This window comes from Poecile atricapillus, chromosome 15 (genome assembly GCF_030490865.1).
Source record: "Poecile atricapillus isolate bPoeAtr1 chromosome 15, bPoeAtr1.hap1, whole genome shotgun sequence".
Lineage (NCBI taxonomy): Eukaryota > Metazoa > Chordata > Aves > Passeriformes > Paridae > Poecile > Poecile atricapillus.
In genome coordinates, this window is record NC_081263.1 from 4,806,131 (window position 1) to 4,912,168 (window position 106,038).

The following is a 106,038-nucleotide window of genomic DNA, read 5'->3' on the forward strand; positions in this document are numbered from 1 at the left end:
AAAAAACCATGCCACTTCCAAGAAAAACATAACGAAAATCCCACAAAAAGCCACCTCAGGAGCCCCGTGCCAGCTCCACACAGAGCAGCAGCAGATGCATTCATGGAATCACAGAATCATTGAGCTTGGAAAATACCTCCAAGATGATCAAGTCCAACCAAACACCACCTTTCTCACTAAACCATGTTGTGAAGTGCCACATTTACTCATTTTTCCAGCACCAGTGTTCCTGGAGCTCTAGGCTCTTCAGCTCTCTCAAGTCTAAGCCTAAGCTTTAACCTAACCCCAACTCTTTAAAAAATAAAGGGGAAGGTGGGTGTTTCCTGCAGACACAGCTTTCAAATAAGTCTTAACTAATTGAACAGGCAGCTTTTATTTTTCCTCACATTTTTATTTTCCCACCATCTTCCCTGTCAGTTTAACTCACAGGTAATGTGTTTTTCCATTGGTGAGGTGGGGGCTCTGGACCCCTAAAGATGCCTCAGGATCTTGGCACATCTGTCCAAGACCCATGGGACTGGTCCTGTCCTGCCTGTCTTGGATGATGTTTCTGCCCTCTTGGGACACAGTGTCCCCCCACTCAGTGTCAGAAGGGGCTGCCTTCACCTAAACAGCCTTTCCTTCCCCCAGACCTGCAGCCAAACCTCCAGAGTTTCTGCTTTCCGTTTTTATGGAGCTTTGGGATACATTAGACAGGATAAAAATTTTATAAGGGAAGCATTATATACACTTTTATAGGTATAACCCTCATGTTTCAGGGTAAAAGGTACCTTCTAACTGCCTGGGGTAAGGGGGGAGCTCCTCCACTGGGTGCATTAGAGCCTAAATATTTGTTATGGATGTTATGTAGCAAGTTTTTAATAAAACCTCCAAACTTTCCTGAAGGCTCACACACTAAAAAAAACTCAAATAGGACAGGACACCTGGGCAGGGCTCACCATCAGCCACAGAGGATTGGGGGGAGCTGCCTGCCCAGCAGGCTGGGGAAGGGTCTGGGCGTTCCCAGGGATGTGGGGAGCTGAGCAGGGGCTCAGGCACAGCCCATCCCTGAGTCCTGAGCAGATGGGTGCCCCTGCTCCCCACAGCCCCTGTGCCATCCCCGCTAGAGCACGGCACGTTCTGCCTACAAGCAAACACAGCCAAGAGACCTGTTTACATTGGAGTTGTGAGCGGTGTCACATCCCCTAAGTGTCTTAAAGTAATACTTGATGATATTCTCTCCTTCAGTAAACATATTGATTAGATTACAAATAAGATTACGACTAAACACGGCCCTTTGCGGAGCGCGAGGCAGCGCCGCCGCTTCCTCCTGTCAAGTAGGTTTGAGTTCATTTGTTACAGAAGCTCTTGATTATTGTGATTTAATGTGACTCTGCTTTTCCTCCCCCACAGGGACACCAAACAATTAGTGGCTGCATTTTGGGGTGATTATAACATACCTTGGGGGTGTTCAGGAGGCAGAGAAATAAAGAGCAAAGGACTTAACGAGCTAGAAAACAGCGATTCCCTGACACCGCGCTGCCCGTGGGGTGGTTTGACCTGGAATCCAGGCAGCAGCCAGGGCTGGGACGTGACAGCGCTGGCAGGCAGCACCAAGCCAGCCCCTGAGCCACAGGGTGACATTGGAGTGTGGCTTTGGGAGCATCTTGGAGCTTTACAGTGACCTGGGCACCCAGGGAGATGGGAAAAGGGGCAGACTGAATCCTCTGATTGCTGTCAGCAATGGATGATGGATGGATGGATGGATGATGGATGGATGGATGATGGATGGATGGATGGATGGATGATGAATGGATGGATGGATGGATGGATGGATGGATGGATGGATGGATGGATGATGGATGGATGGATGGATGATGGATGGATGGATGATGGATGGATGGATGGATGATGGATGGATGGATGGATGATGGATGGATGGATGATGGATGGATGATGGATGGATGATGAATGGATGGATGGATGGATGGATGGATGGATGGATGGATGGATGGATGGATGGATGGATGATGGATGGATGGATGGATGGATGATGGATGGGATGGATGGGTTGGATGGATGATGGATGGATGATGGATGGATGGGATAGATGGAGGATGGAGGGATGGATGGATGGATGATGGATGGATGGATGGATGGATGATGGATGGATGGATGGATGATGGATGGATGGATGGATGGATGATGGATGGATGGATGGATGATGGATGGATGGATGGATGATGGATGGATGGATGATGGATGGATGGATGATGGATGGATGGATGGATGGATGATGGATGGATGATGGATGGATGATGGATGGATGATGGATGGATGGATGGATGGATGGATGGATGATGGATGGATGATGGATGGATGGATGATGAATGGAGGGATGGATGATGGATGGATGGATGATGGATGATGGATGGATGGATGGATTGGATGGATGGATGGATGGGATGGATGGATGGGATGGATGGATGGATGGATGTCATGAATGGATGGATGGGATGGAAGCAGGGTCACCCCACACTGCTGTTCCCATAGCCTGGCCCTGCACCCATCTCTCTCCATCAGTGCATCCCTTGCTGATGGATGAGGGGAGGGAAATCCCTCTGATGCTCAGCTCAACACAGATTAACCAGGATTTAGGGCCCAGTGCCACAGGATCCTGCCTGGATCCAGGCAGCTTGGGAAGCCCCCACCAGCCTGCTCCTCCAGGAGCAGAAGTTGGGGTTAGGGAAAGGGCAGGAAGCAGCAGTGAAGCTGACTGGGAGAAGAACCGGGACAGACCCTGCTCTGCAGCCCCGCTCCCACAGCCCCGCACTCCCAAAGCACATTCCTGGCATAGCTGGGATTTTTTACCTCCAACATCCAGAACTCCTGGCTCAGTTTACCTCCACCCTCTCCAAACACAACTCACGTGGAGCCTCATACAACTTGCAGGAATTGCAGCATTTGAAAGAAGTGGGGAAACTAAGAGGTGGTGGTTAAAATGTTGACGCTGTGTGAACTGTGCGTCTTTGACACCAATTTTCTTACATCTTGACATCACCACAAGTTCCCTTTGAACATCTCTGTCCTGTTTGTAAATGTTTCTAATCCACGGTTTCATTTTCTCCTGCACTTTTTCCCTCAGCTTTTACCTGCCTTTGCTCTTGTAGCTCACAGACATTTGCTCCACTCGGTGACTGTACATCCCAAAAATATTTAAATACATAAATTGTCTGGGGCAACCATTCTGATCAAACCTTACTGAAGCACGCAGAGCTCTCTCCTCATTTCTTTTCTTTAAATTAATTGTTCTTAATTATAGGGTTTTTTGGGGGAGGGGGGTGGGTTTCCTGCCACATCATCCAAGCTACATCCTCTTTTCTCCCCTCCCCACTTCCTATTATTTATCAGTCAGCAAATGAATAATTCATCCTTTGCATTAAGCAGAAAAAGCATTGCCCCCACCGCGGGCCTTGGTTTGGGCAGGGCTGCGCTTCCCTGCGAGGATGGAGCTGGGATGGAGAGGGGAAGGAGAGGGGAAGGAGAGGGGAAGGAGAGGGGAAGGAGAGGGGAAGGAGAGGGGAAGGAGAGGGGAAGGAGAGGGGAAGGAGAGGGGAAGGAGAGGGGAAGGAGAGGGGAAGGAGAGGGGAAGGAGAGGGGAAGGAGAGGGGAAGGAGAGGGGAAGGAGAGGGGAAGGAGAGGGGAAGGAGAGGGGAAGGAGAGGGGAAGAAGGAGCGGGGATGACGGAGCGGGGATGATGGAGGGGGAAGGAGCGGGGATGGAGAGAGGATGGAGCGGGGATGGTGGAGAGGGAAGGAGCGGGGATGGAGCGGGGATGGACCGGGGGATGGAGCGGGGATGGACCGGGGGATGGAGAGAGGATGGAGCGGGGATGGAGCAGGAAATGGACCGGGGAATGGAGAGGAGATGGAGAGAGGATGGAGCGGGGATGGACAGGGGATGATGAAGCGGGGATGGAGCAGGAAATGGAGCGGGGAATGGAGCGGGGATGGAGAGGGGATGGAGAGGGGATGGACCGGGGGATGGAGCGGGGATGGAGAGAGGATGGAGCGGGGATGGAGAGGGGATGGAGAGAGGATGGAGCGGGGACGGAGCGGCGGCGTAGCCGGGCTCAGAGCACCCTCTGCCGCCCGACGAGGAGAGCCGGCCGCCCGTGCGGGCTCCCAGCCTTTCCCTGCGCAGGGAGAAAACGGATGCGGCTCTTTCCTAATGAAATAACAGCAATTACAGAGCGTTTCCCAGCCGAGGGTTTCCGCGCCCTCCCTCAGCGGGAATGCAGCTGAGGCACGGATGGGATGCAGTCGGTGTTAATCCCCTCTGACAGGTGAAGGCACGGGAAAACAAGGACCGGCTGCCTCCACGATTCTCACCTCTTTATATTATTTTTCCCAGGAGTCATTATTGCCTTCTCCCTCACCCCCCAGGGCAGGGAGAGCCCAGCACTGACCTCTTCCCTCGCCCTCACCCGGCTCCACACTGCCCCTGCTCTCTGCCATTAAATTCCTGCTGAGTGTTGAACTACTTTGTCAACACTTTGATTTCTTTCTTTCTCTCAGCTTCTCACACTTCCTCACCCCACTCACTTTCCAAATCCAGACACAAAATACTCTACAACCAGAGTGCTCCCTGGATGTAAGGGGAAAAAGACCCAGAAGTTTTCCTTGAAAACTTTCCTTAGCATCCCCATCCTCAGAGGGAGTGTCCACCTGCAGTTTCCATGTGCAGGACGAAACATTCAAAAGGCTCCTTGCTGGACAATTATAAAATTATTCAATTTTACACCTCCCCAGTTCTGCAAAATCAGCTTTTGTCAGGATCAGGGATACAGGAGAGCTGGTGGGTCACAGAGTCATCCCCCCGCCCCTGCATATAGCAGACTTTTATAAATATCTCTGAGTGTATGCAGGTATTTGTACACAAATGTATATAAAATAGGTACACAGACACACATATTTCATGTGTATATATATCTGTCCATAAATTAGGTGGCCTGGGAGCAGGGGCAGCCCACACCAGGAGAAGCCTGGGGGATCCCAAACCTCCTGACCTTCCCTCCACGCTCACAAAGCAACTTCATAAACTCACAGAAGAATCCATCCAAGCCTACAAACCCTCCAAGACAGCACTTCCCATCTCAAGAATGTGATGTTGAGCCCTCATCTTCTCCACGGCCACTGCTGACCACACTCACCCTCCACACTCAACCTTCCCTGCTCCCTGACTGCTTCTGTTGCCAAGGAGATGGGGATGCTCACACAGACCTGCTTTGTGTTGTGTAAGGACCAGGTTTAGCTGTTTTTAGGGTATTTATTTATTTTTTAAATTCATTTAATTTTTTTTAATTCATTCCCACAGGATGAATGTGCTCAGAGCTTCCAGCTCACCCACCCTGCCCTGCCTCACACCTCGGCTGTCCAGGTCTCTCATTTCCTCCTTCCCAGCCCACATGAGCTCCTGGGCATTTCTCCACCAGGGAACTGAGTTCTGGGCAGTTTTTCTGGGCTCAAACTGCAGGGACAGGAGGAACAGGCCTCCCCTGGGTTTGGGGAGGAGAGGGCTGGGTGGGAATGGTGCCCATCTCCACTGGCACACTCAGCTCAGCTGCTTTAGAGCTGTGATCTAAATGGAGACCTTGAAATATCTGTATCAAGAATAAGCAAATACACACAAAATACCTTCCCACCACTCGAGTAGGAGTAAGTAGGAAAAGTAGGAATTTACACCACGCAAATAGAAGGAAAAGGACAAACAAAAACTACTGTAGGAAGGAAACCCTCCCACAACTTCAAATCACACACCACTGCTAAGCATCAGTGTGGAAGGTGAGAATGTAATTTTTTTAAGGAACTTAACTCTTATTTCTTAAATATAAACAATCAATCCCACCAATTACACCTCAAGGTGAAGGGCCTTACCTTTAACTTACCCAGATTTTACTCCTGTCCCTCTCAAAGTGGAGCAAAGGATCTGAACAGCGACACACTCAACACAACATGAGGATTTTCATTTTCACTAAGAGAGGCTGTGCCTAAACATCAGCACGTTGCTCTCCTGGGAAATTAGATACATTGTTCTTCATATTCCAATCTGCCATAATTGGGCAACTCTCCAACCTGTTTGCTCGAAATTAGAGCACCAAATGCATCACAGCAAACTAGAAAGCACTCGCAACTTTTTTTTTTTTTTTTTTTTTTTGGCAATTTGATTTTGTTATTGGATTGAAAAAGTACATAAGTGCTCAAGTTAAACCATGTAATACTTTTGCAGAGCAGTAAAAGCCAGATTTGTTATGCATTTATTCAGCACTTTCACAGCAGTATGGTACCATATCACAGCCCAAACGCTGTTTGCGTTGTTTGTACAAGTCCTCTGTTGACTTCGGAACAGGGGAACTCCCAGGAGGAAACCAAACAGGGTGCAACCCAGCTGCTTCCAGAGAATAACAGTAAATAAGCCAAGCAGGAAAACAAAGGGAAAAGAAACTGTTTCACAGGAAAGTTATTTCTGAAGGGGGAGAACAAAGTAAGATCAGGCAGTGGCTACGAGGCCTCCCTGCAATGTGCCCGGAGCTCCCCTGGCCTCCCCACACCTGCAGCAGCACTGGGCGAGTTTCTCTCAGCTGACACAGGGAAAACACGACTGAATTCCTAAAAGCAAGCTTTAAAGAATATATTTCCCTTCTCTCACAGCTCCATGGCATCTAATAACAACATACAAAATGAAGGAGCTCTGGCTTCTCCCCACTGGGCTCTGGCACAACCATTCCCAGGATTCAATGGAAAAGGGGAGAGTGCAGGGTTTGGTCACAGCAGATTTGCAAGGGGAGGACAGATCTGAGCTATTAAAATGCAGTTTTAACACCCCCAGTTGCCATCCCGACAAATTCATGTCTAATTGGGGGAAGCTTTTGTGCTGGGCAAATAAAAGGCAGGTCAGCCATGGCAGAGCAGCCCTTAAGGCGCTGCCCTCCCCATCCATCCCTCCAACAAACATCTCCCAGATTCATCAGCCTGGCAGCTTCCACAGACAGGGAAATGTCACTCGCTAAAAATCCTCCCCAAATACCGAGGAGCAATCCTTGCCATGGGACTGCTCACATGGTATTCCCAAAAACCTAAAGATTGGGATCAACCCATACTACCTAAACCTTTTCCTCCTGGCACTTTATACCACATTTTAACACGTCAGGTTGGCCTGTCCTCACCTAGAGCCCTGCTGTGCAAAAATCCTGGCACAAAGACTGGAAATCTTTGAACAAGGGACCCTCCCACCTTGCACACCCAAGCACAGGGCTCTGCACACTCACCTGGGCAGGTGGATCCACACTCCCACGCTGCAGGGAAATGTCACTCCTGAAAGTGCCACCACCCCAGCCCAGCTGCCACCCTCCCTCACTTACCCCAAAGGTCAAGACGCTTCTCTTGCAGATGGAAAAACAGCTGTAAAGCTAAGAAAATAGTTAAAATTATCATTGGAGTTCTCTTAAATTTGTAATTTAGACAATCTCAGAAATGTGGGGAAACTTCTTGGATCACTGGGAAACCTCTGATAAAATCTTAATTACTGTGAAATTGGCGTTATTTATCATGCCTGCATCTTTCACTATATATTAAAAGGTTTCCTGAAAACATATCTATTTAAATATAAGCCTGTCAAATAAGAAAAACAGGCTGAATTCAGAGTGCTTTATTCTATCCTATTTGTTCTGATCACTCTTTCTGCTGGGAAAAGAATAATATCAACAGTTCAGCAACATTACAGCTATGCAGTACCCATCCAAAGTTGTTATAAAAAATAGACACCAAGACTTCTGTAAAACAGGGTAGAGAACCCACAACTCACAGAGGCATGAGAGAAGGAACCTGTCCCTGACATGGAGCTGAAAAAGTGAGATAAAATGAAGGTGCAATAGACCCTCACTGACTCACACACAGAACATCCCAGCTGTGGCAAACTTCAGTTTTGGGGGTGCTTACAACAAAGGTGCATCAATCTTGGTCTTGCAGAGACCCAAGGAAAGGGGCAGTAAATTCTCTTCCATGTTCACCCTCAGTCTCAGGTGGAGCTGCACAAGCTTTGGGGCAGGGAAAGAATTGTAATTTCTCTCTCTACAGGTCACTAACACACAAGAGCAGTGCTGTTGTACACAGATATTGCCCTGGAAATGCCACCCCCCTCAGCTGTGCCTTTGAAATGTCAAATTTCTGAGCAGCTGCAAAAACAGTTCCTGGTTTTATCATAAAAAAAACCAAACCAACAACAAATGAACAAAAGTCTTCAACTGCTGTGCCATGAGAACTCCTCACCAGTGCCAGTGTACTGACAATAATGTGCCAATTCCCCAGTCCAAAACTCCATGAATTTTAACTACTGGACAGAGATGGATGCTACCAGTTTTTCTGACTAACACCAGCAACATTTATCTTTTAGCTGAGAAAAAATTATGAGTGAAGGGCTGCCTGTGCACTTAAAACCAACACTATTCAAAACAAAACCAAGAGCTCTCCTCTCACAGATCTCTCCCTCCTCCCTTGGCCTCTCTAGAATATTTCTAAGCTACTACCGAGCAGGAAAAGTAGAGCACACCATGTGATGACTTTAATTTTTCAGTTTCTTCCCCACTTACCTGCCACAGTTTTGCAGACACTGCCCAGTCACTGCCTGGCCAGTGGTGATTAACAGTTAGAACCAGCTCCTGCTACAATTCAAGGGATGCTCTGACTGTTTTTGGCCAAAAGTCAAAGGTGTTTCCTTCCACTTAATAACATGACACAGTTTAAAGACTGTTTGGAGTTTACAAACAATGAGAGTCTCGGGGTCAGTGTCACACACGGTGTCAGGTGAGCACATCCCTTTAGGAGCTGATCCTCTTTCCCAGAGACACTGATCTCCCATGGGCCTGCTGCCAGTGCCTGTTCCACAGCAAGGCTTGGGGCAACAGCTTGTGGACAGATTTGTCTGTATGCAAGGAATAATCATCAAATTCATGTCTAAGCAGGATTAGGCCGCAAAATTATTAGGTTAAGTGGCCCATGAGAGGAGAAATTAAAAAAAATATATAAGCCAAAAGCTAAATATTCAGTACAGAATATCAGAGATGCTTCTCAGATTTTCACGTTGATAATCACAAGTGTCCCTGATTATTTTGTTTTGTAATTGTGCTCCAAATTGTGTTTTATGTCCTACCTTCTTCTGCAAACCACTTCAGCTGCGTTTGAGGGAGCACGCTGCCCTCAAGGAGAGGCTGTTTTATTAAACCTTCACTAGACAAACACAAAATATTTCAGATATTTCAGACACATTTTCCTGCTTAAAAACCAACCAAACCAAACCCTCTGTGCACTGATGCCACTCCAAGACCCCTAAGACAACAATCAAATGCCAAGATTCATGAAATCACATACCTCCAAAATACTGATAAAACAAAACAGTACAAAAACATCCCAAAGTGCATCTTTAGCAAACAGTATCCCCTCAGGTAGACTCATCTTTTACTGTACCAAGAAAAATAAATCCAAGTGGAGAAAAGATTTGGAGAGAAAAATACATTAGCAAATACAGATAAATTCGTTTTTAATAAAGGAGTTAATTTTCTTTCAATCCTATATAAAACAATAGCAATTAAAAACTTCATTTTTGAAAGTAAAATATTTACATATGAACAAGTAACTGTGCAAAATTTACATGAAAAAAAAAGGAAAGACAGGATTTCCTAAAAGACAAAATAAAAGGGGTGTAACAGTTGTCAGGTGTTGATAAAAATACTGATCAGCATTCAGTTTACACGCAAGAGAGTTAAATTCTACCATGAGAGTTCACACAAAGAAAGCCAAAGTATTTACAGTCATAAAAGTACTATCAATAGACAATTTAATACAATAACCTCTGAAAATATAAAGAACCAATTAGTATATTTGTAATAAAAAAATAGGTACAAAGAAGGGACTTTGCTCTGGACATCTTTAAAGTAGGCCCACAGCTTGCATACAGTCTTTTAGCAAAATAATTATAGTTTACATAGCCATTTTTATGTTATGTGCCAAAAATTATGTACAATTACTGACAAAATACACCAACCATTTTTCAACACTTGATTCACACTGAGAAACAGTCTTTTGATGATTCCTCTCAACTTTTGATTTTATTTAATCTAAGCTTTCACTTTAGCTAAAAAACACAGTGCAAGTAAAATATATTTATGCTGAAAAGGTTTCTCTTTTTTTCCTTTTTTTCCTTTTTTAACTTTACAGCTTTACAAACTATAGCAAATAAAATGCATTTTTACAGATGCTGCTAAAACATTCAGAAGTAACCCTCCTTTATGGGACTTCAGGGCCTCTAATAAGCAATAATGTGATTAAAATTGAGGTTATGTTTAAAATTAACTGTATATCCCTCTAGATTTTGAGCATTTGGGGGAAAGATAAATATCCTTAAAAAATCAGTTTGCTTTGCTAACTGACTGTTTAAAAAAAAAAAGCTAAATGAAATGAGGTCATCTGCTGTAGACATATGCCTATGTAATGGATTTAGTTGGATAAAACTGAACTAAAATGAACAATTAATGTCGAAACTGCTACAGGGCTGACAAAGGGTAGCTAGTTATTTGCTAAACGATTCCATCAGTCTTTATATATGGCTTGTTTGGCAAGAAGGCCACTCAATCAAGAGATGAGTTAAAATTTAATTGTCCTTTTATAGTATCCACAGGCCTTGTAAGTATCCTCACTGTTACAGAAATGTATTTCTCTTATACTGAAGAGTTTATTTATAAACAGGAATATAAAACTGTTCCATGTAAAGAGGTGGTTGTTTTTTAAACAATATCCCATTCGCTTGTTACAAAAAGGCGTAATTTGCAAATATATTAAAAAATGTCCTCAGGCGTCTCTCCGTCAAAAATACCTTGATCTTTTCCATTTTACTTAAGGAATGCTTTGTATAGCAATAGTGAATGGCTTGTCTCTCGCTCATTTTCTAAACAAAATATGAGGTCCCTGAGGTTCACCCGCGTTATCCTTTGTCGCGTAAACTGTCTGGTTGTTCCAACTCCAGAGCTGCCTGGGACTGCTGCACTCGAACCAGATCCCTGGAAAGCACAAGAACAGGTCAATCAGTCCATGCCTGAAAGAATTACAAAACTTTTCAGAGAAAACGTGTGACCTAAAAACTGTACACAGTCAGGAAGCTGTATGCTACCAGACAAGAGATTTCCTTTTTAGTTCTGATTTATTAACAACAGTTGAACAATCAGAAGTTTTCAGTGGCATTCAAAACAGATAAAAAAGCTCCAAAACACTGCCTGTATTTTTAGGAAGGTGCTAAGGACAGGGAATCCCAACAACCAAACTAAACAGAAAGGACAGGATTCTTCACAATTCCAGCATACAGATGCCAAGGGCAGCCCTGGCAGTGGGGAGCAGTCCTGTTCCCAGGGCTGTGGTGCCTTGAATCCTGTCCTAGATCCCCCTCATCTCCACGGCAGGGTGCTCTCCTGGTGACAACAGCTGTAACCAAGCTCAGGACTATATTTAGGAGAAGTTTTCCTGCACACAGTCACATACTCTCTAATGACCTCTGAACGCCTCTCCACCTCTCAGCATCATTCATTCCTCTGGTACACACTGGGAGTTTCCCGAATCGGCAGGATAAACAAGCAGCATATTATTGTATCTATCACGTGAAGAAAAACCAGAAGAAGAAAGCAAAAAGCAGAAGGAACCAAACGAGCGGCACGGGAGCACCGAGGGCTGCAGCAGCGCGCAGTGCCCGGCAGATGGCGCGCGCGGGCCGGGATCCAGGCTCTTCCTCAATTTCCAGCCGGGAATCTTTGTTTGCTGACAGGTGATTTACTGAAATCGTCAATTCTTCTGGGAACCGTTATGTTGCTGTGGCTCAGCTACGTTAAATCGTTTTTTCCTCCAGTTTAATTTATTATATTAATGTTATATTTTCTTTTTTTAATGGGACTTTTATACTTCATGACACCAAGCGCACTCTATTTACTGTAGTGAACACAGACTTATCTGCTCCTCAGTTTGGAGAATTTTCAAGAAGTTTTCTTAATAAAAACACCCCAGAGTTGAAAAAAGCCCAAATTTAGAGTGGTGCACGAACCATGTAAATAAGCTTCTGAGGTTCCCACTAACATGTGTGAAAATAATGTATTTAATCAATGAACATTATTGATGATCAAACCAACCTCTGGAAACGATCACTCTGCGTTAGCAAAACTCTGGTCAGTGCAGGTGAACTTACTTCACCACAGTGCTAACAGTAAAGTCAGATTTTTGATTCTCAAGCATTCTGTTGACCCAGCAAGCACCAAACCACTAAAATCCTGTAGTTAGAGCTGCTCAAAGGCTGGATTTTCAAGGAGTATTTAAAGGCACTTGCACAATTTGGCCATCTAATTTTCACCAGCTTCAGTGGAAATTAGAAGACACAGGAAAGTGTTGGATGCTAACTAAATTTTCTCACATACATATGACTGCTAGACAACAGAAAGAATGGCTGAAAAGGGTTTTGTTCTTGATTTTTAAATATTGCTTAGTGAAAGCTCAAGCCTCAGCTTTACTATGTAGACCATAATAGTTGAAACCCAAAGGTAAAATTTCAGGAGTCTTGAGAAGACACAGAATTATGTATGGAATAAATTATGCAGCTTTTTGGTAACTTTGAGTAAAATCACAGGGACATAAAACCCTCAAACTGACAGCAACCTGTTTCATTGAATTTGGAAACAAAACAGTGCAATTACTACTTAGAAGTGGTTTTACATGTAATTAAGAGTCAGCATTTGTAGACATCAAAAGCTTCCATTTACAAATCTGTGTCTAAGTAACAAGAAACCTTCTTTTCCACACTTCTTGTAATATGCCTTAACCACAAACTGCATACAAATGGTGACAAGTGGAGCCCAATTTAAAAATGTCAAGTGACACAGCAGCAAAAGCACAGCTGTGAGTATCAGATCAAAGGCAGCTGCTTCTTAATTAAACAGACAAAAAGATTAGATTTCCAGGGAACCTGCAGTTAATTGGTTAACCAGTGATTAATCCAAGATAACTAAATTAGTCAGACTTAGATGAAATACAAACAAGTGTTCACAAGAGATGCAAAATACATCCCATAACCTAAGTGACATTAACAGACCATTAAGGTGGCACAGCTGAGCATGCAGGAGTAAGCAATGCCAACATTAACTCTGCATGAGGTACTTCAGCATATTCCTCTGAGACAACTTCATTTGTGTGCACATCTATCTTTGCAAAGTGCCCCATTCTGCAATTTTCATAATTTCAAACCACATCTATAAACCTTTAATAGAGTAATTTGTCAGCTTATATAAAAACAAGTCTTATTCTCAGTAGCAGACATTTTAGTAAATTTCAAAACTTAAAATTACTTTAAAAGATGCTCAAGAGGTTTGATATTTTTATAAACAAAAATAACATTTACTAGTATGCAGATTTTTCTCTACCATTTTATATCAAGAACATGTAAGTGATTGCTTCCAGCAGTTCAGTATAAACCAAGGTGAACTCTTTTGAGGCTTTTCTACAGTATAAATGCTTTAGCACTGAAAATTCAGAATACTCAAGGAGTAATAAACAGGATTATTAAACTATTACTATTCTGTCACTTGCTATCAGATACAAAACCCCACAGGGAAAAATCCTCAAATTATAAAGAGAGCTTTTGGTCCAATAAATGACAATTTTCAAGAATATTTTGTTCTTTTTAAACATTAGAGCAATCCCATATTGAATGTCTCATGCAGAAAGCAATTTTATACCATTTCTTGTTTATTAACTTGTTTAGAAGTACAGCAGATAATCATGTACCAGAATGTAAAGTAAATGAATCAGACACTGAGCATTCTGGTACCTAGTCTGCAGAGAATTTTTTAACAGGCAGATTCAACAGTAAAATATACAGAGGATGTGCAAGAACATCCTGATCAGATGGAACTGGTCAAACTGATCTGCTGTGAAGACACTAAGGCCAATGAACTGCTGGAGAGAGAAATTAGGCAAGCTCCTGTAACTCGAAGCTCCTGCTGTCAAATTTAGTGGTGACTGAATTCTACCACCCCACCTACCTCAGCATTACTCTGCCCTTAAAGTTAGATTGGTCACAACCTGCCAAAACTATGGAGGTCCAAAAAGTTGAGACTTGTTACGTCAGAGATGTTTTTTCTAACATCCCTCCAGTTCTATGAATCAGGGAATGACCACTCAGATTCTATTCCCTATGCCACTACAGGTGCTAAAAATTGACCCTGGCTTTGGAGTGAGCAAATCTGAACACAAAACACTTCTGCAGCTCAGGGAGCTCCCACAAACTGGGGGAAAAAGCTCTGAGCAGAAAGGTTTGCACAGAGGATGAGGCAGCAAAACCAAAGGTGACAATTATACCGTACCTCTGTCCCTGATCCAGATCCTGGTGAGTCTACTTTCCTTTTCTTCCTGGGACCAATGGCAGCTAACGCAGTCAGGTTGGCATCCCTCTGTCTCATTTGTGCTAGCTCTTGCTGCTGCATCTGTGTGTGCCAGAACAAGGATGGATCATTATTTCTCTTACAACTTCCAAAATAAAAGTTCTTGTTAAGCTCAGCACTCACCTCCTTGGCCTTCTGTTTCAACCTAAGCTGTTCAGGATCTTCTTGTCGAGATCGAGACTGTGTTGATAAAGGATGAGCAGGAGGTGGTTTCAGGAAAAGAAAGAAAAATTAATTTAGTTATAAAAGTAGTTAGAGATTATATATGAAAGCTTTTCCTAAATTCCAGCAGGAAGTGGGGAATACCTATCACTCCCACAGAGGGCAACAGTGGTAAACAACTTTTAGATATTAAAATTTTTCCTTTTTGTAACATATCTATTTTTGGAAAAGGCATCCCATTTTTCTGCTTTGTTAAAGATAGCAAAGGAGTAGCCAGGCAATTATGCCTTAAATGCAACCATTACAAGACACAAATTACACAGAGGTGTGAATTGAATTACACACTTTGCATATGAACAAAGGAATCAGACCTGTGCTTTCTGGAACAATTCCTCCCCTTGCTGGGGAACCAGGCACTTACTCAGAGCAGATCTTTCTGCTACACCTACACACACAGGTCAGGCTGCAGGCTGAACAAAGTGCACCTGAGTGACCCAAGATCATTTACATCAGCACTGTCCATTACACTGAGGACCTGCAATTCCTTGTGTGTGTGTGTCATACTCTTAGAATATGGAAATACTTTAGATTAGAAAAGACTTTCAAGAACATCAAGTCCAGCTGCTTCCCCAGCACTGTCAAGCCCACCACTAAACCATGCCCCCAAGTGCCACATGTACACAATACTTCCAAGGATGGTGACTCAACCACTGCCCTGGGCAGCCTGTTCCAGGGCTTGACAACCCTTTCAGTGATGAAATTGTTCTCAATATTCAATTTAAACCTCCCCTGACGCAACTTGAGGCCATTTCCTCTCATCCTATCAAATCATGAGTGCTGTTAATCCCTTACATTCTTTAGGCCAAGAACAAAATATGTTTGTATTCTGACATTGTCAACTCAAGCTGGATCACAAAACTAACAGAAAACATAGGTTGTTTTGTGAATTATTTCTAGGGTGCTCTTATCTAATCACATTCATTCTATAATCACTGAGTAAAACCACAGTTTAATATTCACATTCATGTTTACATCAACTGCTTCCTATTTATTGTATTTCTCCAATTTGTAAAAAAAGTTCTGAATTCTATTTCTATTCTCCAAAATACCCTCTCTATTACATTTAAGAGTACCACCAAGTTATAAAATTCATCTTTCTTTGCCAACTGCAAAAACTAAATTTCAAGACTCCTTTTAATTTGGGAATATGCGATGGGAATGGCAAAGAAGCTGTTTCCCATACTTTAGAATGAAAAGAAAAATTGAACTCTAGTTAAGAACACATTCATCAAGTTCCATCTTTGAAGATTAGCCTTCTCCTTCATTGCAAGTGTTTTAGAAAGAAACTCTGCAGTTTTGATGTCAAAAATGACACTTTACAAACACGTGTGAAAGCCAAGCACTTGCCTTTGCTGCACGCATTAAAATTTCCCTTTCTTGTTCATCTTTACGCTGCTTCTCTATTTGATCAAGTTGTTCAAAGAACTTGAGCTGTGCCCGAACGTCACTTGCTTGTTCGTATCTTTCATCATCCTGAAAATACAGCAAATATGATTCTCATTACTCCCTTAAAAACAAAGCTGTTAACTTGTACTGTACTGGGGAAGAACATACACATTCAAAGCTCCAATGTTCACTTTGTCCTTTTCAGACAAATAGCAGGAGTATATTTACACCATTCAAACCAGCTAGAACTCTTAAAAGCATTTTGTTCTATTCCATGAATCATCAGATTTTGACTTCTAAACTTATCTCATCACAGCTTTAACCTCTCAAACATATTTCACAGAGATGTGTGGTTTTTTTAAACGCTGCTCAGGCATTTGCATCTATGAGGAACACACATCTGTCAGATAGCAGTCTCCTGGGAATTCAAAGCAGTGCTTTTATCTGTCTGACTCTACAGTCATTCACACAGTAAACATTTGACATAATAAATAAGGGGAGGGCACAGCTTCTCTGCATTTGTTTTAAAGCCATTTTGTATATGCAAGCTGAAAAGTTCCAGTCACCCATGTGTATTAATATCTTAATGGAAGGTGAATCAGTCAGAGAATAAACAACGTGATTTCACAGAACAAAGAACACCTGAACTCCAGCATTACAGTCAATGCCACAGCCTGCTGAATTTGTGCAATTCTGCCATTTAATTTGAGCAATTAAATACAGTTACCTTGTAGGAAATATTCCTTTGTTGAGCAGTCTCTGATAGTTTTTCCACGAGGTTTTGTAGTCTTTGTTGTGTAGCATGTGATACGTAGCTAACTACATCAGGATGGATTTCTGTTATTCCATGCTTTTTACCTATAATCAAAACACCAGTGGGTTGGAAAAAATCATTTTAAAATACAATTAAATATGAGTATAATCTTAGTCATAGAAATTTAAATCCCTTTTTCCAAATATGATTTGCAGGTTTTTCTCAGACAAGGATTAAATGTGAAATTACACATATTAAAATTCATATCAGTTTAACAAATTTGACAATCTATTAATAAATGTTGTGTATTACAGTGTAACAAAGAATTCAAGATTGCTTTTTGTTCCACCATTAATTCTAAATTACTAAGTAAAGCTGATGAAAGTGCTTCTGGACCTATTTCACTGTTTGTGTCATGCTTGCTACACCTTAATAGTTTATTCAGCCAGGTTGTGTAGTTTTGATGTTGAATCACTTTAGAAGGCAAATCTCTGTTTGCTATTCCTTGATATATTCTACTTTCATATCCTTATTCTACTTTCATAAGACTAATTATTTCCCACCAGCATCTGACTACAGCAGAAAATACCATAAGGTAATGAGTCCAGCAACTTTTAATTATTCAAACCAATTTCTATAGAAAATGCCTTCAATTAAACCTAAGAGTAGTGAAATTTGTTTTTATTAATGTTCAGGATAAAAGAACATACCTATTTCTAATATCCTTCTTTGTAAAGGTGCTGGGAAAAGGAAGGTTTCGTCTTTACAGGACCTTGTTAATGTGCCCACGAGCTCAGAGTTTGTTGCCAATATCCGAGCACTTTCTTCTGACAGGTTGACTCCAGCCATTGATGCAACATCATTAATGTCATCATCATCCCTTAAAGGAAAGAAAAATTAAAATAATCATAACATTTAGTGCTTATCTGCACACACTCCTATGATACCACAGCTGCATACAATGAATTCCACCATAAACCTGAATAGTTTTACATTTTATTTGCTTTTGTGATATAATACAACTCATTTGTTTGTAAATGAGAAATTACTGCTTTGACTTCAAAGAGCACTAATTTTGTGCTTCCTGTTTTTTCCAAGATCCTTTCTTATGTAATGTTTCAACACCTTGAGAAACAAGAGACCAGACGAATCACTACTGCAAAATGATAATAATCTGCCCTCACCACTAAGACAGGCTGTACATCCGAGTAACTCAAGCAGAGCTGGGAGAAGTGAAGGAATGAATTCCACTTGCTTGTCTGGGCAGGAATTGTTTATGAGGTTTAGTGCCAGCTAAATGCTAAAACCAGTCTGGCACGAGTATGTCCAGTGCTGTTTGTGCAAACCTGCCTCCAGAAAATCCACCTCTAGATTATTGTGAGTTTCCCCAGATGGATTCAGCACCAGGAAGGTCTGAGTTCAGCTACCCAAGCAAACACAAACATACAGTTCCTCACCTAAAAGAGCCTCCCCCAGGTTCTTTCAGTTTATTCTTCTGAGCAGCAGCTACTTGTGTCGAAACAGTGGCAATAGCTTTGTTTCCAGGTAATACTGCTGGTTTTACCACAGGTACTGCAAGAAGACAGACAGGATTTGTACTCCATCAGTAAGAGTTCACATGTGCAAGCCAGTCACAGGTATTTATGGAAATAGGTCTGGCACAAAGAGTTGACCTCAATAGCTTCTGTCAGCATTTCACTAAAAACAGGACCCTTCCCACACAATTCCAGCAGCCAAACCATTTCTCTGTCAATGGTGCCCTGATAGATCTGTACCCCCAGCCAATATAGCACTACACACTGGAAGATTTTAGCAGTACTACAAACTTATGAACTGACATTCATAGAACCACAGAATGGTTTGGGTTGGAAGCGACCTTGGAGATCATCTGGTTACAACTCCTCTGACACCTTCACGAGACCAGGTTGCTCCAGCCCCGTCCAGCCTGGCCTTGAGCACTTCCAGGAACAGAGAATCAACAACTTCTCTGGGCAAGTAATCCCTAAACCACGCTTCAGGTAACGCTATCTAATATGGCATATCACAAGTATCTTGACCTCTTACCTGTCTGAAGTTGATTCAGTTGGATTTGAGGAGTAGTGAGCATAATACGACTGTGTGGTTGCCGCAATGCCACCATTGGTGTCTGTGTCAACGTTACTTGTGGAGGCCTTATCAATGCCCCTGCTTTTTGAGACTGTTGGATAACCTGCAAATAAGGAAAAAAAAGAACTGTAAATAATCTGAGAATCAGGTGGGAAGAACAAACCCTAAGAGCACTTTAACCAAGATGCAATTTAAGTTATACTTTTTGTCTCAGACCTTTGATTGTGCTAAACCACCAATTTAAGAAGTGCTATCAAAAAAACCCCTGTGCAATAAAAAACACTGCACTTCAGCTCACATACCAGTGGCGTGGACTGCCCTTGTTTACTGACACCAACTTGTGTGGGCTGAGTGAGGCTGATGACGGGTTGCTGGAGGGTACTGGTGACAGTGGCAGTGGCCTTGCCTGCCGTGCGCTGCACTGAGGAGCTCAACAGCACGGCTGCTGCTGACGGGATCGTGGCTATCGTCGCCTGCGTCGTCGGCTGCTGCTGCTGGCTCTGCTGAATGAACGCTGCAGAGTCTGGTGTTAACTGTCTCAAGGCAGGTAAACTCCTCTGAAAAGGGGAAAGGAAAGAGTTATGTTGAGTTATTTAATCCTGGCTCACGCAGTATTAATTGTAAAGAAGCAACGTGTCTTGTTTCAGTCCATTGGATGGGTCTGTGTGCACCTGAGGAAAGGTGAGCACACAGAAATACCAACCTGCTCCTATTTAATAAGCAGGACAGAGGGACAATACCATTTGGATATCATGGGCATCTGGGCTATGCAGCCTACCTGGAACCCCTACTATGTATTTAACAACCCAAGCCCATGCTGCCCTCCTTAACTGTTGTCCTATGGCTTAAAAGTCGCACTGGAACACCAGGGAAGATTTCAAAATAGCTCAACAGAGACCACAGTGTTTTAGTGGCTTCTTAAATTAGTTGTTTTCTTATGGCAACAATTTTTGTCCTCAGGAACAGCTCAAGGTTGAACAAGCATTTAAGAACCCAGAAATGTCAACACACACCTACAACTATATCCCTTAATCATACATTAGTCAAGCAGTTACATTCCTACTATTCAACATTACTGTATTTTCACTGATTTCAGTGATGGTAAATGTTTTGCAATAAATACTATTTTGAGATTTGTCCAACTACAATAAAATTCATGTCAAATGTGATTTATGATTGGGAATTGACAGATTTCCTGCTTATCCAAATCAGTTTACAGTACAGACAAAACTTGCCCAGAAGGTACAATCTCCTATATCACTGAATCCCTTTGCTTTCTAAGACTAAAAAGAGAGCAAAAAAATCAATTCAGAGGTTTGTGGTTTAAGTCATAGAAAGAAAACTTTTTTCAATTTCTCAAAAGAGCTACGATGTATCACCACAGTAGAAGTTACATTACTGACTGTGCCAACTAGTCACAGTAACAAACTCTAGGAACTAAGACACAAAAAAGTATTTTTTAAGGGAGCAAAAGCCTAACCAGGCACCATTTAAAACTTCCTTTAACATCATTTTGGAATTCCACCTATAATAGCAAAGGATGTGCTTGTGTTCATTGCTGCTGATATAATATAAGCACAGAGATGAAGAAAGAGTAATGAAGTTACCTTCAGGAAAGGCACAAGGTAAGGTTGAGGTGAAGAATTAAGTTCTCTGTACAGCCTACTGGTAAAATCTTCTGGTTCAATTTTTCCATCCTTCAAAACAGAAAATTCAAATGAACAAACTTGTAGAAATGAATTTTTACAGATATCCAACACCAAAAGAAATTTTAAGACTTGGGAATATACTGAAAATAAGGGGTTTAATCATCCCTCCCTATTTTTCGTTACCAATAGCTTTATGGTAGTAACCAACTTTACTACAAATTTCAAGTAGTAAGACCTACATGATGGAATACCCAGCTTGACCATAACTTAGAGGTTGCTAACAAGTAGGCAAAGCAATACTAGTATTCACTCTATAAATATTAAATATGTCAAGCTTTTATATTAGTATCAGGCAATGTTAATTACCTTTCTTTTGTAAAAACTTGTGATTTTCTACAGTCAGCTATCACACCAGCTGTAGTGTTTTCCCTCAAGTACATAATACATCTTTTTATTCATTGTTTTATCAAAATGTAGAATTTAAAGAGCCACTGCTTTCATTACTCACACTCCTGTGAGAACTCATGTTCTCATGCATGAATATAAGCAGTAATGTCTCAGTTATAAACTGAATGGAAAATTTATCCATCTATTTTAATTCTGAAGAGGCAAAGTTAATTTGATTTAGCTCAGATTTTATAAACTCCATCCTCTAAAGAAAAAACACACAAAAAAACAGTTTTAAGTCTGAATTTGCCCTAATTCTGTATTTTACAACTTTTGATGAACTTTTCTTACCAGCAGATTCTGTACTAATTCCTTCACATTAGCCGCAGTCTCTGAGGACTGTTTTCCAGATGATGCCAGTTTTATTAATGTGGACAGAAAGTTTTTGCATTTCTTCACATTTTCCATAGTTTCCTTAGAAGGAAAGGTAAAAGGAAAACAGTCAGAGAAAGGAAGAAAAACTCCTCTTAATACATGATCTGACCATATACTCCATGAAATAAAGTCCTTTAGTTCATCAGAGCAGAGTAACATTTAAAGATACATGTCCCTCAGCACTTATAACAAACATACTGAAATTATTATTTTTCTTCATATACTCATATTTATTGTACATTTTTGTTACCAAAATTTAAGGAATTATGATTCTTCATTAAATTAGGAAACACCAAGTATTTTAAGGATGGCATGTTATATATGGGAAAATATGTGTTTTAGCGGGACAAAAAATAGTAAAGCTGTTGTTTCACAATGCATAGTACATGGATTCTTCCTGTTTTGCAATCCTGGAAACATGCAGCTTGAATCAATCAATGCCAGCTCCTTATTCCTTCTCACACTGATTCAACTCAGCAGCACTGAACAATTCACTGTTCTATAAAATACACCTAATAATTTTTTAAAATGAGTGCTTTAATATTGTTACAGAAACAAAAACACTTTGACACCTATAAAAATTCAAGTAACCTGTACCCATACCTTGTAAATTATATGATTCTATTAAAGTTTACCTTTTCAAGGTCAACAGCTCACAGAATTCCTGCATCTTTACTAATCTCCACTCCCATCTGTGTTTACATGTATGTGTATATATGCACATCATGCATATGTGAGTGAACAAAAAGAGATGTCACATTTCTCAGTATCTTACTGTGGCAGCAGTGGAGGTGGCCGTTGTCCCTTGCACTGTTCTCTGAGGAGTTCCAGTTTGTACAGCTGTTGCTGTCCCCAACGTGGTTGTTTGTGCAGTACCACCCAGAACAATCTGAGGCTGCAGAAAATACAAACACAAGATTATTTTCCTTGGGATGTACTAAGAGGCTGTTTTCCTGAGCCATGAAACGGAGAATGAGCCACAAGGCAGCAGAACACCTTTTGCAGCAGCTATAAATAAGTTGCTCGTGTGCGGTCTGGCGCAGTGGAAGGAAAGCGCCACCAGATGGCACTAAAACATTCGAAACGGGAATTCCAAAAGTTGATTAAAAATTGCGCGATTTTTGGTCACTGAATAAAATACGATAAACATAACCTCAGCCACTGTGGTTTCAAAACGCTGCTAAAACAAGTGCAGAATTCCTGTGAGATCTGTTTAGCTTTTAGCCTGTTTCATTAAATGCTGCTTCCAAAGGGGAGGATTTCTAAAAAGGCACGATTGACACAAAAGCTTGGGTCTTATCGAGGTCTTTGTGATGAACAATGGGACAAAACATTTCTCTAGTTCTGCAGACAAATTGGTAATTTGAAGTAGAAATATCAACTCCAAAGAATCACCATTGCAAGCAAGATCTTCTCACATACACAGCTCATTCATGGAGTTCCAACAGACTAATTATTAACAACAACCCAGTCTTGAGATACAAATTCCTACACCAAGCTACAACTGACACTCAGAATGTTCACAAATCATTTGTAAATTTGCTGTTTATATAAAGATGCACAAGAAAAGAGGTTTCCCTACTGCCAAAGCTAACTTTGTTAGTATTTTGAGAGAAACTAAGGGAGACAAGGATTTCATTTGTCTCATTTTTTTTTTAAAAAACAGGATAAACTAAGTCCATGGTGTGCTCATTACAGCACAAAATATGCAGATGGAATGATGTTGGGTTTTTTGTCCTGTGTAACAGCAGTGTAAATTAAGGAGACTCAGGTAAATTAACTCTTAGATCTAGAAAGATCACTGGCATAGGGAAAGGCTCTCTGAGGGGAAAAAGGTTAACTGGATGCATAGCAAAACCTGCATGTTTTAAATTAAAACTCTCTAATCCTGTCTACTCAAAGGATGAAGAATGCACAATCAGACAGATTAGGCAACAGCAATCATATTGTATCACTGCTGCCTGGAAGCCATGTGGAGAATTTCACACTCTTGCACTGTTTTTTAAACTCTCAACATCTCCAAAAAAATTTCCAAGCAAGCCCAAAATGAATAGAGAGGCCAGCCCAGACTGACATCAGTCTCTCCATGAGTTATCAGTCTCCAGAAGGACACAGATCAAAGCAGAGACTCATGTGAAAGGGAGAAGGCTTTGGGAAGAGAAGGCTGCCACAGTGCAGTCATCTTTGCAATTGTCAATTTTGCTGCAGAATTCAGAGGACTGCAGATCCATCACAGGAATAACACCACAGCCCCAAATCCAAAGGGATTTCTTGTCACTTCCTTTAAGCAGAAAGTATAAAGGAATTTTATTTTAGTCAGCTCTGTGATAGTACAAACTACAAACACAATACCTTTAAATAGAGATATGTATAGGTGTAATATGAAATAATAACTATATACATATAAAAAATGATACCTGTACCTCCAAAATACATACTGAGACCTGTAGATGTTTTAGAAAGGCTAATCCAGAAGGCATTTCTTTCCTGCACTGAGCAATTGCATTTCCTGTGTGCCTGGCAGTCTCATGCAGACATTACTTCCCTACACACTCACTTGCACAACAGGGGGACGCTGTAGCGTTGTCGTGGGTTGCACTGTAGTTTGAGCCTGAGACACTTGCTTGATGATAGTAGTAGGTGTCACCTGTCGTGCAATAATGGGTGTTCCTGGAGCCTGGGGAAGAGGAAAAAAAAGTCACAAACACATCAGTACCTATAGTTAAATATCATCTGCTTTATTAGTGCTCTGATTCTCCATTGTTACAAATACAAAAGAATGCATCTGAACCACTAGAAAACTCTGAGAATGATTTTCAGTCTTGAACTTAATGCAACTGTCAAAATCTCAGTGTACATATATCCATATCCATTTTTTTCTTTTAGTCTTGTATTTATTCTGGGGAGAAGAGTTGTACACATTAACCATATATGGTCTTCTTTATATCAAAGTTTTCAACTTAATGAGATTCAGATATGTAAAAATATTTTTGATGAGTAACAGCCAAGCTGTAACAGAATTAGGAAAAAAATGCAATGCCTATGCCTTGTGGAAAGTAGATTTAGATTAGCTATTTGGAAGAAATTCTTGGCTCTGAGGGTGATGAGGCCCCAATACAGGCTGCCCAGAGAGGTGTGGACTTGCCATTCCTGGAAGTGTTCCAGGCCAGGTTGGGATGGGGCTTGAAGCAACCTGGTCTAGTGGAAGGTGTCCCTGCCCATGTCAGGAGCTGAATGAGCTTTAAGGCCCCTTCCAAAACCTTTCCAACACAAATGATTCTGAGATTCTATGAATCTATAAAAAGTCTTCATATTCCAGTTAGATCTATGGCTTCTCCAAATCATTACTATCACACCTTACTTTCTCATGTGCTCTTCACAGAGAACCAAACAGTTTTTCTCACAAGTTGCTGGACTGACCTGCACTGTGGATATCTGCACTGGGGGTGCACTGGTAGGTGTAGCAGGACGAGGAGTCAGAGTGTTCTGAGGCTGAGACTGGGCGTGTGCCTGCGCCTGCATCTGTGCCAGGGCTTGCTGGGGGATCATCAGCAGCTGCCCGTTCTCACTGCGCACCAGGACCATGCCTGCAAAACAGAGTGGTCAAGGAACACACATCCTTTACAAAAATCAAAGAACGTATTTTTTTGGTTTGTTTTTTTTTTTTAATCCAAGTTGGGTACATATGGAATTATTGTACTGCTGAAGGACTAGGCAGCTAACAAGAGGTTCAGAATAAAAGCAAAATACCCATCTGCATTATGGCATTTTGTCTAGAATAGCTTAATTTCAGAAATACTCTATCTAAATGCTCAGTACGGTGTGCATCAGAACACAGTGAGTTCTATCTGCCCCAAACACTAATACTCCATGTGACCAGAAGTTAAAATGAGTAATCCTGTAAAAATCCTACCTGCTCTTTACTAAGAAATTTGTTTTATGAGACACTACAAATAGAAGAAAATCCTGCCAAGATTCCTGTTAGTTTGTCTTTATGAGAGGAAGAAAAAATAATCAAACCTAGGCCTCACCATCAACAGCAACACAATTGTCTAAGTTCTAAATTAATTTCCCATAACCAATTTAGTAATGAAAGTGGCTATAAAATCATAATCTCTCTCATGTGCATCAGCAACAGACTGCACTGTGCCATGTTACACCCCAAATGAAGAATAAAACGGAGAGGGAAATGAGGAAATCATTCCCTGCTCAGTCACTCAGATCAATACACTTAACCCCACTGGGTAGCTGTGGGGAACCAGATTTTAACAGGCAGATTTTCAGATGTGATTCTCTCTTCCTTGAAGGCATAAACAGGATCTGGACAACATGAACTCTTTGCCAAGAGCTCCTTCATTCAGCACGCCTCACTCAGTCCCTAAGAGCCTCAGAACCTCATCAGTTCTGAAAAAGCCACCAAAGGAAACAAACTGGGCACTCAAAATTAGTTGGCTTCTCTGAGCAACTACAGGAAGAACCTTCGCCATGAAAATCAAGAGGCACTAGTGAAATCAGAAAGTTTTTCTTAAGTGTTGTTCAGTGAATCAAAAGCCCATACACGCTCCCCAGCAATATCTGGAGATGTGGTCTATTGCATCTCAGAGCATGACTACTTCAAAAGAATCAAGCTTTTATTTGCTTTTCTATTCTGGTCAAGTGCTGAAATGTTTACAGACAGCGCCTTAAAACAGTTTTCTTGGACAGTTTTACAAGTAAACTGCAAAAAATCATATACTGATTTCTACGAAAATGAGTTCAAAAGAAAAGCCTTAGTTGATTTGCTCCTAATCTTTTCCTTACATTCTCTACATTAACTCCCTTTTAGTAAAGCAGAGTCACACCAGAATGTTAAACTAGTTTACATCCAAAATGTGACTTTCCCTCACAACTTATGAAAAAGTGTTAAGGTGAGACCCACAAAGAACTACGGAAAAGTGAAACTTTGAGAAACAAACATTCTCAAAGTGTTTTTCTGTAGGAGGAGAGGGAGAAACTTATTTATTATCTTGCAGACTGCAGAAGTAAATACTCTTTGTTTAGCTGTCAGGTCAAAAAAACTCTTTCCCAAGTCATTACTAAAAGTAAGATCTTTCTTACTTCTGTAGGTAGAAGTATCTCTTTTAAAACAGCAAAGGCACACACCATCATCATCATCACCTCCACCACATCTCAGGAGAATTTAAAGACCTTACAGTGAACACAGAGCTTGATCCCGTGGGCTGCTCACTGGAACCATCACCCTAACATTATGGGGAGGGGGCTGCTGACAAAAGATAGAGAAACTGAGCATTTTAAAGACTAGAGAATGACCTGCTACTGCATCAACTTCATTCCTCCACCAACAGAACCTGGCATCCTCTTCAATGTGCAAACATAAAATCTTGGGAAATGAATTCACCTTGCCCACTTTTGTCATCCCTCATAACAACCAGCTGAAGCAGCTAAACACTGAATCAGTGGAAATCTTCAATACTATTATAACTGAAATCATCAGAACAGTGGAAATCTGATTAGAGGAGCTATTTTCAAGTCAATATCAAATATTAAGGCTTGTTGAGTACTATTTAGTTTCTAGCAACTGAAAAAGGCCCATGCAACTACCTATGCCTGAGCTTTCAGAAATCCTTAAATGTCACAGAACTATACTGACACCCCATAAAAAACCCTTTTTCCTAAAATTCACTGGTTTGGGGGTTCCCCAAGATATCCAAAAGTTAACGTGCCATCCAAATTCTTCAAAGAGTTAAATATTTTTTCCCACAGAAGCAACATTAGAAATACTAAGCCTAGTTTGGGTGGGGGAGCGTGTTTAAGCTTTCTCAGTGCAAAAGTGACTGAAGTTATTTGAAAGCACCAAGCCAAAGCAGCTCCCCTGCAGATGAGACTTCCATGGCATCAGGCAGAGGCCCAGAGCTCTGTGATACCTGTTCCCATCTCCACTGGGCTCAGTAATGTGCCTGCACCACACACTAACACACCAGTGCTGTCAACTTACTGCTTTGCTCCCCAAAACATGAATGAGGAGAGAGAAAAGAGGGGAAATAACCAAAAAGTGAAGGTTTAATACTCCTGAAGTGTAAGCACAACACCTGAACAATGAAATATTCTCCCTGAGCTACATGCAGAATTAGAACATGCCTACACATTAACATAACACAACTGCTCAAACAGACAGTTGAAAAGCATATTAATGTGAGCTTTAGAAAACATATCAAGAAAGTTCAATTTCTGGCAGCAGACAGACAAAACAATCATTTGTAATTCAAACCCTGACTCTAAGCACTACCCTGTTAGATTTCTAACTCCAGGAAGTCTGAAGTACTTCTTTCAAGTATTGAAGTCATAATAAAAAAGTAACTCATACAAAGCCACATTTATATCTGTCACTATTTAAATAGTACTTTCATTCTCACTCAAATTTGATACACAGTTATTTTTAATTTATATAGTTTCTAACATGTCATTAAGTCAGCTGTACCACTGATAAATTCCTGTGCACATGGCTACATACAAACATAAAGACAATTACTACCATCTGGCTAGTTTTGAATAATCTTTAATCACAGTATGATGATATGAGACATTTTACCTGCTTAGAACGTTAGCTTGTTGGTGTCCAGGTGACTTTGGAAAAGGTGTAAAAATTCAGAATGTGATGAACTTGAAAATTCTGTGCAGAAATTCTCCAGTACTACAGTGTGCAGGTATGCAAGTTTTGCCCGAACACAAAACACCCCTCCAGCTTGATGGGAATTATTTAAAAAGGGAGATAGAGCTGCTCTCTGAGCTTCTCTTCCCCCAGTCAAACTACAGACTCTTTTCCAACCCAATTAGCTAAAAAATGAACTCACTAACCCAAAACTATACCCAAGCTAGCATTAAGTGGATTTTCAGTGAAGTTCAGAAGGGTCATTGGAGATAACTCAATTATGAATTAAAAACAAAGTCCCATTTATCTTCTACTTCTAAACAAAATCACTTTGGGACTGTAACAGCCCCTCTCTCCCTTCATACATGAATCTCAGTTAACAATTCGTGACAGTGGAGAAGAGGAAGGGCCAACAGCCACATGTGTAGAAAAAGAAATTTCATCCCAAAACTTACATTTTAAATATTTAAATACAGGTATCATAACCTCAAACTCCAATACATAAGGCTGCAAATGCTGAATCAACCAGGTCAGAACTGACTACCAGGTACTAGAAGACAGCTAGAACTGTATAACTTATCTCACTATTTCAATTAAATTCAGAAAATATTTAAATATGGAAAACATCTTTCTGTTTTATCAACCAGGTTTTTGTTCCTGCATTAATGGATTAATTACTATTTGATCAAACAGCTAATAAACATCACTGGAAATGTTCAATAAGAAAAAGATGACAATAAGACTTGGCCATTTTAAATATCTTTCTGCCTTCTTTTTCCTAGAAAGTCTGATCACATGTAAAATCATATTCACTATTAAAAATGCAAACATTCAAGAATTCTTTCCAAGTGTCTCATTAAAAAACTAATTAAAATTAAAATTAATTACCATTTTTGTTAGAAGTTAGATGCTTAAGAGAATCCTGAAAGAGGTTCAGATTTTAGTTTGAATTAAACAATTCATCATGGCTCCAAATGAAGGATTAACAAAACTTAGTTGATTGTTTCTGACACCAAAAAGACTTGGGTTCCTGACCAGTACAATGGTCACTTCACATGTTCTTGATGTGAAGACCTTCCCAGATCAATCCTGTTTACAAGACCGAGATGGAAAGTGGCACCATTACGTGATATAGCTGTATGATCCTGCAGGGTCATCTTTGCCTCTTGCTTATTTGTAATTCCATTTGCTAATGACATTTCCATTTATAAAGTGTTGTGCTTTGAGGTTTTTTGCTTTGTTAGTATTTTTTTGAATTAATAAAACGTGTAAAATCATGCACTGGAATAAAAAGTGAAGAGTTCTGGCCACTGGACATATCAAAAAAAGATAAACCAGACTTTTTTTCTAATGCTTCCCTCTTCCTTCTTTCTTTGAAACATGGCTTGGCTCAACAAAGACTAAAGAAAAAAATTAACAGAATGATAAGGAAGACTAATAAAATATTTTGTAGTCTATGCAGACCACTTTGATTATCTGTGTAATTCCAAAGACATACAACTTTCTTGCTACAGAACCCCTACATCCAAAAAATAAACCAAACTAAAAGTGTTTCTTTTTTTGCTATCACTTCTTACTGGTCAATCTTGATTAATAATATTTATAGGAGCTGGACTTGCCAGTGAGGGAGATAAAACCATCTACAGACACAGTAGGCACCTTCAGATCAGTGTTCTGAGGAAGTTCATGGTCCAGCAGTGTCCTCTCTGACAGCCACACCCAGCAGGAGGCCACTCCAACAGCAGCATATCCGAGTGCCACCTCTCAGGATATCATTCCATATCCCAGTGTCGCCTCTCAGGATAACATCCCACATCCCAGTGTCACCTCTCAGGATAACATCCCAGATCCCAGTGTCACCTCTCAGGATAACATCCCACATCCCAGTGTCACCTCTCAGGATAACATCCCACATCCCAGTGCCACCTCTCAGGATATCATTCCATATCCCAGTGTCGCCTCTCAGGATAACATCCCACATCCCAGTGTCACCTCTCAGGATAACATCCCAGATCCCAGTGTCACCTCTCAGGATAACGTCCCATATCCCAGTGTCACCTCTCAGGATAACATCCCACATCCCAGTGTCACCTCTCAGGATAACATCCCACATCCCAGTGTCACCTCTCAGGATAACGTCCCACATCCCAGTGTCACCTCTCAGGATGCCACTCCATATCCCGGTGTCACCTCTCAGGGTAACACCCCATAGCCCGGTGTCACCTCTCAGGATATTGATCCATAGCCCAGTGCCACCTCTCAGAATACTGATCCATATCCCAGTGTCACCTCTCAGGATATTGATCCATAGCCCAGTGCCACCTCTCAGGATAACGCTCCATGTCTCAGGGACTCCATCCATACCATGGGGGATGCACTGAGGGACTCCATCTCCAGTTAGCAAGCGCCTAACAAGAGGGCACAGCAAGGTGTGCTCACGCTTCTCACTGGGCTTAACAGCGTGTGCAAGGACGAAACTCTCACCTCTGAAATACAAACCCTACACACAACCCTATCTGATCCCAAGTGACATCACTTCTCTTTCTGGTGCAGACACTCAACAGAAGAACAGAAGGTTCAAGCTTACAGATATCGCTTGTTACCCACAATGTAGTTCATGGTTAATCCAGATCAAGTCAGAACCATTACTAAGAATCTATACTTCTAGTAAGTCTTTTTCAGACAACAGAAGAATTAATGGATGCATGATCTTGAAAGTGCATGGAGAATATCCTTTCCTAGTCTCCCAAGGAAATTCTCTCCTTAAAGTAAAAAGGTAACTATAAACTTCCCAAGAAAAAACAATTGGGGTCAGGGAGAACTGTTAGGCAGCAAAGAATCAATAGACAAACATGCTGGAGCTCAGAAAGAATGTCCAAGCCTGAAAGAATAACCAGAGGACTGATGTTTCTTTGGTGTAGAAAACCAAAGTCCCTACAAACATCTCTAGAAAAGGAGGTTATTGATCATACAGTGCACTGACATCTGACAAATCTTCAAATCCTAACTAGACATGCCAGGGAAGTTCACTAAGAGGTTATCCTCATGTCAAAGCCCTTTGGGCCTTAAGCTCTTGAGCACACACACATTTGTGGCAAGATGCTGCAAACATTTGACATGGTAGAAAAATCTGACAGTAATCCTAAGTGGGCTGTGCCATATTAGCAGGATAAAGCTTTACGAGAGAATCCTTTTGGTATTGTCAGAAGAGATTCTGTTGCAACGAAAGAGAAAGTGAATGTGTGTGTAAAGTTATGCAAGTTATCATACACACCACAAAAACCATCTAAAGCAAAGGGGCTGAGTCCATGCTCTGTAACTGATTGGATCAGGTTATACAGGGACCCCAGAATGACAAAACCCTTATAAAACGACAAAGTTTCTAAGATTTTCCCAATACAAAAATTCTGGAACACCAGAGAGAGAGAGCTGGAGAAAAAGACAGCTGCCAACAGAAGCTATGGGAAGAGCTTTCAGAATAAATGGCGTATGTGACAGGGTCCCTTACTGCAGAAAAGGAAAAGATAACCTGGTACTGACATCAGTGCTGTCCAACAATCCACCATTCCTCCTCTTCCAGTAACTGATCCACCTGGAAAAACTCCCACTCTACAGGAATGAAAGCCCAAGGAAAGCAGAAAGAACCTAGTCTACTGCAGCTCCATGAGTATCTGGGTCATTAAGGAAATCATCCCTAATACTAGACAATTTCTAGCAGATTTGGAATTATTTACACACACTGAAGAGCAGCCTCTGTAACAAACCAGATGAGTAGCAGCTCATGAAAGACCATCTATACACCAATTCATGAGAAACAGGGATTACAAATCAAGATGAGTAGCACAGAACTGTTAATGGTAACAGAGGCGTGGATTAGATGTTATTGAAGATACACTACTTTGTACCTGAGGAGAAACGTGCACCACTGTTAAGTATATATTAGATATACTTAAGTTTAGGTGCTTAGAACCTCAGGAGACTTGTGCTGCATGAGTCCAGAAAAAATTCTACTTGAACTTTCTTGCCAAAGCCTTTGACCTCATCAGTAATCTGAGCTTTCAAGTTTCATCAACAAACATGGTTATTTTGTGATTTCTATAAAGATGCCTTAGCTCCACAAGGATAAGCACAGTGCCTAAGGAGAAATCTCCATAATGCAGGAATCAGGAGGTATCAGCAAAGCCAAGAGCTCAAAATGACCCCATGACCATGTGAGACTGCAGCTGCTCCAGAAGTGGCTGCCCTGCACTGGCATGACGAGGTCGGGCTGCACAAACACGAGGCAGTAGTGGATATGTTCCCTGCTGAGCTGCAGGTCTGCAGGCTCCACAGAACTGCCAGGCAGGGACAGAGCTGTCCAGCACACTGGAGCAACCTGTACCAATTCCCTCACACCTTGCTCCAGAGTAATGGGCAGCCCAAAGCTGTGAGGCTGAGATTCTGCACACAGCTGTGCTGAGCACACTGTGCCCAATGAAAGGGACCTGTTAAATGTTCAGCACCTGCTGCACTGTAGGTGAGCTACAACTTACCATGAAAAAAGCATAGCATGACTGTCAGGTGTTGCTTCAGAGCACCTCTAATACAAAATACTTAGAGTTTCTCCCGACAGGCACTGAAGACTGGCATGGCACAGAGCTTTAGACAAGAACTACAAAAGCAAATTCTATTTCCTTTTCAACTCATGTCACTCTGGAATAAAGGAGAATTCTACCCAGACACCGTGCCAAGAAGTTAAGATATAACACACAACTGCAGCACTCCACTGTTGGCTACCACCACTCTACCCAACCTGCACACACAGATTCCAACCAGCCATTATGGTCTCAGAAATTTAATTCTTCAACAGCTGATCTATGATTGTTATCAACACAGGTGAAAGATATGTTTGCAAACATCCTCAAGAATCCTCACTGCAGTGCACAGAAAGTGCATTTTATACAGATCAAGTACAAAAGTTCACATTATGAGAAACTGCTTGTTTTTTCTTACAAAAGAGTAAACAGACAAAGAACTCTATTTAGTTTTAAAAGGTTTTGCTCACTCTTACTATGCAAGAGTTCAGTTTCAAACAACACAACTGAACTGTACTGTCTAAAAGGTAAAGAAGTGAATAATTTGTAAAGTATTGATTCACAAACCTTTTAAGAATATAGTTAAAGGAATAATGTCATATTGGAATGCCAAAAAGACACTGCATTTGAGAGTGATCCCATATGTAAAAAGTCTTACCTGCTCATTTGAAGAGATGTGTAAGAATTGTTCTGGAAAACACATCATTTTATATAGCAACAATTGACAAATGCTTCAACAACAATGTGATTTGAAACTATTTTGACTTCTCTGGAAAGCTATATTCCTTGAAAGTGTGTTAACATTCCCTTCTAGTCAAGCATCCAAAGCTAAAACACCAGAGTGCTCTGTCAAATTGCAATCCAATCATCGCACAAATCTGTCTGATGTCGAAACAGCTAAGAAAAACACTATCAAGAGCTAAACCAATTGCTTTAATTATTGATCTACAAGCAATTCAGATGTAACTCTGCCATTAATTTCAATATACTTAGATCAAACAACAAAGCAATTATACCAAAATCAGATTTGGGTTTGAGAAAGGAAGACACAAAATAAAGTGTCACTAATTCTTTACTTCTGTTATTTTAAATAGGAGGTTTTAAAAATCAACCTATCTTCATTTGTGACAGTTTGTCTCTACCAAGGTGTGTCAACATTAGTGCTGTTCAAGCACCTGAAGAAATGGGAATGGCAGAGTTACTTTCCATTTATTACCAGAGTCTGTACAGAAATACTTAAGGAGGAGTAATGCTTTAAATCAATGTTTTTTTCCTTCAGAATACAACAGTCTAAAACAACTTAGTCCACGAAAAGCGATAAAGAACACATTTCTTTAATTTGTCCCCACTGTGAATGCCCTACTCAAGGCATAGACTCTTTGTAATTTTAGCTGATGCCACCTTTTTCACCTGAAGCTGTGGAGAGCCAGAGCTGGACAATTCCACTGACTGACAGCTCCCTAGGGCAGCCTCAGCACAAACATTCCCTCCACATCCTCCTCTGTGAGCTTATGCCTCTCTCACTGTCCATACAGAATTATTCTGCTTTGAGAATATGCCAAACACTATGCCTGCAAGTTCAATACAAACCATCAACGGGGACATGATATTACATGCCATTTGGCTGATAGCAACATTTATTAAGTAGCTCTGCTTTTGCAGTTAGTCTGAACACAGAAACAGAATTATTATCACACCTGTAAGCTTGAATTCAGAAAGCTTTTCAACAAAATCAGGTTTCGTTTTGATTTTTACTAACCATCAAATGCACAGTCCTGAGTAATGACTAAGCTTAATGACTGGGTATGACTAACACTTATAAATAATTAGTGCCTTTTCTCCCCCTCCCGATGGAGGACAGGGAAGGAAAGAAAATCAAGTGATACACTGGTAAAAAAGGAAGAAGTTAAGGAACTAAGAGGTTGAAGCTCAGCACATGAGCACTTGTATCTTCTTCCAACCCACCCTTAATATTATTGCAAACATGACTGCACATATGTGTGTTAAAAACTAGTAAGTCCTCATGCTTGTCTTTAACTTCCACACAGTTTAGTCACTGTCAGCCTCCCTACTCCAGATCTCTTCTCCCACACTGATCCCTCCACACTCTCTTCTGGTCCCCTCCTTGCCACAGGTGCTGCAATTCCTCAGCGCTGTTCCTTGGAGCTGGCACTTCTGACTCATGTGAGCACAACTGGTCCCACTCGCCACACCACCACTCAGGCTGCAAGCACCTGATGTTATTATATTTGGAGAGAGGTTCTAAATCCAACCCTCCCTTAAAGAAATATTTGATTAATAAACTGAAGGAAGGTGTGCAGACAACTTAGTACAGCCTTGCTGCCCCCCAAACCCTCTCAGAAAGACTCAAGCATAGCACCACACCTCATTGCTTGGGTTTTGTTTATATTCTGATATCTAGAGCACACATTTTTCAACTGCACTGGTTGTCAGCACAGTCTATCCAGCACGTGCTTTATTCTGCACAAAAGCACTGTGATGGCTTTTAACAGTTCAGCTACTCTCAGAAGCATGTATTAATCAAGTTATAATCATAAGTTAGACCATTTTTACAAGAGAGGCTTACTCAATTCAATACAAATCTTAGGACAGTCATGTCAGTCATGTAAAATAATATTACACACTGCTGTGAGTTTTATGTTATTCACTGTCTAGGTACTGGGTACATGTTACTGAAAAATATATTTTAGTAAGGCATTTTATGGGAAAAAGCATCAAAATTAAGATATATAGCATTCATAAATTACAATTCATATTTATAAACAGAGAGCTACTGTGGCAAAAAAGTTACTTAATTTTCATCAATATACTTTTCCAAATCCCACAAAAAGAGCTTGGTGTCCAAACTGGACCTTGTACTAAATTCTGTACAAATAGAAAATAAAAGCACCATCCCTATTTAACCTATTTTATAACACATTTATACATTTTGCTGACCATCAACCCTTGACGTTCAAAGTGCAACTTCCTCATTATTGGTAATCCAAGTACAGAAATTCATCATTTTTAAAATGTTACTTTTAGTCTGACAACAGTTACAGACCCAAAGATCACTACATTTGTACAATGCCTTAAGACAGCTCCACTGAGGTGCTGAACAGATCTCACTGCAGGTGTATCAATTCCTTAAAATTATCACTTCTTTCTTGATTACTGATAATCTATACCATTATACAGTGACAATAAACAACATTTTTTTCTCACAAAAAATATTCCATATTTAGAAAACCTAAAAGGCATAAATAAGACCTCATGGATAATTATTATATTTTACATTAAATATTATGCTAAAGACTCCTAAAGAGAATTACTCCAAGAGAGGAGAGTTTGTGCTATAAAACTGGCTCTCAGTTGAGACACCTGCACCTCCAGAAGACAACCAGTATTTCTGGGAGGAAATTCTCACAGATTAGAACTGGTGTAAAAATTTCCGGAGCTGAGGTAAAACTATCTTAGAAGGTTTAGAACAGCCAAAAAGCTCTGTTCATGTGTCCATGGGGGGGAAAAAAAAAAAAAAAAAAAAAACCAAACAAAAAAAAAAACCAAAACAAAAACCTCATCTAATCTGAAATATGGATGATCACATAATCTTTACACCTGTTTAATTACAGCCTGTACACACATCAGCAATTTTGCTTCTCTTACAAGGAAGCAGATGCTAGAGGGCTGATACATTTATTTGCACACAGGAATAGACCTCTGGCTGTGCAAAGAAAAATTGTCACCTGAGAGCAACACACTCTCCCTAGAGCTTGGCCTTCCCTCACACAGAGCTTTAGGGTTCATAATACACCTGAAATAACTGTCTATGAACCAGGACTAAAAACTCCTCTCAATCATTGTGATAAATATGTGTTTATCTTCAGTTGTAAGAAACTGCATTTTCAAAATTCTTATCTTCATGCCACTACTCTCCAAATCTTCTTTCACAAGAAATAATGTGCCTAACAAAGCTAAACTTGCAGTCTTCCACCTAGCAAAAGCTTTTTTTTTCTTACATGAAACAATGGCAACAAATTCAAGGAGAAGATTCAAACAGATTAATGGAGTTACAAACATTCATAAAGTTTCAACACAAACAATAATCTTGACAAGAGTAGCTATTTTAAGGTGAAAACGCTGATTCTGAGTATTTCTGAGCAAAAAAATGCACATAGTAACAAAAAATGTTTAATGTGTTAAGCGACTTCTATATCCAGCTCCTTCAGAGCAGACTCAGTATTGATCACATAGTTTCTACATAAAGCAACATTTCCACAAACCAGTATTTTCTCTTTCCTTGAACCCAGACAGTTTAAGTATCAGTATTTTCAACTGTGTTCTAGAACTACTTCATAAAATTTTTTAGAATTATATTTACATATCATTTCCCAAAACAGGGAAGACAGACAACAGTACAAGTTCTCAAACCAAAATACTTAATTTGAAGAGTTTGTGATAGAGTTTGTCTCTTATCAGTGGCCCAAACTGATGCATTTTCACCTCAGTTTGCTAACTGGGCTGTAGCATCCTCTGTTAGTAAGGGATTCAAGTCCTGGGCAACATTCAAATTTTTGGACTCAAACCAAGAAGGTTCACAAGTAACCTGCTTACATTTCCAGAGATGGAAAACGCAACTTCTTGCAGAGTGCAAAACACCTCAAAAGAAATAAATCACTTCTGGTTATTGACCAATAACCTTTATCACAAGCTTAGTGATACCCCAAAAGATCACAATTTAAAGATCATACAGACATATCCATACACACACTTCCAAAGGCTGTTAGGAACAACATTTTTCATAACAGAACTAAACAATATGTAATCAGAGCTAATAGCTTTCATAGCTTAACAGAATCACAATTATAGTCCCATTAGATCCCATCACTTAACAACACAGTCTTATCAGATGTGGACAACACCAAGATAGTCTTTTTAACAGAACCAAAAAAACCCATTGCACAGCTCTCTGAGCCTCAGGTTCTTTGGGGTACATAGCCAAACATGCAGGAGTCCTCACTTATGGAAGTTGCAATGCGAACAAACACAACTTTCAGTCTGGTGACATATGGCAGATCTGATGTAGCAGATTCCAAATAAAGCAGAATGTTCCTTTTGCTGATGCATGATTTGAACATAAAATCCACCCCTCACCCAGAAGATTTCTGCAGAAGAGATGCACGGTTATCTTCCAGAAAGACAGATACTGCTTTACATGCCAAGTACAGGACTCCCAAGCTCTAATCCTGGCAAAATATTGATTCCTGCGTGGCCTTGGACAAGTCAGAACTTCTCTAACTTGCTCTTTCCCCAAGCTCTAAAGCACAGTTCATAGTACTTTATTTACCATCTACACAGGCAGGTTGCAAAGATTAAGTTTTGTAAAATGCTTTGGAAGTAAAACATACTGTAAGTACTCTAAGAAACCCCCATTGTCACAGTGCATTGCAGACATTATTTTTAACAAAATCAAGCCATGCCAACACAGTTAACAGGCATAATATTGGCAGCACATGCAACACACAGGGAAACTATAATGAGGATATGTTTGAACTCGCTTACTAGTCAGTGAGAAATAGAAACAACCACATTCCACTACTTCATAGTATTTCTTCTGTTCCTTTCTGTATTCCATATATTATGGAATTCTGAAGATTTCCTCATCTATCTACATCCTAGCTCCTTTGGGCACTTCTGGGGTGCATGCTTCAAGTACAAAGCAACTCAAAGAGTTAGGCAGTCAGGATGAAAAAGTAACTCAAATTGCTTGATTTGATTCTTCTCAGTTGCCACCCTTCTCTATTTTTATACACTCTCCTTTGCCCAACCACCTACTACCCCAACTCCCAACTGAAAGAAACTGAATTACTCCTGCAGAAGTTATTTTTCAGTTATTCAAGCTCAAGTCAAAAGGACCCAAACCCATGCTTTAAATTATGTTTTCAGGTAGTTTTCTCATCCTTAAGCATCATAACCACGGCCTGAGTTGGAATCCTTCTTCGATAGTGGACACAAGCTAAAAACCTATCAGTTTCTACAAAAAGAGCTCCAATTTAACACCAAATGAAGTTTTGAGCTCTAAGGCCACGAAGAAAACCTTGAGCATGCATATTCATGTAGACCATCTTCCAGGATGTGCACCTGTACAGCACTGATGCTCTTTCAGGTATCCTTTGTCTCTGGAAAGCATCAGTGATAAGTTTTAATCACTGCTAGAGTTCAGAACTCTGGAACATTCCACTGTTAAAGGGGCCCCAGCAGTTTCTCAGTCTATAAAAAGCCCATCCTGTCCTCACCACGGAAAAGGCACATGAGATGCCCTCCAAGAAGAAAGCAACGAACAAATTTGTAGTCTCATCCCTATCATCAACTACTGCCAGATCCAACTGAGTTTTGAGAAACTAATAAAGAAGTTTTATTTTTAGATACAAAGCAAAACAATTCTCTTCTACAACAGCTGCAAAACTGTACCACTGCTAGTGGGAAAACAGGTCATGACTGTAGAAGTAAAAGAAAAAAAACCATGAAGACAACCCATCCTATCTGCTATCTTCAAACAGGACTATATGTCACCAAACCATATCTAATCAGAAAAATACCAGTCTTTATGATCAAGCCACCAAATTTTCATAACTACTAACAGTCACTCAGAAGATAAAAGAAAGGAGGGACAGAGGGAAGTGAAAGTTTCTAGATTTCAATTTCACCTGAGCTAGCAGAGAAAACTGTCCAGACCTACCTGCTCAATGCTATTCTCATTGCATACCTTCAGCACGCACCAACCTGCTTGTCTCTCTAAGCAGACACCTTAAAAACTTATCATGAGCTGTTTGTACATAAAGATAAAGCAGAAGAGAGTAGCAACACAAACTTGCAACAAGAGAAAGCAAATCTTTGAACCCCAAGCTGACAGTAATGCAAAGTAAGCATAAACTCACACATGCTGGGTTTGTACTACAGCACTGCTGGACAAGACGGGGTTTTCAAAAATTATTTTAAAGCACCCAAGTTTTGCCAATTTACAAGATGATTCTACCCTGTGTTAGCAATGACCTCTAAACACTTTACAAACTCTTGCAATGCAAAAGATGAATTTTTGCACATAGTCCCAGCTATATTTTTCTGAAGACGTTTCTGAGCACCTCTAACAGTGGAACACTGACTTAACACTTTAACAAACTCACTGATTTTCTACCTCTTACCATATTATTGTACACAGCACATTTCCCATTACTGAAGTATCCAGAAACAACCAGCTTCATTCAATTCCTTTCCCGTCAGTTTCAGTAGTGTTGCATCCTTAAGGCAGTATTGTATAAACTTGTGTTCCCTTACAAAATCATCTCACAATATTTCTGTGTCTCCTCTCAGAGGGTATAAATAAGGTTATTTTGGGACCATCATTACCCAAATCTGTCCAACTGGAGCACAAAGTTCCAACCACAGGCTCCTGAAGAAAGACTAAGGACAACAGTCTTCTTCCTCAAATATGTCAGGAGTGGAAAACCATCATTAATAGATTAATAGACAGATACTCTCCAATAGCTCAGGTCCTTGGAGAAGAAATACACCAAAATCCAGTAAGGTCACAACAATTATGGCCTACTTGCTCTTCAAATGTCTCCAATCTGGTCAGTCAAGGTTTGCTGCACAATTGCCTTCACACAAGACAAAGCATTATTCTAACAGTAAGGTATTTTAAAGACCATTGATGGAGTTTATTTTTCATGTAGTCTTTTGAAGAAAACGTTTGAAACCTTGAAAGGTTTCTAATTTTCAAGTCCTGGTTTAACAACTCCTGCTGACATTTTACATTCTGCTTTCCATACATGTGACACTGTAACTGTATTTTGGAGAACTAGAAACAGTAATTCTGAGTAAGAAAATAACTATAAAATGTGTGTTATCATGGTCAAACCTTCCATCACTATTTTCTAAGTGTTTGTAATTCTTGGTGTAAGAAACTGTGTGTGCAGTGTATGATTTCAAACTACTTCAAGCACTGTTTTAGAAACTCTTACCAGCACACACTAGTAACTTTTAAAAACAAACTTGTGAATGCAAATTCGATGCATGCAGTAGGTGCACACCAGAGGCACTGCAGCTGCAGCTTCACACTATCAAACTGCCTCCAAAAACCTGGCCTATGATGCTGTCATTTAAAATACAATTTCAAAAGCACAGCCACCTATTCTCCTTTCACTGTGAATGTACCTGCACTCTGCTGAAGATCACAGCAGTTGCACAGGGCCAGATTTGCAGGGGTGCTTGGCTCTTGCGCCTGAGAGATGTTTGGAAGAGCACAGAATCCACCAATTCTTAAGTGTTTTGAAAGAGATGGTTTATGCAAAGCATTTTTAAAGCTGGCTACCTTTGCAAAGTATAAAAAACAAACTAAAGCAATGTAAAAGAAAAATAATCAGTTCCACTAAAAAAAAAAAAATCCTTTTCAATATTAGGTCTGTCTTATCATGCAAGAACTCTGTTTCCAATTTCTATGTGTCCAGTCACATATACTTCCTTATTTTAAGTCATGCTTATTCTTTTGAAGTCATAAATATTTCTTTAAGTGTAGGACAGAAACAAAAGTGCTTTGAACCTGTATTGTTTTACTTAGATCTACTAAGAACTCCAAAGGAACAATTTATGGTCCAATTTTGCTTAAGGACTGGCAATGCTGCTTCTAAGAGTAACACATTTCGGGATGCTGTGGCAGTCTGAAAACATTAGCTACCTGGAAAAAGATCCCACTGGACTCCACAGTAGTACTTTCCCTTATAATCAGGTTTATAATGCAGGATTAACAAAAAATGTAGGTATAAATGGCACTAGACTAAACTGGATCAATCCTTTGATACACTACAGCAATAAATAAAATAAGGCTTTTCCAACCTATCAATTTACTGGCTTCAAATCAAGCACCATGATTTCAAGATCTGAGTTTTACTACTATTTTTTAAATTAGCACCATGTCATTCAAATTACTGATATATGGAATAATCTTTTACAGAAAAAAAAAAAAAAAGAGGAATATTTATACCAGTTAGTACTTGGATACACAGAATGTTTGACAGACTTCATCAAACTACATGGCATCACATACCACAGACAGCATATTACACAAAAACACAGTGTTTAGTAACACAGCACATAATTCCTGATCTATTTTATGTGACAGGTGCATTGCTCTGAGGTTGGTCAGGAGTTCCAAGAGATGTATTTTACTAAGACCACCTACTAAAACCACCACAAATTTCAGAGTTAGTAGCAAAATTTAATTAGTTGTTCTTTGTGTACTGCCCTGAAAACAGTGAGCAGGAAGAATACAGCCCTTGCATGTATTATTTTGAGGACAGGAAGCAATGTGTAGGTTCACACAAGTATTTGCAGCTAAAAATCAAAGTGGATACAAGCAACAAGCCTGACTCAGAATAACAGCAAATACATAACATTAAATCTCCGAATATAGGCTATTTAAGGAGGGACAGAACAATTCTGAGCAAATTCTCAGCCTGCTTTTCACTCATCCGCAGAGTTCAGGACTACACTCCTTGTCCAGAGATGCTCAGCACTAAGCATGAGACTAGCTACTACAAAAGCTGCAGCCCTAGACACAACAGGGTGAGGTAAGGACATAGGAAGTCTGCCTTTTGTATCAGAATGCCAATGACTGAAGAGACGATCATAAGCTTCAAATCTGTGAGTTTTAAGTCAGACTTTGAAGGTATTTAAATCCAAAGTAGGTAGTTTTCTTGTGTTGTATCTGCTGCTCCTCTCTTCATGAGAGCTCTGTGGTACTGGGGGCATGCAGGGACAGGAGGGAACCGAGCAGCACATAAAGGTTACAAACTACTGACAAAACCACCTGAATATTCAAAATGTCTTTTGTGCTAATGAAATAACATTTCATTGGATAATGTTTCATTGTTACACTTTGGCAGTTTGCAGCTTCATCTACACTCACATTGTAAGAAAGATACCAAGCAGAATTATTTTCAATTACTGCTGAAAAGACTTTCTGGTCACCCAAAATCAGACACTAAGTAGTGGAATACTACTATGCTACTACTACTCAACACCAGACCATTCTCATTGTTACATGTCATGCCTTTTCCACAATTCACAATTGAATGGCACAGAGTCTTACTTGGATTCCTTCCTCCCTGCAAGAAATAAACTTCCGAAACAGAACCCCTCAAACCTCTGACTTACCTGGTGGTAACTGAAAATTCTGAATGTTAGTCGGATTCTGAGGTGGCTGAGGCAAACGAGGTGCTAAAACTGTAGGAGTCAAAGTCGCTCTGATTCCACTTGTAGTTGGTGTTGGAGTCCTTGGCAGACTTTGTGCCACTGTATTGGCAGTGCCTTTAGCCATTCCTGTGGGGGTGCCAGGAGCTGCAGGAGGTATCCCACCAGGATTGGGAGCAACATTGGAGAGCCCAGCTTGCATAGTTTGCCCAATAATCATGCTACCCCCTGTAGTACTGGGCTGGCCACCAGTAGCCAGCGTCTGCTGTTGGGATACTGCCTGGACTATAGTTTTAGGAGACTCAGATTTGATGACCTGTGTGGCAGGAGCTGCTGGCACAGTGGAACCAGACTGGCTGTTCACAAGCGACGTCTGGAGGGAAACTCCAGATCCCACAGTGGCTGTTGCAACAGCAGGAAAACTCCCCACACTGATGGTTGAATTGATCACAGTATTGCTCCCGTTCTGAGTGGCTGCACCAGCTGCAGCCACCGTGGGTCCTGCTGTGTGGATCGGGGGCCTCACGAGTGTTACCGTGGGCGCCCCAGTGCCAACACTCGGTGGTGGCTGCGAGGAAATCACTGTGGGCGAGGAGGAGGATGCAGAGGACACAGCAGTATTAAGGAAAGAAGTCTGGATGACAGTGTTAGAAGCTGAGGGCAAAACAGCATTAACAGCGTTTCCTTTCCCCACAGATCCAGGTCCATTGTTAACGAGAGGGGCAACAGCAGGTGCAGGAGCAGGGTTGGCAGTCACAGGAGTCCCAGAGAAAGCAGCACTTCCTGTGTGGTGAGAGTTCATCACCACATTACTCCCATTCAGAGTCTGCACTGTCGTGGTCCCAATCTTGCCATTCCTGGTGGACAAGGCAGTTGCCATGGTGCTGATAACCACCGATTTGCCCTGACTGAGGGTCCCTGGAGCAGCAGTGACTTCAGATCCTCCTGCTGCTGCAGTGGTGGTGCTGGTGCTCGTTGTGGTGGCTCCATCCAGAGCTGAAGTCTGGGACCTGGTGTTATGATTAATAACACCCCCCTGCACTCCTCCTGCCCCTGCAAAACAACAACGAGGTTAAACAGAGCGAATGAGCAAGAAGAGAAATCCAGCAAAGACAGAATGTTCTCCCTTATCACCAGGTCTTCTCCATCTCCCAAGCTGCCTGCCTGGAGCCAGGAAAACAGGACAGAGTACAAACTGAACATGGCTTTAAAGACATTATTTTAAAGCCTCCAATATCCCACCAAAGACTGGCAGATTCAGTATTAATTGTAACCCCCCTGCTTTTGACCCTACAGTAAGACAAAATAGGGAAAACAGATTTAATATGAATCAAGAGAAGGGAGTAAGAAGATCATCTAAGACCTCTTCCCCATTCTAGAGCCTGACATCCCATTTAGAAACAGGATTGCAAATGTGAGGGGGGAAAAATGGCCATGAAAGACACATTACTAAGATATATTCCCTATACCCAGCACACATTACTCTCTAATCCTGGCATCTCCTACAAAGTAAAGTCAGTCAGAGCAGGAGGCTCAACAACAGCAAAATATGAAAAGTGAAAGGAAAGAAAAACATTGGCCTGGCAAGATAAGAAATACTGCAAGGCCCGGAGTAGGTTTCTAGAAGACCCCTCTTCCTTATTACAGAATTTGTTCCGACGGATCTGAAGTTCTCACAGCCAGAGATAGTTAAAAATAAATAAATAAAAAGCAAAGCTGGTTTTCAGAAGGGACAAGATGATGTAGCTTCTTGTCCTGAATAATCCTCATGCCCCTTGATAAGGCCTGGTGTTAGCACAAGTACAATCACACACAGTCCAGGTCCTGGCCCTAAGGAGACAGAAATGGGAAAAGAATAGTGACAGGCAGACACTGAGATGCACATTATAAGGGTCAAGGAGATCCTCCTAGAAGTGCTTCATCGATCATAACAGAGGGTCTGTAGTATCTTCTTACACTTCAGCAAGATGAAATCAAAAATAAAAAGGGGGGAGGGGAGGAATTGCAGAGATATTCTGGGGAAACATTTCTTTCAATCCCCCTGAAAAACAGCTTCCCTCCATTCCCACGTAGTGAGCCCTCAGTCCCAGCCTTTACACTGCCCCCCTACAAGCCTCACAAGACGAAGGGGGAATATTCCCAGGCAGCTCCGGGGGTGGGCGGGTGGGAGAAGGCGCTGTGCAAGGTGGGGTGTTGTGGCCTGAATTCCCCCCCTTCCCGGGACCCGGCGTTGTGACAACCCCCCCTTGAGGGCAGAGGAGGAATGGGAGGTGTTGGATGCCCCCTCCAAGCCCCTGGAACAAGGGAGGGGGTGCAGGGAAAATATCAACGCAGGCAGATATGGGGGGGAAGCATTTTGAGGGACTTCCTCCCCTTGAAATCCCCCCTCGCTTCCTCCTCTACAGGAAATAGGTGTCATGATTAATAACACCCCCTTCCACTTCAGCAACAGCGAAGGGGGAGGGGAAGGAGCATTTACACAGACAGCTAAGGCGGCATTATCAAGAGGGAATCCCCCCATAACCTCCACCCCTGGAAAGGGAAGGGGAGCAATCACAGGCGGCATGGGAGGCACAGCCATGACCAAGGGGGTGGGCTCTGCCTCCTTCAGTCCCCGAGATTAACAGAGCCCTTTTACACTCCAGCAACAAGGGCAGGAAAAGCAGAGGGGACCGGCAGAGTCACGGACGGGCACTGCCGGCTCCTTCTGCGGGGCGGCTGCCCCCACACATGATCCAACACCCTCGAGTAAGCACAGGCGAGGAGGGAAAATAAAGGGGAGGGAGCAGAGGCGCGGACATACACCGAGGGGGCATGATGAGGGGAGGCTCTCCCCCGTATGATCGATACCACCCTTTGCACTCCCGCTCCTGCCACAACGAGAAGGAGGAGAGAGGGAAAAGGGGGGAAAGCAGTGAGGGAAGGAGGCAGCGGGAGCTGGGGAGTGGGGGGAGGGGAGGGCCCCTCTCCCTCAGAGCCCCCCACCCCTGCCCACGTTACCTGCTTTTGTGATCTCTGGGGCACTCAGTCCCATCTTGCTGCCGCTGCTGCTCTCTGTTTGGGCATTAGCATTGCCTCCTACTACTACTCCTCCAGGGCTGGGGCTAGGGCTGCTGCTGCTACTGCTGCTGCTCACAACATGGTTCCCCAGCAGCCCCCCAGCGGCCCTCAGGGGCTCCTGCGCCTTGTGGTGCTGGTGGTGGTGGCCGGAGGCCGCCAGCTGGGACTCCAGGGAGCCCACCAGGTCGCTCACCACCTTCTCATCCACCTCCGTGTTCAGGAAAACCTCATCCAGCAGATCCGAGCCCGCCGCCATCTTTTTTTCGGAGGGTTCCTGTGAGCGGCTCCCTCCTCCCCCCCCTCCCCTCTCACGGCTCCCTCCTCCCCCCGCCCCGCTCACACTCGGCCCCCCCGCCCAACCGCGCACGCGCGAGCGCCCGGCCCGCACATCACCGGCCGAGCAGGGATTCCGCCCGCCGCTGATTGGCCGGCGCCCGCGCTATAAAAGGCCGTGCAAATGGCTGCGAACGCTTAGTTGGGAGTCGGGCGGCGGCGGCGGCCCCCCGGCGGCCGCGGGCGGGCGGGGGCTGCGGCCCTTCGGGGCGGCCGCGCTGCGGGTGCGGGGGGTTCGAGAGCCGCGCGGGGCGGCGGGGGCGGCCGCGGCCGCCGCCGGCTCTTTGTCTGCCTCGGCCCAAAATGGCTGCATGTTTTCCCTGCTGCTCCCTGCGTCCGGGTCTCCCCCGCCGGCGCGAGTCTGAAGGGCGCCCCGCACCTGTGCCAGCTGCGTGTAACTGATCCACCGGCGGGGCGGGCGGAGCACACGCCCAGCCCCGGGCGGGGGCAGCGGGCGAGGAGGAGCCCCCCGCGCCTGCCTCCCTCCCGCCGCCGCTGGCGGGGCGAGCCGGGGGCTGCAGCCCCTCGGTGCGGCCGGGCCGCGGGGGCGGGCGCCGGGCGCGGTCTGACTCAGCACGGCCGGGGCCAGCTCCGGCAAAAGCGCGCCCGGCTGCGAGCCCAGCGCCGGGAAAGGAAAAGAGAAAATGAAAAGGAGAGAGAGGGGAGGCGGGGGGGAAAAGAGAGGGAGACGGCAATTTTGAACGGTCCAGTCGCAGCTGCGAGCCGGCACGGCGGGGCGATCCCCGCCCGTGTGTCAGCCCGCGTTACACCCCCGCCGCCGCTTAACCCTTGGGGGAGAGCCGCGCTCCGCAGCGGCGCTCGGCGGGGAGCGCAGCCCCGGGCCCGGGCCGCGCTGGCTGCAGGTGGACATGATCGCTTACGGGAGGCAGCTGCACTTTGACCTTGTTGTGCAACCATCATAAAGGAAGTAAATAACGTAAAAATACAACCCGCCTTTCAATAAATGCGCTCTTCTGCCAGGCGCTGTTTCCCCAGAAAACTGAATTACTGGAATAGTATTACCAGATGCAGTTGGAACAATACTATCAGCTGGTGCGATTTATCTTTCACAGAATAGAATCATCAAGGTTGGAAGAGACCTTTAAGATCAAGTCCAACTGCACTGCCACTCTAACCCCTAAACCACTACACCACATCATCCAGCGCCAGATCCAGATGCCTCTTAAACACCTCCAGGGGTGGTGACTCTACCACCTCTCTGGGCAACTTTGTCCAATGCCTGATTTAACTTAACTTTCAAGTTTTAAGGGGTAGCAAGCTTAAAATAGCCCCTCTTATATCAGGATTTTAAAATAAGCTTTGCTCTTATGTTTTGGGAATGGGCGGCATTAGAGGCTGGAACTCTCTTGTAGTGGGATAGGCTCAGCACCTGCTGGTTGATGATTCTGGGGAATTGATTGACCTGAAAGCTGCTGCCTGGAGGCTGGTGGAGACCTGGAAGAGCAAGAGCCATGAGTTATCTGTGAAAAGCGGATCACTTTAAATATATCCGAATTTTTCTCTATGTAGAGTTGCCCAGATGTGCGTGTCAACACTTCTCCCATCACATATTTGTGCTGATCTCTTAACCTGTAGTACTCTAACATGAATTAAATTGATCTGCTTGACACTCGACCCCATGAGCAATAGGAACAGTGCTGAAGTACTGTCCAGTTCTCATCTCCTCCCCAAATATGCAAACATATAACAAGAGAGAAGCTGTTTGCCAAAAATTCACATAAAAACTGAAATTATTTGCTCTTAATATCCAGACCCCAAATAATATAGTGCAAGTACCTTAAAAGAAAAAATCCTAGAAATTCAGTTCATAGTGAGGGACATTATTCTTCTAGTTTCTATGTCCTCTTCTCACCTGCAATAGACTCTGGCTGATAACTAAAAATTACAATGTTAAGCTTTTCCCAAGGCTCCACTCACTTACCCCTGTGGCATCACCCTGAGAGACTGCCTATATCCTCTGAGTTTTATATTAATATTTTATTCTTGTACTCAAATGCTTTTCTCAGTCATCACTTGACACACAAGGGTGAACAAGAAACTGCCCTTTTCATCTGTATGAATTTTAACTCCCATTTTATCAATTTTTGACAAATTACAGTGCTGCAAAGTAGCTGTGATTTTACAGACATCAGTGTAGGTCATGTTGGCTGTTTCTTACAAGACAGAAATGCTGCTTTGAGCAGGGCAGTCCCAACCTCTGCTGCTGCCACAGTCAAGCACGTTGCTAGTTTTAGCTATGGTGAAATTCTATAAGCAACATACCAAAGAACTCTCTGGAACAGAAGCCTGGTCACATTCCCTACCCAGCAGAAGAGTTAATCAGCTGCTCAAATGATTTATTAAGGGTGAAAAAGCTTGACTTAAGCCAAGCCAACCTAAAGGTGCAGAGTGGCTGAAAGACTTTTCTTTGATGGCATCTAGCCAGGGTACAGCCCCATGCTGGGCCACAGTGCCTGAGGAACAAGGGAGGAAGATATGCAGGATGTTATCAGGTGGCAGCAGCAGTCAGCATGAAGGGGCAGAGCAGCCTGCATTCTTCCTCTGCTCACATTCTAGGACAGCTTGAATGTAGTTTACAGATGCCTACAGAACTAGAAATAAAACCCTCAAAATCTTCACGTCCTCATTCTAACACTCTCTTTAGTGTACCATATGGCACATCTACCATATTAGGTAAACAACTTTACAAAATTACAAGAGCAACTGAGATTCATTACAACTTGTGCATTATAAGTGTGTAGGATTCATTACTGAATAATTTATCTTTTCATACATTCTGTCTCTTGTTTGACATTGGAAGTAAGTTTCTAGACTGAATTCTTCAGGATAGGGATTCCAGCTCCTCTGTGCTGTATTACTCCATTTCAAACGATATAAAAAGAGCAACTTGCACAAGAATTCTAGCAATGGAGTACAGGTAATTATTAGTGTTGGTTAGACTCAATATACAGTGAATGCTGTGGAATTCACCCATCAGCACCCATCAATTGCGTCAGAAGATCTTGAACATTACAGGCACATATGGGTTCCCTGTGTGTCAAAGAGCAGAAGATAGCAGGAGGTATCCAGGAAAAATGGAGAATTGTCAGTTCCTTTAACCTCCTTTCTTTATGTGATTATATTATTATATATTATTATTTCAAATACTTATTCCTCCCCCCTAGATCTACAATGTAGATCATGACACAGAGACTGTCTCAGGTTAAAGTAATGCCATTCTCCTTCTGTTTGTTTTCTAAAAATGAACTTAGTCTAGAACTCATTACAGAAACATCTGACAGAGGTATGGATTGGGGTGACAAGGGACAGAACAGAGAAGCCTATGGATGGTTTTAGTCTTAACTGACCCATCAGAAGACTAAAGGTCTGACAATAAATCAATTAAAAACTTACTGTTTTGATGGGTGATTTCTTGTTCTTCTTTCCTGCCCCTCTCTCTGCTCCTCACCCAGGATCATTTGAAACACTGGAAGTTGGGATTTAGCCAGTAATACCTTGACTTCAAAAGCTCAGTCAAACAAGATGACAAAACTCACTGTGTCAGTCTCCACTGGAAAGTGTTCAGCAAAACCCAAAATTTTGGGCATTCATAAAGCTGCACTAACCTTGTAGCCAGTATCCCTCCCTACCTTTTTGCCTTGTACCCCGTTTCCTTTTTTTATTTTTTTCCTTTGGAGGAGCACAGGAGTTCAATGGATAATTTGGTAAGCAGAGAGTGTTAGAAGCAAAGGAATGAAGTCCTGGTTGAAGATGTTGCAGTTCTGTGCAGAAGTTCGACACCGGTAACCTTGAAAGTCTGTGTGCTGATTCTTCTGCAAATGGGTGTCAGTCTCCACTAGCAAGTGATCAGCAAAAGCAGCAAGACTCCATTTGCATCCGGAATACAAATGTTTGACAATCTATAGGAAAAATATTCCGGGTTTAAGTATTTTTCTTTGAGTTTTAGGGATTATCAGTTTTTACTCCAGACATTCACCAGTAAGTAAATAAAGCAACTTCAGTGCCCCTTGTAGTCTACACTCTTGACTATCTTCTCCATGAAATCTCAAAATATTGTTAAAATCTTGGTCTTCAACTCATCCCATGTATTTCAGTTGTCCTTAGGTGAATCCCTGAGGAAGCCTAATGCTCCTAATAGGGATTAATATTCATAATTAAGTAAGGTATGCTGCAGGAAAATGTCTTAACCCTTGCACTGTAAAATAAAAAGAGATGAACGATAGATTTGGAGAGCAAGAGTATAGTCCCTTCTTATTTTATGATAATCATATCTACCTACACCCATATTTCCACTGAAGGACAGTGTCTGTCCTCATGGGTACTGGACTCTTTCTGCCAGCCACAGAAGCACCAGCCTGCAGTTCAGTGTTCAGTGTTCTGGACAGAAACCTCACATGATGCTTCCAGGAAAGAGAAATGACAAAAGCACCCACTTAAAATAAGTATTTGTACCTGCATAACAATTACTGGAACACCAGAAATAGAGCAGGAAAAAACCAAACTCTTTTCATAAAATATACTTGATTGAATAAATACTTTATGTGACAACTAAAGGGATATCCTCTTTATAAAACCAAGGTATTTAACAATACTTAGTTATTAAATAAAAAAGACATAGAAAATGTCTGTTAGAGGGACACTGCTTATGAGCTTGGTTTTCAAAACAAAAGTTAGCTGAGCACACTGCCTTGGCATTCTCCTGAGTGTTTTTGGGGCAGAATACTCTGCCACTAGAATATGCTACATGCAATTCCCACAGGAGTTATTTCTGTGTAGCTCTCCTGAGGCATTCCAAAGTCCACACATCCGGTAGCCAAAAGAGCCTGGAGAATATACTGTGGGATAAAGGATTATTGTTTAAAACTCTTCAAGGCTTTACAGCATAAAAGAGCTGTGGAAAACTTTTTCCTTCCCAACTGCTCCTCATCTGGTTCATCATGCTTGTTACTGTCAAGATAGGAAGTATCAATACCCAGACTCATCTGTAAGGGAATTCCTAAGGAACTTTACTCATAGGAGAAAATGTAAGTTTTTAACCACATACCCCAGCAGTTAACAGAGATTTCTAAAACAAATCTTCTGAAGGGAATCACTAGCAAGTTTCCAGAATTCTGTTTGTGGAAGAGACAAGCAGCAGGAATGTCAACTAAAATTTGTGTTTTATGTGTTTTATCGGTACTGAAAAATCTCTTGTATAAACCTACATGATTCATGGGAAAAAGAAAAATATTATTAGAAGATTAGAGGTCCTTCTGGTCACTACAACCACCTTCAGCAATTTCACATATTTTGAATTTAGCAAATTATTAAAATGGACTGTGCAAAATGAAAATGCTTTCCTCTCTAAGCAAATTAAAGGACTTTTGGAAAATTGAATCACTATTTCCAAGACAGAATATGTCAAGAAAATGTGCCTACTGATGGGTCTCATTACTGGAAATCCAATTTGCACATTTTCCAGCCAGGATTTGTTAGAATATGTTTGAAATATTTCTTTTAAGTGAGAGGTGACTTTGGCGGGTTTTGCTTCGATTTTTCTGTGAGCCTTTGTGAGCAAAGGATGATCCTGCCAGGGATGTTTTATCAACAATATATCCTCAGACAACCTAATGGTACATGATACCATGAATACTCCAGTAATGGATTCCCGCGTCTCTTGATTCAGAGCTGGACACATTATTGACCAGTTACGGCAATCAGTGTTATCCTCTTTCTTTATACACTTCCCTCCACTCACTGGCCTTCAAAAATACATTAATAAAAATAAGTGAAAGAACCAAAGATGAATCCTCATCCTGTTTGTTCTTGGTCAGTGCCAAGAACAGGCACAGCCAATGGCACACCAGTTATAGAACAGTGGTTGCTGTAGATGAAAACCTTTGTCCTATGGAATTTCATATCCCATATGAGATAGAGACTGTAATTTACAGAGCAGAGCTGGACTTTTTATCTAAATAATTCAGTAGCCCCATGGTTCCTCTCTTAAGATAGAGGAGTTATTTCAAATGAAGATTCTGTGTGTGCCCGAATACACACCTTTTAGCTCAACAATAGTATCAAATGAAACTAACAGGCTGTAAAGTTGGTAAAATTTTCAGTATATGTTCAATGCATAGGGCAAAATCCAGATTCTTTTACATTTGAACTGGAAGAATAATCACGTGTGCAAACCGGTCTGAAAGTCATCTTCAGATGACAAAAATGGCTCAATTGTTCTACCTACTCCATCTCTAGTTCACAGTCTGTCAAATGCTCTTACCAAGCCTTAGGAGACAATAGAATTCCTGACCAACTTTAGTGAGATTATAAAGAAAACAGGCACAAAAGACACTGAACTGGAAAGCCAGTGTAGACAGAAGAGGCATGGAAACATCATCACTAACAAAAAAAAAATGAAAGCAGTCTAGTACAGGAGGTTTGTTTTGGTTGTAATTAAATGAGATTTTATCTAAACTTTTTGTGCATTTGGAAGGCAAAAGTATGCAAGGAAGATTTTGATGAGTTTTTGTTATTTTTTGTGGTTTTTTTTTAATGAATCCTCTGTAATAACAGATAATATTTAAAAATAACAAATTTCAAAAATCATGCCATAGGTTCCTTATTGAGCTGTCTCAGAGTTAATGAAAACACAGATAGAAAGGCTATTAGACAAGTTTATTTTTTTTCTGGATTCTCCAGCAGTCTAAATACTTAGGGATAGGATTCCACACTATAGGCTACTGTCTTATGCTGCCTAAAATATATTCTCACTATCAGAGAGAGTTCCGGAATTGCCCCTATTCCTTTAATGAGCTTTTGCTCATTTTGGAAACTGCAAACAAATCAAATAACTCAGTTAAATACGGGAACTGAATAGTTGCCTGAAGAAGCTAGTGCATGTTTTGAAGAAAGTCAGACAAAGATTTTTATCTCTTACAAGACAAGATGGGCAAAACTTCCAGCCCAAAGGAAATGACACACCAGGATGGAGGGCCAAGGGAGTTAAGTTGTTCCTTACTGTTACCTACCTTTGTTTGTAGGGGTACCTTGCAGTACTCTTCCAATACCACACAAGTGTAACAAAGCTGACACTGTTCTTCAGACCAGTTCATGCTCCAAGTTAAACTTGCACAAATCTTTTGTCTTCAAAATGTCCTACTGGAAACTGTGCATCCCAAACAGCCTTTGGAAGTTTGGAAAGGTGTCATAGGCAGAGTAAATGTTGAGGATGCTGCTGAGTAAAATACAGAGCCCAAGATGAAGATGTGAGGTGTTCTGGAAAAAAATTAAACATATTAATCAAAATTAAGTGAGAAAACTGAAAAGCCAAATCTCTTTTTTAGTTACTTTACACCAAAAAAATGTGGTTTAAAAGTGCACTAAATATCAAACACCTTGTCATACATGAAATGATGGAGAAATGAGGTATGAGGTACAAATAATGCAAAGGCTTTGGAACAGTAAATGTCAGAATTGTCACGTGTATGTGAAAAGTGTGTACATAAATACTACAGTGGTAAGGAGAAGCATGAGTTAGACGAAGATTAAATTCCAGTTTATTGTCATACAAAAATTAATTACTGAAACTGCACTAAAATCCTATTGCTATGAATTATTTTACCATTCTTGTTATCTTTAGTCTAAACCTGAATTAAAACCTATAAACTTTAAACTCCAAAGCCTCTTTAGTCTAATTTTAAAAAGGAAAATAACAAAGATAAATGAAGAACACCCTAGAAGATAAAACAATGACTAATAATTCATATCCTCAAAGACATTTCTGAAACATGCCTTTTAAAACGAGTCCAGGAGCAATTCAAGCCATGAAAACTGCAGCAGATGTTGTGCAGGAAAAGAACAGCACACTGCCAAGGCTGGAAAAATGATCCCTTCCCTCACTGAACAGAAAGAAGCTGAATCTTCAACCCATTTGTAAAACAGGTAAGGAGAGGGAGATTCTTTGGCTGCAGAAGAGTCCACTGTAAAGAATGAATGGAAATGAGGTCTCTGAACTAAAATATCTCATGAAACACTCTTCCCTCTAGGTTCTCAGCTCAGTGATGTGCATTGTTGCCCTATGGTTTGATTTGCACAGCAAGAGCTGTGAAGCTGGCTCTTGGTTCAAGCCCACTGAAGCCTCAGTGCCAAGGAAATAGTGCTCAGTACTTATAGCTGTAATGTGTTCAATAATTTGGAGAGAGAGAAGTTCAGGGAGGGAAGGAGAAGCCCTTAAACAAACATTGCTGCCAAGCTTTCTGGAATTTTAGCCAAACCCAGCTGGTGAAGGTAGATTTCTGTCCAGGCAATGGTGGCATTTTCTGGTCTGCAACATCTAGGGCTCTTCAGTATGTTTTGTACTCTCAAAAATATTTGATTTTGTTCAGAAAAGACTGGTACCAGAGTGATGCATCAGGCTGTACTCCCATCTGCTCCTTGGTCTTTCTACTGAGACACTGTCAAGAGTACCAAGTAGGTCAGTTGTGACAGTCTGGTTGTAAACTTGGGCTCTCTTCAGCCCAGAAGTGGATTTAGATCATTGGTTATCACTGCAGCCTCGGTAAGTTGGGCATGAAGCTTAATACACAGATTCTTATTCTCCCAATTAATGCATAAATGTGAACTCTACAAAATCTCCCCCTGCAGACTAATCCTCCACAGGATTTCATCCCTATAAGCCAATTTTTTGCTTTCTTTCTCCATTTATTACTTCCTTTTTTTTTTTTTCTTTCATTTCAGTGTGTCTTCAATATACCTTTTTCACACTTCATGCCTGGAAGAACTTTATGAAATCCCACTTTTACCCCATGCCCTTGCATCAGTGCATCTGTGAGGATACAAAGAGGTTTGCCATTCGCTTCAGTGCAACATATTCCAAACCAAAGCAGCCTATGCAGCAAAAAACACAGTCAGAATTTGTCCTAATGGAACTCAGTATCTTAGGCACTGTTCAGTGCTCCCCACTCTCCTAGACAGACAACTGTATCTTTTTATGCCTTAATTATTTCTAAACTTAGATCTGAATCCTCTTACTCTTTTCAATGGGAAATTGATGCATCAATGCCTTTTTTAGAATGTGTCTGACTTAAGTCTTCATCCTTCAACTTTTGTCACCAAACTGCAAACTTTAGCTGTGTCAACCTTTTTTGTGTCACATAGACTATCCATTTAACTATCTTCATGAAAGGATCTCTTAAAATTATATCCAGCTTCCACATCTGTGAATAAATCACTACCTTCTTAGCCAGGATAACTTCATCTTGTGATTCATGATCCAGAAAGCCTTGGTATAAAAGGTATTTGCACTTCCTTAACTGCTTCATTCCCCAAAACTTCAATGACAAAGTGAACTGCAAGAGCAGGCAGTATTTTGGGCTGAGTGCTCAGTCTTATGTCTAATACTGAGTGTGGGATTTAGTCTCATTTCTATAAAGTAGACACTGGTGGAGTGGTGTGCTGTGGAAAGTCTGGAATAGCAGTTTGTGTTCATCCCAATAAAAGATGTTACACATGTCCAAGATTTAGTTTTATAAAAGCAAGTATATTTACGTTGCCTCCTTACTCTGTTGCATCAAAAGTGACTCCTAACCTTGATAGATTCAGGCAATCAAACACAACTTTTGAGTAGATTCATGGCATATAAACAGCAAAGACTGGGCAGGTCAAAACAGCACTGTTGGCTTATCCTACCCATTTAAGTGGATATATTGATATATCTTTTAAAAATGAAGAGTTTAGAAGTCAGACTGGTAATTTGAATCTTCCACATGGAAGTGCTACACAAACAGAAAAATTCTCCAGCATGTTTTTGTAATTTTACTGCTGGATTTTCACAAGTACAAAAAGAAAATATCATTTTGCATTACAGCAGGAAAACTGCATTACCTTTTAGAAAGTGGTCGATTTTTCAGGGAAAAGAATAACTGACTACAGTATGAAAAGTGGCATTGACTGCATTAATAGAACAAGAAAATCAAAATGTATCATTCTAACATGAGTGTATTTACAATAAAGCTGATTAAAGTGTAGATTAAGAGCCTGTTATTTCTAGAAAGGAATAGAAAATGCTGCTTTTTTAATCTTTGTAGGTAATTCCTTATCTCAGATACTGACACCATGCATCATAAACACTGTATCTGCACAAAATAGGTTTGTTTTCAGCCAAACTCATGTGAGCATTTCTTCCTCTTATGTTTGTATTTCATACAGTTGGAGCATTCAAATAAACAGTGCCCAAAGTGTGGTTTCGCTTTCATGCTCAAAAACTCTGTGGGTCTGGATAAGAAATTTAATCTCTCTGCCATCTCCTCCTCACTGGTAAAATATATTTTGTCTTTACTGTGCAATGGTCTTGGATTGCTGAGAAGTGCAGTGGAAAAATGCAGATTTATGCCAGTGCCACTGAATACACAGTCAAGGTACTAATTAAGAGAGCCAAACCCCCATAAGCCTAAAACGATGAGATTTTTAAAAATACTTAATTTAAAACCAGAAGTTATACTGACGTTAAATTTGATACATGGGGGTGGAATGAAAGATGTCAAAATTAAAATCCCTGAGGCACAGGCTCAAAACTGAGAAAAAGAGAAAGGGGAGAGAGGACAGAACAGCATTACAGGTGTTACAGTCTCTGTACTTATTTCTGAAATAAAAAAGAAAACACTTATTGTTTTGATGGATTTTTTTTTTTTGAGGAGACCCCTTTTCCTGAAATGTGAGACAAGCTAATGTAATGAAACACTATTTCCTCCATGTATCATTGTATCTCTTTTTCTTAGACTGTGGGGAATTGAGAAATTAATTTTACAAAGCCCACATTACCTAAGTACAGGTTACTAATTCTTCCATTTTTTCTACTTATTAATGTTTCCAATTTTTCTTATTCTTATTCCATTCTCCACCCTCCATTCTTCCCATCATTTTAGTTTCCTTCAGTTGAATTTACATGCTTTTTTCTTTATTCTACTTCATCAGCTTTTCTTTGTGTAAAATAAAAAACTTTACAAGGGTGGATCATTTTTTTCCTTGTCATTTTTCCTGAATCTTTTCTGTTTCTCCATCCTGTTCCAGTCCTTCCTTCACTCCTGGTCTCTTTACTGCTTATTTCCCACACCTCTACAGAACTGTGTCCTGTACTTGGTGATCTTTCCCTCCTTCCCTACAGCTACCATAATGTTATTTTGAAACTACTGCTCTAACTTCTCTTCCACTAGGGCTCAAGCATTTCTCTCTTACTTTGTATCATTTGTTCGCCACACCCAAATTCAGATCTCTGTTCCATTTTCAGTTCCTCCATTTTCCATGCTTGTTTTTTTTCTTTCCTCTCTTTTTTTTGCCACCAACTGCAAACACATCCCATTGTCCCCAGGTGCAAGAGGTGATGCTTCAGCAGGCAGTGCCTGGCTGCCTTCCTCCCGCAGCTGGAGCTTGTTACAGGTGTCCTGCCAACTGCTGGCCTGTCCTTAACTGTGCCAGAACTCACCTGAGTCAGTTCAGCTCACATTTCCATGGATGTGGCCATCACACACCGCACAAGTTCTCTCTCACCATCACACACCCCACAAATTCTCATCACTGCAGTGAATCACAGGTTTCTCTTTTACCTGCTATGAAATGTGCTTAGATACATGGGTGGGTACCCTCTCAAATGCCTCTAGATGCCTTCCAGCTGCCACGGGAGTCTCCTGAGTTCTGGCAACACAGGTTTTCCTGTAAATAAATTAGCTATGCTGTTACATGGTGTGACTGTACCCTACCTCCACTCTCCAAAGACCACAGGTACCTGTAGCCCAAAAGGCTTTTGTGTGAATCCTGTGTCTGCTGTGACCACAAGGTGCCTCTCTGCCAAATTTCCTACAGAATAACTGCAGTCAGCATCTTCATATGAAGCCAAATGTTCCCTCTTCATATGAGGGATGCCCAGGATAGCACACTTCTCATGAATTTACACAGTGAAAGACGCTCTTTGGTTCCCCCTTCCAACATTTAGTGCATGAGGAACTGTATTTTTTAGCAGAATAAATAATACTAACAGGCCACTTAAAATGTCAGGTGTCATATTTCTTCTTGCTGATCGCTTGTTATCTCTGACTGTTGTCAAACACGAGATATTGAGGAAATTCATTACAATAAGAGTATCTTCCAGAAGCAGGCTGATTTGTGGCTGTGGTGATTATAACTAAAATTCTGTATGTTTGCATATCTCTCCTTACCAGTACATAGGTCATGCCTTCTTGGTGTAGTTTTCTTTTTCCACACTGCTTTAATTAGCCTTCCTGCAGGATCTACATCACTGTATTGCTACATGTGACTGTCTCTTTCTTTCCTGGTATTAAAAAATAAAAAAATAAATAAAAGGTGAATGAATAAAACAATCCTAATAACACCTTGTCTTGAATAAGTAACAAGGAACAGGAACTTACAGGTGCTTATGAACATTTTGGTTTGCATAATGAAAAAAATTAATTGAACTGCAAAACCTGGAGCCCCATTTACTATTTCTAAAGAACATTTTAAGAGTAGAAATAAGAAACATCAATTTAAACATACTGTGGAGTTGGAAGATGTAAACCAAAAGAGGGTTTCTTTACCTTTGCCTGCACTATTGACATAATTTTTTCATTATAAATAAGTTTTTGTGGCTGCTCCAAACTGAGCCGCCACATTTTTTCAATTTTTTCTATTATTTCTTTCCACACTTCTAAACTAGACACTCCTCATACAGAAGAACTAGAGTTTTTTCAGCAGGGAAGTTTCTAACCAGCAATTTGCCCGCTAAAGGGCACTGTTTACTGCAGTAAAAAAAGAATCTCTGCTCTCCCACTGTAAATTATACTTAAGGCTGAGGTAAAAATCTAAAAAGGTTGACTATAAGGGCTGAGTTTCTTATTCCAAATTACTGTTTTTCCAATTAATATATATATTTTTTTTCCTTTATATTTTTCAGGAACTCCATGCTAGAACAATTTAACACGGAAAAGACCGCACACATGTGCATGTACGAGTGGAAAGGAAGCATCTGCCCTGTTAAGGCAGGGGAGATCTGCTCTCCAGGTTGTATAAACAGCATGAAGAGTAGAACCATAAAATAGATAAGGTCACAGGGCAGACAGCTTGGGGCATTGGGAGAACAGCTCTCCGAGCCACGGTGTGCAGGGATGCGGGGATAAACCTGCGGACTGCGTTCTCCCGTGTCGCTGATGGAAGGCATGTAACCAAGGCATGGGCGTCTGCAGCTCCAGCGAACCTCCCTGCACTCAGACAATGGCTCCCGCTGTATTGTCCCCGGCTGCCGGGCTTGAATCTTATTCATCTGAGTCACACAAATTAGTGAGATCTGTGCACTCTGACCCGCCGCCCGAAATGCAACTGCCCTGCCTGATCCCCGTCCACCCTCTCGCTGGTGAGCGATTTCACCTCCCGTGGCCGTGTCTGCCAGATGCTGCCGGGTGTCTCTCATTGACCCGCAGATGGCCGGGGAGCTCCCGGGAGACGCCGCACGGAGCGGTCCCATCCCGCAGCTGCGGCCTGCCACGGGGTGACCGCGCCGGGGTGACCCGAGCAGGGCCAGCAGAACAAAGGCGCGGGGAGACCCGCACAGGGCAGGGCCCGCCGGACACCCGCGGCTCCGCCAGCACCAACCGCGGCACCGGAGGGCGAAGGGGCTTGGGCAGCGGCAGCCATGGCTGCTCAGTGACGGGGAAGGCAATGATCCCCTTCTCCCCGCGCTGCGTGACAGCAGCTCTACCGCAGCAGCCAGGGGCAATGGCACACAAGCGAGGGGCAGTGCCACCCGGGCGAGGAGCGGTGCCACACAAGGGGCAGCGGCACAGGCTCAGTGTCACAGAGCGGCCCCCAGCGCCCCCCCCGCGCGCTCCCCTCAGCCGCGGCAGCGCGGGAAGCGAAGTGCGCGCGCCCCCGCCCCGCCCCGCCTGGCTCCGCCCCGCCCCGCGGCGCACGTGGCACCCTCGCCCGCGCTGGTCACGTGACGCGGGCCCCGGGTGTTCCCCCTCCGCCCCTCCCCGTCTGACCCCGTCTCTCCCGTCTGGTCAATAGCGCGCAGCGCATGCGCGGTCACCGCCTCACGCCCCCCACCGCCTCCCCCCGGCCCGTCTCCCTCCGCCCTATATAAGGCGCGCGCGGCAGGGTCCCGGCTCCGCAGTGCGCGTGGGCGGCGCGGCGGCTCCGCGCGGCTCTGGGACCCCCGCTCCTCCCCCGGCTCCGCCGCCGCCATGAGCTCGGGGACCCCCTACATCGGCAGCAAGATCAGCCTGATCTCTAAGGCGCAGATCCGCTATGAGGGCATCCTCTACACCATCGACACCGAGAACTCCACCGTGGCGCTGGCCAAGGGTGAGGCGGGGCCCTGTGGGGGGCGCGGGCGGGCCTAGGCCGGCGCTGGCTGAGGGGACGCGGCGGGGGCCGCCGTGCCGTGAACAATGAGCGCGCCCGGGGCCCGCCCGCCCCGCGGGGCTGCGGCGGGGCTGGAGCCCCGGGTCCGGAGCGCCGCTGCTCTCCGTGAGTCAGCACTGACAGGGGCCGCGCCGGAGGGGCCGGGATGCTGAGCAGCCCTCGGCTCTCCCAGGGAGAAGCGCTGCCGGCAGCGCTGGCTCCCCTCGCCATTGTCAGAGGCGGGGAGGTGACGCTCGGCATCGCTGTGCGTGGTTCGGTTCCCCTCGCTCGGTTGTGCCCGGCTGTGTGTCGGTGTTCGGCTCGAGCAGGGCCCCAGGCCGGCGCTGAGGAAAACACTTGCTGTTGTTGTGTCTTTGTTCCTTCCGTGATCGATAACTGGACTCTGCTCAGGTGAGGAGGGTGGGAGCCGCTGCACAGAGCGCTGTGGGGCACCTGCACGTGGATCTGGCTCACCGACCTTGCTGGCTCCTCAGCGAGGCTTTGCATTTTGTTTCCCTGTAGAAATACTGATCATTATCTTTGAAACAATGTCGTTTAGGTTCACAGGTCATTTGTCACCTGTGCTGGGAACTCCTGTATTTCATCTCAGTAAAATTTGTTCTGTCTTGTTTAGTCCCTCAAACATGAACTTATTCCTGAACTGCTTTTCAAGTCCAGCTTGGCTACTTCAGCTAATGTGCATCGGCGTTTTCTTCCCCTGAGTTTTGTCCTTCCTTGTTCTGAGAAGTTCACACGTTCTTCATTGCCTGCAGGCAGCCATCGGGGCTGTCCACAAAACAAACACCTTTTGTTTTGAAAGGCTGTTTGCTGGCAGGAGGCACTGACTTGCCAGATTCACAACTACCTTCAAGGCAGCCTATGCCCCAGTGTTTACCCAGTGTAATGATGTTTATATGATGCTGCACGTTATTTGGTGCCTATTAGATTCTTTTCTGGAGTTAAAAGTGCGAATTTTCTCAAATTCACTTTTTCTCTAGGAGTATAGTTGTTTATTTAAATGCCCAAATGGAGCTGTTTGTATTAGTGCTTGGCTTAAAGTACTTGAGAGGTTGCTGAAAGGATGCAGTTCCTTTTCTGTAGGTGCAGGAAGGTCTTCACCTTGACCCAGCAGCAAGTAGAAATGGTTCTGCCTTACACATAGCACTTGCTGCTTCAGAGCTGAAGTGGTATTTCAGAAGCATGTGTGATTAAAGTGCTTGATGATGTGAATAAGTACATGCTCTGGATAAGATTTCTGGCAGTTCTCGTATTTATCGGTCTCTCAGTGTTCCGTTTTGATGAACTGGAATGTATAAGAAGTAGTTGTTACAGTAGGTGGAGAATACATCTTTCCCCAGCTAAAGAGCTGCTCTGTAAACTTTACATCACAAACCCTCCTGTTCATTGTAGCTTACAGGGGTATTTCAAATTTAGAGACTCTATAGCAGAGCAAAATTAGTGTCAGAATTACAAATGTAGCAACAATGTCGAAGTTAGTCACAGCAATATCGACCCTGTGTGTGGTGTCAGTAGTTTAAAACACTTGATCTCTGAGGCATTAGAAGGGCCAAGAATTCCTGACGTGCTGCTGAAGTTGTCCAGACTACAGGTAAATTGTTGTTTAACCCTGGATGCTACTGTTTAAATGCTTCCATGTGCAGTGCAAGTGCCATTCTCTTTTGTTCTACCATTCATAAAGAAAAATTTAAGTTAAAAGAGGCCTCAGGAAGAAACCTGGTTCAGCCTCTTGAAGCCAGGATGACTTTGATGATTTATATTTGTTAAACCTCAATATGTGCACACAATCTTAAATGCTGGAGATTCCGTGTGCTTAATTAATCACTACAAGAAAGTTGTTTGTCTTGTTAGAAGCTAAACTTATATTGCAAACAAAGGAAACTTAAGCTCACTGCAATGCTGTCAGCAGTGAAGGCCAGGAACTTACTCCCCCTTAAACAGAAGTCTGAAGAAATTGGAGTTTTTGAACAAGAAATACTCACCTAAGCTCTGCTTTCCAGTCACTTGCTGTGCCTCCTGCCCCTTCAGAACTTAAGCTCAACAGCCCTACACAAGTAGGAACTGTGCTGTAAACCAGGAGCTGCAGTGTTGTGGGATTGATTCCTTGTTCGTCTGTAAGCAATAGTCAGTAACTTCATGGGAGACAGCCCTTCCCACCTCCACAGGAACTTTAAGCTGCACTTTGTGTTGTGCCAGAAACAGTTAAACACCACAGGTGCAGGGACAGGGAAGCTCAACTCCTACAGCCCTGTTTTCTCTACAACAAGGACTTGGCTTTCCACCGTTTTTTGTAAGAAACCTTGGGACCGGCCAGCTGAGAGGCTGCCTGGGCAGCTCTGGGCTTTGCTGGTCATGTGTTTGTCCGTGTGGAAGTTGATGGGCTGATCATGGTGCTTTCCAAGTCAGCTGTAGGATCCCGCAGGAGCCTCTGGATACCTTTAGTACATCTTGCCGTGAGCTGTAATAATCTCATTTTGAACAGAGAGATCAGTAGTACGGTTCATGTCCAAAAGGCTACAAGCATTGCTTTCAGTTTATAATCTGCTTCTGGTTGACTGGGTTACAGATGTAATATGATCAAACAGCAGCTGGAGATCTAAAATAACTTGGAGAGGTTATTTACCCTAGGAACTCATGGAAGATGGCCATTGAAAGGCAGTGACTGGCAGCTTGTTCTTGTACCAGTGAAGATCCCCTTCCTGTTAGGTGCAATCTGAGGTGTTGAGCAGTGTGATAGGGACATTCTGGCATTCACCTGCTCCTTGGGAGTTCACCTGTGTGTTAACAGGGGTGGAGACCGTTTGCAGCATTGAGTGCTACCTGGTGTGGGGTGAACCACCTGCATATCTCTTCACCATAGCTGTTCACCCTGGAACAGGACTCTTGAGTATCCCTGGCTACGACTGCCAACAGTCCTCCTAAGCTGAAGCAGCATGGTGTGCCAGGGATGCTTAGCACTGGGGTTCAGTGCAGCCACTTTTGGTGCTCTTTTTCCTGGGAGGATGTGGTGCCCCCATCATCCATGTGACAGGAACAGTGGCATGTCCTGGTGAAGGTGTTTCAGTACTTCTGTGATAACCTGTTGGAAGCAATTGAGGGAACTCCAATACAGAATTCTTCCATTGGCAGAAAATGTGGATCTAGCCACTGTGTGCTGGTACTCATCTGAACTGGGAGTGCCTCTCAAAGAAAGCAGCCACACCAGTGAACTTGGGAGTTTCTATAACTTGTGCCTGAAATTTCAAGCTTTTACCTGTCAGTGTCTGATGTAACTGTGCTGTCTGTTTTCCTGAGCCAATAATCCAGTCTGACCTCTTCTTTCTTAATGGCTCAAATTAATTTATGCTTCTACGCAGTAGCTGCCACAGTCAGCTGAAGTCTTTTTTTTTTTTTCCCACTCTAATGTGTGACACTGCTGGTTAGTGTCTGTTCAAGTATTCTGGTACTTGGCACTCAGTAAAGCCTCCCTAAGCACTGAGATCTTAGATTTATGACTGATGGCTTGCTTTGTAGTCACATAAATCATAAAAACAGTGACATTGGAGCAGAGAGGGAATTTTAATACGAAGTTCTTACCATTGATAAAACTACCTTTATCTGCACAGTAAATATATTAAACCAAAGGTTCAGATTTGAGCCCTAAAGCCTTCTAAGATTTCCCCCTGCTGCTTCAGGGGCCTCTCCTGTGGTGTGGTGCAGTTGTCTGGAGCTGAATGCCTGCATGGGACAGCTGCTGGGGAGGGAAGGAGAGTGCAACACTGTGGGGAAGTCCTTGGGCTTCGAGTAGGATTCTTCACTCCAGCTGGTCTATGGTCTTTACCTTCACAGCTTGATGTAAACAAAACTGTTTATACAGGCTGCTGAATAAGTTGGCATTTGAGGGAACAGATGTGTGTGAGAAAGAGACTGAGGGTTCTGGAAGTAGCTGTTGTTGTTGTTACAAATGGCAAGTGTTGGAGGAGTACTTTTTAATTGCATAAATCTGAACTTGCACAACGCTGCAATGGCAGCACTGTACTAATATCACCATTTCCATGCTCCAGTGCGATCCTTCGGGACTGAGGACCGGCCCACAGACAGACCTGCTCCTCCCAGAGAAGAAATCTATGAGTACATTATTTTTCGAGGAAGTGACATCAAAGACATCACTGTCTGTGAACCTCCAAAAGCTCAGCATACTCTGCCACAAGATCCTGCCATTGTCCAAGTAAGTTAGCCTGAAGTGTTGATAAAAAGCTGACATAAAACATTGATGTTAAAGGACTGCATTTTGGTAAAAACTTATAGAAATGAAGGCAAGTCAGTGTCTCCAGGAATCTTCAGATTATTTAAAGCATCCTGAATTTTGTTGTAATGTTTAAAGTAGCAGCAGCATTAAAGACTTCAGTCAACAAAAGCCAGAGCTAGCTGAGAATGCAGGAAGATCATAAAGAGGTAAACTAACCCTTCTCAGAATTTACTTAAGCTTTAGTAATGCTGTACATGAAGTAAAGAATCACTGCCAAAGCAAGTTGACTTCTGGACACTGTAAATGGAAATGTACTTTGTCTTGTTACAGTCTTCACTGGGCTCTGCCTCTACATCATCCTTTCAGCCACATGTGCCTTACAGCCCGTTTAGAGGTATGCCACCTTACAGCCAGCTTGCTGCCAGCTCTTTGCTTAGCCAGCAGTATGCAGCTTCCCTAGGTTTAGGTAAGTACAAACTTTACTTGCTAGAATAAAGGTATGGTCTTGTATGCAGCTGCTGTGAAAGCAAATAACAGTCACTAATACCAAACTCTTTGCCAAGTGTCAGGCTGCAAGGTGCAGTGAATAAGCAGCTCACAACTTTGTGCAATGATTTTACTACAAGGAGGCCTGTGTTTTGCTTGCACATGCACACAATCATGCACATGAGAGAAACAAACTAAATAGCTGAAGTTTCTTTCTGAAATCAATTGGAATACCTGACAGTTGAGGCCAGTTCATTTCTAACCCAATGTACCTCATGTGTAAAAAGGACTTGTATTTCCAGAAAGGACTGTAAATAAGCTGCTCTAATGCTGTTCTAGAGAATCTTGTATCTCTTTCCAAGTCCTTCAGATGTTTCACTACCTTGTATCTTATCCATGTATCTCTGCTCTCTCTTCTTCCCTCTATCTCTTCAGAGAAATTGGTAAGCCCTCCAGCATCAGCAGCTGCTTCCAGCCCTAGTTCTTCTCCGTCTCCACAACCTGTTTCAGAGCCTGACATGTCTTCAGAGCCCCATCAGCTCTCTTCCAAGGGTAACAGCAGTTTGAGGACTCCAAATATTTGGAAGAACTGCATGGCACTTGCAAACACTGTTCTTGTTAACCCCTCCTAGAATGATAGTGCTCATATGGGTAATGACAGTAGAACTAGTTTGTTCTCAGCTTTTCTTTGCCTTTCATTATGTGGAGTGTGATTCCTCCTGTCCTAGAAGTATCAATTAGAGAGACAGGAGAAAGGAAAAATCCAGGACAGTGGATCCTCTTGTGTAAGTATCAGGAGAAGGATGAAGTTTAGAGATGCTAATGTGCTGCATCCTGTCCAGGAACATATGTCACCATAGGGTTTGGGTGAGAAATTGGTCAGCCTTTCTTGGAAGAAGTACACTGCTTAAATTGTGGGTGGCCTTGTGGTTGGAGACTTAGGCTGATCAAAAATTCGGGAGTATTTTCTGTAATCGAGGAAACATCAGGGTAGATTTCATGCATGATGGGGCATTGTACCTTGTCCAGACTCTGTTAGTAAAGCATGACTAACAGTAGGCAATTCCTGAGTAGCAGAGATAACACAGTTCTGGGTGCTTGCTTCTATGTGTAAAACTTTCAAAGAAGGTTGAGATGCCAGACTGACCATCCTCAGAGCAGGGTGACCAGGTGCAGCCTGCATTTAAACATGATTATTAGTTTCATTTGGTTTTAGCTTGAGCATGTATGCTTGTGTTGGCATGAAGCTTTTTACTTACTCTCTGCTTTTGGCCATCTATCTGTACATACTCAATACTCTGGCTAAACTTTGAAACTTTCTCATGTTAAATTTGCACATCAGCTTTGTCCTACTCAATAATCCTTAGGATATGTCTGTCTTCCTTGCAAGTTTTCCAGGTGTACATTAACTGGGAACCTGCATGATGTAACCTACTGGGTATATCTCATGTGGACTTGGGTGACCCAGAAGTGTCAGTGGCTTGGTTTGTGTGAACTCTTCAGCTTTTCACCTTTCTTGCTCTTTTAATATATTCAGTTAAAGTTTGCTTCCAAGCAGTTCTTATGCATAACTACATGAACCTGTAGTACTCCAAACCTTCTAATTAAACCTAGAATGCAGTGTTTCTTCTGAGTACTGAAGACTGTCACTTTTTAATATAATTGGTGTAAGGTATACCAAACCATGAAAAGTATTTACATGTTTTGTAGTGTGAATAAATAAGCCTGGATGGAAGAGCAACAGAAGTCTTGGTAACACTTTGGCCTTGACCAAGAAGGAATTTAAAAGGGTAACTTTGAGATCCTGGTCTGGTTTCAGGTTTTCTTTGTCTGAAAGCTCTAACAATAAGCAATGAAGTTGAAGGACTTCTAAAAGCGGCTTACAAAAGGGGATGATATAGCTGAGGTGCTTAAGCTTTTGCTGCAAAACCTTTTTGACAAAGTGGGGAAACTTGCTTGAACAGTTTCAAAATGGTGAATTTTTGTTTCAGATTTAAAGTTATCATGTAAAGTAAAATCCTGCATAGCATAGAAATTAGGTTTTGGTATGAACTGTCTGAGAGACTGACTTGGCTTGGTTGTTTAATGTTTGTCTAACTCGATATAAGAAATAAATGGGTATATTTCCTGAAACTGAGGCTCTGGATGTGAGAGCCATGACTTGTATGGCAGTGGTGCCTTACCTGGTGCCGCTTAAACTTGGCCTGTAATGATGCATACTCAAGGCTTTGAGTCATTCTTGCCCAAATGGTTTCTCGCTAGAAGTGGGCAGGGTTTGAATGGTGTTGGCGCATTTTCCAAGTGGCACTTAGTCATTGGGATTTTTTCCAGGTGCTGGCTTTCCTTCTGTTCACCCAGTCCGTAAAAGCCCCATGGTAGAGCAGGCTGTCCAGACTGGCCCAGTTGACAGCATGAATTCCCAAAAGCTGCCCCCAGTGAAGGTGACTCCGGGGATTCCGCGCAGCGCCCGGCAGGCCCCGCCGGCCAACAGCAAAGCGAGCGGTAAGTACGCACCCCTTCAGCCCCAAGCACTGGGCTGGAGCATCCTTCTAAGGTGTACTGCAACACTGAGCTGGTTGGGGATTGTTCTTGTGCTCCTTTAAAGTTTATCCTTCTTGTTCAGTAGATACAGTTCAGGCAGCACCTGTGCAAACCCAAGGACAGGTGAATGATGAAAACAGAAGACCTCAAAGGAGAAGATCGGGTAGGTTAAGCTGATGCTAAAAACAATCGCAACAGCCTGTGAAGGCAAGTGGTGTTAACTTCAGTGAAGGATTAACTGACAGAAGATTGAGAGAAAGCTTTGGGCATCCAGAGATGCTTCCCTAACAAAACAGCTTCTGGAGTCGCAGAAGTTCAGAACATTCCAGGGACAGAGTTCTAGCGCCTTTTCTAGAAAGTTGAAGGTATGTCATAAAAATCAATGCTGTGACTTGGCAGCAGCAACTGGATTTCTCTGAAACCTCAAGTATTTTTACTGGGAGAAGGCAGCCTGTTTGAGACTTTCCAGAGCTTTTATAACAAAGGAACTATGAAATACTCACCTCCATAGAGCAGAATTCTTATATCAAAGTGGCAGTACAAGCATGGGTCAGAAGAAAGTGAAATTCAAAGAGGTTTCTGCTCAAGTAAAATGAGAAAAGACAGGAAAAAACACTTCAGACTCTCAGGTCTTCAAATTAATTAATATGTGTAGACTGGGTTATAGCTCTTCCAAAAAGGAGTGGATAGCATCTCAGTTGGAAACCAGAAACTAGACAGAATACAAGTTCCCTTTGTGGGTAGATAAGTCTTTTGCTGGATTTTCTGAGACCTCCTCTTTGCCGTCACGACAGGTTTTAGGCTAATTACAGTGCTGTGTTTGCAGGTGAAGAGCAGACAGGAAAGATAATTTTCCCCACCTCCCTCAGCTTTTCTTGCTGTAATGCTTGTTCTGACTTCCTCTCTGCACACTGGAAGGAAAGTCGGGTGCACTCTGTCTTAGTGGTAAGACTGACATCCAGGAATGCTGCTCAGAAAGTTAAAGTGTTGCTGTAATGTGTCTTCTACAGCCAAAATCAGAAGTTGCTTTCAAAGAGGTGTGGCCTAACCACAGGACTGGAAGCCAGAAACTCCTGAGTTCTATCCCTGGTTTCCTCTGGTCTTGAGCAAGTCATGTAACCTCCCTGTGCGTTACCAAGTGTTTAAACTCTCCTGCTTTCAGGAAACAGGAGAACCAGAAACCGTTCTAGAGGACAAAACAGACCAACTACTGTGAAGGAAAACACTATAAAGTTTGAAGGTGACTTTGACTTTGAAAGTGCAAATGCACAATTCAACAGAGAGGAACTTGATAAAGAATTCAAGAAGAAACTAAACTTTAAAGGTTTGTGCCTTCATTAAATTGCTGAGCTAGTAGTAAACACTGCATAGACAAATGGTTCTAAGAAACTGTATGATTACATCTCAAATCTTGTTTGAGGGAACAAGAGAACAGATGGCTCTGCAGTGTGTTCCTCAAGGAAGTGTAATACATTTCATTATCTTCAGATGACAAAGCAGAGACGGGGGAAGAAAAGGGGGATCCTGGAGTGGCAACCCAAAACAATGATGGTAATGCAGAGGAGGACCTGCTGGGGCCCAACTGCTATTATGATAAATCCAAGTCTTTCTTTGACAACATTTCTTCAGAACTGAAATCTAGGTGAGTGTTTTCTAAAAGCTTGTTTTTTAAATAGAGTTTTAGGCATAAAATTTCAGACATAATCTATATGACACGGTTTAATTACTTAAAAAATTTAGAACAGGCTTTAGACAGGGAATATTGCCATGCATTTGGTGGCTCACAAATGATGTGAACCAAGCTCCATGCAGTGATATCAAACAAAAAGTGCTTCAGCTGATATGATACACTTGCCTAAAATGTGATTGAGGAGTTTCCATTTCTGTTTCCCAGTACTGACTTTGAACCCATTGATTTTAAACAAATTCCTTATCTGGCTTGTGGGAGAGGAGGCATCAGGGTCATGCTGTACTGAAGGTGCAGCTGGCAGCCAGGAGTGAGCTAAGCCTGGAGGTGGGGCAGAGAGGTCAGCTCTGGCTATGGAAATGCATTAGGTTAAATGTTGGGAGTATGAAGGGAAAGCTTCAGCTTTCACTGCCACCACTGATGTTATCAAGTGCCTGGAGAAATGAGACATCCCTTTAGTGTCTGCATGAGGGATTCCCTCTGCTCTGTGGCTGCAGAGGGGTTGGGTTAAAGCATGTACACTGCAGCTGATTGTGCAGCTCAACAAAATCAGGGGTTTGAGGCTTCCTCTCTAAGTGGGCTGGTTCAATGTTTGCATTCAACCTGAACTCAGCCTTGTTCAGTTCCAGGCGCACCACGTGGGCTGAGGAAAGGAAGCTCAACACAGAGACGTTTGGGGTGTCTGGACGGTTCCTTCGTGGCCGCAGCTTTCGAGGTGGATTTCGAGGTGGAAGGGGGAGTGGAGCAGCAAGGAGAAACCAAACCACTCACAGAGCTGGTACTGGCAGAGTGTAACTTCAGAGGCAAGTGCTCTAGCAAGAGTAATACTCTTTGATCCAGGTTTGTCTCTTACTGCTTGCCTGAACTTTCTATTTCACCCTCCAGTCTCATGGTTATATTCAAGAAATGTTCCTTACTGGATTTTATTGATATTTCTGAAGGGCAGAAGAAGATGGGAGTAGTTTAGCATGCTGATTGTTCTGTTGGTTTCTTGGTTTCACCTGTCTGAGAAAAGGCTTAGCTCAAGCAAGCAGCTTTTGGTTTCTAGCTAAGCATTTACAGAGGTGTGAGCTTTGCTTTTTTTCTTCTTAGGAAAAGAACCCCATAATATCAAATCTAATTCTACCTTTTTTGTGAATAGGTTCAAACATCTCTCCTGAGAGGATGAAACTGTATATAGAAAGAAAACAACCAACTGCTGCACTAATGTGGGAAAATGGTTCATATTGTTTACTGTCTCAGCTCAAGCGACAGAATTTCATGTACTACTGCTTATATTTTGGACTTACTTTGGACCAGCCACTGTCCGCTGGAATATTTTTTTGGAAGAGGGAATGTGTTCAGGGGTACCTTCTTCAGGGTGTCTTTTCTTTTTGTTTGTGTTTTTCAAGTGCAGACTAACTTACACGGTTCTTCTTTCTGGGTCTCTCAAGGCTGCTATAGTCTAAGCTCAAAGTCAGACTCCTTTTCTGAACCCTGGAGAAGAGAAATCATGCTGTTTTAACACAGAACCAAAGCTCACTTGAAATAAACCAGCTATAATTTGTTCTGAGTAACCAAATGGATCCTTTGGTGCTGCTGGTCTCACGGATCTTGGCAGCAGGTGTGAAGTAGCACTTGGTATCTGGAGAAATGGATTCCTGGTGCTGAGGGGTTGTGTATATTGTCACTTGGGAATACTGGAGTGTTGATCATGTAGTAGTGTTTCTGACTGTACAGCTGTTTGTGGGCTGGTGCTGGGCTGGAGGTACCACAGGACCGTGGCTCTGCCTTGAGCTGAGGGTGCTGGGAGTGCCTGGGGCCTGGAGCTCCTGGCTGGAGCTTGGGGACAAAAAGTGGGATGGGAGCAGTGACTGTCCCCATTTGTGTGCAGAGCTTTTGGCAGTGGTGACTGTCTGGGAAGGAGACCTGCAGCTCTGACTTGTTTGCCTCGGTTTTTACCTCGCTTGAGGCAGCACCAAATGCAAACAGTTCTCTGTACTCTGTAGACTGTGGTGGAACTCTTTGGAATGTTTTCATTCAACTAGGGATGGGAGACCATATAATGAAGCTTAACAGATGGGCATGTTTAATTTCTTTCCTCTATACCCCCATACTGTAAATAGTTTAGTTGTTTTTCTTTTGTTTTTAAGAATCTGTATGTGGGGAGAGGGCTGGGAGGGAGGGGTTACCTTTGTTTGCATGAAATAAGTGGGTTAAATTGCTATAGGCATGTGTCCCATTTTTGGTTGGTAGGGAATTTTGTTGAAAAAGCACCTTGATGACTGAACCCCTTACATAGCTCAAGTTTTTTTAGTTATGCATTGACCTAGGTTTACTGTAAAAGCTTGGATTTATTTTTGTAGGACTTTATTGCTGAGAATTAGAACATAGCAGTGGGGCTGCTCTTTGGAGTAATGTAAATTGTAATTATAATAAACATGTAAATGTTTAATGTTTCCCTCCATCTCTGTTCTGTACATAGCTCCATAACATCACTCCCTACAACTCCTCTGGCACCCGTCCTTGCAGGGCTCCCATCCAAGCTGGAGAAAACCTGGCTGCCAGACCTGGAAGTGTTACACTTTCCATGGTATTGGAAAAGGGCTGAAACACCCAAATCCAGGCACTGTAGGCTGTTCTGTTGCCCTGGTTCCCATGCTGGGACTCAGCCTAATGAGGGTTATGTTACTCCACCTGGCAGAGGGGAGTCCCTGGGCTGGTGGGGCTCCCTAAGAGCCTGTCAGGAGCTAGGGCTGCTGCTGCACGACCTGGCTCACACCTCTGGGCCCTGCTGAAAGGGCTCACTCAGAGCTGCTCTAATTTCTCTGCTGGCAAAGCAGCAACTGTGGCTCTAAGTGTGGAGATGGAATTGCACTGCCCTGGCAGAGGATGGGATGATAAACCTCACTGCTCCTGCATACTCACCATTATTCACATGTGCCTTTTTAGTTGAGTGGATCAATTCTTGTTTCCACAGTAAAGCTTTGGATCTTGGGCACAAACACATCCTTGATACTGCTGAGGTTTGTGTCCCACCTCTGAGCCAAGTGCTGGCCTGGCTCCTGCTGTCTGGGAGCAGAGGGGACTGGTGGCTGTGGCTCAGCCCCAGGGCTGGTTACCTGTGAGCCCTTCTTCCCCAGGAGCACTGTGGGCTCAGCTGCAGCCCTATCAGCTTTCCCATGGAAAATTCCCAGTGTGTGGGAACAATTGTAGTGACTTGAGCAGGGAACCAAGTGCAGCTTTTTTGAATTGAACGTTCCAGCCCAAGGGCTGATGAATTAAACAACCTGGTGTTCCAGGACTATGCTTCCTCTGGTTCATGTGGTTTATGTGTCCCTGAGCAGCAGCAGCACTGCTGCTTCCCTGTCCTTGACTCCTGTGGGATCCTCTGCCCACACTTTGCTGGGCAGCATTTCCCTGTAAACAGCTCCTGGGTGTGTGAGCTCTGCTGCCTGGGCAGCCCTGCCCTGCAGCCTCTCGGGACTGAGGTGTCCTGGGCAGGGGCTCGAGTACCAGAGCTGCCTCTTGCAGGCTCCTGGGCTACACTTAATCCTTGCTGTGCTTGCTGCCACCCCAGTCCTGCTGTGACCCTGTCACACCCTCTCTGGGTGTGCAAGAGCAGACTGAAGAGCTGCTTCCAAGGGCCGTTTGGTTCCACCTGCTTGCTGGATACAAATGGGGAAACTTTTGCAATAAAGGAGCACCTGTTCCTATTGCTTCAAGTACTGAGACTTATGCTTTAATCTGAATGAGACTTAGAAGCATCAGCTCATACACCTCTGCCCTGAGAATATGCCTGCAGCAGCACACTCTCATGCAGACTCCCCCCAAAACAATACTCCCTATCTCTGTCCTGTCCAAAGCAGACCCAGCCTTTTCACCATGAACGATGCCCATTAGGGAACAAAAACCCCAACTCCATACTAGTTAGGTTGAGACCATAACACAACCCCCAAGACAGCTACTTAAGGTAAAAATAGGGACATGCTGAGAACTGAGTGCAGAAAAGAACCATTAAACAAAGTGAAGTGTCCAGGGAAAAAAATGCAAGCAAAGTCTCTGTCCTTTAATGGGTCACTACTGCTGTTCTGTAGCCAACCAGATCATCCTGGGTAATTAAAATCCAAGGAACAGACAGGTTTTTTTAAATAACAGCTTTAAAAAAAAATCAGTAGGTTTATTGTAGGTCTCAAGAGAGCACAGTATGAGTAACTGGAATGCCTACATGTCTATACAGAATAACCCATCACTCGAATTAAAAAGCAGCAGCTAAGCGGGTGCATTTCATTCATCATGATGTTTTCTTCTGTTTTTTCTTTTCATTTTCTTCCTTTTCCTTTTCAATTTCAGCCACATACTTCTCAATTTCTTCAGGGTTTAGGATCTAAAACAGAAACATGGGTGACCTTCAGGATACCAATAAACTGAAGAGACATTCATGGAGGTGATTCTAGTTCTGCCATGGGCAGAACATTAACTGCTGTTTATCTGGAAGCAGGTACCTGGTGCAGACACAACAACATTCCTTGGCCACTAAGAATAAACTGAAGTATTTGTCAGTGCAAAATGTGAGATTAAGGGCTGGAAGTTAAGGCAGATCAACAAGGACAGTATCAGAGACGGGCTCAAAGGGAGAGAAGCAAACAAAAGCCTCACCTTCAGTGGCTGCTCCCGTCTCATGACTGCCAGCTCGATGTTCTTCCCACCAGACTGCACCACCTGGGTGAGGCAGAGGGAAGCTTTAGGAGCCTGGCCAGGAATTCACTCCAACAAACCCCACTCAGGTCTCCTTAGATGGAGGGTAGATATGGGTGTGGTGTATTTCACACCTTAGCTCTTAAGCTCTCAACACCAGCAGCACTAACTCTCCAAAGGGTCTTCACACTGGTGCCAGTGCCCTAGGCAGATGGAGAACACAGCCCCACCACCTGACTTGTGCTATTTTCTCTATTTTAAGCTTCACTTAAAAAGTAAAATATTCAGCATGTGCTTTAGCACATCTTTGGTGCATTTATGTCAATGCCCAGAACTGAAGTCTGTTCTTCTCCCCAGAGCTGCTGGTAAGTTCTGTGTAAATTATGGAAATTGTTATACCCCAAATATTCTGAACCTTGGATTCAATCCAACACCCACAGCCTACAGCAAACAATTCTCACAGATCCTCTGCAGTACTTCCTTGGGACATCCACAAATATTTTCCCATATTCACATCTAAGAAGTGAATCTGGACACAGTGAAAAGCCACAGAAGAGATGTGAAACAGTCTGACCTCAAGAAGAGCCTTGATGACAAGTTTAATAGTCAGATCATCTGTTTCAATGGCCTCATCAGTGTAGTTTTTCTCCAGGAACTCACGCACAGACTTGGCTCCTCTGCCAATGGCATTAGCCTGGAAACATTAAGGGGAAAAAGAAAATGAATGGGAGTTTAGGAAAGATTTAATTTGCAGAATCAGAGGGAAACACAAAGTTGTACAATTGCATAATCTGTCACACACAAAGACAGTTGTCTGGCACAGGTGGATTGGTTCTGGGGTTTTTTTTGAAAGCAGGACAAGATTTCCCAAAGAAAGCTGAACTGCAGATGGCCACTCTCAGTACATTTGATCATTAAAGATTTTTGCAGCTGTGAGACAGCACCATCTGGCCAGCGAGATCTCTACCCCAATCCCACTTTAAAGGAGACATTAACTCACAAATATTCCATTTCCACCAGGGACTGAATCCACTCACCTTCCAAGCATGGTATGTGCCAGAGGGGTCAGTCTGGTACAGCCGTGGGGTCCCATCAAAGTCAAAGCCCACGATGAGGGCAGAGATCCCGAAGGGTCTGCGGCCGTTGCTCTGTGTGTACCTCTGAGCACAAAGGACACACTCACAGGCAGTTCTGAAAACATTTCTAGGCTGCAAAGCAGACTCTGGAGCAGTTACAACCAGGAGAGCCACCAGAAACGCTTTTAGCTGGCTCTGTCCATTGGTCAGGACTCCGTATCTCAGAGCCCCTAAGGCAGGCAAGTGAGAGGTGGTTCCTGTGCAACTCCTGTTCCCACACCTGGTCACAGCTTCCAGAAGCAGCTCCCCACCTCCTGAGTGGTGCTGAGGCAGCAGAGTCACATCTGCAAGCCCCAGTGTGTCAGAAATTACCATGAGGACACCTGAACACAGTTTTCACCAATGATTTGCACTGATTCCACAGGGAATCACAGCAGCTCTGTGGCTGTAAGCAGGTTACCCTGGATCCATGTCACAGCCCTCCTGGGACACTGCTGGTGAAGTCACTGCCACCCAGCAGGAGCACGAGAGCTACACCCACAGCACCAGGGCAGCAGGAGCTGGGCCAGGTGTGTTTGCAACAGAGAAATGGTGAATGTGCCAGAAACACAGACACAAATGTGAGACTGGATAAAGGAACAAAGTGAAACTTTGGAAGTGGTGCCTTGCTCTGATAGACTAGTGATTATTACAAGAACCACATTATTTACCATCACCACTGTTCCAACACATCTGTGCGTAAGTAAATTAGATTTTCTCTAATTCTCGCTAGTGGCTGAAAATCAGTTTAATACACCAGCAAATGAGTAATTTTCTCACAGAATGCAGCTGGGTGTATTTTGATGCTGCAATTTATTCTAAATTCATGACTATCAAGCACAAAACATTAAATACTGCACCAATTTGCTCCCCTCTTACCCATCTCTGCAATGGCTTTGCAGGAGGAAAAACTACCGGGAGCCATGAAGGAAAGACAGTAACCCAGGCCCACTGTTCTGGGAGTGAGGTGAGCAGTGTGTTCCTGATGACATAACACATGCAGCCCTTACAAGCTCTAATTGCTTCATCTTGGGGGGAAAAAACCTCAAACAGCACTCAGTCATTCCTTTCCATTGCTACATCCCCATTCCAAATAAACACCCAGAATGTGTTTTGTACCAGGTAAGTGGAATCAGGCCAGAGGACAGACATTTACACAGCTTGAAGAAGTGTCAGATGCTCCATGCTACACGTGTGACACTCTAGTCCCACGTGCTACACACCTGTTACACACCCAAGCTGCCCATTATGCATAACACAGGCTGATGTAACAGCACATGTAACATCTCTGTCAGGTCAGGACACATCTTCAGCAGCTCTGTGCAGCCCCAAGTACCTGTTTCAGGCTGGCAATGTAGCGTGTGATGTACTCCACGGTGACAGGATCCTCCACGGTGAGCCTGTGGCTCTGACACTCCACCCGAGCTCTGTTTATGACTATCCTGGCATCAGCTGTCAGCCCTGAAACGACAGAGTGGCCTCAGAGTCAGGAAAATACCTCAGAACACCACCCTGGCCCTAAAACGCCCAGGGGCTCAGTGTCAGCACCAAGGGAAAATCAAAGCAGAGCTCAAACTCTCAGGTTTGCTGAGCAAGAGCAGTTGTAAGGCAGCAGAAAGTGGCTAATGCACAAAAATAACTAAAGTATTTAGTTTACAGCTTCCATGTTTGTGAGTTAGGTGACACACATAATTCTGAACCAGGTAATGGGAATATTACTGACAGCACTCCATATCCCAGCAAATCTGCAATGCTTATTCTCACACACATCATTCCTCATGCAGTCCAGTAACATCTGCCCAGCAAATCCCATCTAGTTAGTGAGGCTACAGCAGCATGATGCTAGCTGACAAAAGTGTGTGACCCTTTAAAAAATGATTTTGAAGAAATCTAATTTTTATTTTATGTTTTAGCTAGTGCTGCCATTTTTCATTTACAGCCTTGTTTTTATTACAGAATTTTCCTCAAGTTTGTGAATGAACACCCTTGCACATATCCCAGACACTGGCTAAGGGAGCAAGACAGGAGAAAGAACTGAGCCTCTCATTCCTGCACACTCAAGCTAAACCCTGTTGTTTTAGTCAGTTAAATCAGATCTCCCCTTAAAAATATTATTGACACTGACACTCTATTGCTCCATATTTTAAAACAAAATAAACACTGTGGAAATACCATGTTTCCCACAGTTCTCAGCCAGTTACACCCTGTATTTTGGTGTTCCATAAGTAAGCCCAAAGGTGCCCCAGAAACTGCTACAACCTCTGAAGTGACCAGGTACCTGCAAAAGCCATGCAGACATTGTCATCCAGAGCACAGATCTTCCGGACAGTTCTTTCATCCTGGAGTTTTGCCACTGACTTCTTCTCCACACCAAGGACAACAATATCCTTCCCTCTAACACCAACCTTCCATGCATGAAAAGCAGAAGTAAAAAAGTTAACCTAGGTCCAAAAATCCTCATAGCTGCAGACTACTCCAATGATCACCAAGCACAAACCCCCACACTGCAACCATTACCTCAGCTTGAAGTCAGGATTTTATTTCCCACTGAACCCAGAGGCAGGACTGACGTAACAAAAATTGCAATGCATTTCAGGGTGCAGTTTCATCATCAGTTTATACCAACCTAAACCTCTGTGGCTCCCAAGAGACAGATTCCAGCTCTTCTTACAAACTGTCTGTTCTCCAACATCAACATCAGTGATTCCACAGCCAAGGAGCCAGGATGAACAAGGAAAACTCAACTAGTCCAGTGACACTGCTCAACTCAAGAGCCAAAGGCACTGAACATCAGGCCAAGTAACACCTACAGCTGTCAAAATGTTCTGTCAGGAGCTGCCTTAATGTCCTAATTCATACCTTGAATACACCTTTTCAAAACACCTTTGACCCTTCCCCTTCATTCCCACTGTTTCTCACAAGGGGATGGGAATCATTTTTTCTTACAGGGTGGCCCTGCTGTCAGCATGTTCTAAATGTTTCCAAAAACATTACACTCAACAACAGACAAGATGGGTGGTTATACTGCATGCTGTCTGCATTTTTAGAGAATTTTTAATTTCTGAAAATAAAGAATCTATTTGGCACTAAATCTTGTTACATTCATTCCCACCCCAAAGACGATACATTTTCTTTTTGGTAATGGCAATTAAAATATACTACACCTATTAATAAAGTTATGACTTTTTAAAATTAAAACTTATTATTGCTAGAACTTATTACAATCACTAATACAATGTTATTTGCAAACTAATAGCTTTTTTCTCCTCCCCTATATGAAATAAAACTTTCATTGCGAAAAAGCTTGGGACAACTGGAAGCTGGGAGCCAGCAATGTCCTTCTAAGCGCTTTTACCGACGCGTTTCCCAATCCACTGGGAATCTGCCTCGTGCACAAATATAAAATACCACAATCTGCAGCAGGTACAGACCAAGAGAGGAGAGGATCCCTGCGGGCCTGACACAACGCCGGAGCCCCGCAGGAAGCGATGCCTTTGGGCAGCTCCAGCGGCGGCAGATGCACCCCAGGGAATCTCCCCGGAGCGGATCCCGCCGCTCCCGCGGCCTCCCGGGCCCGCCAGGCCGGGCGCGCAGCGCGGCGCAGGCCCCGCCGCGAGCCCCCCTCAGTCGCCGCCCCGCCAACGCCGCGGCCGCCGACTCACCGCGGTGGAGCCCTTCTTGACCGCCTCCTGCGCGTACTCCACCTGGAAGAGGTGCCCGTCCGGGGAGAAGACGGTGATGGCGCGGTCGTAGCTCATGGCTCCGGCAGAACCCGCACCGTCATCCGGGCGGGCCGGGGGCGGGGCCGCTGCGCTCCTGCGCTGCGCACTTGGCGTACGCACTCGGCGCAGTTTGCGCAGCGGCCGGCACGCCCCGCGCTGCCGCAGGGGAGCCGGAAGGGTTTGGGGTGGAAGGGAGCTCAAAAATGAGCCCGGGCAGGGACACCTGCCGCTGTGCCAGGCTGCTCCCAGCCCCGTCCAGCCTGGCCGTGGACATTTCTAGGCGTGGGGCAACCACAGCTTCTCTGAGCAACCTGTGCCAGGGCCTCGTCGCCCTCGCAGGGAAGATTTTCCTACTATCTAACCCAAACCTACTCTTTTTCAATTTGAACCCATTCCCCTTGTCCTGTCACTCCACTCTCTTGTAAAGAGCCTTGCCCCATCCTCGCTGTGAGTGCCCTCGAGGTACTGCAGAGCCACAATTAGGTCACCCCGACGCCGGTTTGAACAGCCCGGTTCGCTCGGCCTTCCTCGGCAGCAGAGGAGCTCCACGCCTGTCCCGGTGTCGCCGCGCTGTCCGGCCGCTCCGGCCGCTCTGTGTCCCCCCGCTCCCGCTGTCCCCCCGCCGGACGCGCCACCGCGCGCTACGCACTTGGCGTAGGCGGCCCCGCGCCTCTCCCCGCGCTGGCGCACTTGGCGTACGCGGCTGGCGTACGCAGTTGGCGCAGCGGGCGGCGCGGCCGAGGCGGCGGGAGCCCGGCGGCCGGGACCGCACCATGTGCGGGCGGCGGGGAGGCGGCGGCGGCGCCGCTCCCGTTCCCTCCGCGCACCGCGGCCGCCGCCCCCGCCCCGCCGCCGCGGGGGCTCGGGGGGGCGCGGCGGGGGCGGTGCCCGGCGGCGCGGGGCGCGGCGCCCGCGGGTGTTCGCGGGGCGCAGATCGTACCATCTGCGGCCGCCCCCCTCCCCGTGCACTGCGGAGAATCCTCGCACGGCAATAGCAGCCAGATAATAACAATATTATTAGAGCCTGGAACCGATATATTATAGACACATAAAAAACCCCCACCATGTCGGTTGCCTTTGCTTCTGCTCGCCCAAGAGGCAAAGGAGAGGTCACCCAGCAAACTATCCAGAAGGTAAAAGAGCATGCTTTTATACAGACAATTTTAGACATTTATTCTGTCCATGCTCCTGCAGCTGGAGGCTGATTTCTAGGGCGATCAGGAAAACTCGTGAATTTGCGAGGGCTGCAGAGATGGACAGCTGGAGAGAGAGAGGTGGGGGAAGGAGGAGGAGGAGGAGGAGGTGGAACAAAGCAAAGGTGCTCAGATCGCTGCAAAGAGAGCGAGAGAAGGACGTAGGGAATAAAACCGGGATGGCACGTTAGCCCTGCTGCTCGCCAAGGGGATACGCTGCCAAGCATACATCGGGAAACGGCAATAACATTTGCAAATACGCGATTAATTTATGATGGTATGTCAGCTTCTGGCCCCCAAAGAATCCAACCTAAAAAAATGAATTGAAATAAAATACTGGATTTGCAAGGGTTTTCTTTTGTATCTGGATGCAGAATTTTAATCTCTCAGAAGACAGAGGGAGCACCAGCCCGCTGGTATTTTTCATAAACTATTATTAATATGATTATTGTGATGTGTTTATTGATGTTTAATTACAAAGGTTTTGAAAGATTTTCTCTGGAGAGGAGATGCCCACATGGGTCTCATTTGGGGCCGGATCAGAGGGTGCCGAGTTGGGAAGTTATTGTTTCCTATTTGCCAGGGTTGGCAGCAGGGGCTGCACACAGCAGCAGACCCTTCCTCCTGCAGAAGGTGACGGTCAGGAGTGACGAGGCTGGAGATGTCCATAGAGGACATGCGTGTTTGTCCTGTCCCTGCTGTTTGCCATTTGTACTTTTGCTGTGATTTTGGCCGTTCCCCAGGGCTCGGGTGATGTTCCCGTGCTGTGGTGGCAGCCAGGTGTGAGCTCCCTTCGCTCGGAGCCACCAGCGCAGAAATGCCACTGCCAACACTGCAATTAACCCATCACCAGGGGTTCTGCAGCCAAGCCGTGATCTGGTGCCAATTTATGATTCCTAGGGGGGAAAAATCCCCTCGGAGGCAGCGTGTGACAGCAGAGATGAAAGCAGAACAAACTGCCACGAGAGGCTAGAGAGATGACTTGCATCTCGGGAGAATGTTTGGAAACATCCCATTTTGTGCAGCTCTTGCAGCACGTGGTGTTGTGAACCAATTCATTTTGAATACTGAAAGATTTCGGACTCGGTGAATAAGTTTCCCTCTAACCTCCAAATCAGTTGGAATTACTTCATAATCCAGATAGTTTGTAATTAAACCTGTACCCACAGACAAAGGGCAGATAAAGTATCTTCTTCTACCCTTTTTGCATATTTATAAACTTCATGGAAGCTTCAAAATGTCCTTTCTTTAAAAATAATGAGTGAAACAATCTCCAGTCTCAGGTGCATTTGCTGGCAGGTTACTTTGGGACTGTCCATCAGTGCTGGGCTCTTGGCAGTGATTTTCTCTTTGACAAACAGCAATGCTGAGGAAGAGACTTGCAGGCACAGGAACTGGATGGGATTTATAGTCAAAGATGGAAATGGAGCAGAGAGAGCAGGATAAAAAAGCCCTCCAAAATCCTCATTAAAGTGAGCTTTTGAGAACATACACAAATTTCAATGAAAAAGATTATTCTTATTTGCATTCGTATTATATAAGCAGCTTATTTTTCTTTAACTCAATTTTAATATCTTTCAAAGCTGTTCTTTTCCCAGTATCAAACATTCTTAAAATAGATTTCACATGGAGAAAGTTAGAGCTTTTGGCAATAGAGCAGTGGTGGTGCTCCTCTAAAATAGTTCATCAAATTGCAGTTCCAGGGCAGTAAAATTCGGTCCTGAACCAGAAATGGTTCTTTTCTCAAGAGCTCTCCTCTCCTGATGACACAGTGGTTCAAGGGCCCAGTCCTGCAAGCACTTGATAGCAGTGGTGTCTACAAGCTCTAATATGCCAGAGGCAAATCTAAATTTCTACATGCTGGTATTTTTTTTATTAATTCACCTGGAGAAAGTGTGCTGCATTCACAAGAAATCTGGGGGAAAGAGACAAACTAATCTATCTGAAATTCCAAAACAAAGCAAAGTGTATTTTAAGCTTTTAATCATATTATGAGTTCATTAAATAGAAGTAAGGACATATTGGGATGTAATTCTCTTAGACATGGTTTCACTATATGCAGTGATGCAAATTTTATACTTCATCAGGTTCAGCTGTCAGCATGCTCTTAGTCCTGGGCAGGAAAATGAGTAGGTTTAATTGTTTGAAAGTTTGTTTCTTACTCAAAAGTTGGCCTGTTAGTAATACCTGATGTTTTGGAAAGGGTTGGGTGATATTTTGGGATGAGGCAGAGATAACCTCATAGTGAAAGTGTTTTCCTTCTTCAGCATCAGACTTTATCTGCCATTTAAGGAACAAGGTAATTCCATTAATTCTTCTGTAAGGGTATTTCAAGTAACTGCTTTAAAGATAACTGTTTAGAAGTGATTCAGCCTTGTGGCTTAATAAAGTCATTTATTGTGTAGGTCATTTAAAATACCCAGGGCAACAAAACTGCACAAAACATCATCCAGTGCCAAGGAGGGTGGAGGATCACAAAAATACAGGATTTTTATACAATTCTCATAGTAACATGTTTTGGTCCTATTTCTTTTATGCAGATGCTGGATGAAAATCACCACCTAATACAATGTATTATGGATTATCAGAGCAAGGGAAAAACTGCAGAATGTACTCAGTGAGTATTACGAATTCGGGAGTTTGTTAGAAATGCTTCCTCAAGTCTGACTCTTCCCTTTGCTCAGCGGCACAGCTGTTGGTTTGCTCTTGGAAAGACTCCTGCTCCTTTTTAGGAGCTTTTCCAGTTCATGGAGAACTGTGAAGAAGCATAAATGGTTCTGGTGGTGCTTATTTGAGTAAACACTCCAGTTAGAGCACTCTTGAAAAAAATCATGTTCTTCTCAGCTTGCTGGCAGGGAAAACAGGTTTTGGGCTTTGGAGTTCTGGAATTTCACTCCTATCAGGGCCCTTGCTAGACAGAGAAAGGAAAAGTTGGAGCAGCTGACTGGGTGTCAGTCCTCAAAGACTGAGGTCCCAGCTCCACAGTTCAAAGTGCTTTCAAAGGAGGGTGTATTTTACCTCTTCCTCCCCCCAAAAGTTCATCCTTTTGTAAAAGAGGTGTTGAGCACACTGATCCTTGATGGGAAACACGACAGCACAGACTTGGCTCATTGCCACTGCTGTTTATTAGGACAGACTAAAAATGGGTTAAGGTAATTTAACTAACCATCTGTAAATAGGAAAAAACAAAAGAAAAAAAGATAAAGACTTGGAATTTTGTGTATTGTTAACCCTTTCCAAAATAAGCTTTACTCCTTGTTCTGTAGATACCAACAAATCTTGCACAGAAACTTGGTTTATTTGGCAACAATAGCAGACTCTAACCAGAATATGCAGTCCTTGCTTCCTGCTGTAAGTACCAGTACAATTACTGTAACTAATGATTAGTTATTAGCATAACTAATACCATAGTTATTTCCCTCAGATACATTAGCTATTCCAGAGGGAAATGTTCTTTGATTCTGTCACTGATCTCTATAAATGAACCATTTTTTAGTATTTTTCCAGCTAAAAGTTTTGAAGTGTCCAAGTAGGCCACCAAACAAATAAAAAGTTACTTCTACTGTGTTTAAATTATGTTCTTTGGAACATTTTTGTAAATATCTGTCTCATAGCACAAGGTTTATGATGCAGTAGTACAGATCTGAACAGCTCCATTTGTTCCAGATTCAATATTCTTACCTGTTCTTACGGTATTCTTTACTTGGGGGAAAAAAAATGCTGTCGTTTTACGTCAAAAATCTAATTCAACACTCACTCAGGCATTGGTATGTCTTTACACATGTTGTTATTCGTGCTCAGTGGATTGATTTGGGAAGTGCCACACATAACACAAACTGCAGCATAGCTTGGCAAAGGTCAATCTGTCACCACACTCCTGTGTTGTCTTTGCTAATGCATTTCCCACAGTGGTTGTGTTTGGAAATCCATGTGAGTGCAGAGGAACAAGCACAGAAGCCACACTCTGTGACAAACACAATTTCAAGCCCTTCACTGTGCTGCTGCCTGTCATCTGCTCTGTCATGCTCAATGTCATTCACACAGAGGAGTCAAACCAAGAAAGGTTTACCCAAAAAGCAAACACGTATTTAGCCCAGGCAGTTTTTAGTCACAGTCAGGCTAATCTGGGGGGGCTGCTATTTTTCTAATTAAAAACCTAACCAAAGAATTTGCTTTTCCTCCTTGTTGTTTCGCAGCCACCAACGCAAAATATAAACTTGGGCCCAGGAGGGATGAGTCAGAGCGCATCCAACCAATCCCTCCACTCCCAGAGCAATCTCAGCGATGCCATCGGGACCGGCCTTCCTCCCTCCTCCCTCATGCAGAGTCAGATTAGCAATGGTGAGCTTTGGTCCCCTTTGTGCTGCTTTGCTGTTGCCTGGCAACAAAATCATTAATGCAGAATATACTTAGAGAGCTGGAAAAGACCTCTCCTAACTCACCTTTCAGGCATATGGGGATTTCAGGCACATGCTGAAATCACCACAAAATGGCTACAGGCAGGAATGATGTTGGCTTCTGCAGAGTGCTTTGTGTTTCTGCAGGGGAAATTAAAGACTTTTTTTTTTAAAAAGAATGCATGATGAAAATCACTGAGTAAAGAAGCATCCAAGTTTTTAGTAAGAAAAATTACATGTTGCAGTATTTTTCTCCTGGAAGTGGTGGGGTTGGCTGGGGTAAAATGGAATTGCTTGCATGACTAACCACACAACCAAGGCTTCAGATTGCAAAGACCTTCCAAGATACATTTCTCCTTACAAATCAATTGGTGTTGCACCAGTCTTTGTCCTCTACAGAAGCCTGCAGAGATTGTACTACACAGTCAAAGAATTTGCACAGACATTTCATATTAATAAGATAATATAATCTGTCTGTTTGGTTTTGTTCATGCAACTAAACTAATTGAAAACAAATTTTTTAATACGTGCATTTCATATTATGAATAATCTGTTTATTTTGTAGATCATAGTTATTCAGTCAGTTGTTTCTGTGGGTGTCTCCCAGAGTGACAGAGAGCAAAACCAGTTTCTATAAATAAAAATATCTGATTGTAAAATCACAGACCTTGGCAAGGGGACTCAGGAGCAGATACAAGCCATGAAATTACTTCTGAGTTTTTAAAAATGCCTTTGTGGTCAAACCTATAGTACCTTTGAAAGAAATGGATAAGGGACCTGTTTTAAACAGCTACAACCTGCAAAGTGTTGGCCTTTGTTTTGAACGATTTAATACTGAGTATGAGTAATATATTAAGTCAGTCAAAACATCATTTTGTGTTATTAAGAATAGACATTTTCAGTGCTACTGTTGTTGGTTTTCTGATTTGCTCCCCAGCCTCCTCCAGATCTTTGTAATAATTTGCTGCTGATTGACAGAACCAGAGTGGAAGTCCTGAGAACTGGACTCATCCACATATTTTCCCTTACAATCACAAATTAGCCAACTTTTTTTTTTCTTAAAGGAGGCCAAGAATCTCTAATTTTTCCCATGCAAATAAGGCAAGGTTTGCCAACACTTGCTCCACCCCATCTCTCACTGAAAGCAGCCGCTATCTCCATTCACACACTGTGTGACCTTGTGTTGCACAAGGATCAGCTTCACAACTTAAACAAACCAGAGCAAAACACAGAGATCATTTTCTGTAGCTGCATTTTGACCCAGCTCCACTGATATCAGGAGAGCTCGCCCTCTTTATCTCTACTTGAAACTGCTGCTTGCACCTCTTCATCAGAGGAAAATATAATTTACAGCAAATGTTCTCATTTTGATGTCTATGAAAACCATTAAGGGTAATTAATGAGGTTTGTACTAAATGAGTTAGACGTTTTTTAGAGGCTGCAGATACACTTAATAACCCTGAATTAAAATATCATTATTTAAACATTACAACATAATTCTGCCTCTTCTAAGGATTCTGCATTCTACCTAAATTAATTGAGATTGACAACAATATGGCTGAATTTAGATAGACAACAATATGCACCATCACAGCTTGGATAGTAACAACATACAGTGAAAACAACTTTCTAAATCTCATTCATAAAACTATTTACAGCAATAAACAACAAATAAGAGCCCCACTTCCCCCAGTATTAGCTACCCAACTGCAAGAGAATTCTAAAAAATAAGCACACTGCCAGATAAGCAGGATGATACAAACCCAGGTTGTATCTGGAGCAGTCTGATGATTACATTCTGATGTTGGAAAGGGAGTAACAACTTGGATTGCTATGGTGATTTGAAAAATTTATCTTCCTCTGAGGTACTTTGAGTCAAACTTCACGTTATAGAGCTGGTTATAGAGAAAGCCAGTGGATGCAGCAATGTGCAAAGTGTCTCTCAGACACTACTGTGTGTTCCCATTGTCACTGCTTGTGTGAAAGGGGAAGAGGAATCAGCTACAGGACAAGAGGAAGGAAAGAATAAATTTCAAAAGGCTGGGATGTTTCCAGAGTCCATGTATTTTCTGAAGTATCTGAAATTACTGGCATTTTTTAATTCTGGAAGTGGTTGTAGGGCATTGCTGTTGGTTTTGTTATTCTCATCTGCAATCCTGTACAGCCTGGATTTGGCTGCCAGGAAGAGGAGGATCACTCTAACTGTGCAGCAGGCAGTTTTAATTTGTCTGTAGATAACAGGGAGTTTTAATAATGAGGATTTTGGGGTTTTTATTCTGCCTTATCATAAGGTATTTCAAAAAGGCCACGAGGCCTCATGCTCACTCTTCATTGCCAATAATAGCTCAGATTTTCTTGCTGCTCTCTCTGATTTCTGCAGGTCCTAACCACGTGTCTATGCAGCAGTCAGGCCAGAGCACCATGCCCACGACCTCTCTGAGTATGACTGTCAGCAGCCATGGGACTGGCCCTGGTTACAGCCACACAGTGCCTGCGTCTCAGAATGTGCCAATGCAAGGCCAGGGCTCAATAGGCAATTACGTCTCTCGAACAAACATCAACATGCAGTCTAATCCAGGTAAACACCCTCTTCCTCCTCCTGGGCCACCTTGACTTTCCACTGACCTCGCAGGGTTTACCACACATGACTTTGCTCTGTAAATATTTTCTGTAGACAGTGAGAAGTGTACTAGAGGAATAGATAGCTTTAAGACATATCTGAATTTCCAGGCACCAGTGTAAGTTAGAACAGCTTCACTCTTGCTTTAACTTAGGCTGACTCACCATGGTTAGGGCTGAACTGGGGTAAAGGGGTTAGGTAGAGGTGTAGCAGCACTGTCTGATAGCCCTGGCAGCAAATCCCACAGCCTTGGGAGGGATTGGAGCAGCACCTTTACCCAAGCACAAAGAACCTGCCAGGGTATAACACATTTACTGTTTACTACCCCATTTTTAATGTTTACATTACTACCCCATTTTGTTATTTTATTGGTATTTTACATTGTTTGCAGGGCATTAAGAGACTAGCAGACACCTCAATCTCTTATTTTAAAAAGAAGTTTGCTAGATCAATCACATTGAATGGGATATTTGATGCTTTAGAGGTCTTTATAGCAGCATGAAATTTAGGAATCAAATAAATCATAGAATATCAGTTTACTTAAATTCTGTAATGATCAGGTGTATGAGAAGATGGAAGCAGAAGAAAGAGTATATTAGCAAAGAAATGCAGCAATGAAATAGTCAGGAGGTAGACAGGAACAAACATAATTTATTGTTTCTTTCTTTAACCCTACTGCAATAAGGTTTGCATTCTTTTAAATAAGCTAATAATAATCAAGGCTGGGTGTATTTTTAAATATCTGCTGAAGCAAATGGCAAGAACTGACCATGTAATAAGATCCTTTCTGGATTCCAGTGCAGAAGAGTAAATAAATCCAGTAGGAAAACATCTCCCCCTGTGGAAAATTCACAGAATTATCAGGATGCATGTTAGCTGAAGGTTTTAACTTGCTTCCAAAGAGAGTAGCAGAGAACTTCCCCATCTTTGGAAAACAATCTTTTCCATGTCCATTGTAGTCTCCATGATGCACCAGCAAGCAGCAACGTCACATTACAACTCTGCACAAGGAGGGAGCCAGCACTACCAGGGACAATCCTCCATTGCCATGATGAGCCAGAGCAACCAAGGCAACAGCATGATGGGGCAGCGACCCATGGGCCCTTACAGAGCTTCACAGCAAGGTAAAACTGCTATCAGATTATTGATAGAACTCTCATTAGATGGATGATACTCAGTCTGTCCTGGGGGGTACATAAGTCACCAAAATTTCCAAGTCACATTTACAAATAGAGAATCCCAGCCAGGAGCACAGGAAATCCTGAATGGTGCAACTATCGTGACAATGAGATGAACCTGAATCTGTTTTCAAGATATTTAACTATTTCAGCTGTTTAGAACAATAATTCTGTCTAAAAGGAATCATAAATCTCTACAGAAAAGATGAGCAATTTGATATACAGCTCATTCAAGCCACTGGGAATCTATTAAATTATTTCCCATGGTGTTGGATCAGCCCTAACATGGCATAGTTAGCAAGGAGCACATTTCTGGAAAGAAGATACAATTTGCCAGCAATTAGAATCAAAAATTAGGCCAAGGAATGGAAAACACCAGACGACAACTAACATGCTCTAAGACCTCTCTGCGTACAGTTCTAAGAGGTAATAAAGCTGCTAGACTGATTCTAAAATAAACTGAATTTTATTAAAAAACAAATTAATGTATTAATGAAAATGTATTTAATTCTGACCATCTCTTGAGCATGGAATCCATTCCTGTGCTCAGATTAGTAGATGAAATTGGTGTTGCTGCAGAAGTGAGTGATTCTAGGATGTGTTACTGACTATTGTGTGATTTCAATTCCAACCGTTTTTTTCTGAGAATACAAATTTATTTCATTTTTCTAGTGAGCAAAACATCTTTATAACCACTCTCAATTGTTTGTTTATCCAGACATGAACCTTGTTTTCTTAAAAAAATAATACTGACTAAGAGAAACCCATCCCTTGGGAGTCCACAGGCTCAGTTTGCCTTGTCTTGTGCCTTGCAGGTTCCTCGCAGCAGTACATGGGTCAGGAAGAATATTACAGTGAGCAGTACAGTCATGGCCAAGGCTCCTCAGAACCTATGAATCAGCAATACTATCCAGATGGTAATTCCACTGAGCTGGGCTCACTGTGATACTGATAAAGTGCAGAGCACCACCACTGCCACATCCAAGGACAAACCTTCATGCTTCATTTCCAATTTAAATGCTGGAAAATGAGAATCCCAGGGGACGGGTGCACACCAGTGCACCCTGCTATATAAACTGCTCCAAAAAGTGCCCAAAGCCAAGTTTGGATTAGTAAACGCAAGAATTTTATCCATTGGTGTGACTTTCCTTGCCATGTGTTCAATGCTCTCCCTAAGGGGTCTATATTTGCTCTTAGCCTCATCTTGGTGCATAAGCAGCTTCATAATATATATTCAATATCTATTCAACATTATGTCTGTGGTTCCATTAAGAATGTGTCTGACAAATCTTTGTGGTTCCTTGCAGGACATGGTGATTATGCCTATCAGCAGTCATCCTATACTGAACAGAGCTACGACCGGTCGTTTGACGACTCTACACAACACTATTATGAAGGAGGTAGGAAAATGCAGTAAAATCTTAACAGTAAATTCAACATATTATTAAGATAGATGAACTCTAAATTAACTGGAAATATTGACTGGATTATGATGCAGCAAGGTGGCATTTAGGAGAAGCAATGCCATCTATAGAGCCTCTGTTAATTTTATTGTTTCAGGATACAGCAAATGGAATTTCCATCATAGGTATTTGAAAAAAAAATACCAGTAGCAACTAGATATGTGGTCTTTCTGGGATATATGAATAAACATAATTATCTAGAAGAAAATACAATGAGAGGGCTTCTTGAGAAAGCAGTTATTTACCCTGGCAGACTTATCTTTGTGACTTTTTCTTCTGAAGCCCTTCAGGTTAAAAAAAATCATTTGGGGAGCAGGTTTTTTGTTTGTTTATGGATGTATATAAATAAGTAACTCTTCTATTCAAAAGAAGTAAAATTCACTGGAGAAATAAACATCTTGGTTGGCAAAATCCAATAATGTTTTTCTAAGAAAAGTATTTGTGTATGAGTTCCAGACCAAGGCTCCTTCTGCCTTTGTTTTCTTTATGATCCACGTGTACAGTGAAATACCTGCCTCACCTATGGCCAAACCATTCCAATATTTCCCTCTCCAGGAAATTCTCAGTACAGCCAGCAGCAGGCAGGGTACCAACAGGGAGCTGCACAACAGCAAACATATTCCCAGCAGCAATACCCAAATCAACAGAGTTACCCAGGACAGCAGCAAGGATATGGTAAGAAAACTCTGAGTGGCTGATCAAGTGTTTGCAGTGTTTCACCCTGATACCTCTATTCCTAAGCTAAAATAGGCTGTAAACTATTTCCTTGATTAATTTTGGATTAACAATGTACCAAAATTACCCAAAGATCTAGAATAGGGATTCTGGGCAGTAACATACATTAGTGTAGCACTGTGTTCCATCCTGAATCCCTCTCTTTGGTAGAAGTTAGAAAATACACATTCTCTTCATGTTGACTTCGTGCTAAACATCATCAGGAGGTCACTGCCTGGGTTCCCAGGCCTCCTACACACCTAGTTCTTCTGAACTGACATGAAAAAGAACATCAGTACTCCAGAGAATCACTCCTCTGTTGCTTATGGTGGCACAGCCAGGTTAGATAGGAATTTAAATGGGAAGTTGTTACTAAAATAAAGGCCAGGTAGTTTGCATAGAGGTCATAACTGATCTGTGCCAATACAGATTTCAGAGAGGCTTCACTTAGAAGTATTATGACATTTTTTGAGTTAAGTTTAAAACCTGAAGCAACTACACTGCTGCAACTACATCATTATTAGTATTAACACCTCCAGTGTAAACCTAGAGGGGAGGTGTGGGCAGAATTTACCCACAGTTCTTACTCACAGAGCTTACTTTGTTAGCATCGTGTTCTAGATTGTGTTAACTCTAAGAATTCCCACAGCAAATCAAGCCTGTAATGGATTTTACTGTCCTCTCAGGTCCTGCACAAGGAGCCTCTTCACAGTATTCCAGCTACCAACAGGGACAGGGGCAGCAATATGGAAGTTACAGAGCTTCCCAGACAGGCCCATCCGCTCAGCAACAGAGGCCTTATGGCTATGAGCAGGTAAATTGTCTAAATCTCTGCTCTGAAAGAGCAGATCTGGCTGTTAGCTCTGTCTATAAATCTGTCTGATAATTTGGTGCAGGTATATGTGTGATATTTCAGTAGGTCTTGTAAAATTCACAGACCAAAAGAAATTGCTTAACTCGCAGTAAACCTCCAATATATTGTCCTTCAACATTTCTATTTCTTCTTTTTTTTTTTTTTTTAACAGGGACAATATGGAAATTACCAGCAATAAAAGAATACAGTGCTGTGTCAAATTCCTTTCAATAGTATCTCAATCTTTTGAACTGGATGTACAGGCAGTTTTGATTAATTGTAATATGTTGGTTACCCCTTAGCACAAAGCAGCGTCTGTATGTGAACAGTGTTCATTTCATGCTGGATATGAAGCAGTGCACTACTGGTAACAAGACAATGCTTTAATGGTTTGATATTTGGTGCTGTGTATAGTACTGTATGTTGATACAACGCAGAAGTTTTCCATTTACCCCCTCTTGTCCCATTCTTGATGTTTCTGAATAGCTTTAGGATCATTAGATCACAGTTGTGCCCCGTTCTGGAAAACAGCCAGGTTGTTCTGCAGTCTGGCTCAATGCAAAGTCCATCAGTCACATCTCAGTCCAGGGAAGTTCCCTGTGGTAAGTTGTCTTTTCTTAACTGGATGCATTGAAGATTACCTGCCAGCCTCCAAGCTTCATGGTTCTTCAGTTTATTTCTACAGAACAAGGGGATGGATACATTCCTTATAAAAAGACAGTTCTATGCTATATGACAAAAAAATAACTGCAACATCTGTAATACCTGCCCTACCCAAGTCCTATAATTCAGTAATCTGCATAAGTCCTCATTTCTGTTGTGAAAGCTGCAGAAAGAGGATCCAAACCTATGATCATAGAAATGTGAATAAATAGAGGCACCTTTTATATGTCCATGTAAACAAAGGTATTTCTGTCGTGGAAAGAAAACCAGAAGGGAGCTCTGAGACCTGCAGTGTCAGCCTGTTCGATGTCAATATTGCTTCATATCGTGCTTAGCTGAGAAAAACATCTGGCAGAAGTCCCATCTTGAATATCCTACTCCAAATTTTATAACATGCATATACATTTTTTGTGCCAAATTTTGCAAGCAGGTGGCTGGCATCCTTCTTTATTCTGATTCTTGCGCTGCCCGTGCTCAGATTCCCCAGCAAGCATTATAACCATGAATATTGTCAAAATTGTTGGTCTGTTGTTCTTACAGCTCATGATCACTTTTATTTTCCTATCGTAGCTTGACAGAAAAATAGTTCAGAGGTAAAAGAAAAAAATGCATCTTTATTGCATATGAGCAATTAAATTCAGCTTTAATAGTGAGACACTATTATGCATATAGAGAGGGGAGCTATTAATGGGGTCAACCAGTGAGAGAATAACTATAGAGGGAGAACTTAGAGAGAAAAACTAGTGGTATGTAAAAATCAGTATGAACAATGTAAGTCACTTCTATTCAGTTTTATATGTTCTTATAAAGTTTTTTGGGGGGGGGGGGGTGTTGAAAAAAAAAAGGCACTTTTAAAGTGCTTCTATAAGTGTTGAACAAAATACTGTGACCAAATTTCTCTGAAGCAAGAAGCTGGGGTGGCTGTACCCCACAAACATTTTTTGATATGAGATTAACTGCAAATTTACAATCTAAAGTAAATACACTCTGTAGGATTTTCTCCTTTTCTTTGACTGACTGATGTTATTTAAGGGATTTTGAGTACTTTATATTTTGAAAAATGGAGACCACAAGGGAAACACAACATCTCTCAATTCGTTCCTTTTTTTTCCTTTAGAAGAACATCTTTAACTGGACAACTAGAGAGTTTACTATCAAATGCTATCCAAGCACTGTCCTTTCTGTGTTAATAATTTCAACTACTGGTAAAATAGAAAATATTTTTTTTAGTCAGTTCTCATTTTTCTCATCTTTCCTGCTGGTGTTTTCATACAAATAAGTACTCTCAAATAGCAAGGAACAGAAAGGAAGTAAGATTGTTTTCTTTATAATAATTACTATTACAGGTAGCCAGAAGAATGCAATATTGCTCTTTGCCAGTTTGGGAATACGCCTTTTATGTGGTTTTTGAAAGTGCTGAAATGCTTTTGAGAGAATATGAACAACACTTAAACCGAAACAGCAACATTACATCAATCTGAAATGTCTTACATTAAGAACTTCGTGAATGTTGTGTATATAATGTATTTGAAAGAGCACTTTGGAAATAGTTTGTACATTTATTTCCTAATTTATACATGATTTTTGGTGTTAATATTTCTAATTGTTAATAACAAAACGTTTATTTAATGTGTCGTCCATTTTTATGTATTAATGTGAAAACAAAGTGATGCCAGCATTTTGACTTCTTCCATGAATTGTATCATTTTCTGTTTTGTAATACAGAATGCTTGAAAACTGTTTAGTTTAAATATTATCTGAAAATGGATTTGGTGGTACTTTTCTTGCGGTAGATGGAATTGGTAGCTCAGGTTACCCTTTCCTTGGGGTGCTGCTGAGTGAGAGCTGGATGTGCCCCGGCCCAGAGGAAATCCCCCGTGTGCGGGGCTTATATATATATATATAAGGCTGAGAGAATCGGGATTGCTCATCCTGGTATGGGGAGCTTCGGGGTGCCTTAATTGCAGCCTTTCAGTGCCTGAAAGGAGCTGTAAGAAAGACGGAAGGAGACTATTCAGAAAGGCCTGGTGTGACAAGACAAGGAGGAATGGCTTCAAACCGGCAGAGGGCAGGGTTAGATGGGGCATTAGGAGGATGCTCGGTACTGTGAGGGTCGGCAGGCCCTGGCACAGGTTGTCCAGAGAAGCTGTGGCTGCTCCACCCCTGGAAATGGTCAAGGCCAGGCTGGACGGGGCTTGGTGCAGCCTGGGAGGGTGGAAGGGCTGGAGTGGAAGGAGATGATCTTTAAGGTCCCTTCCAACCCAAGCTGTTTCGGATTCTGTGGCTCGCGGGCTGCCTCAGCCCTCACACGCTCCCGGCACACTCGGGCCCGAGCTGAGGCGGGGATGGGCGGGGCTGAGGCGGAGATGGGCGGGGCTGAGGCGGGGATGGGCTGGGCTAATGCGAGGATGAGCGGGGCTAATGCAGGGATGGGCGGGGCTAATGCGGGGACGGGCGGGGCTAATTCAAGCATGGGCGGGGCTAATGCGAGGATGGGCGGGGCCGGCGGGGCGCGGCTTCGCCTCAGCGGCTGCGCCCGGGAGGCCGAGGCGGGGCCGTGGCCATCCCCGTCCCCTCATGGCGGTGCTGTGTGGGGCCGTGCTGGGCCGCTCGCTGAGGATCGCTGAGGCTCTCGGCTGCCGGTCCTGGAAGCCGGTCGTGCTCCTGCTCAGCCCGCCGGCTTTCTCCACGACCTGCGCCCGGTGCGCCAAGGACAGGCGGCTGAGGCAAAAAAGAGCCATTTCGGAGCGGCAGCTGGTAAGCGCTGGGCTCCGTGCGAGTTCGGGGTGCCTCAGACACAGCTCCCGCCGCTGGTGCTTCTGGAGTGAGGAAATACTGGCTAAAATACAACTGACTTCCAGAATAGTGAGGAAATGAGTCTGCCCCGCGATATTCTAGGTGATCGTAGTAGCGGTCCCCTTCTCTTTGGCCTCTTTGGGCTGGAGGCATCCATAAGTCTCGAAAGCAAAAAGTCTTTTTAAAGCTAAAGCTCTAAAATGAAATTTTAGCTTTAAATCTAAAGTACTGTTTTGTTTATCACTGATTTTTTAGTCTTACGGTGTAGTCATTTGCCAAACAAGCATCACTTTATGTCAGGGAAGCTTCAGAGTCCTAGAATTTATTCTTCATCTTATTTTTTATATTTACACGTCTCTGGAAAATCTTATTTTCTAATGATCCATAAATCACTTCCCGTTGAAAGCTATAGTTTACTGTCTCGCCGTGTGGTGGTGCCAGATACTTTCTAAAAGAGGCTTTTTAGTAGGAGTATAAGTTTGATTATGAAAAGTTCAGTTGAGAGGGTTTGTTTTTTTCAGTTGCTTATCTTTGGTATCATAGCACTAATAAGACCTTTTCTCCCTCGCGTACTATTTATGCTGTTTATCTAAAGTGACCCTTAAAGCCCATTCTCATTATGAAGTCCCTTAGTAACTGGCAGAATTTGAAAGTTACTGTGATCACAGTCATGCTTTCTCTTTTCATCCCTCTGTGTAAACAATTCCACCTGTCAATGAATGTACTTCTCTAATATTTTCCATTGGGAATTTCAGCCCCTTTTTTGGACATAGATAAAGTTAGGTATTTGCTTTTAAAAACGGTCTTAAAAACACTTGAAAGATGAGATCTGTTTTTCTTTATTATTACACTCAGTACACTGCATGTAGTTGGTCTGTGAATGGCAGCAGAATTCTGATTCAGAGTTCTGATTTATTTCTTTTTACTGTTGAATGGAACTCATCATGGCTAAAAACATCAGGTCTGTCTATTAACTGAAACTTCTTGGAAGATGAGTCTGATAAATTGTACCTAAAGGGAACAACCCCCACCCTTGTTGCAGACACGTTATTTCGTGGATCAGCGGAAAGTGCGCGTGGTTGGAGGACAAGGAGGAGGAGGGGGCCATTCCTTCTACAGTGAGCCCAGAAAAGTATTTGGAGGTCCTGATGGTGGAAATGGAGGTGATGGGGGTCATGTAATTTTTAAAGGTAAGCCTCACTTAATCTGTTCTGTTTTGTGTTGTTGTCTTACTGCTTAATGCCCCACCCCAGAAAAAACAGCCCTATATGGATGGTAAGAAATGGTAAATGGCAAAAAGATGTAGGTGGTTATTTCTGTATAAGATATATTTGCTTTTGAAGTTTTGTCCTGAGCTGTGGTAAGGAGGACGTAAATGACACTGACAGCCTTGGAAAGAATTTTGAAAAGCGAGGTATTTTGCAGATACTTCAGTGCTGGTGCCTGACTGTGTTTTGTTGCGGCTGGGACCTGATTAAATTTTCCTCTTAAGATGAATAAAGCTGCTTCCACCACCAACCTGCTGTAAAATCTAATCTAGCAAATTAATTTTGGTTTTGAATGACTACATTAATAAGCCTAAGCAGCTGAGTACAGACAGTTAAACTTCATTGTGACTTAGATTAATGTTGATCTTCCCTGATACGTTATTGTTGAGACAGTAAATAGGATGTGCACTCATGCAATATTCAGGAAGGGAAAGAACAGTCAAGAGATGGCTTTTCTGTGCCTGTTTTACTAAAGCAATGTGTTCAAACTGTGTGTCTTTTGCTTTACAGCTGACCAGCAAATGAAATCACTTTCTTCAGTGTTCCCCTTCTATCAGGGTTTTAACGGAGAGAGAGGAGGAAGCAAAAACTGTTATGGAGCTAATGGTGCACACATGTATGTTAAAGTAAGTCAGTGGGTGTTGCCTGCTGTGTGGTAGCTTGGTACATGCCTGATTTTCAAGATGGAGAACCTTATTGTGAGCAAATCTCATGTGTAATGAAGGGTAAATGTCTGACAGTGCTGTTTGAGTTCAAAAAGTGAGTTTCATGAAATACAATTCTCTTTTTGGGTTCCTTACCTTGAGAATATGCAGGAATTATTTTTAGCAAATCTGAAATTGGCTGGTGGAGGATCTGCTGCAGGCTTTGAGCTTCAGTGTAATGCTTGTATCTCTTCACTTGGAGGTCCCTGTAGGTACTTTGGTGAAGGAGGATGGCAAAGTCGTGGCTGACCTCGTTCAGCATGGAGAAGAGTACATTGCAGCTTATGGAGGAGCTGGAGGCAAAGGGAATCGCTTCTTTCTCTCCAATGAAAACCGTGCTCCGACATTATTTACTCCAGGAGAGCCAGGTCAGGAGAGGGTCCTTCATCTGGAGCTCAAGACAGCAGCTCATGCAGGATTGGTGAGTTTCTGTGGGTGCAGCTTCCATTTGGTGGTAGGATGACACTTGACTGACTGAAGAAATAATGTGTGATAATGTTGTCTTAGCCCCTGGCTTGCTTGTTTGGAGATGCAGCTTGCTGCTTTATTGCTGTTACTTGGTAGAGGGGTGTCCAAAGTCATTCACAGAGCTGTCACTCTCGTGCTGCTTGGTGGTGTCCTACTTCTGCTAAAATCCATGCTATACATAGAGAAACAAGATCCATCAGTGATTGCTGATGATGTACAGCAGCTTTGTCTGCTGGTTCTGCAGATGAACAGTACAGTATAGAGAATTCTTTTAGGAATTCTTTTAAATTGGTTTGTTTTCTTGTTTTGTTTTTTTTTTCCCTAAATTATAAAGTTAAAATCATCTGTTATAAAATAATCTGTTTCATCCTTGCATTTTTCTGTTTACAGATACTACATTTGACCTTGTTAGAGCCAGGTTTATCATCCTCTGATGTGAAAAATGCTGAGTCAACTTTGAGCTTAAGCTATTTTTGGTTTTGGGCATGGCAATATTCTAACACCAGCTGGCAAAGCTGTGAAAGTTATGCTTTGATGCAAAATGTTCTTGCAGAGTTGCAGAATAACTGTCTGGTCTAGCAGAATTTTGCAGATTTGTTGGAAGATTGAGAAATTTGAGTGCTTGTATTCCAGGTGGGCTTTCCCAATGCTGGCAAATCCTCACTTTTGAGAGCCATCTCCCGGGCAAAGCCAGCTGTGGCTGCCTATCCATTCACAACCCTTAACCCTCATGTTGGCATTGTCCACTATCAAGACTATGAACAAGTGGCAGGTAAGAATTTGAAGTTTGTTGTACCTTGATAGCAATTTGTGTCACCTTTTTAAATGCTTTAAAATGCTGCAGAGATAGGTTCAGTTCTGTAGACTTTCTGCTAGTTCTCAAGAACTTCAACCAAAACTCTGCTGAAAGCCCATTTCACCTTCACTTGTGGGTACCCTTAGTGCCAAACTGTCAGTCTGTATTCTGTCTGCACTGGGGTCATCTAAATTTAGGTGTTTTAAAAGATAACAGCAGCAAACTTAGCGTGAGTTGTGCTTCAGTATTGAGGCACTGAGACATAATTCTAAAAGTACTGACACTGACCAGTAAAAGACTGGGGAATTTTTTTGGGGGGTTTTTACTGGATCTGCTGGATTCCCTGTGAAATTTCTCTTACAGTTGCTGACATTCCTGGCCTGATCAAAGGTGCTCATCAGAACCGTGGGCTGGGGATGGCCTTCCTAAAGCACATTGAGCGCTGCCGCTTCCTCTTGTACGTGGTGGATCTCTCCGTGCCTCAGCCGTGGATCCAGCTGCAAGACTTGAAAGATGAACTGGAAGCATATGAAAAAGGCTTGTCTGAGAGGCCTTGTGTTGTGGTTGGGAATAAGATTGACCTTGCTCAGTCCAGGATCAATCTGCCACTCCTTAGGGAGCAGGTAGCTGACAGGGTCATAGCGTTGTCTGCGCTGACAGGAGACAACTTGGAGGAGCTGCTGTTGCATCTGAGAGAGCTGTATGACACTTATGTGAGGACAGAACAGGCACAAGGACAAAGCCCAGTCAAGTGGTAGAAGCCACAACTGCTGTGAACTGTGCTGGAAAGGAGAACAAAGTTAAAATAGCAGCTTGATTTGACTGCATCTCTGTGATCTGGGCTTCTTGTGGTTGTTTTCTTTGTTAAAATGGAAGGTCACATCATGGAGATTGATTCTGGACTGCTGCTTTGGAAAGATTGTTTTATTTATTTGTTCGCCTTTGAGGTGTCTCTGAAGTTTTACAACAAAGCTTGAAAATTGTAATCATGGTGGGTGTTGAACTGGAAACCTGGCTCTTGCTTGGCATACTGTGGAATGAAGAGAATGCTGTCTAGTAGAAATGACTGAAGTTCTGAATCTGCAGGAGATGTTGGCTTATTTTATGAAGTGTAGTGAAGTGACTTTCTCAAATTTCACTAATCAAAAGTTCTGAAATAAAATCAGCTGCTCCAGTGTTTATCTGTTTTTATATGATGACAAATTTCAGTTGTGTCTTAAAACTTTTCTCCTGTTGTGCTTTGGTGTGGTTTTTTTTCCTCAGAGGAGGCACAGAGAGGAGGAGCATGAAAGACCTGCAATTAATGACTGAAATGACATCCTCATTAATATAAATAATTTACTATATTTAAATGCTGACAGGAGCTAAATAGCTGAATAAACTGGCCAGGAACCAGCTGTTTGAGACTCACATCTGAGTTCTCACATTTAGGAATTTCAGGCAGTGTTCTGAGAAATCCTAGGCTTAGATACATCAAATAAAAGAAACAGTTTTTTTATGTGTGTGTGTTCCCCTTTTTTTTTAACTATGTCATTTTACGGACTGTGTTCTTAAACTTCAGGAATTTTAATTTAGAACTGTGGTCTTTTCCCCCTCCTCATACTGAAAAAAGAGCTGCTTCTGTATACTCTGGTTATATTTTATGTAAAAGATTATTATCTTCATAATGGAAAGTCAAAATTCATCAAAGCATTTTATTAAATTTTTTGATAAGACACCTGAACAGGCTTGTGGGGTGCTGAGACACAAACACTGTCAGAAATAGAGGAAATTGTTGAGTGGATCTAAAAAAACACTCAGCTGTAGTCTTTGCTTCTTTCACTGCACATTTTTGTTTTCATCCCTGGTAGTCTAATGCTTCTGCATGGATCATCCTTAAAAGCGAGGTTTTAACTCTGAAAAAGTACAGGTCAACTTGAAAGCCTGAAGTGATTAATAAATTATGGCAAACCAAGTAGTTCCCACTCCTAAATTCACATTCTGAGTATATCTATTTGTGGTCAGGTGTGGGAAGTAATCTGTGCATTATAAGCAGTGATGCTGGTATGAATACGATGAGGAAAAAAGCAAAACTAGTATTAAATCCTAAAGTCTCTCTAATGTTTTGCTTCATCCCTGGGATTTACTGAGTTGAATTAAATAGAAGTTAATATTCAGTTCAGTTCTTCTGTTTGGATTTGTGTGGCATTTTTAGGCTTCACTGCTGTTTTTTCTGCTATTGCTACATGCTTTTCAGCCACTTTTAATAAAACCAGGGGAAGGTTGCCTGAACACCGAAGCTGGTGCAGTTTCTTAGCAGATTATTTAATACCCACAGATGCTTTGCACAATCTCTGGCTGTGTTGAGAGTGCCAAAGGCTGTTTCAAAAGCCTCAGTACTCTGAGGAGCTCTCACCCTCCCTTTAGTGCTCAGGTACCCTGAGTTCTTGCAGGGAGAGCAGTGTTGTTTACTGGTGTGCAGAAAGCACAGAGGGTTTCCTGACACCTCCCAGGAGTGTGCCATTGATCCTGGAGCTGGTTCTTTGTTCTTAGCACTTCAGCCACCTGCTCTGAGGTGACAGCACCAAGTTCCTAAAGCCGTGTATTAATGGTTCAAAGAGGCTTTGCAGCATCAGGTACTCCCTTACCCGGCAATGAGAAGTGCCAAACAGCTCCAGCTTTACTGTTGGAACAGCTCTTTGTAGGAGCTTGGACTTCCATAGTCTTTATAATCACTTGGGTCACATTTGTCTTCTGAAGGTTCAGAGTTAGCATGAAGAGCCCTTGGATCCCATTCCAGTGGAGGCACAGGACTGAGGAAGAACCTCTTCTGCTGCTGAAAATAAAGTATTTGCAAAGGAAATGCATTTTGCCTCCAAAAACAAGATAAAAATAATCAGTTTAATGACTAATTGTTTTGGGGAAGAGTTGTGTGCTGGAGGATTTCTTTGGCAGGGGCTGGGATGGGTGGGCTTCTTCTGTGTGATTTCTTAACTCCCTTTTGCTTTCCTCTGCTGAACCCTTCGATGGTAACAGCTTAAGCTGACAAGAGGAGAGAGATATAGTAGATTTTATTTCTCGTTCTGACCATAAGCCATGGGAATTCAGTGTGAATTGAAGTCCAGTCAGTTTCGTGGAGAAGCCTGAGCCATAATTTTCTTTAGCACTTTACAGTTCTAGTACTCTCTTGCTTTATTTTAGTACATGATTAGTACAATATTTCAGTGCTAATTCTAGGGGTTTTATATTTATTTTCAGTCCTTTCCTCTTTTCTAAGGCCTTGGAAAATGTAAGTGGTATCAATTGCCCAGAAAAAGAAAATCAAATGCTGATGTAAAAACAAGTATTAGAAAGGACTGCACTTTTCAACATGTGGGTACTGAGGACTCATTGCAATACATTAACTAAAGCACTGAGTCTGTGGGTTTAAGCATGAGATATTTTGCAATCTACTTACAGTTTCCTAAAGCACTTTTTTATATTACCTTATATATTTTTAACATTAGGGAAAGATCTTCCATTATTATCTGTGTCCTTACTAACAGTCTTCATAGTAGATTCGTGGTAAGTGAATAAGCACTCTTGACTTGAAGATGCTAAACAACTTTTTACCTGTTCATTAATTCAAATTGAAGAATGACAGGAGTGGCTGTGAAACAGAGATGCTCATACACATGGAGTGGGAATCTTGTCACAGTTTGTTCAAGCTGCTGGATACAGATCCAGCATCCAACTGCTTTCTGTCCTGTGTTCCATGGGATCCTGATAATGGGGCTCACTGTCCAGCACTGCACTGCCAGTGCACTGTTGTGGAAAGGGCTTTGGTGTGAATTAAAACTCCACCCTGGCACTGCTAAACTTCATCCCAAAGTTAATGTGTGCCTGGCCTTTGGAGAACAGCTCAGTTTTCTGCTTGTCTTCCATGCTGCAGTTCCTAGTGCCATCCCCCAGCAACTAATTTTTCTATTATTTAAATAGGGATTAAATGTGCCTGCTCTGTAGAGGCCTGGAAAGACTGCAGTCATTACTTGGAGGGGAATATTGTTATTTGGAGGGGAGATTATATTTGTATTGCCAATAATGATAAAATACCATTTTGCAGCTCCCGATAACAGAACAAAGCTCCTTTCAGGCTGTGCTCTTGATTTTTCTCTAAGCAGTTCTGAAATTTATCATGTGGTATGTGCCCATTTTTCTGAGTCATAAAACCTAGTTGGTGGGGGAAGAAAGGCAGGGAGATTTTCATCAACCTTATTTTAATGTTGAGATTGTGTTTGTCCTTCATTTCCCCACTAAGAGTAATTTTTCATCTCCTCTTTTCTGGTTGAAATAGAATTGTTCAAGGAGTCCTTAACAGCATCTGATTTGTCATCCATAGGGTTTGGGTTTTATCTCTGTCCTTGTATATATAAAATACAGCTTTCACTCCTTGAAGTGTGCATTCCTTGCTCAGCTCTCTTCTTTGCATGTTGCTATATTGTTATGCCAGGTGAGGATGTGTATTTGTGTATTTTATACACATTTCCTGACTGATGAGTGAGAAGACCAACCACACTACAAATCCATATAATTATGGTTTAATAACTCTGCATATTCCAGTTCAATAAGAGGGTTGTGGTTGGTTACTTTGTTACAATCCATTTATTCTGGTAACATTCACTTAATTTAATTGGAGTGAGTGGCATAATGCAGTGGTGACCTGGGCTCAGTCTGTTGGGCTTTTAACCTGACTGTAGCACTGCAGCAAACTCAAATGCTGTTATTTTATGTCATGATGAGTGAGTACAAGACACAAAACATGAAGAGCCTTGTGCTTATTCACTTACGCTGAAAATGTTTTATACAGACACAACCACCTTTTAAAATGCAGGTTTAGAAATGCACTTTAGATCCAGACTTATTAAAACTGATTGAAAAGCTGAAAATGAACTGCTGAACAAATTGTCTTTTGTTATTCAAATCCTACGTGGGGCCTTTTTTTGTCCTTGTAACTGGAGAAATCGATAGGCAATGTGCTGGTAACAGTCAATATTTCAGAAAGCATCTGATGGTTTGGGATCAATTCTTGCATGTGGAAAAGCTTTGTCATGGATTAAAGATTTCTCATTTGAATCTTGGCATTTGGGTTCTCGGTGCTTAATTACCTTTGAGACTGGAACATCGTTTCCCACAGACTTGTGAATCCCCACCCAGTGCATCCTTTGTACCCACACTAATCAGCCGTTGACAGAAGTTCCTATTCCCTCTCTAAATCCAGATAAATTAATCTTCCACTAAAAGTGGAAAATGCTTATGATGAAAAACATTTGCATGAGGCAATGGAATTGCTAAAACACTGGTTGTCAAGAAGACATCTGTGATATTACAGATGAAGTATCCCTATTTTGATTATCTTATTCATGAAATCATACTGGTTTGTGGTTCTTCATTTCCTGATGTTTTCCTCCCTTATAAATCAGAAAGATGAGTTTGGGCAGCTAGAGTACTTTGTCCAGACAGGAAACACATTTATCACATTTAAAAAGTAACCTGGTAAAATGTCACTCTTTTAAATCAATATTTTCTTACTGCATGGCTTTAGGAAATGTTTCTTCTCTTCACTTGCCCGCCCCCACAGCAGACATGTAATGGAAGTTTAAAGCAGTGGTGCAAACAGACAATTATTGGGATGCTGAGCTTTGTCTAAGAAAACCAAAATCTGATAACATTAAATAACTCCAGAGCCAGGAGCTGTGGGTTTGAAGCTTGCCCCACCATGTGATGGCTTGGGTGCCACATGAGCTGTGCTTGTGCCCTTATATCTATAGACCAAAAAAATGTATTTTATTTTGGCAAGCTAACACATCTCTGTTTCTAAATCAACCAAAATTTTTCAGCTTCATTAACTAATTTATGGCCATTAGGAAAATGGTTTTGATGGATGAAAATTTCATGGGTTTAAATTTTTTTTTTTTTTTTTCAATTACAGTACTTTGTTTCTGAGTGATTTTTTTAGTCTTCTTCTGCTGGTAGAAACTGAATCATGGGAGGCTGAGGTCCAAACTTAGCCAGGCTTGGAAAAGCCCACTGAATTTCAAACATTTTGAATTAAAATATCTGTCTGGATTGGGACCCTAGAAACTTGCAGAGTCACACAGAAATTGTGTGGCAAGACAGATGACCTGGAATTTGGGAAATAATGCTCCAGTATCCACTTTAACCTCTTCATGGAACTGCAGTCCATGGCAGTGTTTAGGAGCTTTAGGAGACATCACTCACACATCTCCTATTTATTTTTTAAGACATTCAGGGATTCTTTCACAGTAGATAAAACTTAATCTGTAGATGGATACCAACAATTGCTATGTGAAACATGTACAATTTACTAACTGGTGCTACTAATTGATGTAATTATCACTAATTAAACGTTCTAAAGATAGTGATTTTTGTAATTGTTATTCAATGGCTTGAAGTGGCTTATCAACAAGAAGCTGATCAACAGAACAGTTCTAGAATTGTATGTTCAGACTAAATTAAATTAGTGCTAAAGAAATTATTTTCCTAATGTATTTAGCCTGAAATAAAACTGATATCACATTTAGTTAACCAGGGCACTTGATGAATGGATGCAGAGTAGAAGATTTGCTTTTAATTAATATTCAAGCTAAAAAATCACTATATGCCCTCTTTAATGCCAGGAAAGCCTGAGTGCTCATATATTAATGGAGAAAATAATTGCAGACGGCCACAAATTGATTGAATAAAGAAGGAACTTGCTATGCCCATTCTGGTCTTTCAGTTAATATATCTGCTTTTTCAAAGGCAATTTGATAGATTCTAGCACACAAATACCTCTTCAGTCTGTTGTAAAAGTGGAATTTAGGCCAAATAAAATTTATGTTCTGTGTTCTTCTGTTGTGAAGGAGACAATTCTGATTTGATAACTTGTTATGCCACTGTTGGGAGTGCTTAATATTGATTACAAATATTTCCTATTTACAAATAGTGATTGGAAGGCACTTTGCTGAAGTGTTGCACAGCCTTGGGTCCCAGTGAAATAACTGCTGAGGTGAAAACATGGTTATTAAGATGAGTCAGTCATAATGACCTTAAATTCCTGATTTCCCCAGCTTTTAGTCATTTGTTCAATACTGCTGGAGCTTCTCTCAAGAGGTGAGTGAAAGAAGGTTGAACACCTGGGTTTTTTCAAGGGAAATCAGTGTAATCCTTGTGTTCTCAGGGATTATCTCATTTTTCAGGTTGTCATTTCATGGTAGAGGACGGGAGCATGTGGCACTTGTGAGGGTGGGATTTCTAAGGTATTTCAGCTCTTTATGTCTCTGAAATAAAGATGAAATATTCTGCAGGCTTCTGTCTGTATGAGCTCTTCCCAGTGAGAGCTTCAGGAAGGATGTGTCGGGCATTTTGCTCCTCTGCTGAGGTTTTATATTGCCCTGGTGCTGCATTCTTCCAATGACAGTCATCATATTTGACCTCAGTCTTTTCCTTACTCTGGAATGAGCTGTGTGTCAGCATTCCTCTGCTTGTACAATTCCATAAAGTCTTCTGCAACCTTCATTTTGATTAAAGGCTTTAGTGGCAGCAACAAAAGATCTTCTTCCTTTCATGAAAACTCTTAGATAACAGCTTAATTCCCAGAGCACTGACCATAGGTTTCATGAAAATATTACATGTATTAATTTTATCCCTGTATATTTTGGATACAAGCTGTATCAGAGATATTATATAGTGCTTTAACTGTAGTGGTCTATTAAATTTGTGCTTTTTAGAGTATAAAG

The 106,038-nt window shown here is 42.5% G+C and overlaps 5 protein-coding genes across 11 annotated transcripts; 3 read left to right on the forward strand and 2 right to left on the reverse strand.

Moving 5' to 3' along the window:
• Nucleotides 1-9,531: 9,531 nt before the first annotated feature.
• On the reverse strand, nucleotides 9,532-46,244 carry TAF4 (TATA-box binding protein associated factor 4). Its single transcript, XM_058850705.1, has 16 exons — nucleotides 45,914-46,244; nucleotides 42,878-43,966; nucleotides 24,863-25,029; nucleotides 24,000-24,119; nucleotides 22,218-22,337; nucleotides 21,359-21,481; nucleotides 20,579-20,668; nucleotides 19,274-19,528; nucleotides 18,930-19,074; nucleotides 18,323-18,437; nucleotides 17,576-17,745; nucleotides 16,839-16,969; nucleotides 16,073-16,198; nucleotides 14,627-14,683; nucleotides 14,426-14,545; nucleotides 9,532-11,089 (listed from the first exon to the last, which is right to left on the reverse strand). The coding sequence occupies exons 1-16, from the start codon at nucleotides 46,227-46,229 to the stop codon at nucleotides 10,922-10,924; spliced, it is 3,312 nt and encodes a 1,103-aa protein (XP_058706688.1). The 5' UTR covers nucleotides 46,230-46,244; the 3' UTR covers nucleotides 9,532-10,921.
• A 14,154-nt stretch (nucleotides 46,245-60,398) lies between these two features.
• On the forward strand, nucleotides 60,399-72,088 carry LSM14B (LSM family member 14B). Of its 7 annotated transcripts, none has more exons than XM_058850555.1 (10): nucleotides 60,408-60,655; nucleotides 64,756-64,919; nucleotides 65,271-65,406; nucleotides 65,862-65,978; nucleotides 67,758-67,928; nucleotides 68,053-68,130; nucleotides 69,130-69,291; nucleotides 69,456-69,609; nucleotides 70,278-70,457; nucleotides 70,796-72,088. In XM_058850555.1, exons 1-9 carry the CDS (start codon nucleotides 60,535-60,537, stop codon nucleotides 70,447-70,449), a joined length of 1,275 nt encoding a protein of 424 aa, XP_058706538.1. In that variant the 5' UTR covers nucleotides 60,408-60,534; the 3' UTR covers nucleotides 70,450-70,457; nucleotides 70,796-72,088. The 7 variants fall into 7 exon arrangements, 5 of the variants coding, with proteins under 5 accessions (XP_058706538.1, XP_058706539.1, XP_058706541.1 ...); XM_058850554.1 differs by having other exon boundaries at nucleotides 60,409-60,655; nucleotides 68,050-68,130; XM_058850559.1 differs by lacking the exon at nucleotides 60,408-60,655 and adding an exon at nucleotides 60,828-61,105 and having other exon boundaries at nucleotides 68,050-68,130.
• Nucleotides 72,089-73,792: 1,704 nt separating this feature from the next.
• On the reverse strand, nucleotides 73,793-79,268 carry PSMA7 (proteasome 20S subunit alpha 7). The gene is made up of 7 exons (XM_058850518.1): nucleotides 79,109-79,268; nucleotides 77,725-77,851; nucleotides 76,783-76,907; nucleotides 75,369-75,491; nucleotides 74,906-75,025; nucleotides 74,293-74,355; nucleotides 73,793-74,020 (listed from the first exon to the last, which is right to left on the reverse strand). The coding sequence occupies exons 1-7, from the start codon at nucleotides 79,202-79,204 to the stop codon at nucleotides 73,928-73,930; spliced, it is 747 nt and encodes a 248-aa protein (XP_058706501.1). The 5' UTR covers nucleotides 79,205-79,268; the 3' UTR covers nucleotides 73,793-73,927.
• Nucleotides 79,269-80,052: 784 nt separating this feature from the next.
• Nucleotides 80,053-93,024, forward strand: SS18L1 (SS18L1 subunit of BAF chromatin remodeling complex). The gene is made up of 11 exons (XM_058850519.1): nucleotides 80,053-80,301; nucleotides 82,902-82,978; nucleotides 83,628-83,712; nucleotides 84,558-84,702; nucleotides 87,139-87,336; nucleotides 88,338-88,502; nucleotides 89,372-89,473; nucleotides 89,864-89,956; nucleotides 90,575-90,694; nucleotides 91,420-91,547; nucleotides 91,759-93,024. The coding sequence occupies exons 1-11, from the start codon at nucleotides 80,233-80,235 to the stop codon at nucleotides 91,783-91,785; spliced, it is 1,209 nt and encodes a 402-aa protein (XP_058706502.1). The 5' UTR covers nucleotides 80,053-80,232; the 3' UTR covers nucleotides 91,786-93,024.
• A 1,754-nt stretch (nucleotides 93,025-94,778) lies between these two features.
• MTG2 (mitochondrial ribosome associated GTPase 2) lies at nucleotides 94,779-99,777 on the forward strand. Its single transcript, XM_058850898.1, has 6 exons — nucleotides 94,779-95,006; nucleotides 96,088-96,235; nucleotides 96,824-96,939; nucleotides 97,220-97,438; nucleotides 98,119-98,257; nucleotides 98,645-99,777. The coding sequence occupies exons 1-6, from the start codon at nucleotides 94,827-94,829 to the stop codon at nucleotides 99,037-99,039; spliced, it is 1,197 nt and encodes a 398-aa protein (XP_058706881.1). The 5' UTR covers nucleotides 94,779-94,826; the 3' UTR covers nucleotides 99,040-99,777.
• The last annotated feature ends 6,261 nt before the right edge of the window (nucleotides 99,778-106,038 follow it).

What these genes read in the sequence shown, in the direction of transcription:
- TAF4 (XM_058850705.1), bottom strand. Translation starts at nt 46,229, where the DNA reads ATGGCGGCGGGCTCGGATCTGCTGGATGAGGTTTTCCTGAACACGGAG. An exon ending in AATTAGTACAGAATCTGCTG is followed by an intron (nt 20,669 to 21,358) that starts GTAAGAAAAGTT and finishes TCTGTTTTGAAG; the next exon opens with GATGGAAAAATTGAACCAGA. An exon ending in CCTGGGGGAGGCTCTTTTAG is followed by an intron (nt 17,746 to 18,322) that starts GTGAGGAACTGT and finishes CTTTCCTTTAAG; the next exon opens with GGATGATGATGACATTAATG.
- LSM14B (XM_058850554.1), top strand. Translation starts at nt 60,535, where the DNA reads ATGAGCTCGGGGACCCCCTACATCGGCAGCAAGATCAGCCTGATCTCT. An exon ending in CACCGTGGCGCTGGCCAAGG is followed by an intron (nt 60,656 to 64,755) that starts GTGAGGCGGGGC and finishes TCCATGCTCCAG; the next exon opens with TGCGATCCTTCGGGACTGAG. An exon ending in AAGATCCTGCCATTGTCCAA is followed by an intron (nt 64,920 to 65,270) that starts GTAAGTTAGCCT and finishes GTCTTGTTACAG; the next exon opens with TCTTCACTGGGCTCTGCCTC.
- PSMA7 (XM_058850518.1), bottom strand. Translation starts at nt 79,204, where the DNA reads ATGAGCTACGACCGCGCCATCACCGTCTTCTCCCCGGACGGGCACCTC. An exon ending in TCAAGAAGGGCTCCACCGCG is followed by an intron (nt 77,852 to 79,108) that starts GTGAGTCGGCGG and finishes CATGCATGGAAG; the next exon opens with GTTGGTGTTAGAGGGAAGGA. An exon ending in TGTCTGCATGGCTTTTGCAG is followed by an intron (nt 76,908 to 77,724) that starts GTACCTGGTCAC and finishes CTGTCGTTTCAG; the next exon opens with GGCTGACAGCTGATGCCAGG.
- SS18L1 (XM_058850519.1), top strand. Translation starts at nt 80,233, where the DNA reads ATGTCGGTTGCCTTTGCTTCTGCTCGCCCAAGAGGCAAAGGAGAGGTC. An exon ending in GCAGAGTCAGATTAGCAATG is followed by an intron (nt 84,703 to 87,138) that starts GTGAGCTTTGGT and finishes TGATTTCTGCAG; the next exon opens with GTCCTAACCACGTGTCTATG. An exon ending in AGGACAGCAGCAAGGATATG is followed by an intron (nt 90,695 to 91,419) that starts GTAAGAAAACTC and finishes CTGTCCTCTCAG; the next exon opens with GTCCTGCACAAGGAGCCTCT.
- MTG2 (XM_058850898.1), top strand. Translation starts at nt 94,827, where the DNA reads ATGGCGGTGCTGTGTGGGGCCGTGCTGGGCCGCTCGCTGAGGATCGCT. An exon ending in CCATTTCGGAGCGGCAGCTG is followed by an intron (nt 95,007 to 96,087) that starts GTAAGCGCTGGG and finishes CCCTTGTTGCAG; the next exon opens with ACACGTTATTTCGTGGATCA. An exon ending in AGACTATGAACAAGTGGCAG is followed by an intron (nt 98,258 to 98,644) that starts GTAAGAATTTGA and finishes TTTCTCTTACAG; the next exon opens with TTGCTGACATTCCTGGCCTG.